The 142,313-nt window shown below is 42.7% G+C and overlaps 8 protein-coding genes and 1 non-coding gene across 13 annotated transcripts in view; 5 read left to right on the forward strand and 4 right to left on the reverse strand.

Annotated features, from left to right (window-relative positions):
* Positions 1 to 7,663: 7,663 nt before the first annotated feature.
* Positions 7,664 to 7,736, forward strand: TRNAV-CAC. Its single transcript has one exon. It is a non-coding gene; the product is annotated as a tRNA-Val (tRNA).
* Positions 7,737 to 38,942: 31,206 nt separating this feature from the next.
* Positions 38,943 to 42,084, forward strand: CFAP126 (cilia and flagella associated protein 126). Its single transcript, XM_029226931.1, has 5 exons — positions 38,943 to 38,969; positions 40,256 to 40,318; positions 40,524 to 40,604; positions 41,113 to 41,289; positions 41,678 to 42,084. Exons 1-5 carry the CDS (start codon positions 38,943 to 38,945, stop codon positions 41,951 to 41,953), a joined length of 624 nt encoding a protein of 207 aa, XP_029082764.1. The 3' UTR covers positions 41,954 to 42,084.
* Positions 42,085 to 42,278: 194 nt separating this feature from the next.
* Positions 42,279 to 71,537, reverse strand: SDHC (succinate dehydrogenase complex subunit C). 3 transcript variants are annotated; one of them, XM_029228685.1, is made up of 6 exons: positions 70,404 to 70,420; positions 66,140 to 66,196; positions 63,803 to 63,904; positions 53,988 to 54,049; positions 47,414 to 47,577; positions 42,279 to 44,507 (listed from the first exon to the last, which is right to left on the reverse strand). In XM_029228685.1, the coding sequence occupies exons 3-6, from the start codon at positions 63,868 to 63,870 to the stop codon at positions 44,403 to 44,405; spliced, it is 399 nt and encodes a 132-aa protein (XP_029084518.1). In that variant the 5' UTR covers positions 63,871 to 63,904; positions 66,140 to 66,196; positions 70,404 to 70,420; the 3' UTR covers positions 42,279 to 44,402. The 3 variants fall into 3 exon arrangements, with proteins under 3 accessions (XP_029084518.1, XP_029084519.1, XP_029084517.1); XM_029228686.1 differs by lacking the exon at positions 70,404 to 70,420 and adding an exon at positions 64,043 to 64,169 and having other exon boundaries at positions 66,140 to 66,384; XM_029228684.1 differs by lacking the exon at positions 70,404 to 70,420 and adding an exon at positions 71,447 to 71,537 and having other exon boundaries at positions 43,642 to 44,507.
* Positions 71,538 to 74,620: 3,083 nt separating this feature from the next.
* MPZ (myelin protein zero) lies at positions 74,621 to 79,707 on the forward strand. The gene is made up of 6 exons (XM_029228687.1): positions 74,621 to 74,820; positions 77,136 to 77,302; positions 77,546 to 77,759; positions 78,002 to 78,137; positions 78,295 to 78,355; positions 78,457 to 79,707. The coding sequence occupies exons 1-6, from the start codon at positions 74,754 to 74,756 to the stop codon at positions 78,556 to 78,558; spliced, it is 747 nt and encodes a 248-aa protein (XP_029084520.1). The 5' UTR covers positions 74,621 to 74,753; the 3' UTR covers positions 78,559 to 79,707.
* Positions 79,708 to 90,462: 10,755 nt separating this feature from the next.
* PCP4L1 (Purkinje cell protein 4 like 1) lies at positions 90,463 to 99,060 on the reverse strand. The gene is made up of 3 exons (XM_029227193.1): positions 99,046 to 99,060; positions 91,223 to 91,277; positions 90,463 to 90,605 (listed from the first exon to the last, which is right to left on the reverse strand). Exons 1-3 carry the CDS (start codon positions 99,058 to 99,060, stop codon positions 90,463 to 90,465), a joined length of 213 nt encoding a protein of 70 aa, XP_029083026.1.
* Positions 99,061 to 124,677: 25,617 nt separating this feature from the next.
* On the forward strand, positions 124,678 to 130,114 carry NR1I3 (nuclear receptor subfamily 1 group I member 3). The gene is given in 16 exon segments (XM_029230657.1): positions 124,678 to 124,708; positions 124,711 to 124,783; positions 126,235 to 126,296; positions 126,299 to 126,349; positions 127,526 to 127,606; positions 127,609 to 127,694; positions 127,918 to 127,945; positions 127,948 to 128,058; positions 128,276 to 128,333; positions 128,335 to 128,423; positions 128,702 to 128,725; positions 128,728 to 128,777; positions 128,779 to 128,815; positions 129,010 to 129,118; positions 129,984 to 130,068; positions 130,070 to 130,114. Coding segments are annotated over 16 exon segments (1,020 nt in total).
* A 643-nt stretch (positions 130,115 to 130,757) lies between these two features.
* Positions 130,758 to 133,869, reverse strand: TOMM40L (translocase of outer mitochondrial membrane 40 like). Of its 2 annotated transcripts, XM_029230656.1 has the most exons (10): positions 133,810 to 133,869; positions 133,339 to 133,589; positions 132,980 to 133,047; positions 132,586 to 132,678; positions 132,213 to 132,314; positions 131,960 to 132,065; positions 131,648 to 131,770; positions 131,413 to 131,489; positions 131,118 to 131,220; positions 130,758 to 130,978 (listed from the first exon to the last, which is right to left on the reverse strand). In XM_029230656.1, the coding sequence occupies exons 2-10, from the start codon at positions 133,451 to 133,453 to the stop codon at positions 130,839 to 130,841; spliced, it is 927 nt and encodes a 308-aa protein (XP_029086489.1). In that variant the 5' UTR covers positions 133,454 to 133,589; positions 133,810 to 133,869; the 3' UTR covers positions 130,758 to 130,838. The 2 variants fall into 2 exon arrangements, with proteins under 2 accessions (XP_029086489.1, XP_029086488.1); XM_029230655.1 differs by having other exon boundaries at positions 131,413 to 131,744.
* A 1,917-nt stretch (positions 133,870 to 135,786) lies between these two features.
* On the forward strand, positions 135,787 to 137,099 carry APOA2 (apolipoprotein A2). Its single transcript, XM_029230956.1, has 4 exons — positions 135,787 to 135,815; positions 135,971 to 136,046; positions 136,348 to 136,480; positions 136,865 to 137,099. Exons 2-4 carry the CDS (start codon positions 135,995 to 135,997, stop codon positions 136,989 to 136,991), a joined length of 312 nt encoding a protein of 103 aa, XP_029086789.1. The 5' UTR covers positions 135,787 to 135,815; positions 135,971 to 135,994; the 3' UTR covers positions 136,992 to 137,099.
* A 2,230-nt stretch (positions 137,100 to 139,329) lies between these two features.
* Positions 139,330 to 142,313, reverse strand: part of FCER1G (Fc fragment of IgE receptor Ig) — a 3,669-nt gene continuing 685 nt past the window's right edge. The window contains exons 2-5 of one of the 2 annotated variants that reach the window (XM_029229219.1): positions 140,499 to 140,590; positions 140,303 to 140,338; positions 139,849 to 139,869; positions 139,330 to 139,694 (exon numbers count right to left, since the gene is read on the reverse strand). In XM_029229219.1, the coding sequence (XP_029085052.1) occupies positions 139,632 to 139,694; positions 139,849 to 139,869; positions 140,303 to 140,338; positions 140,499 to 140,590 (212 nt within the window). In that variant the 3' untranslated portion in view covers positions 139,330 to 139,631. Of the gene's footprint in view, positions 139,695 to 139,848; positions 139,870 to 140,302; positions 140,339 to 140,498 lie in introns of both variants that reach the window. The other variant, XM_029229218.1, reaches the window with a different exon arrangement.

Below are 142,313 nucleotides of genomic sequence, written 5' to 3' on the forward strand. Positions count from 1 at the left end.
AGAAGCTCCTGCACTAGGTGAACCTCCCAGACCTTGCCTATGTATTTCTTTATCTGGCTGTCCATCTGTATCCTTTATCATATTCTTTAATAAATTGATGCAATTGATGCAAGTAAGTGTTTCCCTGAGTTCTGTGAGCTGCTCTAGCAAATTAATCCAACCTGATGAGGGGATCATTGGAACCCCCAATCTATAACTCGTGGGTCAGAAGACATGACACCTCAAAACTCCTAGAAAGAACATAGCAAAATATTCTCTGACATAAATCGTAGCAATATTTTCTTAGGTCAGAATCCCAAAACAATAGAAATAAATGCAAAAATAAACAAATTGGACCTAATCAAACTTATAAACTTTTGCACAGCAAAGGAAACCATAAACAAAATGAAAAGAACACATAGGCTGGGAGAAAATATTTGCAAACAATGCGAACGACAAGGGCTTAATTTCCAAAATATACTAACAACTCATACAACTCAGTAACAGCAACAACGAAAAGTAAAAAAAATGGGCAGAAGACCTAAATAGACATTTTTCCAAAGAAAACATACAGATGGCCAATAGGTACATGAAAAGATGCTCATCATCACTAATTATTAGAGAAATGCAAATCAAAACTACAATGAGGTATCACCTCACACCGGTCAGAATGGCCATCATCAAAAAGTCTATAAATAATAAATGCTGGGGAGGGTATGGAGAAAAGGGAACCCTCCTACACTGTTGGTGGGAATGTAAATTGGTGCAGCCACTATGAAAACAGTATGGAGGTTCCTTAAAAAATGAAAAATAGAGTTACCATATGATCCAGCAATCTCATTCCTGGGCATATACTGGGAAAAGATGAAAGCTCTAATTCAAAAAGATACATGCACCTCCATGTTCATAGCAGCCCTATTTGCAATAGCCAAGATGTGGAAAAAACCCAAGTGTCCCTTGACAGAGGATTGACTTAAGATGTGGTATGTATGTACCATAGAATATTACTCAGCCATACAGAATGAAATAATGCCATTTGCAGCAACATGGATAGACCTAGAGATTATCATAGTAAGTCAGAGAAAGACAAATATTATATGATATCACTTATATGTGAAATTTTAAAAATAGTACAAATGAACTTATTTACAAAACAGAAACAAACTCACAGACATTGAAAACAAACTTATGGTTACCAAAGGGGAAGGGGGGTGGATATATTAGGAGTATGGGATTAACAGATGCACAGTACCATATATAAAATAGATAAACAACTAGGATTTACCATATAGAATAAGGACTATATTCAATATCTTGTAATGGAAAAGACTCAGAAAAAAAAAGAATATAGGTATATACATATATATGTAGAATCATATGTAGAATAGCTTTGCTGTATACCTGAAATTAACACAATATTGTAAATCGACTATAATTTAGAGAGAGAGAGAGAGAGAGAGAGGGCAGACAGCAGAAGCAAGAAGAACTACAATCCTGTGGCCTGTGGAACAAAAACCACATTCACAGAAAGAGAGACAAGATGAAAAGGCAGAGGATTATGTACCAGCTGAAGAAAAAAGATAAAACCCCAGAAAAACAACTAAATGAAGTGGAGATAGGCAACCTTCCAGAAAAAGAATTCAGAATAATGACAGTGAAGATGATCCAAGACCTCAGAAAAAGAAGGGAGGCAAAGATCGAGAAGATGCAAGAAATGTTTAACAAAGACCTAGAAGAATTAAAGAACAAACACCTAGAAGAGTTAGAGAACAAACAAACAGAGACGAACAATACAATAAATGAAATAAAAAATACACTAGAAGGAATCAATAGCAGAATAACTGAGGCAGAAGAACACATAAGTGACCTGGAAGACAGAATGGTGGAATTCACTGCCATGGAACAGAGTAAAGAACAAAGAATGAGGGCTTCCCTGGTGGCACAGTGGTTAAGCTCCTGCCAATGCAGGGGACATGAGTTTGAGCCCTGGTCAGGGAAGATCCCACATGCCGCAGAGCAAGTAAGCCCATGCGCCACAACTACAGAGCCTGCACTCTAGAGCCTGTGAGCCACAACTACTGGGCCTGCGTTCTAGAGCCCCCAAGCCACAACTACTGAAGCCCGCGTGCCTAGAGCCTGTGCTCCACAACAAGAGAAGCCACTGAGGTGAGAAGTCCATAAACCACAATGAAGAGTAGCCTCTGCTCGACGCAACTAAAGAAAGCCCACGTGCAGCAACAAAGACCCAACGCAACCTAAATAAATAAATAAATTTATTTAAAGAATGAAAAGAAGTGAAGACGGCCTAAGAGATCTCTGGGACAACATTAAACACACCAACATTCTCATTATAGGGGTCCCAGAAGGAGAAGAGAGAGAGAAAGGACCAGAGAAAATATTTGAAGAGATTATAGTTGAAAACTTCCCTAACATGGGAAAGGAAATAGCCATCCAAGTCCAGGAAGCGCAGAGTCCCAGGCAGGATAAACCCAAGGAGAAACATGCTGAGACACATAGTAATCAAGTTGACAAAAATTAAAGACAAAGAAAAATTATCAAAAGCAACAAGGAAAAAACGACAAATAACATACAAGGGAACTTCCATAATGTTAACAGCTGATTTCTCAGTAGAAACTCTGCAAGCCAGAAAGGAGTGGCACGGTATATTTAAAGTGATGAAAGGGAAGAACCTACAACCAAGATTACTCTAGCCGGCAAGGATCTCATTCCGAGTCGATAGAGAAATCAAAAGCCTTACAAACAAGCAAAAGCTCAGAGAATTCAGCACCACCAAACCAGCTCTACAAAAAATGCTAAAGGAACTTCCCTTAGAGGGAAACACAGAGAAGAAAAGGACCTACAAAAACAAATGCAAAACAATTAAGAAAATGGTAATAGAAACATACATATTGATAATAATACCTTAAATGTGAATGGATTAAATGCTCCAGCCAAAAGACACAGGCTCACTGAATGTATACAAAAACAAGACCCATATATATGCTGTCTACAAGAGACCCACTTCAGACCTAGGGACACATACAGACTGAAAGTGAGGGGATGGAAAAAGATATTCCATGCAAATGGAAATCAAAAGAAAGCTGGAGTAGCAATACTCACAGCAGATAAAATGGACTTTAAAATAAAGAATGTTACAAGAGACAAGGAAGGACACTACACAATGATCAAGGGATCAATCCAAGAAGAAGATATAACAATTATAAATATATATGCACCCAACATAAGAACACCTCAATACATAAGGCAAATGCTAACAGCTATAAAAGAGGAAATGAACAGTAACACAATAATAGTGGGAGACTTTAACACCTCACTTACACCAATGGACAGATAGATCATCCAGAAAGAAAATTAATAAGGAAACACAAGCTTTAAATGACACAATAGACCAGATAGATTTAACTGATATTTACAGGACATTCCATCTGAAAACTGCAGATTACACTTTCTTCTCAAGTGCGCACAGAACATTCTCCTGGATAGATCACATCTTGCGTCACAGATTAAGCCTTGGTAAATTTAAGAAAATTGAAATCATATCAAGCATCTTTTCCGACTCAATGCCATGACATTAGAAATAAATTACAGGGAAAAAAAACGTAAAAAACACAAGCACATGGAGGCTAAAGAATATGTTACTAACTAACCAAGAGATCATTGAAGAAATCAAAGACGAAATCAAAAAATACCTAGAGACAAATGACAATGAAAACATGACGATCCAAAAGCTATGGGAAGCAGCAAAAGCAGTTCTAAGAGGGACGTTTATAGCAGTATGAGCCTACCTCAAGACACATCTCAAATAAACAATCTAACCTTAAACCTAAAGGAACTAGAGAAAGAAGAGCAAATAAAACCAAAATTAGTAGAAGGAAAGAAATCATAAAGATCAGTGCAGAAATAAATGAAACAGAAACAAAGAAAACAATAGCAAAGATCAATAACACTAAAAGCTGGTTCTTTGAGAAGATAAAACAAAATTGATAAACCTTTAGCCAGGCTCATCAGGAAAAAGGGAGAGGACTCAAATCAATAAAATTAGAAATGAAAAAGCAGAAGTTACAACAGACACTGCAGAAATTCAAAGCATCCTAAGATTCTACTACAAGCAGCTCTATGCCAATAAAATGGACAACCTAGAAGAAATGGACAAATTCGTAGAAAGGTATAACCTCCCAAGACTGAACCAGGAAGAAATAGAAAATATGAACAGACCAATCACAAGTAATGAAGTTGAAACTGTGATAAAAAATCTTCCAACAAACAAAAATCCAGGACCAGATGGCTTCACAAGTGAATTCTATCAAACATTTAGAGAAGAGCTAACACCCATCCTTCTCAAACTCTTCCAAAAAATTGCAGGGAAGGAACACTCCCAAACTCATTCTACAAGGCTATCACCCTGATACCAAAACCAGACAAAGATATAAAAAAAGAAAATTACAGACCCGTATCACTGATGAATATAGATGCAAAAATCCTCAACAAAATACTAGCAAACAGAATCCAACAACACGTTAAAAGGATCACACACCACGATCAAGCAGGATTTATCCCAGGGATGCAAGGATTCTTCAATATATGCAAATCAATCAATGTGATACACCATATTAACAAATTGAAGAATAAAAACCACATGATCATCTCAATAGATGCAGAAAAAGCTTTTGACAAAATTCAATACCCATTCATGATAAAAACTCTCCAGAAAGTGGGCATAGAGGAAACCTACCTCAACATAATAAAGGCCATATATGACAAACCCACAGCAAACATCACTCTCGAGGGTGAAAACTGAAAGCATTTCCTCTAAGATCAGGAACAAGACAAGGATGTCCACTCTCACCACTATTATTCAACATAGTTTTGGAAGTCCTAGCCACGGCAGTCAGAGAAGAAAAAGAAATAAAAGGAATCCAAATTGTAAAAGAAGAAGTAAAACAGTCACTCTTTGCAGGTGACATGATACTATATATAGATAATCCTAAAGATGCCACCAGAAAACTACTAGAGCTAATCAATGAATCTGGTAAAGTTGCAGGATACAAGATTAATGCACAAAAAACCTCTTGCATTCCTATACACTAACAACAAAAGATCAGAAAGAGAAATCAAGGAAACAATCCCATTCACCATTGCAAAAAAAAAAGAATAAAATACCTAGGAATAAACCTACCTAAGGAGGTAAAAGACCTGTACTCAGAAAACTATGACACTAATGAAAGAAATCAAAGATGACACAAACTGATGGAAAGATATACCATGTTCTTGGATTAGAAGAATCAATATTGTGAAAATGACTATTCTACCCAAAGCAATCTACAGATCCAATGCAATCCCTATCAAATTACCAATGGCATTTTTTACAGAGCTAGAACAAAAAGTCTTAAAATTTGTACGGAGACAAAAAAGACCCCGAATAACCAAAGCAATCTTGAGGGGAAAAAAAGTGGAGCTGGAGAAATCAGACTCCCTGACTTCAGACTATACTACAATGCTACAGTGATCAAGACAATATGGTACTGGCACAAAAACAGAAATATAGATCAATGGAACAGGATAGAAAGCCCAGAGATAAACCCACACACTTATGGTCAACTAAGCTATGACAAAGGAGGCAAGGATATACAATCGAGCAAAGACAGTCTCTTCAATAAGTGGTGCTGGGAACACTGGACAGCTACATGTAAAAAATGAAATTAGAACATTCCCTAAAACCATACACAAAAATAAACTCAAAATGGATTAAAGACCTAAATGTAAGACCGGACACTATTAAACTCTTAGAGGAAAACATAGGAAGAACACTCTTTGACATAAATCACAGCAAGATCCTTTTTGACCAGCCTCCTAGAGTAAAAACAAAAATAAACAAATGAAAAAATAAAAATAAACAAGTGGGACCTAATGAAACTTAAAAGCTTTTGCACAGCAAAGGAAACTATAAACAGGATGAAAAGACAACCCTCAAAATGGGAGAAAATATTTGCAATGGACGAAGGATTAATCTCCAAAATATATAAACAGCTCATGCAGCTCAATATTAAAAAACAAACAACCCAATCAAAAAATGGGCAGAAGACCTAAATAGACATTTGTCCAAATAAGACATACAGATGGCCAAGAGGCACATGAAAAGCTGCTCAATTATTAGAGAAATGCAAATCAAATTACAATGAGGTATCACCTCACACCAGTTAGAATGGGCATCATCAGAAAATCTACAAATAACAAATGCTGGAGAGGGTGTGGAGAAAAGGGAACCCTCTTCCACTGTTGGTGGGAATGTAAATTGATACAGCCACTATGGAGAACAGTATGGAGGTTCCTTACAAAACTAGAAACAGAATTACCATATGACCCAGCAAACCCACTACTGGGCATATACCCAGAGAAAACCATAATTCAAAAAGACGCATGCACCCCAATGTTCATTGCAGCACTATTTACAATAGCCAGGTCATGGAAGCAACCTAAATGCCCATTGACAGATGAATGGATAAAGAAGATGTGGTACATATATAGAACGGAATATTACTCAGCAATAAAAAGGAATGGAATTGAGTCATTTGTAGAGACATGGATGGACCTACAGACTATCATACAGAGTGAAGTAAGTCAGAAAGAGAAAAACAAATATCGTATATTAATGCATATGTGTGGAATCTAGAAATATGGTGCAGATGAACCAGTATGCAAGGCAGAAATAAAGACACATGTAGAGAACAAATGTATGGACACCAAATGGGGGGCGGGGGGCAGTGTGTGTGTGATGAATTGGGAGATTAGCATTGACATATATACTAGTAGGTATAAAATAGATAATAAGAACCTGCTGTAAATAAAATAAAATTCAAAAAAACAAAAGTTCAGGTGATAACTTGGGCTTGAGACTGGCGTATGAAGGGGGTGAGGGCACTCTTGTACGACTGAGCCTTTAATCTAATCTCCAAGTAGATAGTGTCAGAATTCAGTTAAACTGTGGAACACCTAGGTGGTGTCAGAGACAGAGAATTGCTTGGTGTGGGGCAAAAACCTCCACACACTTGGTGACCAGAAGTGAAGTGCTGGTGTGAGTAGTAAAGGGAAGAAAGACGTAGGAAGGAGAAAACAGTTTTTCCATTACAATTGCTTTCTAAAGTACGTACTGGGCAAGCTTAAGGTGTATATTTGTTTCACATATGAGCTGGTTTTCCTTATCTTGGCCGAGTCTGCCACCTAAGTCTCTTCCTACCTGTAGTTACCGCACCATTTTTCTCCAGTCTCGGAACACGGGACACGCACTAAGTGCCAGAGGGTGACCTTACCCCAGGGTGCTCCGGCTCCCCGCCAAGCGTTCCTCCGGGACCTGCAGGATCCGGAAAACTGCACGACGAGCCCTTGAGGAAGACTGGAGCTTTGGCCCACAGACTCAGGCTTTCAACAGCAACGACACTGGCTGGAGCTCCACTTGTGCTGGAAGTTTCCTGATGAGGCACCATCGAGCTCACCTGGTGCTGTAACCATGATACCGGGCGCGCCTCCGGGCCTTGCCTGCCACTTTCCAGGCCTCTGGGTGAGCCTAGGCTGTGGTCGACCCGCCCCAGCACTTTTCTCACCGGCGGGGACACAGTGACGAGCTGCTACATTTCAAGACTAGTTTTTGAAGGAGCAGCTATCGGCTGTTTCCGTAGTGTAGTGGTTATCACGTTCGCCTCACACGCGAAAGGTCCCCGGTTCGAAACCGGGCGGAAACAAGGCATGTAATCTTTTTTTTTTTTTTCGCTGGTTGAGCACTGACCCCCGCGGCGGTCCTCCAGTATTTCTCTTATCTTTTCTGACACCAGAAACGTAAAGCACTTTTGGTCACTCGAATGAAGTCATCAGTTCCGATCCGGATCCCCAGAACCAAGTTCTGGTTCAGGGCGGTGCCCTGAAACTCAGGCTGGTCCCTTATTCAAACTCTGCTCAGGCTCCTTCTTCTTCAGCTGGGTCTGCAGGGGGCTGTCTCCTCCAGAGAATTTGCAAACCTGTTATCAAGACCCAGCTGTGTGCCTAGCATTATCTCGCTTTAAGCTGAAGGGCGGGTATCTTTACCCTGCAGTCCAGATGAATGAATGGAACATAGTTCCAGAGCCAGTATTACAAGTCGCTCTGCTCTCTGCCCCCAACAAACATGGCTATTTCTTTGTTCGATTTAAGCTGTCCCCATGCATTCAGTTCTAAGTTCCCAGTCATGGAGATTCTTTCTCCCTCCCTCCTCTGAGTCTTTCCCCACAGGGAATCCTAAGGCCCTAAGCCCTTGGTTCTGAATCAGGTGAAAACAATGTATATTTTCTTTTAATTAAGTTATTTTCACACACACACGGCAGTTTGCACAGACACTTCTCCAAGGAAGATAGACGGATAGCAAATAATCATATCTAAAGATGTTCTACATCATTAATCATTAGGGAAATGCAAAATTAAAACACGAGATATCATACACATGTATTAGAATGCCTATCATACCAGGTGTCCAGGATGTGGAAGAACTGGAACACTCATACACTGATGGGGGGTGGGGGGATGTAAAATGTTACATCCACTTTGGAAAACAGTTTAACAGTTTCTTTGAAAGTTAAACTACTACTATAGACTCAGCCATTCTAATCCTAGGTACTTCCAAGAGAAAATTAAGTGTATGCTCATAGAAAGACTTGTACACGAATACTCATAGTAGCTTTATTTGTAACAGACCAAAGCTGAAAACAACCCAAACGTCACCCAACAGGTGAAGATAAATTATGGTTACATCCATACAATGGAATGCTGCTCAGCAAAAAAAAAAAAAAAAAAAATATATATATATATATATATATATATATATAATTACTATTATGCTGAGTGAAAGAAGCCCAGTCAAAAAGAGTGTTATATGACTCCACTTATATAAAATTGTAGAAAATGAAAACTATAATGACAAAAAGCAGATCAGTGATTGCTTGGTAAGTGGAAGGAGAATGGCAGGCAATAAGGATTAGAAAGGGAAAATTGGGGGGACAATGGATATGTTCACTATCTTAATTGTGACAGGGCTGCATGATGACTTTCATTGGCCCTAGACACTTTGACCTTCCTGGGACTCTTCATAAAAAATGTTTAAATGTTAAAAATCTTTTCTTTAATTTAAAATTTATATGTATTAATATAGTTCATTTATATATAACATAATATATAACTGAATATAATATACTATTATATATAATATGACTTAAATATATAATTTATTAATATATTTTACAGCTGCATTGGTATAAAGATGAAGGTATTAATATTATATAAAATCATTTGTAAAATTTCATTTTGAATTTAAATGATTTTTTTAATAAAATTAAGGCATTTTGGATTTAAAATAAGTTGAAATATTTTTGTAGGTGTATGCCTACCGTGCCTAATGGGCAAGTTGGCTCCCCATTGTGAGGATGATTTCATAGAGTGATACATCTGCCAAAACTTAACCTGTACATTTTGAATATGTCCAATTTACTGTATGTCAGTTATGCCCTAATACAGCTGTTAACATTTGTTTTAATATTTCTCAGAAAAAAATAAACATGTATTTGAAGTATGTTCTGGATACTCATACAAATACATATTTTTAAGTTTCTTATTAAAATTTTTGTATGAAACTAAAATATGTATTCACAACATTCAATAATTTGGGGATGGACCTCAGGTACAGTGTTAATCTCAATTCATTGCCCTCGATCCACATGGATGGGTGCAAGACTCTTCTCTTGCTTTATTTATTTTTGTCTTAATTTATTACTTTCTTTTATCCCTATTCCCTACTTTCACCCCCTCTCTAATGTGTTTGATATGTATTTTGAATTTGTATGTATCCTTGTAGACTGTGTAGTTGTTTTGTGTGTAACTGTTTCCTATTTTTGTGTATGTTCTTCACTCAGCATTGTGACTTTGGGTTCTACCCAATTTCTGTGTGTACATTTACTCCTTTGCTTCTGACTGCTGTAAATAATTTCATAGTGGGCACCCACCCATTTTACTTTTCTTTCCCCCATGATAGATGCTAGGTTGTTACCCACTCCAAGATATGACAAACAATGCCATCATACATTTTATTAAACAAATATTTATAGAGTACCTACTAAGTTCCAGGTACTGTTCTAACCTCCAGGGATTCATTAACTACAAAAAAAGACTGAACCAAATCCCTGCCCACATGTAGTTTACATTCTAGTGGGTGAGGCAAATGATAACAAGATAAAATATATGATAAGTTTTTTTTTTTTTGCGGTACGCGGGCCTCTCACTGTTGCGGCCTCTCCCGCTGCGGAGCACAGGCTCCGGACGCGCAAGCTCAGCCGCTCCGCGGCATGTGGGATCTTCCCGGACCGGGACACGAACCCGCATCCGCTGCATCCGCAAGCGGACTCTCAACCACTGCGCCACCAGGTCTTTTTCTTTTTTTTTTTTAATAATCTTTATCGGAGTATAATTGCTTCACAATACTGTGTTAGTTTCTGTTGTACAACAAAGTGAACCAGCCATATGCATACATATATCCCCATTCCCCTCCCTCTTGAGCCTCCCTCCCACCCTCCCTATCCCACCCCTCTAGGTCATCACAAAGCACCGAGCTGATCTCCCTGTGCTATGCTGCTGCCTCCCACTAGCTATCTATTTTTACATTTGGTAGTGTATATGTCGATGCTACTCTCACTTCACCCCAGCTTCCCCCTCCCCCGCCCCCCATGTCCTCAAGTCCATTCTCCATGTCTACGTCTTTATTCCTGCCCTGCCACTAGGTTCATCAGTACCACTTTTTTTCTTTTTTACCTTCCATATGTATGTGTTAGCATACGGTATTTGTTTTTCTCTTTCTGACTTACTTCACTCTGTATGACAGACTCTAGATCTATCCACCTCACTACAAATAACTCAACTTCGTTTCTTTTTATGGCTGAGTAACATTCCATTGTATATATGTGTCACATCTTTATCCATTCATCTGTCGATGGACATTTAGGTTGCTTCCATGTCCTGGCTATTGTAAATAGAGCTGCAATGAACATTGTGGTACATGACTCTTTTTGAATTATGGTTTTCTCAGGGTGTATGCCCAGTAGTGGGATTGCTGGGTCACATGGTAGTTCTATTTTTAGTTTTTTAAGGAACCACCATACTGTTCTCCATAGTGGTTGTATCAATTTACAGTGCAGGAGGGTTCCCTTTTCATCACACCCTTTCCAGCATTTATTGTTTCTAGATTTTTTTTGATAATGGCCATTTTGATTGGTGTGAGGTGATACCTCATTGGAGTTTCGAGTTGCATTTCTCTAATAACTAGTGATGTTGAGCATCTTTTCATGTGCCTCTTGGCATCTGTATGTCTTCTTCTTAGGTGAAATGTCTATTTAGGTCTTCCACCCATTTTTTAATTGGGCTGTTTGTTTTTCTGATATTGAGCTCCATGAGCTGTTTGTATATTTTGGAGATTAATCCTTTGTCTCTTGTTTCATTTGCAAATATTTTCTCCCATTCTGAGGGTTGTCTTCTTGTCTTGTTTATAGTTTCCTTTGCTGTGCAAAAGCTTTTAAGTTTCATTAGGTCCCATTTTTGTTTTTATTTTCACTACTCTAGGAGGCTGGTCAAAAAGATCTTGCTGTGATTTATGTCATAGAGTGTTCTTCCTACGTTTCCCTCTAAGAGCTTTACAGTGTCTGGTTTTACATTTAGGTCTTTAATCCATTTGGAGTTTATTTTTGTGTTAGGTAGTGTTCTAATTTCATTCTTTTACATGTAGCTGTCCAGTTTTCCCAGCACCACTTATTAAAGAGGCTGTTTTTTCTCCATTGTTCTTGCCTCGTTTGTCATAAATTAAGACCACATGTTTCTTTGAGGACCAGGAAAAACTGTTACAGCTTGGCTGGGAAGTTCTGATTCATGTGCCATATTCACCAGACACTGCACCTTTGGATGTCCATTTATTTCAGTCCTTACAAAATTCTTTTAATAGGGCTTCCCTGGTGGCGCAGTGGTTGAGAGTCTGCCTGCCGATGCAGGAGACACGGGTTTGTGCCCCAATCTGGGAAGATCCCACTGGGCCCGTGAGCCATGGCCACTGAGCCTGCGCGTCCGGAGCCTATGCTCCGCAATGGGAGAGGCCACAACAGTGAGAGGCCCGCGTACCACAAAAATTTAAAAAAAATTCTTTTAACAGAAAAAATTTCAATTCCCTGGAAGACTGTAAAAGGCACTTGGAACAGTTCTTTGCTCAAAAAGATAAAAAATTTTTGGAGGATGGAATTATGAAGTTGCCTGAAAAATGGCAGAAGGTAGTGGAACAAAACGGTGTATACATTGATCAATAAAGTTCTTGGTGAAAATAAAAATTTTTGGCCAACCCAATACTTTGTCAAAAGTTCAGAAACAGCAGAAGTAAAACCAATGAATTACTGAAGTAGTAAAAGTTCATTGTGCACACAACAAAAAGAAAGTTCACAAACCAGGCGCACTCACTCCAAACGTGGAGGAAAACTCAGGGGTATAGAGTCGTCCCTCCATATCTGTGGGGGATTGGTTCCACGACCTCTACTCATACACCAGAATCCTTGAACACTGAAGTCCCTTATATAAAATGGTGTAGTATTTGCCTCTAACCTACTAAGGTCCTCCCATTTACTTTAATTAATCTCTAGATTACTTATGATAACTAATACAATGTAAATGCTATGTAAATAGCTGTAAATACAATATAAATTCCATGTAAATAGTTGCTGGCTTGCGAGAAATTCAAGTTTTGCTTTTTAGAACTTTCTGAAATTTTTTTTCCAAATATTTTTGATTCTTGGTTGGTTGAGCCCAAGAATGTGGAAGCCAGGAATAGGAAGGGCCAACTGTATTGTTACAAAGCAGCTTGTATTCGTGAGGAGGCAGTGACTGCTTATTATTCACAGTGATTGGTTACAATATTAGAATTTTCTTAAGTGATAGGGAATTGGTTAGTGGTTACCTCATATCAATTTTGGCGAAGAGTTTAAGTTGTACCTATGATTTCCAGAGGCATGAGCAAGAAGTGACCAAGGTCAAATTAGTCTCCCTTGCTTTGCAAAATAAGCTAAATTAAGCTTTGCTGTATGACTAAACTGGTTTTGTCTGCTCAGGGAATTTTCAAAGCCAGTCTTCATTTGTTTGTTGTTTTAATGATTTTTCTCCCCTTCCAGCTTTATTGAGATATAATTGACATACAGCACAGTGTAAGTTTAAGGTGTACAACATAATGATTTGACTTATATACATCATGAAATGATTACCGTAATTAGTTTAGTGAACATCCATTACCTCATATAGACACAAAATAAGATAACATTAAAAAAATTTTTTCCCTTGTGATGAGAACTCTTAGAATTTACTCTCTTAAATAAGTTTGATATATAACATACAGCAGTGTTAATTACATTTATCATATTGTACATTATGTCCCTAGTACTTATTTAACTTATAACTGGAAGTTTGTACCTTTTGACCACCTTCATCCAATTCTGCTTCTCCCCAGACCTTGCCTCTGGTAACCATAAATCTGATCTCTTTTTCTATTAGTATGTTTGTTTGTTTTTGAGGTATATTTGATCTATACAAAACTATGTTAGTTCCTGATGCACAGCATCGTGATTCAATATTTCTATACATTTCAAAATGATTACCATCTATCACCACACAAAGATATTACATTATTATTGACTATATTCCCCACACTGTATATTTCGTACTCCTAACTCATTTACTTTGTAACTGGAAGTTTGCACCACTTAACTTCCCTCACCTATTTCTCTCCTCTCCCACCCCTCGCCTATTTCTCTCCTCTCCCACCCCTCCCCTCTGGCAACCACCTGTTTGTTCTCTGTATTAACTTTCTTAGTGTGTGGATTTATTTTTATTACTTTTATATATCACCTATTCAAAAACTATCAAATGTTTTTAAGATGAAAAAAAATACCATTAAGACTAAATAGAAATGAGAAGTGTATGTGACCTAACTTTAAGTGAAAATGTCAGTGGACATTTTTCTGGAGTGGGCAGACGAATTCAAACATGGTAAAAAAAAAAAAAAAAAAGACGTAATATGAGAAAAGAGCAATCTAGTTAGGCAAAGACGAGATTATAAGTTTTCATTACAAAGACAAAGAAGATATGGACACATTAACTAAACAATAAAAACGCGAATATCTCCAAAAATTAATTCGTCGCGTGATTTCGCCTGCTTACTCCTGGGGGCGTCCAGGCTGCACCTAACCCCTCCTTCCTCGTTTTCCGCAGACTCCGAGGGCCAACAGCTGGGCAGCGCGCGAGTCAACCGAGACGCCCAGGGGTCCCCAGACACACCTGAAATCCGGGCTCCTGAGAGACCGTCTCCGGGGCACGAACCCTACACAAAGGCCACCTTCGGCTTAACTGTACAACCCGAGAAACCTACTTCAAGGCCGGAAATCTGAGGCCTAGAGAAAAGACACGCCAGGGTTTCCCGGAAGTCTGAGAAGGCCGATTGGCCGCAGCCCTCGGACGTCCCCGCCCCCTGTCCGCCGTCACGCGCGCGGGCGGCCCCGCCCCCGCTCCTCCCAGTGCAACCGCGGCGGTGAGCCTTCTCGCGACTCAGGCCTGAGTCAGGACCGGAAACGTGGGAAGTGTTGATCGGTTCCCGACAATGGGAGCAACGTGACACGATACCGGCCACACATCGGTGGGAGGGAAGTGGAGCACAGCGCAGGCAGCCTCCTGTTGGCGTCCCCACTTCGGCCCCAGGAGCTGGAAATGACCGGGCCTTGTCACTTCTCCGAGGAGAGTGGCGATCCCATAGATCTGAACACTTCATAGTCATGTGCGTGTTCCAGCCGGGTGTGTTCCCGTTCTCCCCAGCCCCTCCATCTCCACCTAATCCCAATTATAGGTGTGCTATTTAAAAGTGTTCCTGTGGACGTATTAACCAGGAAAATTCTGGTTCAACAGAGTTCAGCAGTTCTCTAATTAAATAGCTTTCGGAGTTTTTAACGTGCTAATATACACTTTCTAATCATAATGACTAACGTTTGTTTTACATTTACTTTGTATCACAGTAGTTTACAATGTCAATCATTTTAACAATATTATGAGATAATCATCAAAATGTTACAGATGAGGAAATAAAGTTGTAAAGACATATGCATGAGTTCCCATTCTAGTGATGGATTTTGACCCAAACCCAGGTCATTTGTACTGATTGTCCACAAATCCCTTTTTAAATCAGAGCATCACTTGAGACCAGGCCTATAAAGAGTGTACTTTGTCTTGGAGTCCTTGGAGGGAGCAGCTGTGAGGTCCAAGTCAAACAAGAGAATGTTGAGCCCCAGCCCTACCATGGAAGAGGTGAATTGCCTGGTTTCTGACAACAAGGTGAGGCAGTGGGGAAACTGCAGGAAACTGAGGTTGGGGTGCCAGCAGTACTTCTTGCTACCTTAAACACAGCTGCTCCTGCCTACACCCCTTGCAGAACACTCCCAAATATTCTAATGAAACCCTGAAGGTGGGGCTAGTGCTGGAAGGGACTCTGAGCCTCCCACTCCTGAGGAATGGATTAAAAAAACAAAATAAAACAAACAAAAAACCCCTAAGAGTAGGAGGTGAGAACTTGACCCACCATCTGGTCTAATACAGTCACACTGGGAGTTGCTGGTGGGGGGCGGAGGAGAGAGGAATATATTCTGAATAGATTTAACTCCCATCTCCTTCCAAGGGAAGCCACCTAGACTAGAACAAAAGTCTTTTGTAGAAGTCTGGGAATGAGACAAAACAGCTTACTGGGCAGAGACTTTGCAGCTAGAGGCAAATGAATGGGATGGGTCAATGGACTTGAGCAATTAATGTCAGGATTGCAAAAGGCCCAACAGAAATAGCTGCAGCTTAGCACATGGCACCCAGGGACAAGGCCAGCCCAACACATCTGAGAGCAGTAAGGTGCCAGCTGCCAGCCACAGGGTTGCCTCCCTTTTCTGCTACCTCTAGGTCATGGTAGGTCCACCTTCACCTAGATGCCACCTTGAGGAGAATAAGAGAGTGTTCTCGTTATCTACTGCTGTGTAACAAACGACTCCAGAGTCAAGAATTTGGAAAGGGTATGTTGGGGACAGTTTGTTTCTGCTTAAAATCTCTGGGACTTCAGCTGGGAAGACTTGGAGGGCAGAGGTGACTTGACGGCTGGGGGCTGGAATCATCTGGAGCTGCTCATTCAAATGTCTGGATGTTAATGCTGGCTGTCGGCTGGGATCTCAGCTGAGGCTGTCAGCAGCAGCACCTACAAGTGGACTCTCCATGAGGTCTCTCTGCTTCCTCAGATCCAAGGTGGCTGGACTCCAAGATGTGGCATCCCAAGAGGACCAAGCAGAAGCTGTCACTTTTGGCTCTGCATCACTTCCACCTTAGTCATAGGCCCACCCAAATTCAAGAGGAGAGAATACAGACTCCTCAGTGAAAGTGTCAGCATCACGTTTAAGAGCATATGGTATGGAATATCTAGCTGCAACCCTGTTGAAAAATTAAGAAGAATGATGAAAGACCAAGCATCTTCCTATAGGGACTGAGTTAACCCCCAAATACCATGTTTTGTTATCTATTTCTCTATAACCACCTCAAAATTTAGTGCCTTAAAATAACAATTTATTATTTCTATGGTTCTGTAGGTTGGCAGGGGCTCAGATGGGAATTTGGCTGGAACTAGAATGATCAAGATAGCCTTAGGCCTTTCTCCACATGGCCTTTATCTCTGACAAAGTAACTGGTCTTCTTACATGGCACGGACTAGCAAGAGGGAATGTTCCCAACCAAGGCAGGCGGAAGCTACAGATCTGTTAAGTCTCCACCCTGGAACTTACATATCAGCAGTTCCCAGATTCATAGAGAGCGGAAATAGACTCTACCTCTTGAAGGGTAATTGTCCAGGTCACATTTCAAAACAGCTTATGGGGTGGGACATATTGTTGTCATCTTTGGAAACACAATCACCACCACAACTTAAACAAGAAAAAACTTAGAGATCTTTAATTGGGCAGTTAAATTTCCCCCCATTTCTCCACATCTTGTAGGACAGAGGCTTAAGAACAGGTTAGATCAATTATAAAATAGGCTACATTTTTTCCCATGCATATCTGAATGTAATGAGTAAATTGTGAGCCACTACTTATGTCAAAATATTGGTCTGCACTAGAAAGAGTCTTAGTCTTAAGGCGTAAAACTGGAGAACAAATGTGAATCGGAATGGGAAATAGGAAGATTAATTTTGGTTTTGGACCTACATCTGTCCATCATTTGAGTGCGTGCTGTGACTTAACAAACACCCAAGATGGGCCAAATGATCAACTGAGACTTTTAAGGCTAGCTCACTTGTTCTACATTTTCCTTTGCTCTCACCCTGGTTCAATCTACCATCACCCCTCACCTAAACAACTGCAGAAGGCTCCTAACAGTTTCAGTGCATCCATAGTTGTCATCTTCCAATCCATTCTCCATTTATGTATCTTCAAGATACATATTTAAACACTTAATACTAAGAATATCCTTTAATACCAAAAAATTACATAACTTTATTGTTAGGGATTTCGCTATAATATCTTTAGATCCTTAAAGCTGGAAAGAAACTTAGAGACCAACACTTTCATTTTAAGGATGAGGAAACTGAATCCCATAGAAGCTAAACAAGTTGCGCAAAGGCATACTGGTTAGTAATTGGCGTAAGATGGAACATGACTTCCTAATCTAGTGATCTCTTTACTCATCACATAACCTTTCAAGTAAAGAGGGAAAACATATAATAATAATACTACCATATATTTTTATAACCCATATTTATACTTTTAAAAAATCTGATTTATCTTTCAACAATCCTGTGAAGTGGCAGGGTAGATGCTATTACCTTTAATTTGTAAAATTAAGACAATGAAATAGCAACTTGGTGACTTGTCCAAGGCCATATCTAGTTGGTAATAGAACTGGACCTAAGAATAAAAGTCTTCAGGCTACTCTTTCAAGGTTTTAAACTTCTTTTCCTTTTTTAAAAAATATTTTTATTACAAAAGAAATACGTGCTTATTATAACCAATCAACACATAAATGTACAATGAAAACTTCTTAAGCAAGAATAACCAAACAAATGGAGAAGCCATACAGGAAAAGACATATTTAACTATCTTTTAAAGGAAATTAAAACAAAAGACACTCTAAATAAAGTAAAAAAAAAAAAACAAAAAAAACTAGAAACATGCTCTGAGAAATCATTCCAACACATATGACTTAAAAAGTGTATCTCTAACACACAAAGAGTGCCTACAAATTGATAAGAAAAAGAAACTAATAGAAAAGTGAGTAAAGGATATGAATAGGCAATTCATAAAAAAGAAATTCAGTGTAGCCAATAAACATATGAAAAGGTGCTGGTAGTCAAAAAAACAAAAATTAAAAGAATAATATATCATTTTCACTCATCAGATTGATAAAAAGAAAAAGAGTAATAATATTCAGGGACTAAAAGGATGGGAGAAAACAGCACTTTTGTACCTTGCTGGTGGGAATATAAATTACTGTGTTTTTTAAAAAGTAACCTGGCAATATATACTAAAAATAAGAATACATGTTCACTTTTGTCCAGCAACTCTACTTTTAAGAATCTAGCCTACTGAAATAAAACCATCAGTATAGAAGGCCAAATGTATAAAGATGTTTATTACAATATTGTGGTAGCAAAAAGTGGAAATATCTTGAATGCCCATTAACAGGGGAATGACTGAATAAATGTCTCCACTATGGAATATTAGGCAACTGTTTAAGAAAATGAGATAAATTTATATATACTTTGTGGTTCTATTTTATTGATTCCTTTTGACTATTGAGCCGCTGAACCTACTTCCTATGTTTGGGGGATCCCCACGCAACCACCGCCGCCTCTGCCTTGTAAGATACAGCTTTCCTCCCACCATAGAATGCCAGCTATTCACTGTTCTAGCCTCCGTTGCAGCTAGAAAATCTGCAGATTAGACCACCAGTCCCACATCTTGAATCGGAAACAGGTGAGGGGAAGAAGCAGGGAAGGCAGTGAATGAAGCCTGGTGAGGGGTATGGCAACAGGGGCAGCTTCAGCCAGTTTCTAGAGGTGGTAGTCATCACAGTGACTCAAATAGTAGCACCCAATGTCCAGAACGTAGGACTGGCTACATGATTTGTGGGAGCCAGTGCAAAATAACAATGTGGGGCCGCTTGTTCAAAAATTATTAAGAATTTCAAGACGGGAACAACAGACAAACCGAGGTCACAGCCTTTCTCAGTGCAGGGCCCTATGGGACTGCATAGGTCGTATGCCCATGGAGCCAGGGCAGAGGGCAGAGTAAGTCAGATATGCAAGCCGCAGTGTTTGTGCCCAGTGGCAGTGGCAGCTCAGGGTACTAATTCATCAGGACTAACAGGAATAACTTAAAATCCAAGTCTAATTCTCTATCTATCTCCCTAGAAATCGTATGAACTACCCAATGTCCTTTAATAAGTTATTTTTCCGCTGAATTAGCCGGAGTTGATTTGTATTTCTTTTAGCTGAGGACTCTGATACCTCAGTGATACATTAAATGAAAAAGGCCAGTTGCAGAGTAATGTGTATAGTACAAGAAAACAGTCTGAAAGGATGCATAACAAGTGCTGACGATTATTTAGTTTCAGAAACAGTTCCCTGACATAATTTCTCCCACTCCTTCTAGTAATGTAATTTTTAGTTGGGCATATAACCTCTCAGAATAAAAACTGTATTTTTCCTAGTCTGCTATATTTGCAGCGAGCTATGGTCAGTGACTAAGTTCAGGCCAATGAGATGAAAATGGAAATATCTTTGTGTGACAGCTTCAAGTATCATTCCTTAAAAGACAGCTGCTGGGCTTCCCTAGTGGCGCAGTGGTTGAGAGTCCGCCTGCCGATGCAGGGGACACGTGTTCGTGCCCCGGTCCGGGTGAGCTCATGACCGCTGAGCCTGCGCGTCCGGAGCCTGTGCTCAGCAACGGGAGAGGCCACAACAGTGAGAGGCCCGCGTACCGCAAAACAAATAAATAAATAAATAAAAGACGGCTGCTGCGTGCCCTTTGGAACTACTGCCATCTTGGATTATGAGAATCAGGGTTCCACCCTTGGGATGGAGCTGGAAGGAATCTCAGACCCTGAGGTCCTCAAGCAGCAGAGCTCCCCTAACAACCCAGGACTGCATACCTCTGGACATTTTCATGGGAGCAAAATAAACCTCTCTATATTTTTAAGCTACTTATTTTAAATTTTCTGTCACTTGCAGCCAAATCTACTTTAACTAGAATAGTTTTTTCCCAAGGAAGATGAAGTTGGAATACTGGGGGGTGGCGGAGGGGGAGTCTTCGCATATCTCTGTTTGATTTGTTTGATTTTCTACAATGTGAATATATTCCTTCTATAATTAAAAAAAAAAAATCCCTGAAATTGTGGCCAGAAGACCTAGAGTCTAATTACAGCTCCAGTATTAACTGGTTATGGCCTTAGGCAAATCATTAAGTTTCTCAATATCTCAATTAAAAAATTTTTCCAAATGAGAGAAAGTAATTCAAATATTCTCTTAAAGTAGTTGAAAAAGACAAAAGCAATATTCTGTATTACATGTAAAGTCTTGCAAAATTTCAGCTAAGAAAATTCCTTGAGATGCTCCATGAAAAATTAGTCCAGTGGTCAAATAAGTTGAGGAAATGGTGTATATTATATCCCCTTTCCACTATAGAAGAGATTTAATGTACGCCTGGAAGTTAAACATCTGAGACTTCCCACAGGAGAAACTTGTTTTGTTTCACTTATCCAATCAGATTAAATGAGGGCTCGAGATTTCAGATTTTAGGGTCTGGACTTTCAGGAACAGGTCAGTTTGGGAGTTTGAAAACTGGTTCTGCAATTGGCTGTGCATCTTGGACAAATTATTTAACCTTCCTATGTTTTAGTTTTCTCATATATAAAATGTACTAATATTATTCTCATTTTACAAGGGGCTATTGCAAAAATAAGTTTAAAAACTTTGGCTTTACTTTAATTGCTCAAAAAATTTTGATAATTGTGAGAATAAAAACTCTGATCTAGACTTTTTAGGAAATTACTGGCTGTGCCTTATTTCTGACAAACAAAGAAGGAAAGGGTAAAATTTGGGAGTGGTCTGAGGCAATATGTTCTCAGAGAAGAGGTATGAATGATGATTGAGTGATTTATGTATGTAACAAGGAGGGACACAGAACTCTGGAGAGCTCTGGTGTTCCTCTTGGTACTTGTTAAAATGAGACATGAGATCTTATCCTAGCATCATTCATCGGTACCTATTTTCATTACTTGGCAGTCTTCAGTGAAGTTCACATTACACAACACTTAAAATATTTTTTTTTTCTTATTGTGGTAAAATACATATAAAATTTACCATCTTAACCCTTTTTAAGTGTACAGTTCAGTCATATTAAGTACATTCATATTGTTGTATGACCAACACCCTTATCTATTTCCAGAATTTTTTTCATCTTGCAAAACTGAAACTCTGTACCTATTAAACAATAACTCCCCATCTCCCCCCCCACCCCCAGTAGAATTCTACTTTCTGCCTCTATGATGTTTGATCACTCTAAGTACAGGTACCTCATATAAATAAATCATTCAGTATTTGTCTTTTTGTAACAGGCGTATTTCATTTAGCATAATGTCTTCAAGGTTCATCCAAATGTTGTAGCATGTCAGAATTTCATGCTTTTTTAAGGCTGATAATATTTCATTGTATAATGTTCACATTACTTCTTGTTATATTAAGAACTTTGGCCTTTAGCAACATGTGTCTTATATTTTGCCCACAGGAAGTGTCACCACACCTAGTTAGGACAATTTTTTCCATCTAGGATTTCAATTCACCTTTTAAAGGAAGGAAGTGAAGGCAGAACAAAGAAAGGTGTGGGAATTGGCTGAAATAGTCATTCAAATGAGTAATTTCCTGGACAGTATTCTTAGGCTAGATATGTAGAAGAGCAGGCCCCCAGAACTGAATTAAGGAGTTAGATCTGGCGGGGGTAGGGAGGGACATTTACTTATTTATTTATTTATTTGGTAACAGATTTATTGAGATATAATTTATAGACCATACAATTCACTCATTTCAAGGGCACACTTCATTGACTTTTAGTATATTCACAGAGTTGTGCAAATATCACCACAACCTTAGAAAATTTTCCTCGTCCCTGAAAGAAATCCTGTAGCAAGTTGCCATCACCCTCAGGTCCCTCCTCAGCCTTATGCAACCACTAATGTGGGCCAGTCTCTGACTCTCCTCTCCCTACCAGGAACTGAAGAGACCGTGCCAGTACCTTTCCCCATGATCAGTTTCCAAGGAGGCAAAGCTTTCATGCATCTGACCTCAAGGGTCAGTGGGACTCTGGGAGAGTCCTGAGGGATGGGAGAGATGCCTGGAATTGACTCCCATCACTCTTTATCTGGCTCAAGAGAATCACTCTTCATCTACTCACCACTATTTCTCACCCAGGTTTCTCCCTAAAGCAATGCCTTAGGGGGAGCTATTTCCCTGAGTACACAGCGACACTGACATATTAATCAAATCTTTCTGCGCAGAGGTGGTGGCAATCCTCCAACAACAGGAAGTTGGAGTTCCTTCCCCATTCTGGGTTGAATAACCAAATTTTCTTGGCTCTTAGAGTCTCTCCTCCCCCCCACTTCTTTTTAAAACTTGACTCTGTCCCTGACTCTTTGCTATCCCATTGCTCAATATCTTCCACCACATCCTCCTCCTCATGACTCTACACTTATGTAATTTAAGGATTTGGTGGCAGGAGACAATGGGCAAAAGATTTCTTCCTTTGTAGTGTAGGGGGTAGGGGACTGGTTGTAAAACTAATCTCCACTAGAGGGAGACTTAGTCTTAAGAAAGAAAACTGGTTATGAAATTTGTGACGTTTAGTAGTAGAGGTATTAACTCATTTATATAGCTGTTGTATTTAGCCAATTATCTCTGTAAAAAAAAAACTGTTGTGAAAATAATGAGAATTCATTTGTTTTTTATTTTAGGAATTACCTTTTTTTAATCTTAATTTTATAATTATGTAAAATATTTACAAGGTTCTAAAATCAACTCTGCAAAACAAGGTATATTCAAAGAAGTTTATCTTCTACCCCTATCTTTTCTGCATTATTTCTCCTCTCTACCTAAAGGTAATCACTAATCATACCACTTATTTTTCCATCATTTTTCTATTAGAAACACATATAATTTATATCTCCTTTTTAATATAAACAATAGCACACTATTCACATGTCCTACACCTTGCTTTATTCACTTTAAAGTATTTCCTGGAGATCATTCCACAGCAGCATCTTCCTCACTGCTTTTCACAGCTGTGTAGTACTCCACTGTGTGGAGATACCATATTACTGACAGTTGAGTTGTTTCCAGTCTGTAGTTATTACAAATAATGCTGCATATAATAGTTGACACTTTTCATATTTTTGCTAGAGTATCTTTGGGATAGATTTCTAAAAATGGAATTGCTTAATCAAAAGGCATTGATAACTGTGCTAGCTAGATACTGCCAAAGTCTCCATCGTGGAGGTTGTACCATTTTACATTTCCATACTCAACATATTAGAATGCCTGTTTCCTCATAGACTGACCAACAGAGTACGTTATCAAACTTTTAGATTTATGCAGTCTCGTGGGTAAAATGTGGTATCTCCATGCAGTTTTAATTTCAATATTTCTAAAATTATGAGCAATACTGAACAATTTTCATATGGTTAACAGCAATTTGTATGTCTTTCTCTGTGACATGCCCCATTATAACCAGTTTTTATAGGGTTATTAGTCTTTTTCTTCTGTATTTTTAGAAGTTTTGTTGTTGTTTGTTTTAACATTTATTTATTTATTTATTTATTTATTTTGGCTGTGCCGGGTCTTAGTTGTGGCACGCAGGATCTTCGTTGCGGTGTTTGGGCTTCTTAGTTCTGGCATGCGGACTCTTAGTTGTGGCATGTGGGATCTAGTTCCCTGACCAGGGATCGAACCTGGGCCCCCTGCATTGGGAGCGTGGAGTCTTACCCACTGGACCACCAGGGAAGTCCCTGTTGTTTTTATCAAGGATGCTAACTCTTTGCCTGTGGTATAACTTTTTTCCCCAGTTGTCTTTTTACTTTTTGGTGGTGTTGTTATGTATTAAAATTTATCAATGCATCTGTGGAGATGAGCATTTTATTTTTTACCTTGGATCAATTAATATGATAAACTATATTAATGGACTTCCTTTGACTCTCCATCTTTGCATCCATAGAGTATTATCCACTTGGTCATGATACAATTTTCTTAACATACTATTGGATTCTGCTTACTAATATTTTATATAAGATTTTTGTATCAATATTAATAAGTGAAGTTGATCTAGAGTGTTTTTTGTTTAGTCTTTGTCATGGTTCCAAAATTCAAGTTTGGGAATCAACGTTACACCCACTTCATAAAGTGAATTTGCGAATTTTCCTTCTTTTGCCATGCTCTAAAATAGCTTAGAAAGTTAAGGATTTATTTTTTAAAATTTGATAATATATTCTATGAAACTATCTGGATCTGTTTTGTTTTGTGGGGTAACTCTAACCAGTTTCTCTAATTCTTTTATATTAAATGGTATGTTTTTACTCTGTCTCCACAGGGGTCAATTCTGTTAAATTGGGGTTTTATACAACATTATACATTTAATGTAGATTTTCAAACATATTTACATAGAATAGATAAAAATTTTTCTTTTCTGTGTCTCTTTCTTTCTAACATTATCTATTTGTGCTGTCTTCCCCACCCCCCTTTATTTTGAGTAGTTTAGTTAAGAAGTTATGAATTTAATTTTTTCAAAGAAACAGTTTTGGATTTATTTATTTTAAAAGAGAATTTTAATTTCCAGTTTTAAAAGTTCTACTTTTTGTTGTCGTAGTTTTCAAACCCATTAACACCGCCTTTCTTTTACTAATTTCTTTCCTTTCCTGACATTGGTTTGCCTTTTTTTTAAAAAAAAAAAACACTTTATTATGAAAATTTTCAAACATACATAAAAGTTGAATAGTGTAAATGAATTTGCATATATCCCTGTCCAGATTGAATATTTATCAATATATTGCCACAGTTGCTTCATCTATCCTTTTAAAAAAAATTTTCCTGAAGTACTTTAAAGCAAACCTCAGACATCACAATCCTAAACTCTTCATGGTACATCTCTAAAAATAAGATCATTATCCACCTGTATCATCCATCATGATCCATCAGTACCATCCAATAGCCACTCCATATTCAGATTTCTCTAAATGTCTTTATACATTTAATTAGAATCAGGATCCAGCAATATTCATACTGTGGTTAGTTCTTATATCTCTTTTAATTAAAAACAGTCCTCCTTTTTTTCCCCATGCCATTGTCTTGCTGAAGATACAATCATTTCTCTGTTATTTTCTAGTTCCTTCCTTTGGCCATGTTCAGTTTGATATGACTGATGTCTCTCTTTTTTTTTTTTTTTACATCTTTAATTGCTTTACAATGGTGTGTTAGTTTGCCTTGTTTTTTTTTCTCCCTAGTTTTTTGAGTCATAATGTTCATTTATATTTGCTTTTTAACTTCTATTCATTTAATATTAAATCTCTGATAGCTGTTTTAACTATTTCCCATAGATTCTTATTTTAATTATTAATATTTTCGATTGGTTTTGCATTTCTCCTTTGACCCAGAAGTGGTTAACAGCAAGTTTTTAAATTTCCCATTTGGAAATTTAAATTGGAATTTATTGAGATTTTTTCTGTGGCCTAAGATGTGAACGTGCCACCTTTTTGTGATATTTGTGAATCCTTTATATGCATTTGGGGGGGAGGAAAGCCATATTCTCTATCATCAAGATTCAGAGTTTAATATATATTAAATCCATCTTATCTATTATGTTGTTTAGGTTGTCTGTATCTGTACTAATTTCTTGTTCACTTTATCTCTCTAGAGCTGATTTGTTAAAGTCTCCTATTATTAATGTGCTTCTATTTCTCCCATATTAAGTGTAATTCTTTCTCTTTTTTTAACCGTGGTAAAAATTTCTTTATCTCGAATCCTGCAGCCTGTGGAACAAAAACCACATTCACAGAAAGATAAACAAGATGAAAAAGCAGAGAGGGCTGTGTACCAGATGAAGGAACAAGATAAAACCCCAGAAAAACAACTAAATGAAGTGGAGATAGGCAACCTTCAAGAAAAAGAATTCAGAATAATGATAGTGAGGATGATCCAGGACCTTGGAAAAAGAATGGAGGCAAAGATAGAGAAGATGCAAGAAATGTTTAACAAAGACCTAGAAGAATTAAAGAACAAACAGACAAAAATGAACAATACAATAACTGAAATGAAAAATACACTAGAAGTAATCAATAGCAGAATAACTGAGGCAGAAGAACGGATAAGTGACCTGGAAGACAGAACGGTGGAATTCACTGCTGTGGAATACAATAAAGAAAAAAGAATGAAAAGAAATGAAGACAGCCTAAGAGACCTCTGGGACAACATTAAACACAAAAACATTCACTTTATGGGCTCCCAGAAGGAGAAGAGAGAGAAAAAGGACCCGAGAAAATATTTGAAGAGATTATAGTCGAAAACTTCCCTAACATGAGAAAGGAAATAGCCACCCAAGTCCAGGAAGCACAGAGAGTCCCATACAGGCTAAACCAAAGGAGAAACATGTTGAGACACATAGTAATCAAAATGGCAAAAATTAAAGACAAAGAAAAAATATTGAATGCAGTGAGGAAAAAACGACAAATAACATACAAGTGAACTCCCATAAGGTTAAGAGCTGATTTCTCAGCAGAAACTCTACAAGCCAGAAGGGAGTGGCATGATATATTTAAAGTGATGAAAGAGAAGAACCTACAACCAAGATTACTCTGCCCAGCAAGGATCTCATTCAGATTCGATGGAGAAATCAAAAGCTTTACAGAGAAGCAAAAACTCAGAGAATTCAGCACCACCAAATCAGCTCTACAAAAAATGCTAAAGGAACTCTTCTAAGTGGGAAACACAAGAGAAGAAAAGGACCTACAAAAACAAACCCATAACAATTAAGAAAATGGTAATAGTAACATACATACCGATAATTACCTTAAACATGAATGGATTAAATGCTCCAACCAAAAGACACAGGCTCGCTGAATGCATACAAAAACAAGACCCATATATATGCTGTCTACAAGAGACCCACTTCAGACCTAGGGACACATAAAGACTGAAAGTGAGGGGATGGAAAAAGATATTCCATGCAAATGGAAATCAAAAGAAAGCTGGAGTAGCAATACTCACAGCAGATAAAATAGGCTTTAAAATAAAGAATGTTACAAGAGACAAGGAAGGACACTACATAATGATCAAGGGATCAATACAAGAAGAAGATATAACAATTATAAATATATATGCACCCAACATAGGAGCACCGCAAAACATAAGGCAACTGCTAACAGCTATAAAAGAGGAAATCGACAATAACACAATAATAGTGGGAGACTTTAACACCTCACTTACACTAATGGGCAAATCATCCAAACAGAAAATTAAAAAGGAAACACAAGCTTTAAATGACACAATAGACCAGATAGAGTTAATTGATATTTATAGGACATTCCATCCAAAAACAGCAGATTACACTTTCTTCTCAAGTGTGCACGGAACATTCTCCAGGATGGATCATATCTTGGGTCACAAATCAAGTCTCAGTAAATTTAAGAAAACTGAAATCATATCAAGCATCTTTTCTCACCACAATGCTATAAGATTAGAAATCAATTACAGGGAAAAGACTGTAAAAAACACAAATACATGGAGGCTAAACAATACATTACTAAATAACCAAGAGATCACTGAAGAAATCAGAGGAAATTAAAAAATACCTAGAGACAAATGACAATGAAAACATGATGATCCAAAACCTATGGGATGCAGCAAAAGCAGTTCCAAGAGGGAAGTTTATAGCAATACAAGCCTACCTCGAGAAACAAGAAAAATCTCAAATAAACAATCTAACCTTACACCTAAAGGGACTAGAGAAAGAAGAACAAACAAAACCCAAAGTTAGCAGAAGGAAAGAAATCATAAGGATCAGAGCAAAGAGCTTCACTGGTGGCGCAGTGGTTGGGAGTCCGCCTGCCAGTGCAGGGGATGTGGGTTCGAGCCTTGGTCCGGGAGGATCACACATGCTGCGGAGCAACAAGGACTGTGCACCATGGCTGCTGGGTCTGCACTCTGGAGCCTGCAGTCCACAACTACTGAGCCTGCGTGCCACAACTGCTGAAGTCCATGAGCCTGGAGCCCGTGCTCTGCAGTTGGAGGAGCCACTATAGTGAGAAGCCCGCGCACCACCACAAAGAGTGGTCCCTGCTCAGCGCAGCTAGAGAGGGCCCGCCTGCAGCAATGAAGACCTAACACAGCCAAAAATAAATTAATTAATTAATTAATAAAAAAATAAAAGGTCAGAGCAGAAATAAATGAAATAGGAACAAAGAAAACAATAGCAAAGATCAATAAAACTAAAAGTTGGTTCTTTGAGAAAATAAACAAAATTGATAAACCATTAGCTAGACGCATCAAGAAAAAGAGGGAGAGGACTCAAATCAATAAAATTAGAAATGAAAAAGCAGAAGTTACAACAGACACTGCAGAAATTCAAAGCATCTTAAGAGACTACTACAAGCAACTCTATGCCAATAAAATGGACAACCTGGAAGAAATGGACAAATTCTTAGAAAAGTATAACCTTCCAAGACTGAACCAGGAAGATATAGAAAGTATGAACAGACCAATCACAAGTAATGAAATTGAAACTGTGATTAAAAATCTTCCAACAAACAAAAGTCCAGGACTAGATGGATTCACAGGTGAATTCTATCAAACATTTAGAGAAGAGCTAACACCCATCCTTCTCAAACTCTTCCAAAAAATTGCAGAGGAAGGAACACTCCCAAACTCATTCTATGAGGCCACCATCACCCTGATACCAAAACCAGACAAAGATACTACAAAAAAAGAAAATTACAGACCCGTATCACTGATGAATATAGATGCAAAAATCCTCAACAAAATACTAGCAAACAGAATCCAACAACATATTAAAGGATCATACACCATGATCAAGTGGGATTTATCCCAGGGATGCAAGGATTCTTCAATATATGCAAATCAATCAATGTGATACACCATATTAACAAACTGAAGAATAAAAACCACATGATCATCTCAATAGATGCAGAAAAAGCTTTTGACAAAATTCAATACCCATTCATGATAAAAACTCTCCAGAAAGTGGGCATAGAGGAAACCTACCTCAACATAATAAAGGCCATATATGACAAACCCACAGCAAACATCACTCTCGAGGGTGAAAACTGAAAGCATTTCCTCTAAGATCAGGAACAAGACAAGGATGTCCACTCTCACCACTATTATTCAACGTAGTTTTGCAAGTCCTAGCCACGGCAGTCAGAGAAGAAAAAGAAATAAAAGGATTACAAATTGGAAAAGAAGAAGTAAAACTGTCACTCTTTGCAGATGACATGATACTATACATAGAGAATCCTAAAGATGCCACCAGAAAACCACTAGAGCTAATCAATGAATCTGGTAAAGTTGCAGGATACAAAATTAATGCACAGAAATCTCTTGCATTCCTATACACTAATGATGAAAAATCTGAAAGAAAAATTAAGGAAACACTCCCATTTACCACTGCAACAAAAAGAATAAAATACCTAGGACTAAACCTACCTAGGGAGACAAAAGACCTGTATGCAGAATACTGTAAGACACTGATGAAAGACATTAAAGATGATACAAACAGATGGAGAGATATACCATGTTCTTGGATTGGAAGAATCAATATTGTGAAAATGACTATACTACCCAAAGCAATCTACAGATTCAGTGCAATCCCTAACAAATTACCAACGGCATTTTTTACAGAACTAGAACAAAAAGTCTTAAAATTTGTATGGAAACGCAAAAGACCCCGAATAGCCAAAGCAGTTTTGAGGGAAAAAAAATGGAGCTGGAGCAATCAGACTCCCTGACTTCAGACTATACTACAAATCTATAGTAATCAAGACAATATGGTACTGGCACAAAAACAGAAATATAGATCAATGGAACAGGATAGAAAGCCCAGAGATAAACCCACGCACTTATGGTCAACTAATCTATGACAAAGGAGGCAAGGATATACAATGGAGAAAAGACCATCTCTTCAATAAGTGGTGCTGGGAAAACTGGACAGCTACATGTAAAAAATGAAATTAGAACATTCCCTAAAACCATACACAAAAATAAACTCAAAATGGATTAGAGACCTAAATGTAAGACTGGACACTATAAAACTTTTGGAGGAAAATATAGGAAGAACACTCTTTGACATAAATCACAGCAAGATCTTTTTTGACCAGCCTCCTAGAGTAAAAACAAAAATAAATAAGTGAAAAAATAAAAATAAACAAGTGGGACCTAATGAAACTTAAAAGCTTTTGCACAGCAAAAGAAACTATAAACAAGATGCAAAGACAACCCTCAGAATGGGAGAAAATATTTGCAAATGAATCAACGGACAAAGGATTAATCTCCAAAATATATAAACAGCTCATGCAGCTCAATATTAAAAAACAAACAGCCCAATCCAAAAATGGGCAGAAGACCTAAATAGACATTTCTCCAAAGAAGACATACAGATGGCCAAGAAGCACATGAAAAGCTGCTCAACATCACTAATTATTACAGAAATGCAAATCAAAACTACAATGAGGTATCACCTCACACCGGTTAGAATGGGCTTCATCAGAAAATCCATAAACAACAAATGCTGGAGAGGGTGTGGAGAAAAGGGAACCCTCTTGCACTGTTGGTGGGAATGTAAATTGATACAGTCACTATGGAGAATAGTATGGAGGTTCCTTAAAAAACTAAAAATAGAATTACCATATGATCCAGCAATCCCACTACTGGGCATATACCCAGAGAAAACCATAATTCAAAAAGACACATGCACCCCAATGTTCATTGCAGCACTATTTACAAAGCTAGGACACGGAAGCAACCTAAATGCCCATTGACAGACAAATGGATAAAGAAGATGTGGTACAACGGAATATTACTCACTCATAAAAAGGAACAAAATTGGGTCATGTGTAGAGACGTGGATGAATCTAGAGACTGTCATACAGAGTGAAGTAAGTCAGAAAGAGAAAAACAAATATCATATATTAACGCATATATGTGCAACCTAGAAAAATCGTACAGATGAACGGGTTTGCCGGGCAGAAATTGAGACACAGACGTAGAGAACAAACATATGGACACCAAGGGGGCAAGAGGCCAGGGGGAGGGGTTGGTGGAATGAATTGGGAGATCGGGATTGACATATATACACTAATGTTTAAAATGGATAACTAATAAGAACTTTCTGTATAAATAAATTAATTTTAAAAATTCTTTATCTCTTTTAAACCATTTTAGTCAGAATTCTACTTTCTTGGATAATTACAATTGCAACCCCTGCTTTAATTTAAGAAAATAATTCTGGTACTTTTTTAGTCATTTATTTTTAGGCTTCCTGAATCTCTTCAATTTAGATATATTTATTTTATACAGCATAGTGTTGGAATTTGCTTTTGTAGTCAATGTGAAAATCATTTTAACAGGTGTGGTAAGCCCATTTATATATTTGTTGATGCAATCAATATTTCTGGACTTACAGCTGCCTTACTAAGTTACATATTTTTTTTATATATGTAGGTCTCTCACCATGTGATCTATTTCATATGCTTCCTCCTCTCCCCACCCCAACTTTTTTTTTAACATACCTTCTGGTATTTAAAAGAGTTTGTATTTTTGTTCTAATGGTTAACTTTATCCTAATACTTTTATACAATACATAAGTTCTGTCTCTTTTTTGCTATTGTCTATGTGAGCACGTGAGATGATAGAAAACACATATATTGGTCTCTGCCCCTTGTTCATGGCACAGAGCTCCTGAAACCCTTGTAAATACCTAAGTGATAAAAGCACTAGGAACATCTTTTGTGCTAACATTTGGTCTTTGACCCTGGTTACTGACATAGTGCTTGGAATTTCCTGGGTAATAGGGGTGGGTGTGTCTTTTGTTTTAATGAGGTGATTATTGGTGGGCTCCTGGATGGAAGCTAGTCACCAGAAAGACCAAGTCATGATTAGAAGCTTAGACTTCAACCCCATCCCCCATTCTCTGGAGAGGGGAGAGGGGCTAGAAATGGAATTAACGATCGATCAGGCCTATGTGATGAAGCCTCCAGAAAAATCCCAATAAGATAGGGTTTGGAGAGTGTCCAGGGAGAGCGGCAGACCCAGAGAGGACATGGGAGCTCCACGCCCCTTCCCACATACCTTCCCTAAACATCTCTTCTATCTGTATGTTCATCAGTATTCTTTATCATATCCTCACAGATATCCTCAAGTATTTTGTTGAGTTTTGTGAGCCATTCTAGCAAATTAATTAAACTCAAGGAGGGGGTCATGGGAACCTCTGACTTACAGCTGATTGATCAGAAGCACAAGTAACAACCTGGACATGCAATTGGCATCTGAAGGGTAGGGGGGCAGGCAGTCTTGTGGGACTGAGCCCTTAACCTGTGGGATCTGATCCTATCTCCAGGTAGATAGCATTAGAATTGAGCTAAATTATAGAACACCCAGCTGGTGTCATGCAATTACTTGATGTGGGGAAAACCCCCTTGTCTGGTGTCAGAAGTGTTGTTAATGAGATAGTAGTGTGAGAGTAAAGGAGAAACACAGGAGGACTGGAGTTTTTCCTAATATAGAGCAACACTGAAACTATCTAGGAATCTCTTAATCAGTCACTCCCCCCACCAGCCCCCATTGCTTTCCCCTAGCACCTAACTTGAGGCAAATCCTTTATTTTTAGTTAATATCTGTATATGATAATCAGGGCTTATTCTATTGATACTTCTCACATACTACCTAATCTACCTCACATATCTAATCTCTCATTGTTATCTGTACTATATTTACAGGGTTGCCAAGAAATCTGGAAACATAAATGAATACATATTAATGGTTTGTTGGTATTATATTTCAATACAGAACGAAATAGTATCTTTTCCCAGACTTTATGGCCACTGTGTATATCGTCAAAGCACATAGCTATCACATAACTACACTCTTTCCATTAGAACCATCGTTTATTCTTGGTTATTCAAGTAAACATAAATTTAATTCTCTCCACTAGTGAGAGATACTGATGTCTCCTCAGTCACTGTGGTTGTCTACAGCTTGTTCTCTAGATTCCTCAGGAAGTGTTCTTATCGACAATATTCTTCTTTTATGGGGTATGCGAGGGGAGACATAATAGCAGTCTCCAATAGAGGGAGCCTTAGGTTCCTCCAAGGAAAGAAAATAGGATAAAAAATTTGTAATATATAGAGAAATTTTGAAATAGTGTCTATATATGCAGCCATCCATTTCTTCAGTGCTTACTGTGTACAGAACTGTCTTCAGTTCCTATAAAGGAATATAGAAAACAGGGGGGTGTAAATAGTTCAAAGTTGGTCCAGTAGCTTGGTTGGATAAGATCCTGTTAACTCAGGAAAACAGGCAAAAGCCAGGTCTCCAATCCAAGACCCACTACCACCTGCCCCAGTGAACTAGCATGCAGGGTGCTTTGGAACTATCTGGAAGAAAATGTGGAGAGCTGTTGGTCAAACTATGTAATAGATGAGATGCTCAAGTTTTTACTAATGATGTTACTAATGATTTTTCTGGTTTTAAAATTGCCATGGGGGGGAATTCTCTGGCGGTCAAGGGGTTAGGACTCTGCGCTTTCACTGCCGAGGGCCTGGGTTCATTCCCTGGTCGGGGAACTAAGATCCTGTAAGCTGCATGGTGAAAAAGAAAAAAAAATTGCCATGGGAAGAAAAATACATTGAAAGTTCAGGTTGCTAACTTTTGGCTATTATAAATTAGAAATCACTAAATGAGGTAGTTTACCTAACAACGCAGATTTTTGAGGGAGAAGTTGCTGTGAATCTCTTTAATGTCTGGGAAGAGATGTGGGATAAAAGCAAACTTGGAGATCTCATCAATCTATCAAGGCTTCAAGTTCTGCCAGAGAACTCTTGATACATGGCTGGAGGGGATATAACCTCTAGAAGGCAATATGGCAGTATCTATCAAACTGCACATATCCTTTGACTTCACAATTTCATTTCTATAAATTTGTCTTACAAATATACTCACACAATGCAAAACAACACATGCAGAAGGTTATCCATTGCTGCACTGTGATAGCAAAAGTTTAAAAACAAACTAAATGTTCAACAATAGGGAACTGATTATAATACATCATTAATGTATACTATGCAGCTATAAAAAAAGCAAGGAAGCTCTTTATGCACTAATATTTAATGATATTCAAAATATATTTTTTAATCTTAAAATGAAAGTAGTATGTTATGCTACAATTTGTGTAAAATGTAATGGTGATGAATAAAATATATATTTCTATTTATTATATCTATTCTTGAATATGCACAAAACCTTGGAAAACTGATAACTGATTGTGGGAAAGTTATTACCTATTTTTTAAAAGAAGATCCACTGGTTCAAAGCAAAAGCTTTACCTTCTATGGTCTCTTTCCACTTAAACTGACCAGCATTCTTTTTGTTCTTCCCATTCCCTCCTATTGTATTAGTAAGACTCTTACTAGGTTGCAAGAAAGGTACAAGTCCAAGTAATCTCAGGATGGAGGCTGTCAATGAGGAAGCAATCATACTGGCTGACTTGCAGAGAAATAAGAACAAGGCATTGCAGAGAACAATGAGATGGAGAAAAAAAAAGCCCTCTTCTTGATCATGTTCTATCTTCCAGATTCTAGTACCCTTTAAGGCCCAAACTATACTTCCTACTTTGGGAATCTGTTATAAATATCCCATAACTTTATAATAAATTCCCCCCTTTTCTGTTCCAGGTAACCTGAATAGGTACTTCTTTTTACTGGGCAGTCTCGAGCTAATACTAATGCTAAAATTATTGAACCCTCACTATGCATCACGTACCCTACTAGGCACGTTACATATGTTTAACTCTCAAAACTCAGATTATCCTCGTTTCACACCATAAGGGTTCTCAGACCCAGAAAGACCAAGTAACTTGTCCAAGGTCACACATTTAAGCAGAACCAGAATTTAATCCAGGCAATCTGACTCCAGTGCTCAGGTTGGTAGTTGCCCTCAATTAGGTAGTTTATACACTTCCTATAGACACAAAGTAAACTTGTAGTCCAATGGCAGATGATCTCAACCCAAATAAAAGATTTCCTAATGGTCTAATTTCAGGCATCAGAGAACTCAATCAAATGATGAAAATATCGTGAGGCATATTTTTTGAGTGGGGCCTTTATGAGCCCTTCCAACTTTGAAAGAGTTAAATCTGGTTCGATGAAAGAACAACAGCTGTACCTAAAGTCAACCAGTCAATCTGAAGAAAGGCTAATATTCAATACAATTTTGTTAGAAGCTCGAAATTGCCTGTTACTATTTATATTACAATTTCCTAGTGTCTGTGAAATTCTAATTGGAGAATTCACACAGGACCCAGCCAGGATTGAACCATGGATTTTAAAAAGACACAAATAACCTAAAATGGTCACCTCTCCCTGCAGAACAATGGGTTAGAGGATCCAGAAACAGACCCAAATATATTAGGGAATACAATAAAGGTGGCAATTCAAATCAGTAGGGAAAAGATGGCTTATTCAATAAATGATGCCAAGACAACTAGTTAGGTATCTGGAGATTGACTTCAGTTTAGTCACCAAAATAAATTCCAACAGAATAAAAATTTAAATATAAAAACTGAAACCAGGGGTGAATTATTTTTTAAATATTGGAATTTACAAAAAGCCTTCAAAGTATAAGATCCAGAAGTACAGAAAGAAAGGGTGATAAGTTTGACTACATAAATTTAAATGACAAACTGGGGGAAAATGTTTGCAACATAACTGACAAAAGGGCTGATTTCCTTAATACATAAAGTTCAAATAGATTAATAAAAGTGATCAACAGCTCAATAACAAATGGCAAAAAACATGAAAGGCTATTTTCAGGGGGGAAAAAAAAGAAAGAAAACATAAAGAAAAAACCTTGTAATTAAAGAAAGTTTAAAACAAGGATACACCATGTTTCACCTACAGCTTAAGAAGCAATACAGTGTAATGGTTAAAACTGATCACTCAAAAAAAAAAAAAAAAAATGATCACTCTAGAGTCAGAATACTTGGGATTAAATCCTGGTTCTACTCCTTACTGTGCATGCCCCAGTTTCCTAGGCTGGGGTTCTTGTGAGAACCAAATGAGAAAATATAATAAAAAGCAATTAGGACTGCGCCTGGCATATAGTAACTACATTAGTTTTTATTATTAGATTGACAAAAACAGGAAAAACATTGGTAAGGGAGTGGAGAACTAAGCACTCTCATACACCGTTGGCAGATGTATAAACTGGTACAATGTCTTTGAGTGGCAATTTGACATTGTCTACTAATGTTCTAAATTCATAAACCCTTTGACTTTACACTTCACTTTTAGAAATTTATCCTACTAATCACATATGTTCCTAAAGATATATACACATATTTCTGTATATATATCTTTATATTCATAAAGATATATATGTAGATATAGATTTTCATTGCAGCAATGTATGTAACAGCAAAAGTCTGGAAATAACCTAAATGGTCATCCAAATGAGACTAAATAAATACATGATGGTACACCCTAAAATGAAATAATATACTATCATGAAAAAAAAATCCCCAAGATAGTCAAAAAAGCAAATCACAAAACAGTGTGAACGGCTTGCTCCCATTAATCTTAGAATGTATAGAATATTTCTGGAAGGAGACACAAGAAAATAATAACAGTAGTTGCCTCTGAGGAGCAAGACTGGGAGTTGAAGTCAAATGGAGATTTGCTTTTCAGTAAATACCTTTCCGTAAACGTGAAATTTTTTTCCCGTGTACACTTTTTTCAATTAAACAAAAACTAGTTAATTAAAAAAAATAAAATTGAAGCCATCATATAACATTACATCTCTATCAGAAAAGCATACTAGCTAAAGACAGAAGTTCCAAGAGATATGATGCTTGCTTAAATATCACTGTGGCTTCAGGAACCAAAATGTTATCACTCTAGAGACTAATGAGAACCACAGGGACTAAGCACATGAGTCCCCTTTCCAGACCTCACATAAGCACATCTGTTAACTGCCAGAGTCTGTAAAACAAGAGCTGTTTTTTACCTCCATCTCTAGAAGTGTAGGAGTGTTCTTGTACTTGGTGTGTTGGTTGGGATGAGGACTTTGGAAGAAGGAAGGGAGAGATTGACAATCATCCATTAAAATGCTCTCCTGGTTCTCAATGATCTATTTCTTTGGACAACTTATTTCTTAGTTTTTTCCTTTCATTTTAATGCCTTATGTATAAACTTTATAATTCAGAAAACACAATTCCACTTTCTCCCTAACAACCCAGTAGATGGTTCTGATAATACCATTTTAGATTAGTCTCAGAGAGGTTTCCTAGTCCAACAAATATTAGGTTTGTGTCATAGCACCACCACTAAATTTTCTAAATCTGATGCTTTCCACACTACAGCTTTCTTTCATCATCCCTGCTCAATCTCCTGGCACCAGCTCCTGATTTCACCTCATCCCAGCCAACATCAAGCACCTTTGTTTTTAGGCTCTGTGATTCTAGAGAGCGATGGAAGAGACAGGAGTCATTTAAGGACTAAGGATATGTTTTTCTTTCTGGGGACAAATCTGAATCAGCTGCTTTTAAAAACATCATTCCTGGATTTCCCTAGTGGCGCAGTGGTTAAGAATCCGCCTGCCAATGCAGGGGACACGGGTTCGAGCCCTGGTTCTGGGAAGACCCCACATGCCGCAGAGCAACTAAGCTTGTGCGCCACAACTACTGAGCCTGTGCTCTAAGAGAGCCCGTGAGCCACAACTACTAAATCCCACACGCCTAGAGCCCATGCTCTGCAACAAGAGAAGCCATCACAGTGAGAAGCCCGCACACCACAACGAAGAGTAGCCCCCGCTCGCCGCAACTAGAGAAAGCCCGCACACAGCAACAAAGACCCAACGCAGCCAAAAATAAATAAATAAATTTATTTTTAAAATAAATAAATAAAAACATCATTCCTTTGTTGTTCTGAGAAAATGAAGTAGTGGACCCTGTAAACAGGGTCTTGGCAGTACTGAGTACCTACCATGGTATGACATTATCTAGATACTTCATTCACCTCACCTCATTTACCCTGTAGTTGTTCTATTATTTCCACAATACAAATAACTATAGAAATTCAGTGAAGGGACATCAGTTATTTAATGCCATACAGCTCCTATGTTCCTGTGTTTAGTAAGGACTCAAACCCCAGTGTCTGGCTCTAAAGTCTATGATACATTACACCACACTGCCCAATGAACACAGCTCTTGGGGCTCCATGGTTTGGTATGGTGGTTAAAGACCCCAGTCAAAGACAACCTGGAAGTTCTTAAGCAGGGGAAGTTATGCTAGAAAAAAGTCTGGGCCACTATTCAACCAATTTTCTCACATTTATTTACTCCGTCCCTCACATCTCTAAAATGAAAATGAACCTAAGTTTCAAGGGGAAAGATTGGGGGCAGTGTCAGCCAAGAAAGTGATTAACAAGAAGGAAAAGGCAGCCCCTGCTAATTGGGAGGTAGTCGAGAAGGTCTGCCTTCTTGCGGTTGCCAGGCAACACAGGTAAACAGAGGAAGTGGCAGGATCATGGCCACTAACTACAGCGCCAACCAAGTAAGTACTCTTTTCCATTTCTTTAACGTTAAATTTTGCCTTCCAGATTCCACCTTTGGTCTGACCCCTCCCGTAGGATTCTGATGACTGAATATATAGCTGAGAATGGGGTGAGACAATATTTTTTTACCTCCTCAGCTCCTCAGGGGAGGGAGGGCCCAAGGACAAGAAATAGGTATCTCTGGGTTAAGTTTGTAGGCCCTAACCCAGAGGTCAGCAAACTTTTTCTGAAAAGGGCCAGAGAGTAAATATTTTAGGCTTTGTGAGTCGAGTGACAAAATCAGAGATATTATATAGGTATGAGACAAAACACTTTTCCATAAAATTTTGCCAAAATTCAAAATACAGTAACTGAGTGCAATTTTTTGTAATATTAATGAAAAGCATGAAATTCTTATAGGATGAGAAAATACTTCGGTTAATTGGGGTACAAAGTTAGTGTTCCCCTTTATCAAATCAAGTGCAAATGTTCATCTATAAAAACAATTCTTAGCTTTCTCAGGCCATCCCAAAACAGACAGGAGGATGGATTTGGCCCAGGCCAGAGTTTGCTGACCGCTGGTCTAGACCAGCACTGCAATAAAAAGATAATGTGAGTCACAAATGTAACTTTAAATTTTCTAGTAGCTACGTGAAAAAAATTAAAAAGTTAATTTTAATAATTTAGCCCCAAATATTATTTCCAACACTTAATCAATATTTTAAGTTATAAAAAAAATAATAAAATAAATAAATAAAATATATATTTTAAGTTATATATAATCAGATGTTTCATTCGTTTTTGTACTAAGTCTTCAAAATCCATTGTATTTTATATAGTTGACCCTTGAACAAGGCAGGGATTAGGGTACAGATCCCCACACAGTTGAAAATCTACATATAACTTTAGAGTCGGCCCTCCATAACCAGGGTTCCACATCCACAGATTCAACCAACTATTGATCATGTAGTACTGTAATACATATTTATTGAAAAGTACATATTTATTTATTGTAAGTTAACCTGCACAGTTCAAACCCCTGTTGTTCAAGGGTCAACTGTACTTACAAAGCACCTCAATTTGGACTAGTCACATTTCCAACACTCAACAGCCACATGTGGCTAGTGGCTCCATGTTGGACAGCACACAGATGAAACAAATCACATCCTCTCTAAAGTGAGTTAAAGCTTACTTAGCATGGTTGTTCATGCCTTTGGTCTTCAAATCTGAAGAACTGTGCCTAGCTATCATTTCCTGGGCTTGGGGCCTTTGAGTCTCATAGGGATTCTCATCTTTTTCTCCACAGTATGAAAAAGCTTTCTCACCCAAGTATCTACAGAACTGGTCTCTCGCCAAGCCAACAAAAGAGGTATTCCACATTCAGCACACCACAATGCCAGTTTCTGGTTCTTTATGTCACACTCTATGTAATTCACTGGTACCTAACTTCTTTCAGCCTTCTTGGAATTCCCACATCCTCCTCTCCCTCAGTCCTTAATTCAAGCCCTTCAGATACTTTCTTCTACTTTTCCACTCCATGTTCACAAGCACTTCTGTCCCCACCTCTACCCCAGAGGATTTCTTCCCATGAAGGCTACACTCAGATTATCGCCAATGATCGTGGTCATCTGTTGCCTTCAGTGCCCCGTTCCCAGGTGAGATACTCATCTCCATTCTCATCTTGAAAGGTAAAGAACTGAGGCACAGAACTGGAGTTACAGAGCAGGGAGACTTGCAATCTCCTGCAGCTACTATTTAGAAAATTAAAGTGCAATCTAATTCACGTTGTAACACGAGTGCCCCCAAACTTCCAGCCAGCTTATCCAACAGAACAGGGTCGTGTTTAACACCCAGAATTCCTTAAGCGGATGAATGATCTGTATAAAATGAACACCTTCAGGTGATAACATTTATGCAGTGGGTACGCTGCCAAACTTAACCTAAGGATGTGGAATTTAAGCCAGCAGAGATAAGCAGATGAAAAAATTAGGGTAGCCTAAATGAGAGAGGGGGAAAAGGAAGAGTGGGGAAATTATGCTTTCATTCTTGTTTCATGACGATGCATTCCCAAAGGTAAAGGATGGAAATAAGACAAACGGCCCACCAATAGGTCAGTTACTGGGAGTGAGAAGCCCTGTTGAGGAATCCCATTTTTCCTTTTAGGCAAGTCCTTGGGGTTCCTTCATGGGCACCTGGCAAATGCCTCTCAAGGTACCCCCTGCTCGGGTGACCCTGACCTCCCGTACAGCTGCTGGTGCTGCCTCCCTTACCAAATGGATACAGAAAAATCCTGATTTACTCAAGGCCTCCAATGGGCTACATCCTGAAATCTTAGGCAAGGTATCTATCTGTTCCTCCCATCTAACTTCAGTCCTGTTGTCTTCACTTCTTTTCAACCTCAAAAATGCCTAATGTTATACTACCACAATCCCAGCAGGGGGCTAACCAATTCTGTCTTACCCTATCTAGTCCTTAAACAACCTCTGAGACCTGAAGGGATAAGCTAAGGGGATCTTATCCACACCCTCCCACTCACACCCCGTCCACACAGTACAGAATGAGCTGATCTCAAGGGGAAGTTAACAGTATCAAATTTAACTCTTCTTATTTGAAACCTGACCTTTTGTTCATGGAATGGGGAGAAAGGGATGTAGAATTCTGAGATGGACTGGGAATGATCTAGGCCTAACCTGAAACATAACTGTCTCTTCTATTCCACCCCTGACAGCCCCATGATCCAGACGGTCAGAAGAAACTTGGGAAGTCTATCACAAAGACTGTACAGCAAGCAGCACCAAGTGCAACCATAATCCCAAGCTCCCCAGCATCAAATCTCAATTCCCTAGATCAACTTCAAAGCTCACACCCCTCTGAAGGTCACACTCCAGGTCCCCAAAGCCCACCCAACTCTCCAAAGGGTCCACCTGGAAGCCCATGTATGCTAGAACACTGTGCAGGTCCTAATTTAGCTGAGGTCCAGAAATGCAAACCTGGAACTCCATAAGGGACTAAGGGACCACACTGAGAAAACCTATCTAGAGATTGAGTGATGTAAGCAAGACCCCCCAGTCAGGGAAATTATGGATGGGAATAAAGGCAAATTTGGAAAATAAACATTGTTTGTTGAATCTTTTACTGATTTGGATTTTTCCCTCCTGCTATATCTGCCTCTTTTAACCCATAACTAGGAGAAGGGTTGGAGGAAATAGAGCAGGGAAAAGAACATGACAGTGGCTTGGGGGTAGAACACATTTTTACAAGGATTGAGTCATTTCCAGAAATGACCAGGAGGAAGTTGGTCTGAATCACAGCAAAAGAAACCTCAAATAACCAGTCTGTCACCCCTACTCGCTCACTTTTCATCCTGAGCATGAACTACAACTTCGAAGTCAGAAGTACAATCATTTAGAGTGTGTGTATGTGCATTTGGAGACGGTGGGAAAGAAAAGGTACAGGAAGCCAGAGTAGAAGACACAATCCTTGTCTAACACTTCATTATCTGATGACAGAACACACAGGGAAAGCAAATTAGAGTTATAAAAGCAAAACTCAAGCAAAAATACAAATATAATTTGAAAACTGAAGATACAGAAGTGATTAGAAGACAGAGAAGAGAAATAAAGGGAGACAACAAGTAGAAATTTAGGACAGAATAACATACATGATGACCACACTGCCACTCCCCTCACCCCAATCACCTGAATGATAAGAAGCCACCAAAAAAGTCCCTTATCTATTTCCCAGCCTCCAATTTCTGTTTATCATTATCCCCATTCTGCATCTTCCTGGCACTGGCGGTTAAATTTAATGCCCTTGCCAAACCTTTCCCAGTTCCATTGCCCAATTGTTCCCTCATGAACACGTATGCCTAACTCCAAGGACAAGTACAGAGGACATTTGTATATGCTGGAGGAAGGCTACAAAGACTTCCCAGGGCCAGTGTAGCAAAAAGGGAGAAGTGATCATCACTTAAAGCCAAAGACTACTTGGGAGCTGGGATGAAGACTGTTGAGGCAACTAAATAAGGTCTTCCTCTCTAACTGACACCAATTACAGCCACTGTTACTTCTCTCCAACCCACAGCTTTAACTGGTTGGCGAAAAACTCAGAGTGACAGACAAGATAGACCTGTCACCCCAGAGTTTCCAAATACTATCAAAACAGCACTCCTGTCAAGGCAGTTAGGGACCCAAAAGCCTGGCCTACATGGATTATAAAAAGTAGCAAGTTTTCTCATTAAACTATAAATGTTTGCCAGGTTTCCAACAATCTCTCCTTTCTAACCTCTACTCTCCTTTCTCCCCAAATGGAATACTTAGTTCATATTCATAGTCCCTTGGCTGTCCCCTCCATTGTTCCACTGGATCATAATTTGCTGAACTGTACCTTAAGGCTTATAATAATCAGTTCTCAGTGGGATTTTGGAGCCTGTAATAACCAAAAAGCTCTCCACATGCTTAACTTCCTCTCTCTTGCTCCTTCCTTCTCTGAGGTTTCGGCAAGATGTTAAATCCATGGCTACTTGCATTTGATTCCCTGAAAATTTTTCCAGTGGTCACTTGTAGGACAAACTGTTTCCCTCCTGAGAAAGGTCAGATTGGGGGATGTAATCGCCTGAGACCAGAGGGAGGGGGAGGAAATTGGCTCCTCCCCAACCACCATTGTCTTGGTTTCTCAAGATATCAAGGAGAGTCAAAGACAAAATAATAATTTTAATTCTGTTTCAGAAAAAGCTGTCGCATGAATTTGGATTAGAAAACATGACAATAAGAGGTTTGGTTTTTCTGGAAATGCAAGGAAGAGAAATAATCCTTAATAGGTTCAGTGATAGTTTTCTGGATCTTCCTCTTGCATCAAAAGCTATATATCTTCTTCTCCCCAAAGCATGTGCTCCAAGAGCCAACTTACTCTCTTCATCTCCCTCTAGCCAGGACAGGCTAATTCCCCTCCACCCCCACCCCTCTTCTTTCAGTCACGTTGTGTGGGTGTTAAAGACCCTGGGCTCTGACCAATTAACAGAATTGTCCTTTAAGCCAGCAACCCACAGGCAGTGGCAACCCAAGCCCCACTCCCAGTCCCCATGGCAGAGGCCACAGAGTGGCATTGTTTCCACTGTCTTAGGAAGAAGCCAAAAGCTGACCCTCAGCACAAATCAAGGCCTAATATGGAGAGAGAATGAGGGCTCCCAGGCCCAGAGTAGGCTGCAAGCTGGGGGCAGGAAAAGGGAGTCTTTACAGTCATTCCATCTTTAGAAATAAGGGGAAAACTGGATCCTTTTCCACTACTCTGGTTCTATAAGGTACTCTTACTGCTGAGCTCCAAGGGGATCTGCAAGCACAAAAGGGTCTAAACAAATCAAGATAACTTTGCCCTGGCTTAAGATAAGAGTAACAAACAGGAAGATGGGTCAATGCAATAACTGGTAGGAAGATGATGCTGGGAACGTCGGCTCTTCACATGGCTGCCAGCCCTACAGAGGACAACACGGTAAGAACCAAGACAATCATTCCAGACTGGTATAGCTGGGAAATCGTCAGGCCTTTTCCTAGGTCCCACATCTGTAGAAATAAGAAAAAAAAAATTCTTTTCAGCAATCAGGGTCCTGGTCACTCTCACAGCTCCTTTCTCAGAAAGGAACTCCACCTATGAACAGGCAATTTCTCTCAGCATGATTCTAGAGAAAAGCTCTTCTCCCCTTATTCCTGACCTTCACTTTCCTCAAAACCCACAATACAGTAACGACCACCCACTTATCCCAATGACAGTAAAGGGATCCACCCTCAGCCCATAAGATCTTCCAGAATGAATAAAAAGTTTCTCTCGTGACAAAAAAACTGATCAATGTTTCCCAAAGTGTGTTTCTCCAAAAACTAGTTCCTCAGAATGTTAAAAGGCATTACACAGGGGAAAAAAGTTCTGTAATCAAATTAATTTGGTAAAAGTTTAACTACAAGACTTCTCAAACTATTAATGCACACTGTTAATCTCCAAAATGGGGATATAATATACATGGTTTCCTAGCTATAGCCAACCACAGAATCCCCTTTGAGAAGGAACATTTGTCCATCAGAGGACTAGTTTGTTTGTTTTTTAATAAATTATTTATTTTTGGCTGCATGGGGTCTTCATTGCTGCGCACAGGCTTTTCTCTAGTTGCAGCAAGTGGAGGTTTCTCTTGTTGTGGAGCACGGGCTCTAGGCACGCAGGCTTCAGTAGCTGTGGCACAAGGGCTCAGTAGTTGTGGCTCATGGGCTCTAGAGCACAGGCTCAGTAGTTGTGGCGCTTGGGCTTAGTTGCTCCGTGGCATGTGGGATCTTCCCGGACCAGGGTTCAAACCTGTGTCTCCTGCATTGGCAGGCGGATTCTTAACCACTGTGCCACCAGGGAAGTCCAGGACTAATATTTTTTAAAAATACTCTTTGGGGTCTAGAACACTATTTCTCAATTTTGTTTTGACTGTGACCCACACCCCCAACTAAGAAATATCTTTTTAATTAGTATCCAGTGTGTGTGTGCGTGTGTGTGTGTGTGTGTGTGTATAAAATATATAATATATAAAAGTTCATGAAACAATAAGCAATATTTATCATTGCCATGTGTGTTATATTCTATATGTTGTATTCTATTTAAATTTCTTTTTTTTGTTGATAGCAACCCACTATATTGATTTTCTACCCATTGAGTCTAAAAAACACAATTTAAAAAATACTGATCTAGACTCTCTTGTGCTCTAGGGACATTAACATATTGTACTCTAAAAGATCTAGGGCAAAAGTAGAGTCTTCAGGTTTCACACTTTCCACATATGACTGTCTCAACACACACATATACCTATACCCTGAATGTAAAACTGAATAAATTAGGATTGCTTCAGAGAAAAATTAGACAGCCCCCAAAATAATCAAGATGAGAAGATGCCCCTACCTCAGCTGCCAAAGAGCTTCTACCTAGATAAGATTAGGAATCAAACAGATTCCACAAAAAGCTGTTTTGCTTATAAAGGCACAGTGTTTTACCAAAAAATCCAGTCCTACTGGGTGGTGGTGATGGGGGAATATTCTCTAGCATACCAGAGACCTTGTCACTTCCTACTCTCTTAATATCAATCCACCCTCCACTCCCCCACTAGATCTTCTGGCAAGGCAATTATCAAGCTGTGAGTGCAAGAACTATGGACTGTCACAGCGAACAGATAAAAATCCTGTCCCACACTCAGAGCCAGGACTTGCTAAAAGAACAAACAAAAGCAGATTTAAGGGATTAAGAAAAGCCTTGACTTAGTTCTGACATTTTATAAAATCTCTTCCCCTTCCCTCCCCCCCATACTGAGACAAAAGCAAATATATGGCAAGTCCCTGCCTGAGCCAGGATGCCAACAAAGGAAGCTGATCAGCTGATTCCATTGGAAAGCTTTGTTCTGTGGAATAAGAAGTCATTAATGGAAATGCCCTCCCTCTCCATCCCCTCCTCCTGAGGGAAGTGAAGTCATTTTGAATCAAACTGAACACTGCCCCAGGGAACAGTTGATAGATACACTTAATTTAATAGATCATTTAGTCTCTCATGCTTCTGATTGCATTAAACTGTCTATTGGACCAGAATACAATTCAGAAAGTGCTTATCTCTAGGCTCTGATGTGGAAGTTATGAAAGGTCAAATTAAGGCAAGAGCATCCAACTGACAGATGGCTTAGGTTGAGAAAGTATGGAAAAACAGAAAGAATAAAGCTCTAATTATCTTCCTGGGGAAGGAAGCAAGACTAGGGGTAGGGAGACCACAAAATATAAATCTTAAAATGCTGTAGGAGAGACTCATCTCTGACCTGGGGCAGGTTTGATTAAGCTTTAATTCCTTAATAAAGAGAAGGAGACACCAGTTTGAACTGACCCCAAGGTCACGTAGGAGGCAACATGGTCAGATTTCAGGCTATCAAAAGATTCCTAAACTCAATATTGGGATCCTAGCACCCAGTTGCTTGTTAAAGTTGGCCCCATTCTCTCTAATAGTTCAAAACAAACAAAAAAACAAAAGCAGTTAACACAATCCAATATCAAGATAAAAAACGTCAGAATATTTGACTCCAGCCAAATTTGTCACTCTGTGTTGACAGGAAGTTTAGACTGAAAGCAGTAACTATTATTTGTCTGATAAATATGCCTTCTATGCCAGATGTATGGCCTGGCTTCATGGGTCTCTTTTAGTAACATCCCTCTTGAAACTAAAAGAGTTCACTGAGACCCTGCAAGAATCTGCCAGGCCTACATCCAGTCTCAGCTACATCACCAGCTGGGCTACCTGGCAATGCACAGGGCATCTAGTTTAGCTTTCCCCAAGAGGCCCCTGAACAAAGGTCCAGCACAACTAACTTTAAGAACAGCACTAAACCCAGACCAGGAAAGAGAAAATCCTTCCAGGCTCTCCATTCCTTTCACCCAGAAAATGTACAAGTCTACAATTAACTTACCAAGTGTCGGATCCCATTCCAGGTGTGATACGTGAGAGGGAAGACAAGTGCAAATTTGGCTGTGTGGATCAGCGCTGGCCCCAAACACAGGGACTTTACAAGTTCCAAATGAGACTCAAAACTCCCAGGGACCAAGAGGGCTGACAAGCCAAAAAGAGAGACCCCTGCGGAGAAACAAAGTAAGCCCGTCACAACTACACACCAGCTACAACCAATGTAACACATAAAACTGGGTTCTATGACAGCCCCTAGGACTTCACACAATTCTAAACCATTTTAAAATGGGGAAGATTTAAACTAATGTTCACATTCACAGTGGAAGATACGTTATTTGGAATCTGACCCTAATCTCTTAAATTTGCCATATATTTTAGCATATTGCTCCTTCTTTCAACATTTCTCTATAAAAACTCTATAAAAACTTCACCCATCATTTTAGAAGCCACCTCTGGCTGCATCTATATCATCATCTCAGTAAGAAAAAATAATAACAGTACATTCAGTCCAAGGAAAAGAATGGGAAAAAATTTTAAATCACTCAAATCTCTACCATACAAAAATTTAATTCAATATGGATCAGAGACCTAAATGTAAGAACTAAAACCATAAAACCAAGAAAACATGTGAGTAAATCTTTACGACCTTGGATTAGCAGTGGTTTCTTAGATATGACAGCAAACCAGAAGCAACAAAATAATAAATTGGACTTCATCAAAATTAAAAACTTTTGGGTGCCGTCCATTTCTCCATCAGTCTGGAAGAATGCTGGTGCTGAGAATAACTACCATGGCTTGCAGCTCTTTGACGAAACCTCAGATGCGTCAGAATTTTATAGCATTCATAGGAGAAGCAAAGGCTGAAGGAAGGCATGCTGTCCACACCCTAGGATGAGGCAGCCATGTCAGAGTCTGGTCTCCTAGAGGTTAGTGTTGCTGAGTGGCTATTCCTAGGACTCAGTTAGTAGACTGCTGTCACATTTGCTGCACAGATCAAAGCTGAGCCTGGTATCTGAGGCATATGTGTGGCTGTCGAGGTTTCGGAACTTCAGGTTTGCACTGAAATTCAGAGGATAGTGGGGAGCTCCTGTGATCGTCTAGCTTCCTATCTATCCAGGCTGTCAAAGATCCTTGAACGCTCTTGGGTCATATCTTCCTCCCAAACCTTCTCAAACTATCTCAGTTCCATGGTACCTCAGTGTTTTCAGCAATTTTTTTCATGATGCCCCCAAGCCAAAAGAAAAACCTAACAGTTCTGTTTATTAAGTAGTTAGATTCAAACAACTCAAATATTTATGTCCTAACAATTTAGTAGCTATGTGAAAAAAATTATCCTTGTAAACGGAAAGAAAAAACTTTTATTCTTAAATAACCGGAGTTACCTACTAATATGTTGTTGGATACTGTACATCTCAAACCTCAGAAATTAAATTGGACATTACCATGCTCATTTCCTGTTCCACACTGACATTCACACAAGTCGGATTAGAGAATCAGACCTTCAGTGAGAGACCAGGCAAACCTAGTGCTCAGGCAGTCAGCTTTGTTTCTAGAAAAGCCAAAGGACTTACAGATTTATAAAGTAATTAACGGAACTCTGAAATTACTGTTTTATTCTCTTGGGCTTTCTGTGAGATGGGACATGAATTATTGATTCTCAAATGTGATATGTCATATGTTAGGAATCCCAGTCATTCCAGACAGAGGCAGTATAGAGAGAGTGAAAAGTGCACAAACTTTGGTTAAGACAGATCTGAGTTCAGTTCTGTCACTAACTAGCTACTATATCATCACTTCCTTCTCTGCTTATAATAATGCCTAGTTAGGACTGTGAGAATTAAATTAAATACATATATATAAAGTTCCTAATACAGGCCTGGTAGTGATTATTATTTACATTAATAGTTGGAATATTTAATCTTTTACCTCTCAGAAAATGTCTGATCATTTGTACCTAAAAATCTCATTCTCAGCCCTTCCTACTCCATGTCTTAGTCCTTGAATTGTCAAGAGGGGATGACCTGGAAAAACTGATTGTCACCAGAAGAGAAAATGCTTCTCAGAAATGCTTTGTTTTCCCTCAATGCATGAATACTCCTGCCCGCCACATGCCGCCCCCCCCACAAGGCTGCAGGGAAGCAGACAGGCAGAATATATGAGATTAGTTTGACAACACTTTAGCTAGGACAGCAATCAGGTACTGCCAACCTGAGTTTTAATCATCATTTGGACAGGTCCACCAAGTCCCTTTTAGATGTTTTCATTTTCTTTGGCAGTGACATCTGCAGAGGCTTGCTGGGAAGAAGTGTCTGAAAGAACTTATGATGGCTTCTGGAAGTGGCAACGGGACTTACTGACAATCCGCACAGTTCTGTATGTAGCACTTAACTGCAGAGGAGCAGGCTGAAGTTGGTCTTGGCAGCCAAGTGAAAGCACCATTTAATTTTTCTTAGTGATTAGATGGGACAGCTTCAGTGGCTTTGTTTTCATAATTTAAATTGTTTGGCTGTTAGAGGAGTCCCTCCTCAGGCACTCAGATTCTAGGAGGAGAGGCTACTTCCTGCCTTCCAGTACACTAGACATCAGAGGAGGATTTAGGAAATTTCATATTTAATTTCTTCTCATATACTTTTCATTTGTAAAGAGGAAAGCTTTGGCCAAAATCTCTTCTGATTAACTTACTGATACTGATATTCCTTGTTTGAAGATGTGATACAATAAGAAATACGTATTTGGTCTTTTTCCCCCAATTCCTGGCACACAGCTCCTAAAACCCTTGTAATCTCTGGAATGAAAGGAAAGGTTTTTTGTATGCTAATGAGATAATTAGTAGCTGGGGGGGGTGGCGGGCGGCTAGAAAGCTTCAGGATGGGGTCTAGCTGCCGGAAAGACCAAGGCATGATTTGAGGATTGGGACTTTTAGTCCCATACCTCCCTCCCCTTCCCTGTCCACCTCCCTCCCCCAACCCCACCACACCTGGGAGTGGCTGGTGATTGAGCTAATCACCAATGGCCAATGATTTAATCAACCTTGCTTAGGCAATGAAGCCACCATAAAACCCCCTAAACTACAGGACTTGGACAGCTTCCAGGTCACTGAACACAAAGATGTACTGGGAGAGTGGTGTGCCCAGAGAGGGCATGGAAGCTCCATACATACTCCCCTCTCTGCTCCCCCATACCTTGCCCTGTGTATCTCCTCCGTTTGTTTTTTTTTTTTTTTTTTTTTTTTTTTTGCGGTACGTGGGCCTCTCACTGTTGTGGCCTCTCCGGTTGTGGAGCACAGGCTCCGGACGCGCAGGCTCAGCGGCCATGGCTCACGGGCCTAGCTGCTCCGCGGCATGTGGGATCTTCCCAGACCGGGGCACGAACCCGTGTCCCCTGCATCGGCAGGCGGACTCTCAACCACTGTGCCACCAGGGAAGCCTCGTTTGGTTTTTTAAATAAAGGAGTTGAGGACTTCCCTGGTGGCACAGTGGTTAAGAATCCACCTGCCAATGCAGGGGACACGGGTTCGAGCCCTGGTCCGGGAAGATCCCACATGTCACGGAGCAACTAAGCCCGTGCACCACAACTACTGAGCCTGCGCTCCTAGAGCCCGAGCTCCGCAACAAGAAAAGCCACCGCAATGAGAAGCACATGCACTGCAACGAAGAGCAGTCCCCGCTCGCCACAACTAGAGAAAGCCTGAGTGCAGCAACGAAGACCCAATGCAGCCAGGAAAAAAAAGTTCTGAAGCAAGTTTAAAAAAAATAATAAAGAAGTTGATACTTTATTTTAAAAACCAGTATGTCTTGGGACTTCACTGGCGGTCCAGTGGTTAGGACTCCACACTTCCAATGCAGGGGGCACAGGTTCAATCCCTGGTCACGGAACTAAGGTCCCACAAGCCACATGGCAAAAAAAAAAAAAAAAAAAAAAGAAACAAAACAGTATGTCTAAATAAAGTGTCTTCCTGAGTTATGGTGAGCTCTTCTGTAGCAAATTATCAAACCTTAGGAAGGGGTCATGGGAACCCTGATTTACAGCTCAAATTTTATATATTTAATTCTCACAGTCCTAACTAGGCATTATTATAACCAGAAAAGATAGTGATGATACAGTAGCTAGTTAGTGACAGAGCTGGAATTGAACTCAGATCTAACTCCAAAGTTTATGCTCTTTTCTCTTTCTCTAAACTGCCTCAGTCGGGAATGACAAGGGTATAACACATCACATTGGAGAATCAATAACGCCGGTCCCATCTCATGAAAAGCCCAGATGAAAAAAACAGTCATTTCAGAGTTCCATTAGTTACTTTATATATCTATAAGTCCTTTGGCTTTTCTAGAAAAGAAACGACTGCCTGAGCAGTAGGTTTGCCTATACAGTCAAGTGACCTTTCACTGAAGTTCTGATTCTCCAATCTAACCTGTTTTTAAAGACTATCCAAAACATTCAGGACCATTCTTCTACCCATTCAAGTTAATTGTACAATTTATTTATAGTTGTATTCCTCTAAAATATCTGTTGTTTGGCACTCATATTTTCTTTTTTGAATCTCATTCTTTTTATTGTTGTATGTTGCATCTTGATTACCCTTTCCCAGTCTCATTCACATTGCAGCTTCAGGTACCTGTCATTCTCAAGCATTTACCTAATTTCACCTAGATTTTTATACTGTCTATCACTATGAAAAATCACGAGTATTTTAATCCCTACAGAATCTAAGCAATGAAAGAGGGTTACTAGCCTTCTCTCTCCATCTTTTAAAGGACTGCTTGTAAAGGTCTTCCTCAATAAATTCTATATAAAGTCAAACTAGTGTCATCATGCTTTTCTAGTTCAACATGCTTTTCAGAAGTTATATATTGGCCACAAAATCTCTATAGTCTGAATAAATACCTAATCATGGACTTGTCTAGGCCAAACAAACGAGAACATGAACCTTTTATGACTTCCCATGGTCAATGGGATCAAGTTCCAACTTCTCAGCACAGCAGTCAAAGTCCTTTACTGTCTGGCGCACTTTCCAGCCTTATCTTTTGCTGCTTCTCCCATAACACAACTCTTAAACAAGCAGATCTAGTTATCATTATCCAGGACTCTGGATGCTTTCCAAACCCTGTGCCTTTGTATAAGGTAGTCTATCCACTAGAGAGTCCTCCTCTACCTCCTTTTCATGAATTCTCCTACTCATCCTTCTTTCAAGTTCTCAAATTCCTGAAGAGTTGTTCTCTCCTCTGGGATCTCATATCTCTATTAAAAAGTTATCACAGTGCATTATAAATATTTATTTGTCTTACTCCTTAGACTCTTTCACCCTTGAGGGTAGAGGCTATTATTATCACTAACCAATTTCTAATGCATAACAGGAGATTAATTAGAAGTTAGAAGGAACGAACATATCTGAAATGACCACTATGAGCAAAGTGATTTACATGGTTGTACTCATTTAGTAAATAAAGATTAACTAAGCACCTACTGAGTGCTAGAGGATATGAAAGGTAAATAAGATAGATGCAGTTCCTACTTTATGAAGAGTTTACAGCCTAATAAAAGAGACAGATTTATAAAAACTAAGCAAATAAAATAATTACAAGTTATATAATAACCTAAGGAACGGTAACATAGGAATGGTAACATCGGATCTTAGATAGGAATTCCTATCTTTACTTGCTTACCAACAAAACTAATCTAATTGTGAACAGCAGAGACTTAGTTTTGGATAATTTCTCCAATGTCTCAGCAGCTGCTCCCTAAATACAGGATCCCTATATTTGAGCCACTAGTCCTGTTGATGACCACTTCAGTGAAAACACACTCTACAGAAGCCAAGGAGGGGCCCCCAAAGGTATTATGAAAAACAAAAATATGTCCATGTCTCCAGCACTAGCCAGAGAAAACTTTTAAAATACAGCTGATCCTCTTATAAAGTACCTCCCTACTGTGGGAAGATCCATCAGACTCCAGAAACCTGACTATAATCTGTACATCCTACCTGTAATAAACCTTACTACCTGAAAAGGATGCACTAAGACCAGCATACGACTCACTCTGCAGCTGTATTTCATATCATATAAATAAAGAAATAGACATTCTGATTTTTAACCAAGAATTTTTGAGATTGGAGAATGAGTTAATGTTTTTGCACCTGATCAATTCTAGGTGATGAAAACTGGGTGCTAAAACTGAGTTTCTGAAAGAATAAGGTTGATGGTTAATCTTGGACTGTGTTTGGTCAGTCAGCCAATCTATCTCCATTACATTTCTATATCTGTTCTCTGTAATGACAAACATACTATCAGGACATGCTAGGGATGATTTAAAAATTGGCTAAGAAAAGATAAGAAAAAGAATTAAAAAAAGAAAAAAAATTGGCTAAGAAAAGAACCTGAGCATTGTGTGAACTCATAATTAATTGTTAAAGAAATGAACAAACAATAAGCTTAAATGACTTATCATTTTCTCTAAATCAAGTTTCTGAGTAGGCATTGCCAAGGAGGCATTGCCAAGAGCCAAAGAAACAGCAAAGTTTTTCAAAGCAGTATGTGTGTGTGTTTTTGTGTTCACGTGTGCATAAAAACATACATACATACCTGCACTCAAGGCAATACCAGTGCCACGGTGGCAAATGGACATCACCATGGGAAGAGACCATCTGAAAAGAAACACACAAAAGCAATTAAAAAAAAAGGAATAGGGCTTCCCTGGTGGCACAGTGGTTGAGAGTCCGCCTGTCGATGCAGGGGACACGTGTTTGTGCCCCGGTCCGGGAAGATCCCACATGCCGCCGAGCGGCTGGGCCCATGAGCCATGGCCGCTGAGCCTGCACGTCCGGAGCCTGTGCTCCGCAACGGGAGAGGCCACAACAGTGAGAGGCCCGCGTAACGCAAAAAAAAAAAAAAAAAAGGAATAGATGACACCATAGTAGAGAGTCCGTCTTGGCAAAGAGAATATAAACCACTTCGGAAATAGGCAACCATTTATCACAAAACAAAAACAAACAGCTTTCACATTCCTGTGTTTCCACTCTCCAATTTGAAAATAAGAACAATGATGTATTTAAGGAGATGCATTACTCCCTTTTCCAGACTGCATCACTAACAGAGCTAAGAGGAGGAATCAATTAAAACTCAAACTCCTCCTTTCATAAGAAGAAGGAACATGGGTCAAAAACATCAATAAAAGTTGCATACAGTTAGAAAATAAACACTAGATTACAACCACCTGGGTCCTTCCATTTCTCCAGTCATAAGACAGAAGTAGAAGAAAACCTGAGTTTTATTTATCCACTGTTTCACATAACATACAGTCATCCATGATCTTTCTTATTATATACCCCAAAATATCCAAATTGAGCATATCAGTCATTCCCTAATAAATTACCTATCCCAAATTTAAAATCCCATTTTGCTGGATTTAGTATATGTTCTTAATCCACAGTAGTTTTAAAATACTTTGTCATCAAACCACTTTTTAAAGCATGTTCTGGGACTTCCCTGGTGGCGCAGTGGTTACGAATCCTCCTGCCAATGCAGGGGACACGGGTTCAATCCCCGGTCCAGGAAGATTCCCACATACCGTGGAGCAACTAAGCCCATGGGCCACAGCTACTAAGCCTGCGCTCTAGACCCTGCGAGCCACAGCTACTGAAGCCCGTGCACCCAGAGTCCGTGCTCCACAACAAGAGAAGCCACCACAATGAGAAGCCCGCACACCACAAGGAAGAGTAGTCCCCACTCGCCGCAGCTAGAGAAAGCCCGCGTGCAGCCAAGAGGACCCAACACGGTCAAAAATAAATAAATTAATTAATATAAATAAATAAATCATGTTCTGATTTCTCTGTCTGCCAAAGCATTTCCATTGAAGGACAACCAACACTGCTACATTCTGGACCTAGTGCTCATGCTCAAGAGGGAACTGGTTAGTGAAATGGAAAGAACAGGCATCTTTGGATAAAGTTAACATTCATCCTGGAAAGTCAGCTTAGATAGAGAATGCTGAGCATAATCAGACCACGTACTCCATACTCTAAAGGGAAGCAACTCAAGTAGGTTGAAAGGACCGCAAAAGGAAATTCTATGTATTAAAAATGGTCACAGTAAGAAAGGAGTAATGTCTAAAGAAACCAAAAAAACTGGCTAGACACCACTCTCATTAACTCAGACTAACAAGATAAATATAAAAGGCAGAAGAAGAGCCTCATAACAAAGGACAAGCGGAGAACAGTGGCATAATTTGATTAGAAGAGTCAGGAGACTAAAACCCAGAATGAGCTGAGGCTTGCAAAAATGTCAAGGACAACGACAAGGGGCTTTTAAAATTGTATTCAGGGAAAGACAGCCTCCTAACTAGGGTTGACAATTTTATGTTAATGGATGACAGAGTGCAAAGCAGATTGCTCAACTATTTTATTTGTCAAAGAGAATGATTATCAGACTGAAAAAGACAGAACAAATATTGATTTGAAAGAAAAAAAAAAAAGTCGGGAAATTATAAGACATTGCTTAGCATTCCAAGTGCACTTAGGGCTCCTGGCAAGATCAATTAAATCCCAAGAGCTAACACATGGAATATATGCACTGTTCTAGTAATCTTTTAGACATACTGAAATGGAAAATGGGAGTGATAAAGTCAAATGTTACCCTCATTTAAAAAAAAATGGTTAGGCTTCCCTGGTGGCGCAGTGGTTAGGAATCCGCCTGCCAGTGCAGGGGACACGGGTTCGAGCCCTGGTCCGGGAAGATCCCACATGCCGTGGAGCAACAACTACTCCACGCCCGTGTACCACAACTACTGAAGCCCGTGCACCTATAGCCCGTGCTCCGCAACAAGAGAAGCCACCACAATGAGAAGCCCACGCACCACAATGAAGAGTAGCCCCCACTCACTGCAACTAGAGGAAGCCAGCACGCAGCAACGAAGATCCAATGCAGCCAAAAATAAATTAATTAATTAATTTAAAAAAAAATTTTTAATTAAAAAAAATGGTTAAAACCATAGCCTGGTTAGCCTAGTACTGAGTAGGTAAGGGAGATTTTATTTTCCAAACAACCATGATATTATTTCCAGTCTCACATGATCTTCCAGAATCTTGTCACTCCTCATCAGGCAGCATTTATATTTAGCGCCTTGACTCTGGGCAGGACTTCATGACTGACTGCCTCAAGATACAGAATGCAGCAGAACTGACACTGCACGAGTTCCAAATCACCTGCCCTCCTTCTATCCCTCCATCCCTTCATCCATCCCTCTCTTATGCAATATGGAAGCCCAAAATAGCCTCAGCAGAGAGATCATGTAACAAGACCCATGTAGAGAGAAAAACGAAGTCCCCTCTAAGAGCCAGAATCAACCCAAAACATGTGAGTAAACGGATCTTCAAATTATTTCAGTCCTAGCCTTGTGTTCTCTAGTTGAGGCCTCAGACATCATGGAGCAGAGACAGATCATCCCCACTATTTCCTTTCAAACATCAGATAAGAGTCAAGCACAGAAAATCAAGATTGTTTAAATTCACTTACAGAAAAGATGATCACTAGGAGCCAGTATGATTTCCCTTTGGAAAATTTTTTTTCAGGAAATACTGAGATCCTTTTGAACACAGATTATATCTTATTCATCTTTGTATTTCCAACTCCTAAAAAAGTACCAAGCACACTGTGAGCAACTAACAAATATCTACTGATTTGAAGTGTGTTAAATTTCTTTCCTTTTTTGACTGTTAGTAGAATGTTAATCAAGGAAAAGCTAGAGACATAAGATATATGATTTTCAGCAAGTGACCTAACATCACGCTGCAAACAATACCACCAGAAAAGTAAAAAGCAAAGAAGATATATAAATGGCCAGTAAGTATATGAAAAGATGCTCAGCATCACTAATCATTAGAGAAATGCAAATCAAAACCATAATGAAATACCTCTTCACATCCATTAGGATGGCTATTATTAAAACAACAACAAAAACAGCAAATCACAAATGTTGGCAAGGATGTGGAGAAACTGGAACCCTTGTGCACTGCTGGTGGAAATGTAAACAGTGCAGTCCTTGTGGAAAACAGTATGTTGCTTCCTCAAAAAATTAAATATAGGGACTTCCCTGGTGGTGCAGTGGTTAAGAATCTGCCTGCCAATGCATGCGACACAGGTTTGAGCCCCGGTCTGGGAAGAACCCACATGCTGCGGAGCAACTAAGCCCATGCGCCACATCTACTGAGCCTGTGCTCTAGAGCCCGCAAGCCACAACTACTGAGCCCATGCACCTAGAGCCCATGCTCTGCAACAAGAGAAGCCACCACAATGAGAAGCTATGCACCGCAACGAAGAGTAGCCCCCGCTTGCCTCAACTAGAGAAAGCCCGCACACAGCAAAGAAGACCCAACACAGCCAAAAATAAAGAAATAAAATAAATTTATATAAAAAAATTAAATATAGAATTACCATATGATCTGGCAATACCACTTTGAGGATATACCCAAAAGAATTGAAATCAGAGATTCAAAGAGATATTCGTACACCCATGTTCATAGCAGCATTATTCACAAGAGCCAAAAGATAGAAACAACACAGAAATCCATGGACGAATTAATGGATAAGCAAAATGTGGTATATACGTAAAATGGGATATTATTCAGCTTTAAAAAGGAATTAAATTCTGACACATTCTTCAACATGGATGAACCTTGAAGACGTTATGCCAGACGAAATAAGCCAGATACAAAAGGACAAACATTATATGATTCTACCTTATGAGGTACCTAGAGTAGTCAAATTTATAGAGACAGAAACTTGAATGGTGGTTGCCAGGGGCTGGGGGCAGAAGGGAATGGTAATTATTGTATAGTTTCAGTTTGGGAAGATGAGAGGATTCTGGAGATGAACAGTGGTGATGGTTGTACAACAATGTGAATGTACTTAATGCCACTGAACTATACACTTAAAAATGGCTAAACTGGCAAATTTTATGTTATATACATTTTACCACAATTTAAAAAAAGTAAAAAGACAACCCAACTTAAAAATGAGCATATGGGCCTCCCTGGTGGCGCAGTGGTTGGGAGTCCGCCTGCCGATGCAGGGTATACGGGTTCGTGCCCCGGTCTGGGAGGATCCCACGTGCCACGGAGCGGCTGGGCCATGGCCGCTGGGCCTGCGCGTCCGGAGCCTGTGCTCCATGGCGGGAGAGGCCACAGCAGTGAGAGGCCCGCGTACCGCAAATAAACACATAAAAAGATACTCAATGTCAATAAAGGTTGTCAGAAAAAAAAATGGACTTAGATCTATTTTATACGGTTCAAGGTAGAACTAGAACCACTGTACAGAAGATGTAAGTTGTAGTAAGTTCAATAAAATGAGGGTCTTTCTGATAATAAGAGAAATTCCCAAATTGGAAAAGGGTGATAGTGAGTTCCTTTTCTCTGGAGGTGTGCAAGCATAGGTAGACATCCATTTATGAAAATACTGCAGAGGAAATTCACTCATTAGGTACAAGAGTGGCTTTTAAACATTTTTATTTTTATTTTTTTATTATTATTATTTTTTTGAGCAGCACTCTTTCTTCAAATGCAAAATCCTTAAAGTCACGTTGCTTTGGTTATCCAGGACTAAGGGCCTACAGTGCAATTTGCATGTTGGCCAGCCCCACACGACTATCCGCAGAAGCTTAATGGAATATCCAAAGCCCCAAGTAGCAGTCTTAAAACCAATGAGGTTGAAGAATAAATTAAAATTTAAGAACGTTTCTAACTCTAAGTTTTTAAACTATTTTCTAATGTCCTTTAGAATGACTTGTTTTCCCAATAATGTAATCCCTATATACACTTTTGCTTTGATAAGCTGACTTAATTTATTAAGAGATAAAGAGTACTTCAGGGACTTCCCTGGTGGCACAGTGGTTAAGAATCCGCCTGCCAATGCAGGGTACATGGGTTCGAGCCCTGGTCCCGGAAGATCCCACATGCTGCAGCGCAACTAAGCCCGTGCGCCACAACTACTGAGCCTGCGCTCTAGAGCCCATGAGCCACAACTACTGAAGCCCGCATGCCTAGAGCCCATGCTCCGCAATGAAGAGTAGCCCCTGCTCACCACAACTAGAGAAAGCCTGTGTGCAGCAACGAAGCCCCGACGCAGCCAAAAATAGATAATAAATAATTTATTTTTTAAAAAATTAAAAAAAAAGAGTACTTCAGAAAGGGCTAACTTAACCATATACTTCCGTGCTACCTCCAAAAATCTATAAAAGTTAGTAACAGAAAATATGATTCCAGATATCTCAGAAATCTTTCCCAGACATTTCACTTTGGAAACAGCTCTATGTTTCCTGTCTAGAGTTTCATAACCAAAGAGCAAACAAGGTAGTTTAAGTCTCATCTCATCAGCTTATTACTGTTTGTTATATGAGCTGTGAAAAAAGGCCAGGGCTTTAAATATAGACTCAAAATAAATTGAGAAGTTCTTCATCATTATAATCCTCCCCCACATCTTTCATCTCTTAAAAATAAGTTTTACCATAAAGTAGCAAGGATTGAGATCACTTATTAATCTTCTGTTTTAGTAGAATGTCCAATTTCTACTGTTCGATCAGAATTATTTCTGGAATCTGGCTTGGAAAAAATCTGAAGGGTTGTGGTATTTGTGGAGGTGGTTAAAATATGATCAGCCTCCCTGGCAGGAACCCAAGTAAAGACGGTAGCTGAGCTCAAGATGATTTGCTGAGTTAGCTAGAAAGGAGCAGATCTATAGGGGTTTTTGGGGAAGACACCAGCATAACAGCCATCAATGCTACTTCTGAAGACAACAAATTAACAGAAATAGATGTACGTATGCATATGTATATACTCACATATACACATGTACATGTGTGTATTCATACACATATCTCATAGATCTATCTACTGAAACAGCCTAGAAGCAATGATATCCTGGTAGCAATGAGCACATCTAGCACCCAGACCTTGATTTCACAGGAGCCATCTTGAAATAACTCCCACTAGCTAAGGCTGGGACAATCTGAACAACAAAATAAATCAGAGTAACAGTGTAACTCTTTGGGCAAAATAGGAATTGTGCAATAATAGGAAAAAAAAAAAATATATATATATACATATTTTTTAAATTAATTAATTAATTTTTGGCTTTGTTGGGTCCTCGGTGCTGCTCACGGGCTTTCTCCAGTTGCGGCGAGTGGGGGCTACTCCTCATTGTGGTGCGCGGGCTTCTCATTGCGGTGGCTTCTCTTGTTGCGGAGCACGGGCTCTAGGAGCGTGGGCTTCAGTAGCTGTGGCATGTGGGCTCAGTAGTTGTGGCTCATGGGCTCTAGAGTGCAGGCTCAGTAGTCGTGGCTAATGGGCTTAGTTGCTCCACGGCACGTGGGATCTTGCTGGACCAGGGCTCGAACCTGTATCCCCTGCATTGGCAGGCACCACCAGGGAAGTCCATATATACATAAATATACATATATATATATATATATATATATATATATATATATATATATATAAATATATATAAAAATATCTGTTCCTAGTTTCTGACACAGTGCTCCTAAAACCCTTATTAATCTCCTGAGTGATAGGGGTGCTAGGAGTATCTTTTTATTTGGTCTTTGACTCTGGTTCCTGACACACAGTTCCTAAATCCCTTGGAATTTCCCGGGTGGTAAGAGCGATCTTTGTTCTAATGAGGTGACTCTGGATGGGGGTTGGTCCCCAGAAAGACCAAACCATGACCAGAAGCTTGGAACTTTCAGCCCCACCCCCACCTCCTTCCGGGAAGGGAAGGGCTAGAGATTAAGTTAATAATTGATCATGCCTACGTGTTGAAGCCTCCATAAAAATCCCCGAAGTACAGGGTTTGGGAAGTTTTCAGGCTGGTAAATACATCCATGACAGGAAGGGAGTGCACCGCAACTCCATGGGGACAGAAGCTCCTGTGCTCAGGATCCTTCCAGACATAGAACTAACTAAAAGGGCACCTGGCTATCCATCTGTATCATTTGTAATATCCTTTATAATAAGCTAGTAAATTTAAGAAAATGTTTCTGAGTTCTTTGAGCCATTCTAACAAATTATTGAATCCACAGAGGGTGTTATGAAAACTCTTGATTTATAGTTGATTAGTCAGAAGTACAGGTGACAACCTGGGACTTGCGATTGGCATCCAAAGTGGCAGGCAGTCAGTCTTGTGGGACTGAGCCCCTAACCTGGGGGGGGTCTGTGCTAACTCCAAGTAGTAAGTGTCATAACTGAATTGTTGGACACCCAGTTGGTGCTGGAGAGTTGAAAAACTGGTTGATGTGGGAAAACCCATACACATTTGGTATCAGAAGTATCAAGAGTAGAGAGGAAACATTAGTGTCTTTCCTTTAGTTGGTGTCATAAGAGTAGAAGAGTTTTTCCTGTTAGAAATACTGGAGAAAGAAAGAGAAAGAGAGAGAGAGAGAGAGAGAGAGAGAGAGAGAGAGAGAAAGCTTTACCTTATAGTAATAAACAAGGTATGATGGAATTAGAAAACTCACAATTTGCCAACCATCGCAGTAATAACTGATTCAGGCAACTACCATCGAAAGATGCTAATGGGTAAACTTCTGAAGAGAAGTAGAATATTATACTCTCAAGTACCTCCCCACAAAATAAGAATTAATAAATACAACATCATTTTTCATTAACTTTATAGTGGAGAAACCTAGCAGACACACCTTAACCAGTGATAAAAAGTTACATCACCAACCAGGGACTTCCCTGGTGGTCAAGTGGTAAAGAGTCCACCTTACAATGCAGGGGACATGGGATCGATCCCTGGTCAGAGAACTAAGATCCCACATGCCACGGGGCAACTAAGCCCACGCACCACAACTACTGAGCTCGAGTGCCTCAACTAGAGCCTGTGTGCCACAAACTAAAGAGCTCATGTGCTTTGGAAGCCATGCATCACAACTGCAGAGCCCACGCATCCTGGAGCCTGTGCGCCACAACTAGAGAAGAGAAAACTCGCACGCCACAACTAGAGAGCAGCCCGTGCACCACAATGAAGATCCCACGTGCTGCAACTAAAACCCGATGCAGCCAAAGATAAATAAATTAAATAAATAAATAATAAATAAATCTTAAAAAAAAAAGGTAACATCCCCACCGATGGGATAAATCATCATCCTGTGTCACCCTCTGATAGGATGCACTAAGAAGAACATGGCATCACTTCAGAGGTATTCCTGCCAAAAATGCATAAACACAAGAAAACATCAGATATACCCCAAACTGGGAAACATCCTAAAAATGTCAAGATCATAAAAGATACAGAAAGGCTAAAACACTGTTCCATACTGAAGGAGATTAAAGAGACAACTAAATGTAATACATGATCCTGAGTTTGGCTCTTGGACCTATAAAGGACATTACTGGGACAACTGGCAAAATCTGAATGGGATCTGAGGATTAGTTGGTAACACTGGATCAATGTTAATTTTGACTGTGATGGTTGTAGTATGGAGAGTTTCCTTGAATTTAGGAAATACGCACTCAAGTATTAAGGGATTGTGGTAGGCAGAAAGATGTCCACATTCTAATCCCTGAAACCTGTGAGTTTACCTTAAATGGCAAAGGGGAATTAAGGCTGCAGGTGAAATTAAGGTTGCTATAAGCTCACCTTAAGATAAGGAGACTATCTTGGATTAGCTGGATGGGCCCAATATAATCCTTTTAAAGTCCTTAAAAGTGGAAGGGTCTGGCAGAAGGAGGGAGTTAGAGAAGAAATGTGACAATGAAGCAGGTTCAAAGTGACAAGATGGGAAAACTTGACCCACCATTGCTGGTTTTGAAGATGGAAGAAGACCACAAACCAAAGAATTCGGAAGAGCCTTCAGAAGCTGGAAAAGGCAAGGAAACAGATTCTCCCCTAGAGTCCCCAGAAACGAATGCAGCCCTGCTAACACCTTAATTTTAGCCCTGTAAGACATGAGCCAGAGTTTGACCTACAGGACTGTAAGATAATAAATGTGCTGTTTTAAGCTACCAAGTTTGTAGTTAACTTGTGACAGCAGCATTAGAAAACTAATACAGGAATAACGGGGTATCATCATCACTGCACTTGTTCTTAAATCATTCAGACATGTTATAACACATTGGGAATCTGCATAAAGGTATAGAGGAACACAGTGCACTACTTCTGCAACATTTATGTAAATTTGAAATTGTTTCGAAATAATTTTTTTAATTAATAGGAATTAACATTTTGACTTACCAGAATTTTCCAAATAGTAGTTTTGCAGGCTAGATTACCCTTCTAAGGCCAGAAGAGAGAATTTAGTCACCTTGTTATAAAAAAGGCCTAAGGGAAATAATCAGGGAGGCTATGGGCCAACCTCCAGAACTTTTATCCACTACTACTAAATTCCCTGGTTCCAGAGCCCTTACCTGTAGATAGTGACATGGGGAGACAAAGGACGGTTTGAACCAGTGTTCTTATTCCAGAACCTCTCCATCTCTTCTTTGGCTGTGGTTCCCAAAGGAACAGCACTAAAATAAAACCAAAAGGTTTTAAAATGATTAAAAGTAAACTTGGTTTAAATTTTCACATAACAAAAAGTTAAAATATAAAAAGGTAAGCTGGGCTAGATGAACCTATGTATTAGGAAAACATGTTTGTCCACTCACCTTATCTTTCTGCCAAGGTTGACTCAGTTATTAATAACCTCAATCACCCAATGAGGTCATATCAGAGGATAACTCTTCTTTCCAATCCCCCAACACACAGGTCCAGTAATGGAGGCTAAACTTCTTTCTTGTTGGGCGGCAGGGCAAATATAATATTTCAAAACCATTTACATAAATGGATTACCCTTTTCCCAGGCCATGAGTGATATCTCATACATTACCACCTGCTCTCATCTGGCTCTTCAAGACTCCTTTTTAGGTTCTCAAAAATCAAGAACTGGATTCAGCTCAGTACCTCTGAATAGCTTCTTGGTTTTCCTTGTCACTGGGCTAGGCTGAATCCAACTGTTTTATTCTTTTTCTTTTCTTTTTACTTTTTTTTTTTTTTTTTTTTTTTTGGCTGCACTGTGGGGCATATGGGATCTTAGTTCCCCCACCAGGATCAAACCTGCGCCCCCTGCAGTGGAAGTGCAGAGTCTTAACCACTGGACCACCAGGGAAGTCCCTGAAGCCAATTGTTAAACAGCTGTGTTCAACAATTTAACTTTCTAGGTGCCTATATTAAACATGATCTATCCCCCTCAAGAAAATATTTCCCCATAGATTACTTATTAATTGCAAAAGTTAAAAACAGTAACTCCATACTGGGAAAAAACTTAGCAGACATTTCTGTATTCAAATGATCAAAGTTAAAATCACTAATGGGACAAATGACATCATATGCCCCTGATGTGATGTACTGAGGATACAACATCATTTATGTATTACACTTGCCAAAAATGGATAACCTGAATCTAGTCATTAGAAAACAATCAGACAAACCTAACTTAAGAGACACTCTACAAAATAACTGACCTGTATTCTTCCAAAATGTCAATGTCATAAAAGACACAGGGAAGGCTAAGAAATAGTTCCAGGTTAAAGGGTACTACAGAAATATGACGACTAAATATAATATGTGAGCCGAATTAGATCCTGGATGGGGGACAGGTGGACTATATTTCTATAAAGTACATTATTTGGGACAAATGGAAAATCTGAAAAACAACTGTATATCAGATAAGATTACATCAATGTTAAATTTGCCAAATTTGATAATTGCATTTGTATAATCTTACTGTACTTTATAACATAATGCTCTTGTTCTTAGGAGAAGTTTTTTTTTTTGGCCACATCACACGGCATGTAGGATCTTAGTTCCCCAACCAGGAATAGAACTGGTAGCCCCTGCAGTAGAAGCTCGGAGTCCCAACCACTGGATCGCCAGGGAATTCCCTTAGGAGAAGTTTTTAGAAGTAAAAGGTCATGATGTCTGCAACTTAATCTCAAAGAATTCAGAGAAAATAATCACAATAATTAAATTGTGCTGAATCACACTAAATTGTCAATACTAGGCCAGTTCTGACCCACAAAAATGGCAATTTCATATAGCACAACCTAAAATATATAGAGTGATAGGTAAACACAGCAAAATGTTAACAACTGATGAATGCAGGTGAAAGGTATACAGAACCTCCTTGTACTATTCTTCCAACTTTTCTGAAAGTACAAATTATCAAAATATTTCTACTACCTCTCTTTTTTTTTTCTTCCGGCAGTACCACACAGCTTGCGGGACCTCAGTTCCCCGACCAGGGATTGAGCCCGGGCCGTGGCAGTGAAAGCACTGAATCCTAACCATTGGACCACTAGGGAACTCCCTGGAAGTACAAAATATTTCTAAAATTAAACGTTAAAAAAAAAAAGAACCACAAAGAGACAATTGTTGAAGTCAGTAGACTAGAAATGAATATAGCAGAAAGAAAGAGATATAAAGACTAAGGCCTGGGAGCTGCCCAAAATGCAAATCAATAAAGTTAGATATAGCAGAAAAGCTTAAGGTGAGGAAAATTGAGAAAAAAAACAAAGATATATTCTTATTCTTCCTTCTTCTACTACCAGATGAGAAAAATAAGGACCACAATCACTAAATTTTCAGCCAACCATCTACAATTACCTGCTTTCGTACATATCCCCAAAATATCAGTCAACAACCTACTGCTTTTCCCTGATGAAAAAAAGGTTAAATAACAATAATCTCCATATTTAGAAACTTACTTTCTGATACAGAGCAGAGGACTAAGGTGGGCACGGAGGCAATGATGGCCAGCACGTCTGAAAGATAAGAGAACCAACAGTCAATACACATTTAGAGATGTACTTCAGTATATCAACTTCTCTATTTTTGTACTGTATTAGACTCTGGGTGGAGGGGAAAATTAGGAATAAGATAAAAACAATGACAGTATCAGGATCTTTGAGATTTTTTCTAGTTGGAAAGCTGCAACTTTAAATAACTTGAGAATAATCACAAATATTACTCACAAATGCAAAATAAGGTTTTAGCTGAACACAAATAATACAAGGTAAAAGAATAACCAGAGTTGGTAATGTTCAACAAAGAAATACAGAAAGCAAATTTTTTCAAGCTAGATCTTAAAGGAGGTGATGTTTAAAAAGACAGGGGTTTAAAAAAAAGAGAGGGGGACTTCCTTGGCGGTCCAGTGGTTAGCACTCCTCACTTGCACTGCAGGGGGCAAGTGTTCAATCCCTGGTCAGGGGACTAAGATCCTGCATGCCATGAGGCATGCCAAAAATAAAATAAAAAATAAAATAAAATTTTAAAAGGGGGGTGGGTACAGATTAAGCCAGTGGCAACACCAAGTACTATGCCACTTAGCAAAAGCAGACAGCTGATGCAAATGGATGAATTTAAAAGGTTTAAAGAACAAGGGGTTTGAGGAGGCAGGGTCCTAAGTATTAAGCTGTCATTCTAGGAACTACCAACAAGTTCCAGACAACCTGGATGAACTTTAAGTGAAAAAAGCTGTCATATAATAGTGCAAAAAATATGAGAATGTAGATTTCTTTACTACCCACATGAAAAGGTACTTGAAGAAGGTAACACAAGTTTTCTACTAAAAAGTTGCTATTTTTGAAATGTATATATCAATACCGGAACTGCTTTTCAAGTCTGAGACTAAAATGTAGCCAGGCATTCTATCTAAAGAGAATTTAACTGATCCAGCATTTACATGGTATTATGAAAAACACATGATCACTACACCCCTTTAACTCACGTTATATCGAATCTTTCCAAAGGTATTTGAGAAAGTTATCAGAATGAAGCTCTGGGACCAAATACATTGAGATTCTACAAAAGTTTATTGTATATACACTATGTGCAAGGCACTGTGGGGATACAAGATCACATTGAGATCCAATGATCTTCTAAAAAAGCTCATGATGTCCCTCATACCATTGATATTAGATGCATAAATATTTCAAGAACCTTACACTCTACACTAGAACACTATAAGGGCCCACTATTTGAAGGAAAAATAATCCAACCAACACTTCCTTCAGCTCTTCCCTCTTTCCAGCTTTGGAGGCAAGAGATGAATACAGACATTGTGTACCCAAGGCTCCCAGAAAAAAAGAAGTGGGAACAAATCTCTTTAAATCAATTGTGACTCTGAAGTTGCAGGGCATGCATTCCTCACACCAGGCTACGTCCAGTCACTCAGCTACCCAGCAAGAGTTTGCAGATGTGGGTTGGAATCTACAGCACTCTCTGTCTAGTGCTATTGTCTCCCAGACAAATACCAATGTAAACTTCCCACAAGGCCCTAACAGAAACTAGTTGCACAACTGCATAACCTTATTTGAAATATGACAAGAGTAGATATCTAATCTATCCTTGCCTTTCATGTGAAACCAGGAACGCTGAAAAGATTTCTTTTTCCACCCAGGAAGAGTGCTTTATATGTTATAGCTAGAAAGTAACAGTACTTTGTTTTATTTTTAATTAACAAGCCAGAACTGATTTCTAGTTAGTGCCTGTCCCTTTCTAAATGCATTATACATGTCTCCCCCAAAATGTAATCATGGCTTAAATTGTTTTTGAAACTCTTCTCTGTACTGAGGCAACAACAGTAATGTAACAAGAACACTGGACAAAGTAAAAAAGCCAGACTGGAGGTCTAGATCTGCATAAGTTGTGTAACTTAGTGAGTCACTGAGCTTCAGCTTTTTCATTTATAAAACAGGATTGATAATACCTACATTATTGGTTGTTGGGAGGACTGCAAGAGAAAATGTATAGGAAAGCACTCTCTAAACTGCAATATACCACATACATGTAATTTAGTAATATTTCACTGGTCTCCCAAAGGTCTTTAGAATTCATATCACATTCTTTTTAAAACTCTGCAGTGTAAAAATATTCATCTGCTGAAAATGGATTTGACTTTTGGAAAAAACCAAAAGTTATTCAAAGCCAAGTCTATGTGATCAAATTGAATAAGATCCATTTTTGGTCCAAAACAAGATGTGACTATAATATAATGCATTTCTCTTGTATGCCCTCTAAACTTGATCTGATGGCATGTCAAAATTTAGTTTCATAAATGTCTGAGGTAACAGGAACATTAAAGTATTTACATAACCTTGAAGGACACAATGAAGAGCAATCATTTATATACAGAATTTCTGATTAATTGTATGAGCACCCAACTAACTCTAAAGATACAATGTTAAGTCATTCTTGATTTCTTTTCTCTTACATCTCCCCATATATATGCAAGGCATCACCCAATCCTAACAATACTATCTAGAAAACTTCAGTCCATTGTTTTAGTCTGTATTCTCTTCATTTCTCACTAGGACTGTAACAGGAGCTCCTGAATTGATCTCCTAGCACCAATCTCTTCCCTATCATTCAATATTAGCAGAGTTAAATTACTGAAAAGTAAAGCTGACTTCATCAATCATCTGCCTGCAAGTCTTTAACAGTTCCCCACTACTTAGAAGGTTCACACTGCAGTCAAACAAGGCCCTTCGCCACATGACCTGATCCAATTCTCCAGAGCTATTCTCCCACAAGCTCCCTTCAGCCCTCTATACTTCTACCACACTGAATGTTACATTACCCCCAGACAGAGCATAGTTTCTTTTGACCCCATGCCTTTGCTCAGGCTATTCTCTGAGTGGACCTCCCTAGCAGCCTGATAAAACTCATCCTTCAAGATCCAACAACTCCCAAATGGCAACTTCACCACTCCTTTAGCCCTACCTGCTGCACCTGTCATGCTCCCACATCACTTGTTCATATCCCTAAATCAACATTATGTTGCTTATTAATTAATCCATTTATCTCCTTTGCTAAATTTTGAGCTCCTCAAGAATAGAACTGGAATACTCTGCATCTATAGCACCTATAACAGTATGACAGAAGAGGCTCAAAAAAGTGATTTGTGAATTAGTATGCTTATTTTAAAAGGCAGTCTTAAGAATTTAGACTTTAAATAAATTAAACCTTGTTTTTGGAGGTGCTTCACACATAGCATTTAATATGATGAGCAACATTCGGAGGGTTAATGACTTGGTGGCTTTGTGCTTAAACTGCATGAACATTACTAGATAGAAGCCTAGCTGTTCTTAGCTTAGTTCTCTATCTCAGTCTTGGCTTTGGCAAGTCATTCCCTGACTGACTGCCAATGGAGTCTGTGCTACTTAGCTGGTTATTCCTCCCTAGCTAGCCCATGAACTTTAGGGAGTATACAAAATATAGAGCACTATTCAAAAGCCATGACATACAATACTGTGATAACTAATAATTTTTAGTTAACCAAGCATTAAAAATGTTTAGCCAATATTTCTCTTAAGTGAGTTCAAGTTATCACTATTTTCATTCACAAGTGAAGAAACCACATTCAATCAATGACCTTGACTTGTCCCAAATAAATGGAATTAGTGACACTACAAGAACTAGAAACTAGCTCCTAGAATTTAAGGTGCCCTTTCCATAAGAGTTTTGTACTACCACTATTGAATCCTAGTGATGACAGTCCTACACAGCTCAAAATGATACAGACTGGACATACTCAATGTGTACAGTGATCCTTGGTTTCTAAGCGCTAAACATGAAACTCCTAAAATGAACTGTTTAGACCCAATATGATCATTACAAGCTAAACGTTAATTCCACCAAAAAGCCTGTGACATCTTCTAAAATATGATATATCAAAGAATTCAAAAGCATTCAATTATGGTCAAACTACTTGTAATAAAGGAGGCAATCTGGCAAGACTAGCCCTGACACGCTTTAGAAAAGAAGACACAATTGTAAATAAGAGTCAGGGAGAAAAACGAAGGATTAAGATAAACCATTCCTGATCTCAGCTCCAAGAGGAATCATTTTGTCACAGAGAAAAACTAAATAAAGTCCGTCTATTTTTACACTGGGTGATTGAAGTGGAAAGAGAAATGAGAAGACATTTGGGGAAATCAGGAATTAAATCTCAACTGCATTAAAACTAACCTTCCATAACAAATAGTTTCCAAAAATAGTGCTGGCACGAAACTATGCTGGGATTTGTACCAAGAGCGTCAAAAATCGCTATGGCTAGAAAGGCTCTGAGCAGAGAACGAGGCCTTGTCGACAATGGACAGTTCATAATGGAAGACAATCTAGGATATTTCTCAGGACAAGGAGTTGACACTACAGAGAAAAACTGGGGCATCTATTCCCCTCACCCACCAAGTAAAAAAATAAACAAACTGAAGTTCCTGGCTGCTCTGAGGCAGCAGAGCAACCACTATGGGCGCTATTGCTAATCGTCGCCCCGATAGGGGTCTAGGCCTCCTGCACTCTCTACGAGGGGCCCGTTAGGAACTGGGACAGTGCCCACTCATTGCCGGCAGCTGGTGTTTGCAGGAGTAAAACGCAAAGGTAAAGTACACCAAGATCCTTCTCCTCGAGGCCCAAGCCCTAAATAAGAGAAATTAGACCTACTTATTTTCTTGGAGCTCGGCTCTCGCTGCAGCCACAAGGGCAATCTGGGGAAGAACTATTTTAGAAGTGGGGATAAACTATTTTTAAAGTGGGAAAGCTGGGCTTCCCTGGTGGCGCAGTGGTGAGAGTCCACCTGCCGATGCAGGGGACGCGGGTTCGTGCCCCGGTCCGGGAAGACCCCACATGCAGCGGAGCGGCTGGGCCCGTGAGCCATGGCCGCTAAGCCTGCGCGTCCGGAGCCTGTGCTCCGCAACGGGAGAGGCCACAGCAGTGAGAGGCCCGCGTACCGCAAAAAAAAAAAGTGGGAAAATAGAAGCGGCGAAAGCCCCGCGACCCATCCTCAAGGAGTAAGGAAAAGATAATCGGCCAGGGACCCCCGAAGCCCTACATGGTGCACAGGAGACGCTAGAGGAGGGGAACGGTCTCTAGGTTTCCAAAGCGCGTGGCCTCCACCCACAGGTCCTTTCCCTGCCGAGGCACGGGGTAAGCAGCTGTTAGCAAGACGTGAGGGGCCAGTGCAGCTCTCCCGAGAGCCGCCGGCACCGACTCCCACCCCACACTAAAGTCACCTCAACCAGAGCGCAGCCATCTTGGGTTCCGGCCTGGACGGAAGTGACGCCGACGGCCCCCCCCACCTCTGGGCGAGGGGAGGGGCGGGGCTTCTGTCACGTGACGACACCAGCTCTTTCAGAGGATTGGGAGGCTCTCCGGATCAGCCCTAGTTCCGACTCTTCGCCTATCTTCTGTGCGCGGTTAGTCTCTGACGCCGCCTCTCTCAGCTGACTTCTAAAAAGTGGTAAGTTTTGCGCAGAGCTGCCGCTGGCTCAAATTCTGCAGTCTACGTTTTACCTTTTTGTTTTTAGAGGTGCTTCACAGGTAGCATCTCTAAAAACACTCATTTTGTTTAGCACCACAAAGCAGAGGGCTTGCCCAGATTCTTCACTGAGGACTTCTCAGTCTAGTTTCACGCCTTCCCCCTCCCAGGTGGGACTAAAAAGTATTATAGGGTGACTGAGACATGCAGGGAAAAAGATACTTTCGGCTTGCAGCAACATGGATGAACCAAAAGATTATCATACTAAAGTAAGTCAGAAAGAAAAAGACAAATAACATATCACATATATGTGGACTCTAAAATATGGTACAACTGAATTTATTTACAGAACAGAAACAGACATAGAAAACAAACAAACATAGTTACCAAAGGGGAAAGGAGGAGGGATAAATTAGGAGTTTGGGATTAGCAGATACAAACTACTATGTATAAAATAGGTAACCAACAAGGTCCTACTGTATGGCACGGGGAACTATATTCAATATCCTGTAATGAACCATAATGGAAAAGAATATATATATGACTGAATCACTTTGCTGTACACCAGAAATTAACACAACTTCGTAAATCAGCTATACTTCAATTTACAAAAATTTTTTTTGTAAAGATACTTTGGGCTCCTTCCCATTCTTATGTGAACCGTCTTCACCAATACAGAGATAGTGCACAAGTTGAGATCCGTGGGGGAGAGAACCTCTCAGAGCACCATCCGAGGATGGGGAGCGTCCTCTAACCACCTCGATTAGCTTTATGTCTCACAATTCCTGGGCTTGAGCCGCTGCATGAGCTAGATGCCCACTAACCAAAGACAACGCTCCCTTGTTCCTTGTTTCAGGGCTATGTGGGTGACACCCACTGCCAGAAGAACCTGGGGTAGGGGTGGGGGAGAACTTGCTTTGATTTATATACATAAAAACAGTTTTGAGGAACCCAAGCACAGCAATCACTTCCAGAGCACTTATAAGGGAGAAAACAAGCAAGTGGAAAGGAACGGAAAAGCGCAAAAGTTCTTGAGCCTCTTTTGAGAAGGAAGCGTGAGGAGAAGTGAAGCAGACAGCCAAAGCAACTCCTGTTCAGCAATAAAAACATATTCGTTACATAAATATTCAGATCTTATTTATATTTAGCGCTTATGTACTTTTCCTTTCAGGACTTAAATAGCACAGATTCATTTATTTCTACATCAAATGAATATACTATTTTGCATTTCTATAATGCTGGCAAAGAAAGCACTATAATAAACTTCTGGACTGGAAGGGACCTTACAGGCTCTCCAGCCCGATTTTCTCTCCAGTGTAGGAATCTCCTCTGTAGCGCTGCTGACAGCTGATTTTCAAGAGTGTGTTCTAACACATTCGATAATGGGTACCTCAAAAAACAAGTTTCATTTAGTAAACAATTTAGTCATTAGGAAGTTGTTACATTAAAATACAGTTTTCTGCGATTGATCTTCCAGTCATTGATCTTGCTTTGGCCCTCGGAAGCTTCACATTAACAAATCCAATGAATGCCTCTTTCACTTAGTTCTTCAAATGTTTCATGTAACGTATTTGTCTTAAAACTCAGCTCTGACCATGTAGACACTCCCATCCCTGACCCCAAATACCATCCCAAAACCATCAGCAAAATTCTTATGATGTACCAGATTAAACCCACCCCCTTTGCTCTGTCATTTAAGGCCATCCACAAACTGGCTTCAACTTTCCTGTACAGACTCCTTTCCTCTGATGCCTGTTCAAGATCCCCCAAATCGAGTAAAAATGGAGGACACCAGATCTGCCCTGAATATTCCCAAAACTTCACAAACCTACCCACCACACACACACACACATACACATACACACTTTCTTATCTCTTTGTCTTTGCTTTTGTTGTTCTATCTGCCTAGATACCCTCACTGCCAATTTCTCCTTTTCAAAATGGCATGCATCCTTAAAGGTCGGTCCACATCTAATATTGCCTTCTAGACATGACTCCCTCTTCCTCTGAACTTCATTTGTTAAATGAAAGTTATTGATATTTTTGTGTTTAATCTCTGTTACGTAACTTGATTTTCCTAATGTAGCTCTATGTGCCCTCACTTGTACCCTCAGCACTTGGTCACCAGTCTGCTGCACCATCGTTTATTATATTTCATTGTTAACGGGTTTGGCCTCTGGTTCTCCCCTCTGCCTCCCCAAACTAAATTTTGAACTCCTTGAAGGAGGATCTTAATTTTCATTCCTCTTTCTATTACTCACATACCCACATATTCACATACTCATGTGTGTAGCTGGCTGGCACTCAATATAATTTTGTTGCCTTGCTTTTAACTGAAATGGACTTAAACTGCAGCATGAGGCAGTGAAGGACTTCCTGAAAAAAAAGGGAAAGATCAAGGGATTCTTCCCTGGGTATTTTCCCACAGAAAAAAAGTTTTTTATCTGGAAAGAATCACCCAAGATGCAGAGAGATAGGAAAAAAAAAAAAAAAAAAAGACACCTAAAGGACTTAGTCATCTCAAGAAGCCTGTAATGTAGCCCACAGTAGTGAAGATAACAGGGATATCCTGTTTTGAAAGTTCTCTGGGGGAAACCCACCTCTAACTCCTAGAGCTCTAGGGGAGCCACTCTCAGGCATGGAGGCTAGGGAGGAATCCCTTTTCATAGCCTTAGGATTCAGGTTCCTCCACCCATCTGTCCCTCAGAGAAATGTGTTTGTGTCCCTTTTTCTGTCCCTCTCCCTCACCTCCCCCCCCGACATTCCAGCCTGGGGCTGGGGGAGGCCAGCAGACACAAAGCCCTCAGTGTATGGGGTGGTATGTGTCCCCCCCACCCCTCTACCCAGAGGACACAATGCCCCTTCTGCTCCCTGTGCTCTGCCCCCCTCCTCACCACCTCTCAACTGCACATGCCAGGCTGCAATTGGCTACTGGCTCAGGACAGCCCCCTCATACCGGGACCCTGGGGGATTTTAAGCGGGTTCCAGGAACCCCCGCTCAGTTCCTTGTCCCCCACTCTCCCAACCCCGCAGACGCTCCGGGCCCTAGCCCTGCCCCAGCTATGGCTCCTGGGGCTCCCTCTTCCAACCCCAGTCCTATCCTGGCTGCGCTACTCTTCTCCTCTTTGGGTAAGTTGAGCCACCCCAGTCTGGGGGCCCCGGGGCTCAGGTTGTCTCTCAGCAACCTTCCCCCTGCCTTCGCTGTGCTCCTCACTGCAATCAAAGAAAGAGGCAGCAACAGCAGGAAGGTGATATTCTATGCAGAGAAAAAATATATATATAGTTTGGAGGGAGGCTGTAAAGGTAAAGGTATTCTGTGAAGGGAAAAGGGAAAAGAGTGTAGAGAGCTTCCCTGAGGTGGACCTGACTGGACCCGGGTTGGAAACCAGTAACATGCCCCCAAAGCAGTGGTGAAGGCCTAGTAGGAAGCAATGTTAGAGCTTGGTAAGGAACATGTTCAGACATCTGGGTTCTGGTCCCTACTCATTCCCTAGTCGTGCAGAAGGTACCTTAACCTTAGTTTCCCTGAAGAGAAAAGTCAGGGAATGTGATCTAAGGAAGGAGCCCAAGGTTTGTGGTCCCAACTCCTCCGATCCTTTGTCTCTTGGTGCCTCAGTTTCTCTTTGTGGATCTGTTGTCCATTATGTGGGTGAACAGAGTAGAAGGGAGATTCTGTGAGATTCTAGGGTCTTGTCTCATCTAAAGCTATCTTCCACATAAGTTGACCTGCCCCTTCCTTGCCCCACGGCAGATGTTGGGTGAGGAAGAGAAGTTCAAAGCAGGGTTATCTGAATGGACTGTTCCCTTCTCCAAACTGCCCTGAAGCCTAGTGCAGTGGGTGAGAAGTAGGGCAAATGAGGGGAGGGGAGGGAGGGCTGGTTAGAATGTCTGAGATTCTCTGCGGTCAGCTCCTTGAGTCCTAAACCTAGCAGCTAGACTCTTCTGGACTGAGGTATCCTGAGAAAATGTTAAGGATAGGGAGTTGGAGAAGGGCGTGGTGAGGGAAATGGGGAGCGGGGATCTTGGAGTATAAGAGGGAGAGAAAGTTCTGTCCCACTCATAGCACCATTGAACAGAGCTGAAGGGCAGTGGTTGATGTTTGAACAGGAGGAATAGAAGTTAGATCCAATGAATAACCTTCCTTGTTACATTTGGGATACCCAAGAAGGCTCGAAGGCTGAGTCCCAGGAGGTGAGTCATTGGTATTGCATGCTGAGGTGGGAGATTTGGGACTATGGACCACGGGCAGGGGTGCGGGGGGCAGTGAGGGGAGGGGAGGCATGAGCCCCCAACACTGGTCAGTGGTCAGACAATGGGTCTCTATTTATTTGATTGCTTCCTCCCTCTCCCATAGAACAAAAGGGTCTACAGTTGCCCCCAGCCAGGGCCAGCCCACACACATAATCTCCCTGGAATGGCCTTGTGTGGGTGAGTCTTGGGAGTGACACTGGGCCAAAAGGGCCAAGAGGAGGGTGAGGAGGGTCAAAGCAGAACCACAAGGGGCTCAAATGCAGAGTCATCTGAGCTTTGGGCTTGGGGGTCCTGCTCTGAATCAAGCTTCCCCTGAGAGGGATATGAGGTCCTTCCCTCCGTGACCCCCCAGTCAAGAGCAGCTGTATGGCAATCAGGGATTCAGCACTGAAGACAGCTGGGTCAGGGAAGAAGACTTACATTCTCTAGTTATCTTCAATTTTTCTGCAAGACATTTGAGTTTGTTGTACTGTGAAATACTATGTAGCTGTTAAAAATAATATTGATCTGTACGCATCAAAGTGGAACACTCCCAACAGATACATATATTCTTTTTATACATATATTCTTAAGCAAAAAAAAAAAGACTATAATGCAATGTATGTTAAAAAAGAAAAGAAAGCTCCACAGAAAGAAACTATTTCTTATAAGTATATGTGTATCTTGAGTTTATGTTGAGTCTGACACATAGAAAATGGTTACACATTAAACTGATAACGTTGGTAATATCTGGGAGGAAACTACAGGGAAGGAATTGGTCAAGAGAGACTTTAGCTCTCTTTATCTCTATTGCTTGAATAGTTATAAGAAGAATGCACTATGTGTTACCTGTATAATTTATAATAAGTTTTAAAAATTGTAGAGCCTGCATCTAAGGGATAGCTTAAGAATTAGATACTGATCCAAAGGGAAAGTTAGACTTGGAGACAGAATTCAACTTCTGGAAGTCCTCAGGGGAATTCTGGTACTGCTGATTTCATTTCCTCTATGAACATGCCGAAGAGCTTGAACCAACACAGCATTTCCACTCATCTATTCAATTAGGCAAGAGAGACCTGGACCGCAGAATTCGTCACTTCTGTCCCAGTCTTTGCTTTGGCCTCTGACTCAGGCTTGACTTCCTATTGATCTCACTCCCTCTATATCCCTTTTTGGGCCCACATGTGCATCTGATTCCCCCTCTATGTTTGCAGTGCTCTCCCCAGCCCAGGCCATTGTGGTTTACACGGACAAGGAGGTCCACGGTGCCGTGGGCTCCCGGGTGACCCTGCACTGCTCCTTCTGGTCCAGTGAGTGGGTCTCAGATGACATCTCCTTCACCTGGCGCTACCAGCCAGAAGGAGGCCGCGATGCCATCTCGGTGAGTGCCTGGGGGGAATCCTGAGATTGCATAACAGAAAGGGTGCTTCAAAGAACCACAGAAAAGAGAACTTGGGCTAAGGAAGGGGAAATCCTTTATGAGCCATAACCCCATCTTTGGCAAGGTAAGTGGCAATCTTTGTCACACTGACTAGGGCTGAACCCCCTCCCCAGCATTACCCTCACCAGCCCAGAATCCCTCACCCTGAAGCTAGAAATACATGCTTCCCCTCATTCCTCATAGATCTTCCACTATGCCAAGGGACAACCCTACATCGATGAGGTGGGGACCTTCAAAGAGCGCATTCAGTGGGTAGGGGACCCTCTCTGGAAGGATGGCTCCATTGTCATACACAACCTGGACTATAGTGACAACGGCACTTTCACCTGTGACGTCAAAAACCCACCAGACATAGTGGGCAAGACCTCTCAGGTCACGCTCTATGTCTTTGAAAAAGGTGTGAGAGGAGGTGGGATGTGGGTATGGGAGGGAGTTCAGAGAGGGGATCGGGCCTCCCTGAGAGGCTGGGGGAAGGGGCAAAATGCCGGGGCTAATGCCCCTCAGGCTCTGGGAGAGTGGGCAGAAGACAGCCTTGGTTGGGATGTCTTACAACCCAAACCGCAGGGAATAAGTGTGGGGCTAGGAACCAAAGATACTTGTCCCTGCTCATTCCACCACTTCTTTTCCTTCCCCTTTCAGTGCCTACTAGGTACGGGGTGGTGCTGGGAGCCGTGATCGGGGGTGTTTTGGGGGGTGTTCTATTGCTGCTGCTGCTTTTCTACCTGATTCGGTACTGCTGGCTACGCAGGCAGGCGGCCCTGCAGAGGAGACTCAGGTAAGGCGCGGAGCCGACTCCCCTTCCCCAACCCACTACTCCCCATGTGGGCGGAGACTAACCCAATGGGTGGGAGGGCCAAAGGGAAAAGGAAGCCTTGACCCCTCCGTGAGGGGCTCCAACAGGGCCAAATCCATAGCACCCCCTTTCCCTGCAGTGCCATGGAGAAGGGGAAATTGCACAAGTCTGTGAAGGACTCGTCGAAGCGCGGCCGGCAGGTTAGCGGGACTTGGGGTGCCTCCAGGCAGCAGTCGGGGGCAGGATGGGAACAGTCAAGCCCCACCAGACCAGTGACTGATGCGTGCACTCCTCCCCACAGACGCCAGTGCTGTACGCCATGCTGGACCACAGCAGAAGCACCAAAGCTGCCAGTGAGAAGAAGACTAAAGGGTTGGGGGAGTCTCGCAAGGATAAGAAATAGCGGTTAGCGGGCCGGGCGGGGGGTAAGGGGTCAGGGGCGGAGGCTACCAAAGGCTCTCAGATGATGGTCATAGAGATGGAGCTACGAAAGAATGAGCAGAGCTCGGAGCTCCGGCCTGCTGTCAAGTCCCCCAGCAGAACCAGCCTCAAGAACGCCCTCAAGAACATGATGGGCCTGGACTCAGAAAAGTGATCACCCCCCTCCCCCCACCAAGGCCCTGCCAGAAAAGGGGGACCTAGGCTCCTCTATCCCCCGTCTAGGTGCTTTCCTCCTTAGCTCCCCAGCCCTGCCCTGCCCTCACTTCCCTTTGAGATGTAAGTTTCATTCCAAAATTCATTCCCCAGGCACTTCATATTCTCCCCCACCTTCACCCCCTGGCTTTCTGGAAGCCCAGGGCTCCATCCTTCACTTCACCTGCCCCAGGGACTGTGTGTTTGGTGCCCGTTCCTCTGGCGCTGAAAAGAAAGGGACCTTGCTACCCACTGCCTCAACTCCAGGCCACCTGATATTCCCATCCCCTGCACCACCTAGCCTGTCCCTCTGACCCTCTTCTCTCTGACCCTCCCTCCCCTCCATCAGGTGGCCCAGCTCCAGACTCTGCCCTCCCAGCTAACACCCAGGTCACCCAGATCAGATTCTCCTTCAGGTTTTATTTAGGTTGTTAGTTATTTTTTATTTTTTAATCCATTCTTGTTTGTTTGTTTATCTGATCTGTGCCCATGCTCTACCCTCCCCCCATGACTGAGTACCAATGACGTCATGTGGCTTTTGCAATTCCCCACCCCCCATTAAATCCTTAATGGAGAGCCAGCCCAAGCAGAGGGGCCCCCGATCCTCAAACCTCAGCTACAGGAATGGTGCCCCCTGACCACTTTGGAGCACTGTTCTGGGACTCAAGGTCACAGGAAAGGAGAGGGAGAGACAAAGGATCTTCATAGGTGAGGGGGCTGAGGAGGGGACAAATGAGCCTTAAGAAACAGCTTTTAAATAACCACAGAAAAAGCAGGAAAAACAAATGGGAAACGGGGGAAAGGGAAGAGGCTGCACTCCTAGCCACAGGGGATTCTTAGGATTTTTCTACATTCTGTATATTTCTTCTCAAACCCCCAAATCTCCTTAAATGTTTAATAAACACTGACATTTCCAGAAGCTGTTGCCTCCATCTCCAATTTCCTCATTCTTCTGGGAATAATCCCTGCCCCTTATCCCATCCCCAACCTCCCACCTTCCCCAAACCCTCTCCTCCCCAACTCCTTCTTCTCCCCAACCTGTTTCAGTTGTTAAGAATTTGATTTCATGGCATGGATTACATAGTATTATGGAAAGAACTCTGAAATAAGCTCATAAGACACATTCATACATTCAACAAATATTCAGTGAGTTTGTACTATAGTACACAGAGTTCGTACTATGTGCTAAACTGTGTGTCAGGCTCTGCGTTTACATGGGTTATAACAGATTCCCTCTTCACCAAGATCTATATTTTTAAAATATCCCAGCCACTCACAAGCTGACCCAGGGCTAGTCACTTGGCTTAGGTAAGCCTGTTTCTGCATTTGTAAACAACTGAGATAATGATACCTGCCCTACTGAATTCCCAGGATTTTTGTAAGAATCACATGATTCCATCCTGTGTATGGAAACCTTTGTAAACTATAAATTGATATACAACTAAGATATTGAGGATCAGTCCTTTAAAGATGTTTCTCAGTCTTGCCTAAAGGATTACACTTTACAAACTAGCACTAATCTCATTCACCCCTACAAACTCATGCACACACAACTTTGTTTTGTTGGTGCATTTTAGGTATAATATTAACAGCTCATTAGCTGGTTTGTTGGTATGCTAGTGGTACACCATTAATATCCTGGAATCCTTAAATAATTATGGAAAAACATATATCTTTTTCCCTTGGCGGTTACTGATAGCAAAAAACCTAAGATTCTCACAAGTCAATTCTTCACCTTGTTAAGAGGTTAAAGATAAGATTTTTAACAGCAGCTTTGCCAAAACCCAGAGTGCTTCCATTTATTTCAAGGGCTGTCTTCCACTTCTCTGAAAAGAAAAATTAACCCAAATTCATGTTAATAGAAAAGCTAATGGATTCCATTAGGTAAATACAAATGAAAACTACAATGAGATACCACCTCATACCCATTAGGATAGCTACTATCAAAAACAAAACAAAGTGTTGACAAGGGTATGGAGAAGTTGGAACCCTTGTGCACTGTTGGTGGGAATGTAAAATGGTACAGCCCCTGTGGAAAGTATGGAGGTTCCTCAAAAAAATTAAATACAAAATTACCATATGATACAGCAGTTCCATTTCTGGGAATATATCCAAAAAAAATTAAAATCAGGGTCTTGAAAATATATTAGTACACTCATGTTCATAGCAGCATTATTCACAATAGCTGATATGTGGAAGTAACCCAAGGGTCCCTGGACAATTGATGACTGGATAAGAAAATGTGGTATATCTATACATACAATGGGGTATTATTCAGCTGTAAAAAGAAAGAAAATTGTAACATATGCTACAACATGAATGAACTGAGAACATTACGCTAAGTGAAATAGGCCAGGCATAAAAAGACAAATACTTTGATTCCACTTATATGAGGTACTTAGAGTAGTCACAATCATAGAGACAGAATGTAGAATGGTGGTTGCCAGCCGCTGGGGAAATGGGAGGATGGGCAGTTATTGTTTAATTGAGATAGAGTCTCAGTTTTACAAGTGAAGAGTTACGGAGATGGATGATGGTGATGTTGCAAAACATTATGAATGTACTTAATACCACTGAACTATACATTTAAAAATGGTTGAGAGGTAAATTTTATGTTAATTGTATTTTACCACATTTTTTTAAATTGGAACATAGAAGCTAATAGAGTCTATATAGCTTTTTCAGGGTGGGAGACGAAGCTGAGTCACAACTCAGTGAAGTTGGGAATATCTAAGCTAAAGAGTCTTTATCAGTAGACCAGAATAAGGAGCCCAGAAATGCAAATAAGTGTGGGAACATATTTTATTATAAAAACAACATTCTAGTTCAGTGGTAAATTAATCGATTATTTAACAAAAGGTATTGGTGCAATTGACATATGTATAGAAGAAAACAAGGTAAGATCTTTATCTCATGCCATATATAAAAATAAAGTCTAAATATTAAGAAATAAAATACAAGTATCTGAAGGAAATAAGCATATTCATTTAATCCTCAAATGGAAAAGGCCTTTAAACAAGACAGGAAGTCCAGAAATCTTAAAGGAAGTACATAAAATCTTGAACCTCTTTAATGGCAGAATATATTATAAATGAAACCAAAAGACACTTGGTAATTGTGGAGAAAAATACAACACAAATGAAATATCTTCCTACACATAACAATTAAATATCTCCCTTATTCGCATCTTCAACTACTGTCCCATTTCTCTGCTTCCCTCTATAGCAAAACTTCTTGAACAAGTCTAGGGCACTATCTCCTACCTCCCATTCTCCCTTCAACACACTGTTCCCATCACTCTACTGAAACTGCTCCTGTCCAAGGGCATTAATGATGTCCATTTCGCCAAATTCGATGGTCATTTTTCAGTCCTCCTCACCCTTTCAGCAGCATTTAACATTAATGGCCACTTCCTCTTTCTGATAACACTTTATCTCTTGGCTTCCTTGAAACACGCTAGTGGTTTTTCTCCTACGTATTTGAAAACTGCATGACTTTTTTTTTTTTTTTTTGAGGTACGCGGGCCTCTCACTGTTGTGGCCTCTCCCGTTGCGGAGCACAGGCTCCGGACGCGCAGGCTCAGCGGCCACGGCTCACGGGCCCAGCCGTTCTGTGGCATGTGGGACCTTCCCGGACCGGGGCACAAACCCGTGTCCCCTGCATCGGCAGGCGGACTCTCAACCACTGCGCCACCAGGGAAGCTCTGCATGACTTTTTTAAACTAGAGATTGAAATAACCAGGAAGACATGTTTTGTTCGTCCCACACGAAGTGTGTTTGTTTATTTAAATTAAGGCTACATTTGAGCGTCACAGGGCAACAATCATCTTGAACTGAATATAGTTTTTTTCCTCTAGATAGGGCCTGAATTCTCACTACTCTCATTTCCTTACCTGCCCAACCACCCTTAACATGAATTTGCTGCTCTGCCTTAAAACATCTAAGAAATTGGACAAATATTTATGTGTGGGAGTGAAGTTGGAGAAGGGAGGTAAAGTCAGACTACAACACAGAGCTTTTCACAGTTCCTCAAACAGGCCACCAGTCATCATGTCCATCTCTGGCTATATTAGCTACTCCTTAAACCCAGAGTTCCACTGAATTTTTTGTTACCTAAAGATTAAATTGTGAAGTTCACTTCCAACAACTAGTATAATAACATAAAAATGGGAAGAAAGGGAGAGATGAATAAAATGGTTAACTTAGACAAACACATATCTAAAACAAGCAAACAGAAAATATGCCAAGTCACCACAGTCCTCATTTCTGTAATTGGTCAAGAAGCCATAATTAATATCTATGAACTGCTTCAACTACTCATTCCATATTTCCTATGTCTTCAGCCAGAACTTCAGATAGTCAGGGTTCTTTACCTGGTAGAGTGATCCAAACTTCCATTTCTGACTCAAGGTCTGTCCTGTCTTTTGGTTGCTATGTTAACATTTACTCTTAGGCAAGGAAGTACTAAGTGGTGCCCCAGAGAATCTCCTGGGTTCCAGAAATGGCTCTCCTTGCTCCCATTGTGTAGCAGCATCCCAACTTCCCCTAGGTCATCAGGATATATCACACCAGCCAGCCAAGTAATCATTTTTTTTTTTGCCTCTTGGTTCAGCGATGTATAGAGCCCAAAATGACCAGGTGGCAGTCTCCTCTTCTAATTCAATGGAACCATTGTGTTTAATGGTAGAAGCATTCTCCTTTTGGAGACTAAGTCCTCCAAACCAGCAGAGCTCAAATTTGCCAGGAGAAACAAAAATTCTGTGAGTTGGTTATTAGGTGTAATAGTGAAAAAGCCACCCGCACTTTTACCCCTTGTCTCTGGAACCCTTGTATTCTGGTCATGGAGGAGAAAACACCATGTAATGGTCTCTGATTCAAAGCGTATATTGCATCCCGTAAACCAGAACTTCATTCTTTCAGGGTATTGTCTCCCAATTGCTGCTGTGAATCTTCAGTAAACCATTCCACGTTTCAAATAAGCTTCTGCTTTCAGATGATGGGGTACATGGTAAGACCACTTAATTCCATGAGCACAAGCCCGTTACTAAACTTCCTTTGCTATGAAATAAGCTCCTTGATTAGACATAATACTATGGGGAATGCCATAACTATGAATAGGCATTCTGTGAATTCCCCCAGTGTTGGTGCTGGCAGGAGCATTATGAGCAAAGAAGGCAAATTCATGTCCAAAACATCTATTCCAGTGAAGACAAATCTATGCCCCCTCCATGATGAAAGAAATCCAATGTAATTAACTTGACATCAAGTGTCTGGCTGGTCCCCCCAGGGAGTAGTACATATTAGGGACTCAGTGTCGGTCTCTGCTGTTGACATATTAGGCACTCAGCTATGGAGTCATCTAGAAGATTTTTTTGTTTGTTTGTTTAAAGCATTTTAAAATTTTATTTATTTATTTATGGCTGCGCTGGGTCTTGGTTGCCGAGCGCAGGCTTTCTCTAGTTGCGGCGAGCGGGGGCTACTCTTCCTTGCGGTGCGCGGGTTTCTCATTGCGGTGGCTTCTCTTGTCGCGGAGCACGGGCTCTAGGCGCGCAGGCTCAGTAGTTGTGGCGCTCGGGCTTAGTTGCTCCGCAGCACGTGGGATCTTCCCGGACCAGGGCTCAAACCCGTGTCCCCTGCACTGGCAGGTGGATTCTTAACCACTGCGCCACCAGGGAAGTCCCTCTTTGCTTACTCTAAAAGAATCAAAAATTAGGAATGGTCTAAAGAAGGAACTCACCCCTGTTTTTGGCAACCTAAAACACGGATCAAACCAGTCCTGCTTTAATTCCTGTTGAAGCTCTCTGTGACCTGGGACAAATCACGTGACTGTGGAACCTTGAGTTTTGTTAAGTTGATATCTATCCTATGGTGCACTTAAAAGAAGAAATTGAGAATATATGTAAACCATGTCACTAAGTACTTGGCATAGAGTAGAAGCCCCATCCATGTTAGTTGCTAGTCATCCTCTTCCTCCCTTTTTTTCCTCTGTTCAGTTGAAGCAAGTGGGGAACCTCTCCCCCAGTACACATTCAGGCAGGAGGGCCTAACTTGCCCACAGGTCAGATCTCCACCTACTACTGTCTGCTTCACAATTCAGACATCATCACAACACAGACATGATCCTTTTGTCTTGCAAAGGCTTTTCTTTCTAGGCATTAAGTGTGGCTTCCAGCTGAGTCCCCATTGTTTATCCTGTGGTCCCTCTCTGAGTGTCCAGCTCATGGTAAAGACTTACAGCTTGGCAGTAAGGTTTGGGGGCCTCTTTTAGAGAAAAAAGGGGTGGAGGCAGGGGAAAGATGAATTCCTGAATCTTCAGGCTAGTGCTGGGCATGGCTTTCCAAAAGCTTAGAGCAACGGTTCCCAAAGCCCTCAGACACAGTGCCCGTTTTACTATCCAGGAATGATATTCATATGTAATATAAACTATAAACATAATTTCAAAAAGTAAATATAATACTCTAACCATATATTATAAAGGTGAAATAAAAGATTAATTTATAATAAAATTGACTGTATTTTAATATGTAATGTTCAGGCATAACTACACTGGAAGCATATAACATAGTAGAGACTTGAACCTACACGTAGAATCATTGTAAATACAACAGCAACAAATGCAAACTGATAGGGGCATGTGTATCAGTGACTCAAATACCATAAGCAGTATTGTCATTGATGACGTGGATTTCTGAAACGGTAAGCAACTCATGATAAAGTTCTGAACAAAACACATTATAAGTTCCTTCAATCTACATGTTAGTTGCATTTCTGAAAATCCAGTGTTTAAAATGGTGCAAAAAGTACTTTGTGTTCATATGTAAAATGAAGTTGGGTTCCAGGTACCCTTAGATTATAACAGGTTTTTCACATTAATACACAATGGTATTTTTAAAAGACATATGGGATGTGGGACAATTTTATTTTCTGCAGCACTATTCTGGTCATTGCAGTATGGTTAGCATCTTTCACCCCTGAATGCTCAATACCAGGAAACCCTCCCTCATCCCCACCCCACCCCCCTACATATCATGACAACAAAAAAAATACCCCCATGGACTTCCAAAACATCCCCTAGAGGGCAGTACATCCTCCTGTTGAGAACTGGCTTGGGGAATCAGTGAGACTTGGAGCCCTCCCAGGAGTTAGAGAAGAGTTTGGTTTCATTTCATGATGCCTGCATCTCTTCACCTTTATACCCTAATGTGAGTCTGTTGACCCTTCTTCCTTTTCTGGGCATGCGTATCAGCCCTACCCGCCAAGTTCTGTGCCCCGTTTCTCTAGCCATTTCACTTCAAACCACCTTTAATTCCAGAGGGCCTGCCCCTATGTTCCTTGGAGCACCAGGGGAGGCAGCTGGATGCGATCAAGCCACTGATAGAATTCTGGGAGGAGTCTAGCAGTACAGTCAGGTAAAGCCAGAGCTGGTGGTCCCCTAGAAATATGGGGGACCACAGAGGGTCTAGGTCTTACTTGTGTGGGCCACGAGGGACCAAGTAGATATGCCTGGGCTCGGCTAAGGGAAGCTTGGCCCTCTCTGCCCTCTAAACTAAGCTGAACGACGTCCTCGACAGCAAAGCTCTCTACTCTTCAGTCACCCAGTCCCTTATCAAGGTGGTACAAACAGCACAGATTCTAGAGGCAGACTACCTGAGCTCTGATACTAACTCACCAATTCACTTGCTTTGGGAAGGTTATTTAATCTCTCTGTGCCTCAGTTTCTTCATATGTAAAAAGGAAATAATATGTCATAGGGTTGCAAGAATTAAATGAGTTTACATATGTAAAACTGCTTGGAACGTGGTCTGGCACACAGTACTTTACAAATCTAGATATTACCATTGTCATCACCATTCATGCCCTGCAGGTAGCATAAGGCTAGGGAGTTACCCCAACTTGGGGGATGAACATGATGAAACCTATGTCAACAGAACATTATGTACAGGTAATACTCAAGTGATCTAGGGGATATGACCCTCTTGCTTTATTCTTGAAGATCTAGGTGATTAGGGAATAAGAAAGGCCTATTAGTAGTAGCAGTAGTGTTATACCAAGGGAAGACTAGAATCCTGAGAGCAGGAGGGAGAGCGGTCAATGCCACCCTAACCCAATGGCTGGAGGAGGGAAGTAGTCAGGGAGGGAATGAAGAAGCCTCTGCTGAAGCCTTGGGAACAGGCTGACCTTCTGAACATCCGTGGATTGTGAGTTTCTGCCTTTGCAGATCTGGACTCAGGGCTACCAGCCAAACAACCAGAACAGTAGGCACCAGTGATGTCCATCTTAACAAACCACCTGACCCACAAACCCTCAGTTTTCAGAGGCACAGACAGCAGACGATTAAAACTGGAAGACAGCAGCTCACTGGAGAGTGATTCCAGTGAGAACTTGTTCTCAGGGATGAGTACAGCCCCTGCTCAAAGAAGCTGCCAGGAGTCACTCCCACTGAAAACAACTCCAGAAATAAGGGAAACACAGCAAGGGTAGACAGAGAGAGGCAGAGGTGGACAGGAAGGGAAGTTCCCAAAAAGGACATTAGGACAGGGGTTAAGTGTAAGAGTAAAAGATGGAAGAGATCAAAGTGGAAAAAGATGGCTCTATATTGGGGCAAGTTCAAGGAGAGGTCAAGAGCCCTACCCAGCAATGACACCAAGTCCCTGAAAGTAGGTTGTCCAGGGAAGCAGGATCCTTGTCCTTTTAGCCCCCTGAATTTCTCCCAAGACTTTCACCTCCAAGTTTGGGCTTTGGTAACATATTTCAAAGTATCCCCCGCTCAGATCTCCAGACCTCTTTCACTTTTTTTTTTTTTTTTTTTTTTTTTTGCGGTACGCGGGCCTCTCACTGTTGTGGCCTCTCCCGTTGCAGAGCACAAGCTCCGGACGCGCAGGCTCAGCGGCCATGGCTCACGGGCCCAGCCGCTCCGCGGCATGTGGGATCTTCCCAGACCGGGGCACGAACCTGCGTCCCCTGCATCGGCAGGCGGACTCTCAACCACTGCGCCACCAGGGAAGCCCCTCTTTCACTTTTGACGAGACTCTACTCCCAGCTCTGCCACTCCTACACAGAGAAAAAAGTACCAAAAGAGTTATCAGTGATATAGATGTGACAACTGCATTTGTTTTCTTCCTCGACTGTTTCTAATGCGTGTGTCTTCTGCTAAACCACTTATTATGAGAGTATTCACCGATTCCTCAAAGACTTGTGGTTTTTGCTCCACAGAACAAAGCACTCAGGAATAATTTCTCAGTGATCAGTACTCAAGGATCGTGTCTCTGGCAGAGAGACAGAATTCTAGGGCCCCAAGGAGGAGTTACAGATATGCCAGAGAGGAAAGCCTCAGTTTGAGTGCCCTATGGTAGAAGTAAGTAGCCTGGGCAGAGAGAAACCAGCTTTCAGAACTTTTACTGAGAACTACTACTGGTCCAGCAAAAGATGCCTAAACCTTTCTTTCCGGTTCAAACTATCTTTCCCAAAGCAACAGGCTATGTTTTTGCTACCATGCCCTTTCTTTAAAATACACATGAGGACAAGCATAATAGCCTGGAGCTAGTAGTAGTGAAGGGGAAAAAATCATGCTCCAGATCAGGGTGGCAAAAAACAAATCAGCAGGTATCCTCCAAGCAGCAGAGTCTATAGGAGACGGCTGGTGACAGAGAATGCCACTATTGCCCTAGCACCAGCCAACTCTCAGAAGCTCATATCACCAGGAACAGGAAGTACCTGTTTTACTTTAGTGTTAATAGGGGCAGACCAAGGTGCAGTACAGTTAATCCCCATCTTGTGTCCACGGAACCAGAGAACAGGGAATCCTCCTGTTCTACCAGGACATACTGGACACACGCCTAGTGTGGCAATGAGGTTATCCTTTTATTTGCCCCTGAGTCCAGGACTGAAAGCCACCATCATTACTATACTGCACTCAGAACAGATTTCAAATGTAAAATTTCCTTCTCGTCTCTGGCAACAGGAGAAGAGGGCCTTCCCGTGAATTACTGTTTAATCCTCCTGATAGTCTATAGCCATGGCTTGTTAGGCATGGACGAACTTTGTAATATAGGTTGCTTCCAGGGATATTGTTCCTTGCTTCCTATTCAGAGCTGCTGCATGGTTCCAGCTTCTGTATTCTTAAATCAGTACTAAGAAGTGAGGAGAATGGGGGAGAGAAAGCGTTCCTTGTTCGACCTTCAAGCATTTGGCTTCTGGTTTCAATGTATAGAAATCATTTCTCAGCAATGTAAGCCATCATTTTATTCATGGTTTAAAATCTTCAGCGTGACAGTGGTGCTCTCTATTGACCCAGAGTCATCTGCTTCTTCTCCTGTTTGATAAAACAGTGGGAGGGGAGGAGGGTCGTGGGAGGAAGACAAAGCAGGAGGGACAGCTAACACAGGTCATTAGGGGAGAGGGAGAAAGGGAAGATGGGGTTTGTTTTCAGAGGCAGATCCACCAAGCGTGTGCTCGCTGGAAGGGGAAAGAGAAGGAGAGAGCACCCTTGTAGGGGAGCATCGGGGGTGGAAATAGCAGCAGGTAGAGACAATGTGGGTGGTGAATCAAGGTGAGCACAAGGTCAGGGAAGGAAGGTAGGAGAGGGCTTCGGTCTGTGTTAGTTTCCTGAGCCATCATGTAATCCGTGCAGTTGCTCTACCACCCTCCCTGAGGCCAGCTCAGGCTTATATTCATATTCCTCCCAAGAAAAAACAGAAGTAGAGGTCAAAAGGCCCCACTTGAGGGTTTTGTTTATTGTTTTCATAATTATTAAACATGCTAAAATCACATAGAGTGGCTGTTCCACTTCTGCTCTGACTCCACAGTGGGGCAGGTGGGAACTACAAGGGTCACTTGGTTTTTGTGGCCTCTGGGGGTGGCTAGGCATGAGGGGTTAGAGGTAGGCAGGTTAAAAAAGCCCCAAGAATCCTTCATATGGTACACCTTTACCAGCAGTAACTTGTGTCCTTAGAGATCTCCTCCTCCTTCACTTTTCTTTTCTTCCCAAATCAACTGGCGATTTCCTTCCCAAATCTTCCCATTTCCCTGCCTGTGGCCCCTTGAACCTCTTCCACTTCTGCCCCTTACGGTTCTAGACTAGACGATGAAGGAAACTTTCCCTTGTCTCTACCAGTCCCAGTCTCCCTTCCTTGGAACTAATCTACTGAGCATGCACTAACATGGGAGCAGTTTGATTTAGGTCTGCCCAGGGGAAAGGGAGGCTCCAGTCCCCACTGTGGCTTAGCTCATAGGAGGGAAGTTGAGGTCCTGATGAGAAGGATGTGAAGGTAAAAAATGCTACCTGAAGTGTGAATGTTGTAACCAGTGGAACAGGGCATATGCCCCACCCTCGGGCACCCTACTCTGAAGGCTTTTCCCTCCCTCCCACATTGTCAGGGGTCCCTCTCTCAACCTCAAATCCTCTTGCTCTTCAGCCTCATAGGGCAGGCACAGGTACTGATCAAGGAGCTGTATCCCAAGGAGAAAATGTTCCACCCTTAAGCAAGTGGCTGCATCTTCCCTGTGTTCCTTGTGCCTCTGCGGCTGCGATGGCTTGAAAGACCAGAGAAAATAATGTAGAAGTGTTGAACTTGCCTCAACGAGAAGCTTGAGGGACAAAGAGACAAAGATACATGGGAGTCAGAGCTGTGGAGAAGGGGAGGGAAGGGAGCAAGGTGAAGGGTAAGGCTGGTTATTCAGGAACTGGAATCCTTTTTCTTTTTCTGGAATCGCCGGAACTTGCCCTGAATAGCAAGGGCAGCCTTCTCTGTTTCTGGTGCCGTCAGATCAATGTCAATCTCCTCCTCCTCCTCAGCCTTCTTGGCATTGCCAGCTCTCCCTACAGATAGTTGAGAGATTCATTAATGCGTAAACCTGAATTGCCCCAGCCCCTTTCCCAGGCCCCAAATACAGTGGTTAAAGTCCACTTTCTACTGGACTCTGTGAGGTCCCCCAATCTTTGCTAGGACCCGGAATGCCTGATAACTCTCCCAGAAGCTTGAGTCAGGGTACCTAGGCTGAGAATTAGTAACAGTAGGTACTCAGAAGCTTTGCAACTCTTGAACCAAGATGACAAATGTCTTCTATCACCACTTATTCCTAAATCCTACAGTTCAGAGTCCCACAGCACACTGACTTTCCCCTGTTTTCCCTAAAGTTCTGATGGAGACAGGGGCTGGGATCATTTGATGAGTTTCTTCCTGTCACTGTACGTGTTTCCAAGCATTCCAGAGCCAGTGTCTAAAATCAAAGAGTAAATTCTAGTAGGTTTACTTCTTAGGAAAAAGTGGAAGGAAGTTTATAGATATAGTAGTCCTAACCTAGTGCTTTGTTTCACTTATCACATTCTTATTCCTGTTACATCTGACTTTAGGAGCTTCCAGGCTTACAGCCCTACTTGTCTTCATGTCCCTATATTTACCTGCCCTACAAACTGCTTAGCCAACCCCCACTCACCCTTTTCCTCTGGGCCAGCTGCCTGGTTGGTTGCTGGGGATGTTTTGGTGTTAAGCTGGAAAAGAAAAATCAGAATATTAGATATTCACAGAAGTATTAAGGTGCCATCCCCGTAGACTCACCGTCATCATTTTCAAGCCCTCCTACTACCAGGTCCATCCCTTAGTCTTTTGAAGAAGTGGGTCTTGAGATCAGAGAGAGGGAGAAAAGTCATCAAAATTTATTCAACAAGTATCGATTGGTGCTAGGGAAATTGTAGAGGACAAAACAGAAAAAACCCTGCCCTCATGGAGTTTACATTCTAGGATATAGATAGACAAATGAATAAAAAAATATTATTATGTTAAGTGGTGATAAGTGCTGTAGAGAAAAGACAGGGAAGGGAGGTAGTGACTGCCAGGTGGGAAAGGAGAAATACAGTTTTATACAGAGTAGTCAGGAAAAGCCTTTCTGAAAGGTGGTATCTGAGTCAAGAGCTGAAGGAGATAAGGGAGTAAGGGCTGTAGGTGGTGGGCAAGAGCTCTCAAGGGCCCTGGGGTGGAAGTGTGACTAGCGTGTTTGAGCAATAGCATGAGTCCAACGTAGCTGGAGTGAACGACAGTTGGAGATGAGATCAGAGATAACTGGGAGCTGGGGCAGACTCCGTCGGACCTTGGGAGTCTTTTTTTTTTTTTTTTTTTTTTTTTGCAGTACGTGGGCCTCTCACTGTTGTGGCCTCTCCCGTTGTGCAGCACAGGCTCCGGACGCTCAGGCTCAGCGGCCATGGCTCACGGGCCCAGCCGCTCCGCGGCATGTGGGATCCTCCCGGACCGGGGCACGAACCTCTGTCCCCTGCACCGGCAGGTGGACTCCCAACCACTGCGCCACCAGGGAAGCCCCTTGGGAGTCTTTTTAAGCCTTGGGAGTCTTTTTAAGGAGCTTGACTTTTATCGTAAGGGTGATGAGAAGCCATTAGAGACCTTCAATTGGCACATAAGGGGCATTAGGGAGGAAGCTGAAAAATCTGTTAGGCGATTATTGCAGAAAACTAGACAGGAGATAATGGTTGCTTGGATCAAAAAGGTGTCAGTGGAGGTGGTGAGAAGTGATTTGATTCTAGGTATACAATTGTCCCTCAGATTCCGCAGGAGATTGGTTCCAGGACCCCCGAGGATACCAAAATCCACAGACGCTCAAATACCTTATATAAAATGGCATTTATTTGTATATTGGCAAGTATTTGCACATAACCTATGCACATCCTCCCACATACTTAAAATCTCTAGATTACTTATAATGCCTAATACAATGTAAAGGCTATGTAAATAGTTGTCAATACAATGTAAATGCTATGCGAATAGTTGCTGGCTTGCAGCAAATTCAAGTTTTGCTTTTTGAAACTTTCTGAAATTTAAAAAATTATATACTTTCAATCTTTGGTTCGTTGAATCCACGGATGCAGAACCCTCAGACACAGAGGGCCAACTGTATTTTCAAGCTACGACTATTGGTTAAATGGCATAGTGAGACAACTCAAGGATAGCTCCAAAGTTTTTGGGCTGAGGAAATGAAAAAAAATGAAATTGCCATTTCCTGAAATGAAGAAGACAGCAGGAGGAGCAGGTATTAGGGAAAGGATCAGAAGCTTGTTTTTGGACAAGTTTGAGATTGCCTACCTAATTATCCAGGAGGAGTTTTTTTTGTTTTTGTTTTTTACATCTTTATTGGAGTATAACTGCTTTACAATGTTGTGTTAGTTTCTGCTGTATAACAAAGTGAACCAGCTCTACGTATACATATATCCCCATATCCCCTCCCTCTTGAGCCTCCTGCCCACCCTCCCTATCCCACCCCTCTAGGAGGTCACAAAGCACTTGATCTCCCTGTGATATGCAGCTGCTTCCTACTAGCTATTTTACATTTGGTAGTGTATATATGTCAATGCTACTCTCTCATTTTGTCTCAGCCTCCCCACCCCGTACCCCCTGGCCCCCGGCCCCCCACCATCCTCAAGTCCACCGTCTACCAGGAGGAGATGTTGTTATAAGCTGTTGGATATTCAAGATGAGTTAAAGAGAAGACTCTTGCCTAGAGATATAAATCAGACAGTTATTAAGATGTGGTTGGCATTTAAGCCATGAGACTGGGTGAGATCACCAAGGGAGTGAGTTCAGATAAAGAGGAGAAAAGGGTCAAATCCTGGGGCATTCCGGTGATTAGAGGTTGTAGAAATGCGGAGAAATCAATAAGAGAAGTTGAGAAGAAGCCAGGAGAAAAGTCAAGAGATTATAGTACTTTAGAAGCCATATAAAGAAACTATTTCAAGGAGACAAGAGTGATTAATTGTGTCAAATTCTGCAGGTAAGGGACTTCCCTGGTGGTCCAGTGGTTAACAATCCGGCTTGCAATGCAGGGGATGCCCGTTTGATCCCTGGTCAGGGAACTAAGATCCCACATGCCATGGGGCAACTAAGCCCGCGCACCACAACCGCTGAGCCCGCGCGCCACAACTACTGAAGCCCGCACGCCTAGAGCCCATGCTCCGCAACAAGAGAAGCCACCGCAGTGAGAAGCCCGAGCACCACAACAAAGAGTAGCCCCCACTCACCGCAACTAGAGGAAGCCAGCCTGCAGCAACGAAGACCCAACGCTGCCAAAAATTAGAAAAAAAAATAAAGTAAAACCAGTCAAGATATTGTCCCTATCTTCCAGGCTGAGTGAGGAGATAAGACAAGTATCCAAATAATACTTCCTGAGCATTTATTATGTGCCAAACCGTATCCCATTTAATCCTCTGAAATCTCTGAGATGTCATCCTAATTTATAGTTGAGGAAACAGGCTTAGAGATGTTAAAGATCTTGCCCAAGGGCTTCCCTGGTGGCGCAGTGGTTGAGAGTCCGCCTGCCGATGCAGAGGACACGGGTTCGTGCCCCGGTCCGGGAAGATCCCACGTGCCGCGGAGCGGCTGGGCCCGTGAGCCATGGCCGCTGAGCCTGCGCGTCCGGAGCCTGTGCTCCGCAACGGGAGAGGCCACAGCGGTGAGAGGCCTGCGTACCGCAAAAAAAAAAAAAAAAATCTTGCCCAAGGTCAAGCCACACTACTAGAAAACAGTGGAACTGGCTCTGGGACCCAGGCAGACGAACTCCACACTCTTAGCCACTGTGCTAGGTCCACAGGGTCGAATACCGTCGCATGCTGACACAAATATGCTAATATATTCACAATTACTGAATCTAGCTGGAAAAGATATGGATGTGCATTGAACAACTCTTTCAACTCTGATAAATTTTTCTAACAGAAAGGGGGAAATAAGAAGAAAATAATAATTTAAAGTAAAATAAAAGTTATTAAGATAAAAAACGCTGGGGGCTTCCCTGGTGGCGCAGTGGTTGAGAGTCCGCCTGCCGATGCGGGGGACACAGGTTCGTGCCCCGGTCCGGGAAGATCCCACATGCCGCGGAGTGTCTGGGCCCGTGAGCCATGGCCGCTGAGCCTGCGCATCCGGAGCCTGTGCTCCGCAACTGGAGAGGCCACAACAGTGAGAGGCCTGTGTACCGCCAAAAACAAAAACAAAAACAAAAACAAAAACAAAAACAAAAAAAACGCTGGGACTTCCCTGGTGGCACAGCGGTTAAGAATTCACCTGCCAAGGCAGGGGACACGGGCTTGAGCCCTGGTCTGGGGAGATCTCACATGCCGCAGAGCAACTAAGCCCCTGTGCCACAACTACTGAGCCTGTGCTCTAGAGTCCGTGAGCCACAACTACTGAGCCCATGTGCCACAACTGTTGAAGCCCGCGCGCCTACAGCCCATGCTCGGCAATGAGAGAAGCCACTGCAATGAGAAGCCCGCGCACCGCAATGAAGGGTAGCCCCTGCTCACCACAACTAGAGAAAGCCCATGTGCAGCAACGAAAGACCCAAGGCAGCCAAAAATAAATAAATAAAGATTAAAAAACGCTGATGCAGTGCTATATTTGATAGGGAAGTCTTTTAAAATAAATTACAAATTTAAAAATTGTTAGGTAGGTGGACAATCTCATCTTTTTGGATGTTAAAATTTGGGGCCAAACAAAGATGGCTTTATTGATCATGTGTGATTTTCAAAGGATATATTGGTCACATTTATACCGCCTTTTCAAGTCTTGTGACTTATTTGTGTATTCCTAGTATCTTGCAAAGTACTGGAGAGAGCAGACAGTTATAAAATAACTATCTAATTTTTTTATTATTTAAAAAATTTTTATTGTAGTATAGTTGATTTACAATGTTCTGTTAATTTCTGCTCTACTGTGTTTTATTTGTTTGTTTTTTAAATAAATTTATTTATTTATTTTTTGGCGTGTTGGGTCTTCGTTGCTGTGCTCAGGCTTTTTCTAGTTGAGGTGAGCAGAGGCTGCTCTTTGTTGCGGTGCGTGGCCTTCTCATTGTCGTGGCTTCTCTTGTTGCGGAGCATGGGCTCTAGGTGCGCAGGCTTCAATAGTTGTGGCACGTGGACTCAGTAGTTGTGGCTTGCGGGTTCTAGAGTGCAGGCTCAGTAGTTGTGGCACACGGGCTTAGTTGCTCCGCGGCATGTGGGATCTTTCCAGGCCAGGGCTCGAACCTGTGTGCCTTGCATTGGCAGGCAGATTCTTAACCACTGCACCACGAGGGAAGCCCTGCCCTAATGTTTTTAAAAGTTGATATGGTCCAGGGACTTCCCTGGTGGTGCAGTGGTTAGGAATATGCCCGCCAGTACAGGGGACATGGGTTCGATACCTGGTCCAGGAAGATCCCACATGCCACGGAGCAACTAAGCCCGTGCGCCACAACTACTCAGCCTATGCTCTAGAGTCTGCGAGCCACAACTACTTAAGCCCACACACCTTAGAGCCCGTGCTCCACAAGAGAAGCCACCGCAATGAGAAGCCTGTGCACCGCAATGAAGAGTAGCCCCCGCTCACCACAACTAGAGAAAGCCCACGCGCAGCAACGAAGACCCAGTGCAGCCAAAAATAATTAAATTTACAAATAAAAGTTGATATGGTCCAATTTTTGTAAAATATATTGATTGCTTATGTATGTGTATGTACATTTTTATTTAAAAATCTGAAAGAACTTGCACAAGGGTGTTCCCCAAACCCTATGGAATTCCTGCTAGTCCCCTTTTGACCAAAAAAAAAAAAGTTTCCATTAGAGGAAGGGTTGTTCCTGAGACTCTTGGGAGACTGGCCACTCATTACTCTTTCTTTTCCCATGACCTTCCTGTAGTCGAGATATATATATATTTTTTCTTTTTTTTTGGCACATGATCAATGTAATGACCCAGTAGTTAGCTAGGTGATGCTTTCCACACTGGCACGCTGTCATCACAAGAGGTCTGTCCACACTGCAAAAGCATGACATACATGGGGTGCTTAGTAATAGGATAATAGTCAATAGTCCAGACAAGAGGGTCACAGGTCAAGAGGCAAGTTCTATAGTCCCATGATCTCTGACTTCAAACCCTCCTTTTTTTATTGCCAGCAAATCCCTGAATCTGATCCTTGCTTTAACCATTATCCCTCTCTCTCTCTCTAAGCCTGTTCCCTTAATCCACCAATTCTTTTCTTTCATCCTTCCCCTTTGGAGGAAAATCTGGACCCCAGTTCTAAAAAGCTCCCCTCGAGTAACTGTCCCTTCCTCTGCCTTCCTTCTCATATCAGCTAACCTTGAGAATCCTCGAAGCAGGAATATTTGCCAGGGCTGAACCACACCCGCCACCCCTTTCCCTCTGCCCTGCCAGCTGTCACCTTCCTGAGTCTCTCCTGAGATTACTGACCCTGGAATGGAGCCATGGCTCAGCTGCTGTCTAGCCACCCAGGGGTTCTCAGCTCCATTTGGCTTAATTTTATGAGAGGTCACTACGGAGACTAGAAAAGGGTTCTGTAAAGGAGAAGAAAACCCCTATTACTCACAATGCCCCTTGAAATCTCTCTCACACCTTCTGCTAAAAAGTAATACGCTGGGGCTTCGACCTGCTCCTCCTCCCTGTACCCTCTCCAGCCAGTTCTCAAATAGCTACTCTGAACACTATGGATTTCTGGATTTAGTGGTTAGTGATTTGCTGAGGTGGGAGGTGGGGGCAGTTAGATCACAGGTTGTTAGCTCCCACCCTCTACGTCATACTCAGCCCTTTACTGGTCCCTGGTCTCTGCCCCAAGCCTCCTGTATATCTTCCAGAAACTCAGCAATTTTAGATGAATCAAGGTCCTCTGGTGCATCCATCTGACAGCCATCAGATTAACCATATTTCTGGTAAACCAAGGAGGCACGGAGGTCCACTCTGGATGAACCAGAAACCACATGTGCTGTAAGACTGTCTCTTACAAAAATTCACAACTCCAGAGAATCAGTGCTCACCCACAAGAGCTGTGACAGGTGAGCGTTTCTCAGCCGCTCTCTTTCAGCCTCTCATTCTAGCCAGGTATGGATTACTGGAAACTCTCAGGTGCTCTTCTACTTCTTTCAATACTGAGCTCTTCTGACCAGAAATAACAACAGTGAAATGGTTTAGCAAATCCTTCCTTTTCCTTATGGGACCCATCTAGGGGAACTGGAAGAAATCAAGGACTTTAGAATGCCACCCCACCTCATCTTATTAATAATCATATATATTGATATAATGTTTACTTTGTGCCAGTCACTTTTCTAAGTACTTCAACACGTTTAATTCTTACAACAGCCCTATGAGATAGGTATTGTTACTAGTCTCACTTTACAGATAAGAAAACTAAGGGCCAGAAGAGGTTAATTAAGTTGCCTAAGGTCACATAGCTAAGAAGTAGCAAAGCCAGGATTTGAACCAAGGTGGTCTGACTCCAGAGTCCACCCTCTTGAACATTATGCTATGCTGTATCCCAGTCTCCAGCCAAAGGCGTAAGCACGTGTATGCATGTGGTACACACATACCACATGAGAAGGATGTTCAGTGTGAAACTGGTTTAAACAGACAAGTGCTCCCACACAGCAGAGCAATCCCTAGGTAAGAAGGAAAGTCCTAGAGATCATGATTTCCTTCCATTCCCACAGTTAGGCAGCTGTATTCAAGGACCAGTCTCTCAATCCATAGTCCCCAACACTTGCTTGATATATACTCTAGAGGGTCCTGTCCTCCCAATATGGGGAAAGCTTACTTGTAATTTGAGAACCTGATCCCAGACCTTGCCTACTGACTCAGATTCCTGCTCTGCTAGTTGAGCTAGCCATGCTGATTCTGGCTTTCATCTTGATGTTTGCCCAGTGGGCCTCCTGACACATACCGGGCTGACCCCTGGGGGTTCGCCATAGCCTATGTGTGTGTTTTTCACTCCCAGGGCCAGATGCTAGCCTTTCAGATTCTGAGAATTCCATGTGCAGGATCATCCTATTGGTTTCCATTTCAAATGACTCTCTTGCTTACATTTAAGCCTGTTACTCGAAGTTTCTAGTGAGTTGAAGCTTGGTTCAGTTCAGCCTCACTGCCTACACAGGACTAAATGTTTCTGACTTCTCAACATGTAATTAGCAACTATGAGGCCCATCAACTCTTGCCTTTCCCTAGAGGGCCCTAGTTTCTTTCCCTGCCTACATTCTTGTATTCCTTTTCTCCTCACCTCTGGGCCTGATGTGCTCCAATGTTCCATTCCATCATCTTGGCAGTAGCTGCCAATTCCCCATGAGTATACTTTTGTTTCCTCTGCAGTTCAAAGTTGTGGACTCTCCCTTCCAGTGTGGACGGAGGAAAAGGAGAGGTCTGCTGGCTTAGGGGTCTTCTGTCTTCAAACTTTGAGAGACTGCAGAGAGGGATATGACACAGCAATATCCTCCCTTTCCTGACCCCATACCTCCTTCCAGGGCATTTATCAGCATTCAGATGATGTCTTTTCCTTCCATTTGAGCTTTAGATCCCATTCCCCTTTTCTCCTCCTCAGGAATCTTCACAATCAATTCTCTTGACTTGCTTATAAATAAAACCTCTTCCTTTCTTTAAAACTGAAAAAACAAGAAAAAGCCTTCCTCAATCTGAATTCCTTCTTCAACCACAACTAGAGTGAAAAGAAGCGGGTCTAGGACCAAGCCTTGAGGAACTCCAATATTAAAATGTTAGGGTGAACAGATGGAGAAATATACTATGTTCTTGGACTGGAAGAATCAATATTGTGAAAATGACTATACTACCCAAAGCAATCTACAGATTCAATGCAATCCCTATCAAACTACCAATGGCATTCTTCACAGAATTAGAACAAAAAATTTTACAATTCGTATGGAAACACAAAAAATCCAGAATAGTCAAAGCAATCTCGAGAAAGAAAAACGGAGCTGCAGGAATCAGGCTCCACAACTTCAAACTATACTACAAAGCTATGGTAATCAAGACAGTGTGGTACTGGCACAGAAACAGAAATACAGATAAATGGTACAGGATAGAAAGCCCAGAGATAGACCCACGTGCATATGGTCACCTAATTTATGACAAAAGAGGCAAGAACGTACAACGGAGAAAAGACAGCCTCTTCAATAAGTGGTGCTGGGAAAACTGGACAGCTACATGTAAAATAATATTAGAACACTCCCTAACACCATACACAAAAATAAGCTCCAAATGGATTAAAGACCTAAATGTAAGATCAGACACTATAAAACTCTTAGAGGAAAACATAGGAAGAACACTCTTTGACGTAAACCACAGCAAGATCTTTTTTGACCCACCTCCTAGAGTAATGAAAATAAAAACAGAAAAAACCAAATGGGATCTAATTAAACTTAAGATCTTTTGCACAGCAAAGGAAACCATAAATAAGACAAAAAGACAACCCTCAGAATGGGAGAAAATATTTGCAAATGAAACAACAGACAAAGGGTTAATCTCCAAAATATACAAACAGCTCATGGAGCTCAATATCAAAAAACAAACAATCCAATTAAAAAATGGGTGGAAGACCTAAATAGACATTTCACCAAAGTAGACATACAGATGGCCAAGAGGCACATGAAAAGATGCTCAACCTCACTAATTATTAGAGAAATGGAAATCAAAACTACAATGAGGTATCACATCACACCTGTCAGAATGGCTATTATCAAAAAATCTACAAACAGTAAATGCTGGAAAGGGTGTGGTGAAAAGGGGACCCTCCCGCACTATTGGTGGGAATATACATTGATACAATCACTGTGGAGAACAGTGTGGAGGTTCCTTAAAAACCTAAAATAGAACTACCATACGACACAGCAATCTCACTACTGCGCATGTACCCTGAGAAAACCATAATTCAAAAAGAGTCATGTACCACAATGTTCAGTGCAGCTCTATTTACAATAGCCAGGACATGGAAGCAACCTAAGTGTCCACTGACAGATGAATGGATAAAGATGTGGCACATATATACAATGGAATATTACTCAGCCATAAAGAGAAATGAAATCGAGTTATTTGTAGTGAGGTGGATGGACCTAGAGTCTGTCATACAGACTGAAGTAAGTCAGAAAGACAAAAACAAATACTGTATGTTAACGCACATATTATGGAATCTAAAAAAAAAAATGGTACTGATGAACCTAGTGGCAGGGCAGGAATAAAGACGTAGACATAGAGAATGGACTTGAGGACATGGGGGGAGACGGAGGGGGAAGCTGGGGTGAAGTGAGAGTAGCATCGACATATACACTACCAAATGTAAAAATAGATAGCTAGTGGGAGGCAGCAGCATAGCACAGGGAGATCAGCTCGGTGCTTTGTGATGACCTAGAGGGGTGGGATAGGGAGGGTGGGAGGGAGGCTCAAGAGGGAGGGGATATGGGGATATATGTATGCATATGGCTGGTTCACTTTGTTGTACAACAGAAACTAACACAGTATTGTGAAGCAATTATACTCTATAAAGATCTATAAAAGTAAATAAATAAATAAAATGTTAGGGTGGTCCTTTCAAAATAGTGCTGGAACAATTGGATAGTCAAGTGCAAAGAAACCTCAATCTATGTCTTGCACCCTATACAGAAATTAACTTGAAATGGATATAAAACCTAAAACTATAAAACTTCTAGAAGAAAATCCAGGGAAAAAATATCTTTGCAACCTTGGGGTAGGCAAAGATTTCTTAGATACACCAAAAGCATAATCCATAAAATAAAAAAATTATAAATTGGACTTCATCAAAATTAAAAACTGCTCTTTGAAAGACACTCCTAAGAGAATGAAGAGACAAACTACAGACTGGAAGAAAATATTTGCAAATCAGAAATCTGATAAAGGACTTGTATCCAGTACATATAAAGAACTTTCAAATCTCAATAGTATGAATACAGTTTGTAAAAAGGAGGAAGATATTTGGACACTTCACCAAAGAAGATACATGGATGGCAAATAAGCACATGAAAATATATATATCATTAGTCATTTGGGAAATTTGAATTAAAACCACAATTAGACATCATTATACAGCTATTAGAATGTTTTGTTTTTGTTGTTGTTGTTTTGGGGGGGTTGTGTGTGTGTGTGTGTGTGCGTGTGCGTGCGTGCATGCATGCATGCACACACGTGTTTTTGTTAGGTTTTTTTTAATGACTATACGATGTGCTGGCAAAGATAGAGAGTATCTGGAGCTCTCAGACATTGCTGGTGGGAAGATAAGATGGATCAGCTAGTGTGGAAGTTTCTTAAGTGTACATTTTTCATACAACCCAGCAATCCTACTCCTAGGTATTTACTCAAGTGAAATTAAAACGTACGTCTACACGTAAACTTGCAAGTGAATGTTTATAACGACTTTACCTGCAATCACCAAAAACTGGAAACAACCAAATGTCCCTCAACTGAGGAATGGGTAAACAAATTGTAATACATCCATAAAATGTAATACTACTCAACAATTAAAGAAAGAATGAACTACTGATACATACAACAACATGGATGAACTTCAAAGGCATTATGCTAAGTGAAAGAAGCCAGACCCGAAAGGATACACGTATACTGTATGATTCCAATTATATGACATTTCTTGTAAAGGCAAAACTATAGGTACAGCTGACAGATCAGTGGCTGCTAAGGGCTGAGGTCATGGGAGGGGTGAGTATAAAGGAAAATGGGGGAATTTGGGGATGATGGAACTGCTGTATATCTTGATTGTGGTGGCAGATACCTGATGTATATGTTTGTCAGAATTCACAGAACTATATCCGGATAAAAGTACATTTTACTGCATGTAAGTTATACCTTATTAACTTATTAAGTTATACAAGTAATGTAATAAGTTATTAAATAATAAGTTATTTTTTTAAGGGGAAAGAAGGTTAAGAGAGGTCAAGAAGCTAGCAAAGACTGAGAAGGGCCAGTTAGAAAGGTAGAGTAGATAGGTGACTGGGGAAGGGGTGGGGGCCAGGGTCTCTCACGTCTCTTTTCTTTTCATAGCTGGACTTCTCAGAACACTTACTGTCTCCATTTCCTCACCTCCCACACACTCTCCCACCCACTTCAAACCTAGCTTCTACTCCTACTCCACCGAAATGCCTCTTTAGAAAACCAATGTGCTCTATGATAAGAAATCAAATGCAAAAGTTTCAGCTCCACTTGGCTTGACCTCTTGAAGTGTTCAATAATCATTTCACCTTTCCTGACACATATTCTTTCCTTAGCTCCTGGGACATCACAGTTTTTCCTGGTTTTTCTCCTATCTTTCTGGATACTTCTGTCAACATTTAAGTATTGGGGGCTCTCGAGGTTTAGGGCTAGGCTCCCTTCTGTTCTCTTTTCCTAGATGATCTTATCTGCACCTATGACTTCAGTTATCATTTATACAGCATCATCCAATAGAACAGTGGTCAGCTATCTACTGCTCACCGCCAAATCTGGTCTATGGCCTGTTTTCCTAAATTAAATTTTACTGGAACACAACCGTGCCCATTGTTTGCATATTGTCTGTGGCTGCTTTTGCACCACAATAGCAGAGTTGAGTAATTGCAGCAGAGGTCACAGGGCCCACAAAGCCAAAAATACTTGCTACCCGGCCCGTTACAGAAACAGTTTGCAGACCCCTGCCAAAGAACTTTTTGCAATGATGGAAATGTTTTATATCTGTGCTGTCCAATATATGGCATCCCCTAGGCACACGGGGCTATTGAGCATTTTGAAATGTGGCTAGTGCAACTGAGGAATAAAATTTATAAATTTATTTAATAAGTTAATAATTTATTAATAACTAATAAGCTAAATAGCTACATGTGGTTCGTGGCTACCATATTGAACAGCACAGAATGCCATTGACGGCTCAAATGTACAGCTTTCCCTTGGTATCCAAGAGGGATTGGTTTTAGGATCCCCAGGGATACCCAAATCCACAGATGCTCAAGTCCCTTAGATAAAATAGCACGGTACAGTCTGCCCTCCAGTACCCATGGGTTCTGCATCCTCAGATTCAGAAATTCAATCCGCTGTTGGTGGAACCCGTGGATGCAGAGGGCAGACTGCATACCACTATCCCAGAAATCTCCTCTGAGCTTTTAAACATCTCCACTTGGGCTTCCCTGGTGGCGTAGTGGTTGAGAGTCCGCCTGCCGATGCGGGGCACACGGGTTCGTGCCCCGGTCCGGGAAGATCCCACATGCCGCGGAGCGGCTGGGCCCGTGAGCCATGGCCGCTGAGCCTGCGCGTCCGGAGCCTGTGCTCCGCAACGGGAGAAGCCACGACAGTGAGAGGCCTGCGTACTGCAAAAAAATACATAAATAAAATAAAAATTAAAATAAATAAATAAATGAAACATCTCCACTTGGATGTTCTATGGGAACTCCAAACTCTTTGTGTCTCAAACTAAATTCATAATCCGACCTACCCAACCTAGTCCTCTGCAAGGTATTCCCCATTTCATCCAGTTGTACAAGCCACAAACCTAGAAATTGTTCTTGACACCTTTCTTTCCTTCACATTGCATATCCAATTCAATATTAAGTCCTATTAGCTTTATCTCCCAAATATCTCTTAATCCATTCACTTCCACCATCCTAACACAGTTGTTTCTTATGTGGACCACGGTAATAGCCCAAGTGGTTACTGATGCTCTTAGGATAAAGAAGAAAATTCTTTTTTTTTTTTTTTTAAAGAAAATCCTTAAAAAAAAAAGAAAAAAAAAGAAAATCCTTAACACAGTCTAAAAGGCCTTACATTAGGCAGCCTCTGATTACCTCAGTAACCTCATCTCTGTTCCTTCTCACCTCAGGACCTTGGCACATGGTTCCCTTACCCCTGCTCCCCTTTTACCTAGTTAACTCCTATTTATCCTTCAGAGCTCTCCTTAAGGGTTCCTTCTTCCAGGAAGCCCTTCTTAGCTCCCCAGACTAGGCTAGGACCCTCATAAGTTTTCACAGCACCTGGTATTTCTCCTTAGTAGTACTTGTTACTAATGTAATTAAATAATAATTTATTGATTAGATACTTAATGTCTGTCTCCTCCATTTCTGTGTGGGTTCCTATGAGGAATTCGCTATGAGGGTAGGGGCAGTGTCTATCTTACTCACTCCTTTAGTCCCAGGGTCTAGCACGATATACACTCAGATATGTTGAACAAATGAAGGGAGCTCCTACTCTGCTGTATTTGCCACCTCACCACGATTTCTGAAGTCTAATTTGTTTTCAGATAGCTGAGGGCCTCATTCTGTAGCTGGCTCAGAGATTGTGAAGCCAGGTCATTGCTTTTCCTCACTTCAGTAGATGTGCCTGAAAAACAGCTGAGGCTGAAGGGGAAGAACTTCTCTAGGAGTGTATTTCATGTTACCTGTATTATAGTTATTGTGTATTTGTCTTACCTCCCCTTCCCCAACTTCACCACCCCACCAGAGTCCATTTCCTTGAAAGCACGGTCCATTTACTTGTGTATCACTTGTAGTAACTGCAACCTATGTCTTGCACATAGTAGGTACTCAGTAGATATTTGTTTATGTGAATTAAAATTTTCTCAAGCCTCAAATTCCTGGTGGAAGCAATATGTCATCTTAGGTAGAGGTAGACAGATCCGAGTTCATATCCTGGATCTGCATTGACTATCCCGGCTCTCCCATTCCTTGCTGTGTGACATTGGATAAATCAGTTAGCCTTGCTGTGCTCAGACATCTCATCTGCAGAAGAGAAAACATATCTATCCTAAAAGGTGAAAAGAACTAGAAAAAAACTATGCAAAATACCTAGCATATATCAAAATAAGTTGTTATTATTTTGAAGTAATGTAACTGTGGATTGAATATAAGAATAGGTCAAGTTACTGGGGTATTGCCTGGCTCAAGACCCGGAATCGAAAAGTAGAGCTGCCACAGCATATATCTTCACTAAGTGGGACTGAAGGAGGAAGGGAATACCTGGGATGGCTCTAAGGGCCCTTGAGGCTTATTCTGCTACCAAAGGAGTTTCATAACTGTTCTCTTTTTACTCTAAACCAACCCTGGAAATCACAATCTCCCTGTATTCCCAATGTCTGTCCCCAAAAATGCTGACAATAGCTCTAAACCTTTGGTAAAGGGCCCAACAATAGTCTGCTTGGGCAGAAATTGTATTCTGTATAGCAGCTGCCCATGTCTGTAGCCCTGGAGCCTCCTGGAACTACTCCCAGGTCACAGGTGTACCAGAGGGGACCTCCAATACAGCACCTCCATTAATGTTCATGTTTCATTGCAAAGAACCCTTAGACACAAACATACCCTATTTTTTTTTTTTTGTAGACCACAGGGAGAAGACGATTAGTCCTCAGGAGCAAATAGACCGTATCTCCTCAATCAGTCCTTTGTATCAGAAAGATGACTGTGTAAATCCATTCCTTGCCTCAGAAGGATAGTTTGTTAGTATTGGCAAAGCACCTGAAAATAGTCAAAGTGGTAGCGACTTAGGTGCTTTTTCCCTATAGCTGTCACTATTGGGGAATAGGTACCCTATAACTCTAGGCCCTACTCGCCCTGCCCCCTTCTTGGGCTGCATTTCTTCCTTTCTTTGTCTCTTACATCTTTAATGGTGTTGCCACAGCAACCATTGTCACGCGAAGAGGCAAGATAGTGTCACCCCCTCCGTTCCAAGCAGCAATTTAGAACTAACCATGGGAAAGGTAAACTACCCAGATTTCCCCATATGCCTCATCCCACTGGGGTCTTTAAAGAGGTATCACAGGTTGTTAACAGCAGCAACAGACAGGAACAAAGGAGCAAGCACCTCATTGTATCTGGATCACATATACTCTGCTTTTGCATGATATATCTTGGATGCTGGGCAAATGAAAACACATCATATACACATTATAGTACTGTTAGGATCAATTAGCTCAGATGAATAAGCACAGGGACTCAGAATCCTGTCCTATAGTCCAGGGCAGGGAAATCTAAAAAGGGCCTGAATCCTAAAAATCCTAAATATGAGCCCCAAAGACCCCTTTCTTGCCTTAGTATTGAAATAAATCCTAGGCCTTGTAAGCTCCCTGCTTGCTTTAGAGATGCAGAAAGTGAAGGGAGACAGGAGTTAGTGCATCTGCTTTCCAGTAGTGACAAAGAGGCTTCAGCCCCCCAGGGACCCTTTTATCCCTGCTGACATGTTCTCCCCCAATGATAAATGAAGTTCACTGCTACAGATCCTTAGAGGGGCCTTTGGGATCCCCTGGTGCCCCTGAAAGACCCCGGACTGCTGTTTTTGGAGCACTGCTGGAACTGCTTCAATTCTTTCAGTGCAGCAACCCGCTGCAGTCCTCAAACAGCTTCAGAAAGACTTGCTCAAGGTCACCCTCAAGATAATAACAGAAAAAGGACTAGGAATCCTTACTCCAGGTTCTACAGACACACATTCTTTTCCTAATGTTTCCTAATGCATGGAATATAACCCAAATACCTTAGAGACAGGAATACAACCTAAGCAGTCCGAGCTCCCAAGCCCCCTGGTCTGTCCTTCCCCCCTCAGCCATCCCACCCCTGTTTCCTGAAATAGCAGTACCCCTCATTGGAGTCAGGCAGAATTCTTTGGCTATGCCAGCTCATGGTATGCGGTGAGTCAACAGCCCCCGCCCATTTCCCCCCAGCATGGGCTGCCACAATTTAATGAGTAGTTATTTGCGGTGCTCTGCACACAGCTTGGAGCTGTGCCTTCACCCCATACTGGGGGTAGGGGGTAGGGGAGAGAGAGTAGTGCCAAAGCATCATTTATTACTGTAATCTTCAGTGTGCATCCCACCCATGACGTTATTGTCCCAAAATAAACGTATTAATCCCACCACAGTCTACAAAGCAAACACTCAGCTGGAGGGCTTTGTGGGGGAGGGAGGCAGCACCAAGGACAACAGAAGGGTAAATGGCACCTCTTTTCCCTGGATGGGGGGTTGGGAAACTTAGGTGGGCCGGCCTTCTGGCATCAGCCTGGAATTAAACAATAATCAGGCTTCAGGGAGGAGAATGTGATAAGATCTAGGCACCTGCAGGGGTGCAGTTTTCTTAGAAAAAGTGGTTTGGGATCTGCTTCTGACTTGGCTTACTCTTGCAGGTAAAATAATTCTGGAGCAAGTCACTTTGAGCAGTAGGTCTGGAGTACGGATTTAGAAAATCATGCACTTAGTATTCATCACTTACTTTGCCAGCCTAACGTGTTCTCCTTTCCCTCTTCTAGATTTCTCCTCCCAAAGCCTTTGTACTCTCTTTGGAAGTCAAATGGCCAAATGAAGGAGTAAATGTTCAGCGTCTGTTTGATTATCAGGTACCGAAATTTTACTTAGATACCTGTTTTCTGCACTGGATCCTCCAAGTCAAATACTTTAGAGTTAAGAGAATTGCTCATTCCTTTCTCTTCTGAAAGAAAACCTCTCCTTCTAGTCCTTGTTTCTTTACAGTGATGATAATCAGTGATGGACACCAGAAACTAAGAATACATGAAAAGAGGACCTCCAGACTTCCACCTTCCTACACTCCTATTAACTTACCTACTCCACTTCAGCACATTCATTGCACTCACTTTTAAGGTGACTAGGCATCTTGCATAAGGAAGAATAGTGCTTACCCTGTCTAGTATTCTACCAAAATTTACCCCGTTGGTACAGATCATCCTACGTTGGTCTCTCCTCTCTCTCTATCCTCTTGCTCAGGATTTATTAAATCACACTGCTTAGATCTCCTATAGAAAGTATTTGTAATATTTCCTTCAAAGTTGCATGTAAATTAAACCATTCTATCACTGGAGTCACATGTTAAAAGAGTCTTAGGGAAAGTTCTTTGGGGAAAAGAAGGCAGCAGTTCTATGCCCCAGTGTTGGTTCTAATACTGTGTAAACTTAGATAAGGTTTGGGCCTCAGTTTCCTCATCTGTAAAATGAGGAGATTGGACCAGATGACCTTTTTTTTTTTTTTTTTTGCGGTACGCGGGCCTCTCACTGTTGTGACCTCTCCCGTTGCGGAGCACAGGCTCCGGACGCACAGGCTCAGTAGCCATGGCTCACGGGCCCAGCCGCTCCGCGGCATGTGGGATCTTCCCGGACCGGGGCACGAACCCGTGTGCCCTGCATCGGCAGGCGGACTCTCAACCACTGCGCCACCAGGGAAGCCCTGGACCAGATGATCTTTAGGGTTCCTTGACAAATCTGAAATTATATCGCTAAAATGTTTTGATATATTATTTGAGATTTTTTTGGTAAAAAAAAAATACCTGTATTTCTTCTAGATAGAAGGATTTTGGCAAAACTAAGCTTATTTTTTCCATGATAACATAGACTCATGAAAGACAATTTGGAACTACAGAAAAACAGAAAGATAACAGGGGGAAGCACTCACAGAACCACTACCTTGAAAAGACAAGCTAGTGACTTGTCTTGATCGACCTGATCCTACTTCCTCCTCTGTCTTTGCAGCCCTATCTCCATCACTGTCATCAGTTAAGATTCTCCATGGACAGACATGAAAGACACATCAGGTTTGCATATTCGGACTCCAGCCACAATACTTACGGTGCCTGTCCCTATAGAGACTTGACATTCTAAGGTGTTACTGATAACAGCTGCAGCTGAGGGAGAAGACTATATTCCCAGGTCACAGGATGACAAAGTCATCCACTTTTATCGGCCAGTCTCCTGCTCAAGCAGCTAAAGCCAACAACCTGGATTGTGACTGAGAAAGGGATGAGCAAGCTCTGGAACCAAATTCTGGTTTCTCTTACTTCAGAAGACAGATATTTCTAGAGGTGGAAGGCTCTCCGGTATCCAGCTCTTCTGTTTTATACGTCCAACATAATCATCGTCATCATAAAATACCAATGAGAGAGAAAGAGAGAAACTTGGATTTCCTCCAAGTCCCTACCAGGTTCCCTAACAAATGGTTCGCAGAAGACATAACAGAATGATGTCACCCTGACCAAACTTCCATTGTGGAGGAGGTTGTAGATTCAGGCAGATATGCACAGGAAGGAGAATGTGATCCCCAAAGTGTGATATCCCATTCCTATTACCTAGGAGGACAGCAAGCAGAATAATAAAGGAGGGAGTACTGGGTCTAGTGAGGTTTCTAGTTGATCTGTCCCTTGCTCCATCCCCTGCCAGCTTGAGGACAGACGCTATGGGGCAGACACCATGGAACTAGTTACCAGTCATCCATAAGCCCCATTTCAGCAGAATGACGGCTGGACCAAGGGATTCCTCCAGCTGGGCTTTTTACAGTTGAGAAGGGCAACAGGATCACAGAAGAACTTGCAAGTGTGCTTTAAGCCGCCAGCTACACCATATGACGAGGGATTATAGGAAAGAGCCCTCATGGACTGAATGCATCTCCCATCCCCATTCTTCACCGAAACTAGCAAAAAGTTATTAAACTATAAGAGATAGACTGTGATTCACAGCAATCAAGTCCTGCCTGCAGCTGTGAATGCAGACAAGCTGGAGACGAGCCCCTGCAGCTCCTCTGCACACGAACACACACACTCACAGGGAAATGCTCTGCTGCAGTACTGAGTGACAGCAGAGCCAGGAAGGCAAAGTATAACCAGAGACCCTCCCCAGCAGCGTCACCAGGATCCTACACTTTTCCTCTAGGTCTGGAGACCCCCTCCCCAATTTTTGTTCTTCATTTGAAATGGAACTCTCTTAAAGAGATCCCAAATTCTCTCATTTCATGCAGTTTCACTGAAGCAAGACAATAAGCAGGTGGGGGAGGTGAAGCTTACATAAGATTCAGAGTGCACAGGGCTTTCCTGGGCTAGGGCTCCAGCCTGAAAAAGGAGATCCCTGGGGCTGGGCTGAGAGAAATAAAGAAGTTTGGAGTCTCCCTAGAGCTTCAGAGCTCTGGGCAACACTTCCACTTTTCTTCATAGCTTTTACAAGAGGAAGAAAACAGGCTGGGTCTTGGCCTCTAGGGAAGCAGAGGCCCTTTGGGTATCTGGTTCAGGGACAGCTGATCTCTGTGTAAGCCCAGGTGGCTGCTTCTGGATTTTATAAATACTCATCCCTGAAGCCAGGCTCAGCTTTGTATTAGGAGGCAGCTTCGACGACTAAACTGTTAGTTAGGGCCAATTCACTCTGACAGCCTGGGAGGTCAGGCAGCCCTGCAGACACTGTCAGTTACTTCCCATCCAAGGATTCCACTCTCTTCATTCTACTGAGTTCCTGATCGAGGCTAGTCAAGTACAGCTGCTAAGTCAAGACTTGACTTTCCCCTCAAACACCAAATTATTTTTCTTGACACTGCTTTGTGACAGCTTTGTCACTCCACCAAATATCACCCTAGATCCCAGCCCCTGTAGTGTATCCTACAGAGAGGCTGTGCACTTCCCCTAAAAAGCACAGGCTAACCACACATCTTCATGTTGGCATAGACTTCAGATCACAAACCTCCAGGGGATGGCTTGAATTGCAACTTTCAGATTTAGAAACACTAGGGGGGCGCTGAACTCTAGACCTCAGTGAAAAGAGGGCAAAGAGGGCCTCCCTGGTGGCGCAGTGGTTGAGAGTCCGCCTGCCAATGCAGGGGACGCGGGTTTGTGCCCCGGTCCGGGAAGATCTCACATGCCGCAGAGCGGCTGGGCCCGTGAGCCATGGCCGCTGAGCCTGTGCGTCCGGAGCCTGTGCTCTGCAACGGGAGAGGGCAAAGAAAACCTCTCTTCTCACATTAGGGCTGAAAGAAGCAAAAGGAAAGAAGATTGAATCTTTTTTTCCTTTTCTTTCTTTCTGAAAGGCTGCTGTGGTCACAGTCACAACTATCTGAGGGACAGGAAACCACTTTAGTTCATCTGCAGAGTAGCTGAATTTTCCAGGATAAACTTAGTGGACATGGCAACCAAAACATAGTAGTTGGCACTAATTGGCTCCCTGGGCGAGAGATTTTGGTAGGAGCCAGCAGAGCTCCTACTAAAGATGAAGATCTAAACTGAGGCCTACAGGGTCCTACCCCTTCACTAACCCTGTATCCTTGACACTTCTCATGCTAGTTTTCTGAAATACTCTAAAATAATTTTTTTTTTAATTTTACAAGTGAGATGGAGATAATAACAATATCTAACATACAATGAGTGACTACTCTCTGCCAGGTACTGTTCTCAGTACTTGGCATATATTATCTCATTTAATCGTTAGAAACGACCAGTATTACCCCCATTTTGCAGATAAAACACTGAAGCAGAGAAAGGCTTAGTAAACTTGCCTAAGGCCACATAGCTAGCAAGCAGTAGAGCTGGGATCTGGCATATAGCTGAGATGTTGGATTTAACACAAGATCCTGGGTACTAGGAAAGAGGGTGCAGAGAGCAAGCTTGTGATGTCACTGCCCATACTGACTTCACTTAGAAAGGAAGATCCTTGTCTCTGGATGCCTAAAAATGCAGTCAAACAATGGAAGAGGTCTTTCCCAGTCTCTGCTTTGACCCCCACGGATGGAGAGTGTTCTTTGAATAGAGGAAATCACAGTTAATGGACTGGGTCTGGTTCGGATGACCACGGACCCTGTGGAGACTCAGGGTGTAACAAGCACTGCAGAAGGAGGTCTACTCTTGAAGGGGACATCTCCCCAGCAGCCAGACAGGCCCCCACTACAAGTCTTCTGAATATCAGAATGGTCCCTCCAACGGTTGGTTCTTGATTGAATGAGTGGAGGGTAGGATGCCACCTTCCTAATAGGGGCGAAGTGGCCACCCCAGGGGGCGAGGGCTGGAGTTCTCCGTTGAATGCTACATAAGGAGTGTAAAAGCAATACAGCCCTAGGAGAGGGAAGACAGAAGCTAATGTTTTTCTCAGAAGTCTGGGGAGTGAAGGGAAGCCCAAGTAACCTTGGAGCAGTAAGACCTATGCAGAGGGCAGTATCCTGACGATAAAACTTACGACCTGAGACCTCAGCCCTCCCATTCTACAATCGATTCCAGTCCCCCCAAATCTCCACCGACAGTCAGGGGACTTAAAGCCTCCCTCTTCCAATCGCTTCCCAGCACTCCAAGGTGGGAGCTTTCCCAGAGAGGCAGGGGGCGTCCCGGGAGGATTCTCAGCGGCTCTGGGGTGCAGCACCCTCCCTCGCAGCCCTGGGACCCCGAGCCGCGGCCTCCCCGCGCCGCAGCCCTAGTCCGCAGCGGCGGGGCCGGGCAGCGCCTCTCACCTCGCTCATCGCGGCGGCCAGACGGGGCGCGACACGTGCAGGGGAGACAAGGGGCACTCAGGCTGCACGGGCGACGGCCGCAAGTTGCCGGGCTCTGAGGCAGGGGCCCCGCTGACGAGGCGAGGAGAGTTAGTGCGGAGAGCCGCTGCTCCAGTGCCCGCACCCCAGCTCCAGGCGCTCAGCTCCCTGCCAGGAGTCCCCTTCCGACCCTGTCCTGTCAGAGCCGCTCCGCGAGCCTCCGCCGGCCCCACCTTTTATAGTCAGCTCCCTACCAGCCTCCAGCCCGACCAATAGGAGCTCTTCCTGCCGCAGAGTGACAGCCCCTGGCATCCAATGGTGGCAGGCTCAGAGGTCTGCTGCATTTCCAAACTAGGGTAAGACAGAGAGCGGGAAGGAGGGGGAGACCGTCGGGGGATGAGAAGATGGAAAATGAAGCAGGGGGAGCAAAGGAGGAAGGAGAGGAAGGAGTAGTACACGAAGGAGAGAGAGAGAGAGAGGCAGGGAAGGAGTGTGTGAGTTTGAGAAAGCGAAGAAAGAAGAGCTGGAAGGATATCAAGAGGGTGCATGTGAAGCAGGAAACTGAATGGAAGGGTAAAAGCCAAGAGATGTTACAGATTAAGATTTAGTAATAGGATGGCAGTCTGAATAAGAGAAGGGCAGAAAGGAGGAAGGCAAGGAGAGGGAGAGATAGAGACAGAGAGGGACAGAGAGAGCAAAAGAGAGACAGAGAGATGCAAGGGGACGGTATTCTGTGGCAAAGAACAGGGGAATTTTGAAGTGCCTGTTTGATTTGGAAGATCATAGATCTAAGGAGTTGAAAGACATTTTAGGATTCATTAATTCTACCTCCCACATAATGCGAAAAACCCTTCTCCAACAAAATGATGGTCCCCTGGCGTCTACTTGAATAGGTAATGAGCTCCCCCCAAAAGTTAATTTACAGCTGTTTACTCATTCAATCTCAGTCTGACAATGTGCCCTCCACTGTGCTCCACTGTGGTGGTGAAGCTATTAAAAAAATGAGAGAGAGAGACACACACACACACACACATTATGACCTTGCACCTATTGTTGCCATTAAAATAGATTTCAATATGCAAGTCCTATCTCTTAGAGTCTAGGTTTTTTCTTCCTGCAATTCAGATAGGAACCCATTTGGTGGTATATGTTTGAGTACCAAAACTAGCAAGTGGATTCTGCCCAGATGTAGGGAGCAGATGTGAAAGATGAAGCCCACAGTCCAATCTATATAGATTATTTTTCAATAAGATGGAACTTTACTAAATAATCACTATGTTGTATAAGTTTTAAGAAAAAAATATGATTAGAGCAAGATGAAAAGAAATAGAACACCTAGGTAAAAGTCAGGAACTTTCTGATAACTGCTATTCCTAAATATCTAGCTTTCATTTCTACTTTAAAGAAATCCTTTAAATGCTCTTGCCTGTGATACTTCTAGGCATTGTAAAACCTTTTAGCCTACTTAAAGCTTCAGTCAGCCAAAGCCAAGCACTTTCAGCGTTAGCCGTTACACCCTTTTGATAGTTTCTTTCATGGCCTGTAATAACTGAGTCATTAATAGCTGAGCTTCTCTCAGCCAGCAACCACTGATCCCTTCTCAACAACCAGATTCAGATAAGACCTCAAATACCCTTTCTCTAGCTAGACCCTCTGTGTGTTTACATTTTCTCTGCCACTTCGGAAAGAGAGAAGATGGAAAAGAAGATCACATCTTTTCCCCCATCTACCTGGGATCTTCTGACTCTCACTTTCCAATGGGAATCTGGTTGCCTAAGTTACTAAATTCTAAGTAGGCTAGCACCTACTTACTCTATGCAGCCTACCCTCTGGCTTCCCCCACCTGTCTAAGGAACAGTTAATTAGCCTTGAAAAGATTGTCTTTAGTGAAGCAGACCTCTCCAAAGTTCTTGAACAGTGATGCAAAGATTATACAGAGAATCCAAGATCCTAGATCAGAGGTTAGCAAGCTTTTTCTGTAACAGCCAGAGAGTAAATATTTTAGGCTTTGTAGGCCCTATAGTTAAACTACTTGAGCCTCCCATTATAGCTTGAAGGCAGTCATAGACAATATCTAAACAAAATAGGTGTGGCTATATTCTAATAAAACTTTATTGTGGACACTAACATGTGCATTTCATATAATTTTCATGTGCTGTGAAATATTCTTTTTCTTCTTTTACATTTTTAATGTAAAAACCATTCTTAGTTCACAAACTGTGCAAAAACAGGCAGCAGGCCAGATTTGGCTTACAGGCCATAAACTGCCAATCCCTGCCATAGATGATTAAATGCCCAAGTATGCTACAACAGTAAGTTGTATAACAGTAAATAGTATAGGTCTAAGAAGAAAGACATTGTCTAGGACTGAAAGAGTCAAAAGCTTCCTGGAGAGAATGGGATTTGGGTTGGATAAAGGAAGGGTAAAATTTAGACAAATGCTAGAAGGAAGGGGGGAAGGAGGAAAAGGTGTCGATCTGACATCTGGGTGATAACAAGAAAGAAGTGGTGAAAGAAGACTGAGGCTTATGGTAGGGAAGTGGCAGGAGATGTGTGAGGGCCTTGAATGTCAGAATAAGGAACTTAAACCTTACCCTTGTACAAATGGCATTTTTAGATTATTCTTGCAAGGAAAACATAGGACTGGTTTGACAAGAGAAAGACCAAGAGCAGGGAGAAAAAGATGGGGATGTCATAATTGTACAAAGTGCAACAGTCTGGGTGACTATAGTGACAGTAACAGAAGAAAAGGGACAACATCAAGAAACCTAAGGCATAAGGAATCAATAACAAGATTTAGGAGAGGATTCAAAGTGACTCTTGGAATCGGGACCAGAATATTGGGAGTTATTCAATTATTCACTGGCTATTAAACACACATTATGGCCAGGACCTATGCTAGGTGTTGGGAAAAGAAGACCCACATGACATAGAACCTATAGTCTAGAAGGGGAGAGATGGTCATGTGAACACGAAGGTGCAATATTATTATGGGTGCTGTGGTGGAAGTCTGGGCAAGTGCAGTGAGCGTCCAGAAGAAAGAATAGAATGAGAATAACAATCTGAACAGGCATCATAAGGAGCTACTAAGAACAGCAAGATCCCATGCATGGAACTGGAGTTAATTTGTGAAGACATTCACATACTAGAATGAGGATAAATGAAATCAGGTATGTAAAGGCATTCTGTAAACTGTGATGCTAAAATGTGTGCTATTTTTACATTTTAACAGAGCCTTGTGTTATCTATATTAGGGAAGAACATAGAAGAAGAAAGGTGAGGAGGTTGAAATTGAGCCTTAGAGAAAAACCCATAGTTTTCCATAACCAATAGCCTTAGGAAAAATGAGAATCCAACAGAGGAGAAAGAAAAAAGAGCTACTAGAAGCACAGGTTGAGAATCAGGAACACATAACATCATAGAGGCTTTAGGGAGAAAAGACATTTCTTTTTTTTTTTTTTTTTGCGGTACGCGGGCCTCTCACTGCTGTGGCCTCTCCCGTTGCGGAGCAGAGGCTCCGGACGCGCAGACTCAGCGGCCATTGCTCACGGGCCCAGCCGCTCCTCGGCATGTGGGATCTTCCCAGACCAGGGCATGAACCCACGTCCCCTGCATCGGCAGGCGGACTCTTGTCAGGGAGTCAAAGCAATGGGGAGGTTGATTGGGAGAAACATAAGAGAAAGGCCATTGAATTCAACAGGTCACCAGAGATCTTTGGTGAATTTAAAGATCAAAACCAGGGTAGATTACAGGGTACAAAGGAAAGGAGGTAGCCTGAACGCTTCCTATTCAAAGAAGTGTTTGTGCCAAAACTTGGGAGGCCGAATAGGATAAAGCAGGCCCAGACTGGAAACTTGGCTCAGTGGACACCTGAGTGAGGTTGACCACATGTCAACTGCAAACATGGCAGGTAAGAACAGCAGGGAGCAATTGTTCAGAAGTCAGAAACGAGTCAGGAATCAGACTAAAAGACCAATGAGTATCCTGTCAGAAACTCAGAACAGCAAAAGATAATCAGCTATGAAAGACAGCAGCGAAGAGGGAAACAGGAAATGGACCCAGATGACATGGAATGTACCTTACTAAAAAAATGCCTGGAAAAATAGATACCCATTAAGTATTTGTTTAATGAATGAATTCATTCTCAAATAATAACATGATGCCACATAGAATGAGCATGAGTTTGGAATCAGACCTTAATTCATATCCCAGCCCATTTATTCACTCTGTAAACATTTATTATCTGTGCTTGGAGTATTCAAGACCCTAAGGATCCAAAAATGAAAGATGCAGCTCTTGACTTCAACTCACAGTTGACTGACAGTCAGAAAGTGACAGTTGTTCTGCAGTGTGATACGTGCTGTGACAAATGTGTGAGCAGACGTGTAGCTCTAACCCACAGGCTCCTAGAGGTGATCTGCTGTACTCAGGCCCGAAGGGCCAAAAGGATCAAGGGGACCTGGTGGGGGGGGATGTGTGGTGGTTTGGAAGTGGGGTGTGTGTGGCAGTTCCAATCAGGCTGAACAATAAGGGCAGATGTTCAGGGGTGGTGAACATAGCTTGTTCAGGGAACTCTGAGTGCTTAAGCACAAAGTATGATGTGTTAGGTCAGGGGAGGGAAGTGGGATAGATGAAGGCAGAGTGATAAATAGGGGCCAGATCACAAAGCACTTTGTGTGGCATGCCAAAGAGATTGGATTTTATCCCAAAGGTGATGAGAAGCAAATGAAGAATTTTAAGCAGGGGAGAGACATGATCAAATTTGCATTTTAGAAATAGCAACAGCATGGAGGATGGGTTGGAAATAGATGAAGCTGGTCTTAGGCAGAATAATTTAATTCCACTACTTGCAGTGATAAGTGGAAAATGATGAGGGCCTGAACTCAGCTAACAGGTAGTGGGCATGTAGAGGCCAGGAGACAGGAATGACAGGGCATGGCATCTGATCTGTTTTAGGGAGGGAGAGAAAAGGGGCTAGGTGACTCCCCGGCTTCTGGCTTGACATCAGGGAGAGGGCAGCAGTGGAAAAGAAGGAAAGGAAGAGTGTAAGAGAATGACTATGTATTGACTTTTTTCCATGTTCCAAGCACTGTGTAAGGAAGTTTACATATATCACTTTATTTAATCTTCACAACAAACCCAGCTAGTGGGTGTCATTAAACCCTTTTTTCCAGATAAGAAAACCAAAGTTCAGAGAGTTTAACCTACCAGGCTTCAACCAACACAGTTGTTTTTCAGAGCCTGGCCTAGGACAGGTATGTTGGAAGAGGGTAAGGACATCAGTTAACCCTGAAAGCCTGTTCATCATGAATGCCAGGGGCATCCTGCAGCACATCCCCCAGTCTCAGTCTGCTCAGTGGGAGAGACCATGAAGCCTGGGGAGCATTTCTGTACATAAGAAGAGCAAGGTCAGAGAGGTGTGTTCCTAAGACAGCCCCATCTCAAAGAACTGCAAGGTGGACTTCTCCAAGAACAGGAAGGCTCAGGGCCAGGGAATTCCCTGGCAGTCCAGCGTTTAGGTCTCTGCACTTTCACTGCCGAGGGCACAGGTTCAATCCCTGGTCAGGAAACAGCAAAAAAAGAAGGCTCAGGGCAATCCCTGGGCCCCAGGTGAAGGGGCAGCCCTGGGCCAGAGCATCTCTCCTCTAGCCTGAACTTCTCCCTAATTCAGTACTGAGCTAGGAAAAGGAAGTCAGCCTCCCTTCCCCAGTCTGGGAATGGCCCAGCCTGATGATATCTGACTCCAATGGAGCTGGGTCTCAGTGACTTCAAATAATTAGGAAAGGAACCAAAAAAAAAAAAAAAAAAAGAAGTGATTCAGCTAGCAAGAGCCGGAGTCAAAATTTGAACTTAAGTCTGTATGACTCTAAGCCACATGCTCTTTCTATTGGCTTGGCCAAAAAGTTCATTCGGGTTTTTCCATAACATCTTACAGGAAAACCCAAACGATTTTTGGCCAACGCGATACTTCCTCATGTTGGGATAGTCACCAAGTTAGGTTGTGTAGGAGAAATTAGTTTGTGGGAGGTGACAATGATTTCCATTTCCTTTTTATTTTTTCCAGTTTTATTGAGGTACGGTTGACATGTAACATTGCGTAAGTTTAAGGTGTACATCCTAATGACTTAATATGCATATATTGTCAAATGATTCACCTCACAGCTACAATTTTTTTTCCCTGTAATGAGAACTTTTAAGATCTGCTCTCTTAGCAACCTTCAAATATACAATATAGTATTGTTAACTATAGTCATCATGTTGTGTACTACAACCTCAGAATTTATTTACATTATAACTAGGAGTTTGTGCCTTTCGACCAGCTTCACCTCTCCCCCCACCTCTGCCAACCACCAATCTGATTTAATCTGATCTTTATTTCTATGAGTTTGGGTTTGTTTTTTTTTTCTTGACCGCCCTGCGTGGTATGCAGGATCTTAGTTCCCCCAGGGTTCAAACCGGTGCCCCCTGCAGTGGAAGTGCGAAGTCTTAAACACTGGACCACAGGGAAGTCCCCGAGTTTGGTTTTTTTTTTTAGATTCCACATATAAGTGAGACCACACAGTATGTGTCTTTCTCTTATTCCCTTAGCATAATTCCCTCAAGGTCCATCCATGTTGTCACAAATGGTAGCATTTCCTTCTTTTTTATGGCTGAATTAAATATATATCATATATTAAATAGATATTATATATATATCATCTTCTTTATCCATTTATCTATTGATGGTCACTTAGGTTGTTTCCATGTCTTGGCTATTATAAATAATTCTGCAAAGGCCATGGAGATACAGATATCCCTTTGGGACAGTGATTTTGTTTCCTTCAGATAGGTACCCAGAAGCGGAATTCCTGGATCATATGGTCGTTCTATTTTTAATTTTTTGAGGAACTTCCATACTCTTTTCCACAGTGACTGTACCAATTTACTTTCCCACCAACAGTGCACACAGTGTCCCTTTTCTTCACATCCTCACAAACAATTGTTATTTCTTTTCTTTTTTCGCGTGCGCGTGCGCGCGTGTGTGTGTGTTTATTGAGGTATAGTTGATGAACAGTATTACATAAGTTTCAGATGTACAACATAGTGACTCACAATTTTTATATTTCTCGTCTTTTTGATGATTGTCATTCTAACAGTTGTGAGGTGATATCTCATTGTGGTTTTGATTTGCATTTCCATAAATATTAGCGATGTTGAGCACATTTTCATGTACCTGTTGGCCATCTGAATATCTCCTTTGGAAAAATGTCTACTCAGGTCCTTTGCCCATTTTAAAATTGGATTATTTGGGTTTTTTGCTATTGAGTTGTATGAGTTCCTTATTTATTTTGGATATTAACCCCTTAACAGATGTGTGGATTGCAAATATTTTCTCCCATTCTGTAAGTGGCCTTTTCATTTTGTTGATCATTTCTTTTGCTATGCAGAAGCTTTTTAGTTTGATGCAGTACCACTTATTTTTTTATTGTGTTGCTTGTGCTTTAGGGATCATAAAGCTTCACTGTAGACATACTGAATTTGAGATGCCTGTGTGACATCCAGGTGAAGTCTTCTAATAAACTATTGGGTATAGTAATCCTTGTACAAGTTACTTAAACTCTCTGGCCTCAGTTTTCTCATCTGTAAAGTGGTGATATTACTTATGTTTCAGGGTTAACACTGGTAAGGATTCTTACACAGTACGCTGCTCATAATAAGAACAAATTAATGAAGCAATTAATACCTGTAATATGATACATGATCTTCACCACACAATTTAGAGTTTGATTACATATTTCCTTTTAAGATCTAGGAGTTCCATTTACTTATGCAATCTCCATAATCAGACAGTAAATTCCTTGATAATAGGAACCCTCTCTTTTATCCCTTTCCATAGTGCCTCACCACAGAGTGGGTACTTAATACCTTATTGCTAGAGTAAATCTGCAACTGGGGAAAAGGATAGGGGCCCAAGTAGGGAGCACCGTATACTCCTCCTGTAGTCTCTCTCCCAGTTGGTGGTACCACCATCCACTCAATCACCCATGCTAGGAACCTGGAGTCATCTATACCTCTTCCTCTTTCTCAACCTAGACATTCTAGTACTCACCAAGTTCCAATTATTTCACCTCCCAGGTATTTTTCAAAACGCTCTCCTCTACTATATCCTACCACTATCCTAGATCAGGCTTAATCCCTCACTTACTTTATGGCAAGAGGGTCTAACTGGTTTCTTTGCCTCCAGTCCTGCCCCCTCAAATCTATCTCCCAAACAGCCAGTAGTTGGATATCTAGAATAGATCTGACTATGTCATTTCCCATCTTACCCTTTAAAAGCTTCCTGATGGACTTAAGCTGCTTTCTCTGGCACACGAGGTCTCCCATGAACTGGCCCTGCCTACATCTCAGCCTCATACCCCATCTCTCTAGACTTTTCTCTTCCCACTCCAGCCTGAAATGTTATGCTCCAGCAAGAAAGACCTGTTCGTGGTTCTACCATATTTACTTTTTTGTATCTGGCTAACTCCTTCTTATCCTTTAAAAATCAACTCAGCTGTCACTCCTCCAGGAAGACTTTCCTGCCTCCTCAACACCTCTTTGCCAAGGCAGAATTAGGTGCCCCTCTTCTGTAGTCTCAGAATGCTCTGTGCATAGCGTCATCACTGATAGGATTATATTTCTTTTCTTTCTTTTTTTTGGCCGTGCCGCCCGGCATGCTGAATCTTAGTTCACCAACCAGGGATTGAACCTGCACCCCCTGCAGTGGAAGTGCTGAGTCTTAACCCCTGGACCACCAGGGCAGTTCCTGATTATATGTCTTTATATCTATTTAAAGGTCTGTCTCTCCACTAGCACCTTTAAACTCCAAGAGGGCAGGAGAGCATCTTATTCACCTTTTTTATCCTTAGTGTCTAACACATAGTAGGTTATCAGTCAGTATTTGTTGATTGAATGAGTTAGTATGAATTCTCACAGAGTCTCACTCAACCAAAGATACCAAGAGATGCATATGCATAAATATGCTCACCGACTCCCAAGGACCAGGTGCAAGCACCTATGTTCTCTGGAGCTCAGCTTACTTCAAATGCAGTAAATTATACATAGTTGGATGTTACACCTACTTGAGATGAAGGGGACCTAAACAAGGCTCTTTTTAACCCAATCTCTCCTCTCTGTCTCTGTCTCTCTCAGTGTATTTTTATGGCTCTAGCCTCCACTTGGGCTTTTAACTCACTGTTAGAGCATCATTAACTATAATTTAACCCTTACCTGAAGAAGCAGATGATATGCCGAAAACAAAGAAAAAAAATGCTGTATTCTAGTGAAAGAAGACTATAATGGTGCAGAAACAGCAAACGCCCAGGGAGACGTACAGTGAGAAAGACCTTTCAAAGTGAAAGACTGAGATTTGGACCTTACGCCAGTGTGTGTGGGATCGGATTTATCCAACATAGATGTATCCAACATGTTACCCATCCCCAAAACATCCAAATAGCTTTTGAAATTACTTTTTCTGTTCATAAAGGTTGGGAGAGAGAGTGCATGTGTATGTGTATACACACATACCCACATTTTCTTTTAGAAATTCTCCCCTTTAAAATTTTTTTTTAATTTTTATTTTATGTTGGACTATAGTTGATTTACAATGTGTTGGTTTCAGGTGTACAGCAAAGCGATTCAGTTATACATATACATATATCGATTCTTTTTCAAATTCTTTTCCCATTTAGCTGATTACAGAATACTGAGCAGAGTTCCCTGTGCTATATAGTAGGTCCTTGTTGGTTATTTATTTTAAATATAGTAGAGTGTACCTGTCAATCCCAAACTCCCAATTTATCCTTCCCTCCCATCTTTCCCCTTTGGTAACCGTAAGTTTGTTTTCTGTCTGTGAGTCTGTTTCTGTTTTGTAAATAAGTTCATCTGCATCATTTTTTGGATTCCATATGGAAGCGATATCATATTTGTCTTTCTGTGTCTGACTTACTTCACTCAGTATGATAATCTCCAGGTCCATCCATGTTGCTGCAAATGGCATTATTTCATTCTTTTTAATGGCTGAGTAATATTCCATTGTATATATGTACCACATCTTTATCCATTCGTCTGTCGATGGACATTTAGGTTGCTTCCATGCCTTGGCTATTGTAAACAGCACTGCAATAAATATTGGGGTGCATGTATCATTCCAAACTATGGTTTTCTCCAGATATATGCCCAGGAGTTGGATTGCTGGATCATACCATAGCTCTAGTTTTAGTTTTTTAAAGGAACCTCCATACTGTTCTCCATAGTGGCTGCACAAATTTACATTCCCACCAACAGTGTAGTAGGGTTCCCTTTTCTCCGCACCCTCTCCATCATTTATTGTTTGTAGACTTTTTGATGATGGCCATTCTGACTGGTGTGAGGTGATATCTCATGACAGTTTTGATTTGCGTTTCTCTAATAATTAGCGATGTTGAGCATATTTTCAACTGCCTCTTGGCCATCTGGACACATACACACGTTTTACACTTGCAAAAATATTCTTCAGTGTCTATTGAGCACTAGACAACCCCAGTGAAGGCTCCTACTTCTGATTCTTAAACTTATTAATTAGATGTCCTTCATCTTGGCTCTATACAAACCAGGTACATAATTTTCAGGGCTCACTGAAAAATGAAAATGCAAAGCTCCTTGTTCAAACATCATTAAGAATTTTAAGACAGGACCTCCCTGATGGCACAGTAGTTAAGAATCCACCTGCCAATTCAGGGAACACGGGTTCGAGCCCTGGTCCGGGAAGATCCCACATGCCGCGGAGAAACTAAGCCCGTGTGCCACAACTACTGAGCCCGAGTACCACAACTACTGAAGCCCGCGTGCGTAGAGCCCATGCTCCGCAACAAGACAAGCCACCACAATGAGAAGCCCACGCACCATGACTAGAGAAAGCCTGTGCGCAGCAACGAAGACCCAACACAGCCAAAAATAGATAAATAAATTTATTAAAAAAAAAAAAAAGAATTTCAAGACAGTGGCAATATCAGAGCATTAAACCAAGCCCAAGATTCCTCTGAGCACAGAGCCTGTGTGACTGCACAGGGCACACTCCCATGATGCCAGCTCTGGTGCAAGAGCCCCCAGATCAATCCCATATATCTAATGTTTTAGAGGCTATTTTGATTTAATTCTCAGCCCTCCCTTCTTGGGAAGTGGGACCTCTTCTAGCTCTTTACATAAGCCCTTAATTAGCCCCCAGTCTCTTTTGAAGAACTTTCCTTTTGGGAGCTTTGTAAAATTGTTATGCCTATTCTGTTTTTTTTTTTTTTTTCTTTTTTTGCAGTACGCGGGCCTCTCACTGTTGTGGCCTCTCCCGTTGCAGAGCACAGGCTCCGGACGCGCAGGCTTACCGGCCATGGCTCACGGGCCCAGCCACTCCACGGCATGTGCAATCTTCCCGGACCGGGGCACAAACCCGTGTCCCCTGCATCGGCAGGCGGACTCTCAACCACTGCGCCACCAGGGAAGCCCATGCCTATTCTTTTACTGTTGACATACGTCATGTGAAAAAGCTTGCTCTCTCCCTCTCTCCTCAGCAATAGGGAAAATCTACGTGGATCTGATAAGGAGCAGTTTCTATCCTTGTTTTCCAGATACTGAGGGCCGTAATCCCTAACTCTAAACACTAGCAGCTCTTAAGCTCAAGGGGAAAGCAGGGTCAGAGTGGGAAGAGAAGCAGGTAGGAAAATTTTCGGGGTCCAGAGACTAAAAGCAATTAAGTGCAGCTAATGCAGGGGGTCAGGCCGAGGGCAGGTTTTGGAAGAGGCTCTGCAGAAGGGGAAGAAGGTCAAGGGTGGTCCAGAGCTGACTGATAACCCCTCTGACATTCAGGGGCCTGTGACAGCCACTGCAACACCTGAAGCCATGGCCCGTGAGGAGGATGAGCAGAGGAATTGTGTGTGTGCAGGAACTGAGCCACAGGCTATCCCTTCCAGGCCCTGACTTCTGAGGACTGCAAGGGTTTCTTCAGGTGAGAACCTCCTCCCCAGCAGAAACGCCCTCCCAAACTGCCTGCCAGGCAGCCTTTAAGCCCTGGCACATGCCCAAGCTTGTCCAGTTACATCACTCCTGCATCTTGAAGCCTGACTACACTGTGGCTAGCACGCTGCAAACTGCCAACCTCAACACTTGTATAAACATGAGGCAAAATAACAGAGGGAAGGCTGAGTGCTTGTCCTATGGACACAACCCCTTGGTCAAGGGTACTCACTACCTGCAAAGCACCAAACTAGTACAGCACCAACTAGGCTCTCCTGACTGATTCTGTGCCCCCCTGGAAATGCTTGAGATGCGTTGTATCCTCTCTACCCCTAGGGACCTCTGGGCACAGCTCAGAGTAGCCCATGTCACCACAGATTTTTTTTGTTTGTTTTTTGTTTTTGGCCACTTGCCTTGCAGAATCTTAGTTCCCCAACCAGGGATTGAACCCCAGGCCCTCGGCGGTGAAAGCGCATAGTCCTAACTGAAACGGTGCACCTCAGATTGGGACTCGAACCCAGCCTAGACCCAGATCGGGACTTGAACCCTCTCGGCCAGGACTCGAACCCGGCCAAAACCTACGGTCTTCCAACTGAGATCGCATACCTGGTTTCAGGACTTAATGACGCTCAGGTTCTTGATGTCTCATCACAGAAAGAATTCAGTGAGAGACAAAGCGATAGGTAAGAAATGGATTTATTTAGAGAGAAACGCACTCCCCAGACAGAGTGTGGGCCACCTCAGAAGGTGAGAAAAGGCACCAGGGTCTGGGGTTGTCAGTTTTTATAGGGGTGGGTATTTTCATATGCTAATGAGTGGGAGGAGTATTCAAGCTATTTCTGGAAGGGGCGGGGATTTCCAGGAATTGAGCCACCGCCCACTTTTTGATCCCAGGTGGGCCTGGGAACTGTCATGGCGCCTATGAGTGTGTCATTTAGCTTGCTGATGTGTTACAGTGAGCGTATACTGAGGCTCAAGGTCTAGTGGAACTCGACTTGTCTGCCGTCTTGGACCCATTTGGTTCTAATCAGTTTATGTCATGTCCTTGGGCTATGTCATTCTTTCAAAGGTTGTGCCCTGCCCCCTTCCCTCCTGTTTCATAACCACTGGACTGCCAGGGAATTCTCACCATAGTTTCTTTTTTTTTTTTTTTTTTTTTGCGGTACGTGGGCCTCTCACTGTTGTGGCCTCTCCCGTTGCGGAGCACAGGCTCCGGACGCACAGGCTCAGCAGCCATGGCTCACGGGCCCAGCCGCTCCGCGGCATGTGGGATCTTCTCGGACCGGGGCACAAACCCGTGTCCCCTGCATCGGCAGGCGGACTCTCAACCACTGCGCCACCAGGGAAGCCCCATAGTTTCTTTGTGACCATTTCATTTCAGCCCCTCACATACCTACCTGCTCGCTGCCATCCCCAACCCTCACAATGTCTCTGTCCTCTCAGGCGAACAGTCAGCAAAAGCACCGGTCTCACGTGCCCCTTTGCTGGAAGCTGGAAGGTCAACAAGGCCCAGCCTGCAGGTTGCAGAAGTGCCTAGATGCTGGCATGAAGAAGGACAGTGAGTTGGCCCCTTTCCATCCCGAGAATCCACTATGTTCCTCCACTGACTATGCTTTGCCCTTGTTCCCTCCCACAGCGTATTCTCCACAGGGCAGGCAGAGTAAGCTTTGTGAAACAACTCAGACAATGTCACTATTCTGCTCAAAACCTCCAAGGGCTCCTCCTCTCTCTTATGGTCCATGATCTCATGGGCCAGCTCCTCCATACCACCTCTCAGATTTCACTTCCGACTCTTCCCCTTGCTCAACCCATCCCAGCCACACTGACGTCAATGCCATTCTCAAACACACCAAGCACACTCTTCTCAAGACTGTTGTAACTTGTACTTGCACTTGCCATTGCCTCTACCTGGAATGCTCTTCCCCTAGATATTTATATGGCTTGCTTTTACTCTTCCATCTCTCAAATATAGTGCCTGTCACTTAGTAGGTACTTGATAATTGTTGAATTATTTAATGTTTTTTTTCTCTGTGCCAGGTAATAAGGCTCTGCCCCCAAAAGATAATGTAACTCATATTCAACTTAAAGTAACAGAAATCAACTTGTCCAAGTCCACTCGGCTGAAAAGTTGTAGAGTCAGTATTCACCAGACCCTTGCTTTCTCCATGACGTCACACTGCTTTTCAATATGGAGCAGTGGAAAGGAAACTGTAGAAGTCAAAAAATCTTGAATTCAGTCTACATCACGTTAAGTATTTTGTGACCTTGGACCTGTCACTGGAATGTCAGTCTGTTTCTGAAAAATATGGATAATAACACCTGCCCTCTCCACCCACAGGATTGTTTCATTCAGTGAGACTTAACCTCAGAAGCCTTGAAATTATAAAGCTATGCAAACATAAGGTGATGTTTTTGGTATCACAAGCCCTCCCTCTTCAGTGCTCCCCCAGAAGTCAAACATCTCCTTATACTATTCCCACTTTATTGTCCATCCTTTTTTTCCTTCCCACAGTGCATTGTTTTTTGCTGCAGTGCCTCACAGGTCAGGGAAAGTGTACAGGAATCCCCTACCACCTGGAGCCCCTGTGACTTCAGCCAAGCCCAAGGAGGCCTCAAGAACTCTCCTCCCTCCCCGCGTCCTTCATTACGCAGTGTCCGAGGGCCCCAGACCAGGGGCTGACAGAGAAAGGTGCTCTCTGCTAGTCTCAACAGTTTTGTCACATCCCTTCCCCAGGCACAATGATCCCATCGGCAGAAGCCCGGGCGTTGCGGTAAGCAAGACAGGCCCAGCGGCGGGCACAGCAAGCATCGACGCAGCTGAGGAGAAAGAGCTAGTCCAGACACTGCTGGGGGCCCAAACTCGCCACGTGGGCACCATGTTTGACCAGTTTGTGCAGTTCAGGGTGAGCATTTACAGGATTCAAGCTGAAATATTACCAAAAGGGTGCCCAAGGAGGCTGGCCTCAGGGAGGGGGCTGTGTGCCACACACCAATAGAGGACAGGACTTCTCCAGAACCCCAGCCGAGGCAGACTCCTTAGCCCAGAACCCTTCCAAGGTAAAGCTGGAGAGGCCTAAAAGAGATCCCTAGGACCGGGGCTTCTCACCCAGGCTCTGATCTCTGCAGCCTCCAGCTCATCTGTTCATCCATCACCAGCGCTGTCCACCCAGTTCCCTGTACTGCCTCTGCTCACACATTTCGCAGACATCAACACTTTCATGGTAGAGCAAATCATCAGGCTCACCAAGGACCTGCCCCTTTCGGTATGTGACCTCCCCTTACCTTTCAGGAAGAAAACACTCCAGTAAATTATAATCCCACCCTCACCACCACCCCCGCCCCAAAAAAAGGTCACTAACCAAACTAACCCATCCCTCAGCCTTTTCAAGTAGCAGGTCTTGAATTCCCAGCTTTTTTAAGTGTCTCAATCAGAACTGGGAGTTCCTCTCCCTCTCTGAAGTTCAGGCTAGAGTCTAAAGAGCAGGTTTCCTGCTCTGGCCCATGGAGGACCAGATCTCCCTTCTCAAGGAAGCAGCTGTAGAAATGTCACATTGCACTCAATGCCACTTTCTGTCTCCAAACACAAAACTTCCTCTGCGGGCTTCTTCGCTACACAGAAGATGGAGTGCATGGTGAGATGGTGCTAGAACAGTAGAGGACATGCATCCCTTCAGTATGGTATGTGGCGAGGTGACCTGAAGGCTCCTAAGCCTGGTGGTGCAGTGGTTAGGAATCTGCCTGCCAATGCAGGGGACACGGGTTCAAGCCCTGGTCCGGGAAGATCCCACATGCCGCGGAGCAACTCAGCCCGTGCGCCACAACTACTGAGCCTGTGCTCTAGAGCCCGAGAGCCACAACTACGAAGTCCGTGTGACACAACTACTGAAGCCCGTGTGCCTGGAACCCACAGTGGGGCTCCAGGAAGAGTTTTTGGAGTTCTCTTCGGCTTCCATAGGACACTGCGCCAACTGCAGCTCCAGGAGCCTGGAGTGTGTGTTCATGGCTGCCATGGCCCTCTTCTCTCCTGGGAAGCATCCCTCAAAGCCCAGAAGCTTTTGTTCCACCACCTCTGCCCAAACGCCCAGCTCCCTGAATCCATCCATCCAGGCCTTTTAGTCTTCAAACCTGTGGAATGGGTCTATCCCAGTCTTGGCTCCCCAGGGCACCATGCAGGCCACCCGCAACCTCCCACCTTGTCCTTCCCCACTCCCTATCTTACAGACCGGCCTGGGATAACCCAGAGAGAGGGGACTGATCAGTTGCAAGAGGAGATAGCGCTGACTCTGCAGAGCTATATCAAAGGCCAGCAGCAAAATCCCCGGGACCGGTACAGTGGGACTGGACACGTGGAGGCTGCGCCAGGGTGGAAAGGAGTTAGGGAGACACTGAACTCAGGATGAGTGCTTTTACTGTCCTTTCCTTTGGGAAACCAGGGCCCCTGGGGGTCTAGTCCTTCCCTCCCATCTCATAGAGTTCCGGCATTCAAATTGCTCCTACTGCTGTTTCATCTCACTTTTCCCAGATTTTTTTTATTCAGGAGAGATGCAAAGTAGTAGCTCACAGGCTCGGTATAATAGCATTCCTGAGATTGATGACATCCATCACCTCACCAATCCAACTCCTCCAGACTAAAACAGACTTTCAAGAATCTTGTTCACTCTCTTTCCTTGGCCCTTCCCCTCCTTCTCCATTGGTCCAATTCCTTTAATTTTTCATTCCCCTTGAAGTTATGGTCATTCAGTTTCATGGCCAACGCCAGCCCCTGGTTCAACAGTCCATGATCTAACCAGGCTCTGAAGTACACTCCACTTCTGTTTTGCTTATTCCTCAGTGTGCCAGTTTGGCCAGAAGAGGGTTGCTTTATACCATAGAACACACCCACCTTCTAGAACCTGCTCTAGAAGGCCAGATCCTCGGATTCCACACAGCTGAATATCTGGCAAAGTCTGGGGCTTTCTTCACACTTGGCCCTCTGAGCTCTGGGTTCAAGGAAAACGTCATGGTGAGAGAAGTCAGTGTCAGATAGAGGCCCCACTGGGGACCTTTGGAGTTTTTGACACATTTGTCACATCAGAGCATATTTTCCCTAATGTTCAGACCTAGCTTCACAGAGAGGCAGTTTAGGGGGTCAGGGCCTCAGGACAAGACTCTCAGCTGCCTATCTCTCTTCTCCTTCCCTGGTGACCCCAAAGGTTTCTATATGCGAAGCTGCTGGGCCGGTTGGCTGATCTCCGAAGCATTAACAATGCATGTTGGTACCAAATCGAGAACATCCAGGGGACTGTCCACCATGGTGCCACTGCTCCAGGAGACCTGCAGCTGAGGCCCAGTTCGCCTCCTTCCCCAGACCACCTGGACATGCTGGACTGGAAAGGGGAAAATGCTCGGACCAGAGGCTGGAGCCAGTAAACAGGGAGCCCACTGGTTGCAGTGAATGATCAAAGCAATGTCTGCCTCTTCATGCGGTAATGGGGAGAATGAGGGGTGGCCATGGGGACAAAGTTGTTCTCTGGAAGCACAGATGATGGGGAAGGAGGAAGCCTCAGGACTAAGAGGTAAAGAAGCTCCGTCTGGGAATAGGTGGGCCCCACTTTCTGGGGTCAAAGATTTAGCCCTTCAGCCCTTCTTTCCCAGCCTTGGGAAACTCTGGGATGGAAAACAGGATGGGAGCTAATGCCATGCAGATTTTTCTGCTCTGAAGAGGAAGAGGCTAGGAGCTTTAATTCATAAGGAAATGAAGGAGGTGGGAGTGAGGGGAGAAAATGCAGCCAGACAGACCCCTTAATTCTTCTCCCTTAGTCCAGAGCCATAAGAGTATGGGAAGATGAAACTGGGGCTGATGGCAGAGGTGGGAGCCTCAAACCACTGCCTCAGCTGCTGCCTCTGCGGCAGCCCCAGTTCTGAGGAGGGCATGTACTGTGCCCACTCTGCTCCTGGGACCTAGAGGTCACCCAGCAAGGTGGGCTCTTGAGAGGGGCCTAGTTCCTGGCCCCAGGGCACCTGACTCAGAGGTTCCAGCTGTTATGGGGGCTGGCTCTGGGACAACCTCAGCCCACAGTGATGCTGAAGCCACAGTGGAATCTGTTGCGCCAGTGATTAAGGAAGGCTCCAAGGGCGAGGGTGACGGGCAGGGGGGGCATCTTCTTCTCCAGCACAGCACCCACACACCAGTTACTATCCACCAAGCCTGTTGGGGAAGAGAATATACACTAGGTTATCTAACAGGGCTCGCAGAAAGGGGCCAGCAGAGGAAGGCAGAGCTTCCCTCCCACTGTCCCCCACCCCAATCCCTCAGCACCTCCGAATGTCATCTGAATAACCCTCACCTCTAAATACCATGTTGGCCTGGGGCAGAGTCAGGTGGTAACCAAAAGAGAAAGTTGTGTCTTGTAGCCTCGTATTTGCCTCAAACTCCACTCCAACCTGAACCTGAGAACCATGGGCAAGGATGGGAGAGGGATCTGTCTCAGTGAAGACTAGAGGAGTCCTGACAGGGGATCAGCAGAATGGAGGTGCGCATGAAACGTATATGTAGCGAGGGTAGGAAGAATAGTGGGTCAGCAGGGCCTGTGGAGGTTGGGAGGGACTCGTTGCGGCAGGGGATGGGATCAGTAGACTCACCTGTTCATTTGCCTTGTGGTAATAACTTGCATGGGCCCCACCTGATCCCACATTCAAGGTAGCTACCCAGTGTACAGCTGTCAAAACCAAAGTACAACAAAAACACACACACACACACACACAAAAAAAAACCAAAGTACAAGTGAAAAGGAGCGTTACTGTAATAGAACACAGGCCAGGACCCCAGCCAAGTCCAGAATTTCCCTCCCTGTCACTATTCCTCCTCACCCCATACCCGAGTACTTCCCAGCCAGTGTCAAAATGGCCCCCTCTTCGCCTGGCCGCCGGTGATAAACTAGCTCTCCTCCCAACACCAGCCGATGAGTGAGGCTCTGCAGGAAGTGAGCAACCATGATCACTGTGGGGTGGGGAGACATGGAGTCACTCACAGAGACAGGCCCTCTACCTCACCCCCAGCAGCCCCCCACCCCAGCCTGCCCCAGAAAGTTTCTTTTCTAATCCCTGAACTGTACAGACCATGAAGAGGCATACCCAGCATTAGCAAGTGGGCAGCCAAGACAAAAAGAACCCTGTACCAATTCCTCACCCGATTCCCCAATCAGGTCAGGATTTCCTAGGGTCAGAGTGGCTGTGTAGTCATCTCCCCGATACTCGCCATCAAACTGCCACGTCAGGAACTTGGCCTGCTGCGTCTGGGTAGGGAGAGGGAGAAGTAAAATCTCCCTCCCTCTTTATGATCACTGTTGCCTCTGCTCCTCTCCCTGAGCCCCCAGAGCAGGACACTCATGGGGCAGAAAGAGGAAATGCTTCAGTAGATGAAGGCAGGAACCATGGGTCACCTGGAAGACAGCCTTGGCTCGGAGCCGCTCTGCCAAGAGGAGCAGGACCTGGGCGTTGAGGCTGCCACTGCTGTCCATGTCCCCGACCACAGTGGGGAACACCTGTTGAAGAGTGTCCAGAGTAAGACTGAGCTGGGTGGCACCACTCAGTCTAAATCCAAATGTAGGATTTCTTTAACGGTACCCGGCGCCCCCTAGTGGAGCCACAAAGACAAACTCCCAGCTCATCACAAATGTTTCCCCACCCTCTCCCAAGAAACACAGAGGAGGTGCCCTGCCCATTCTTCCTCATAACACACACATTTCCTCCTCCTCTACACCTGGGTCCTAGCTGGGCTTTTAGGGAGATAAACCAGGTGTGTGGAGCCCTCACCTCAGTTGGGCTAAGTTGCCAGTCCCCTGCATAGGCCGCATGGAGGTGATAGCCCGGCAAGCCCAGAGCACTCATGTGCACAGTGTGAGCCACCTAAGGAAAGAGAAGTTAATGGAGGAGAGAGCATCTCTGCTCTATTTCAATCCCCCATCCAACCCTTCATCTTGTCCCCATCCAGCAGGTCTTTTAAGAAACCCAAACATTACAACATATACAGAGGGTCACCAGATTAAAAGCAACGAGTCCCACAGGGAAAGGAAGTAAAGAGAGCCCCCATATTCTCTCTCTTTTGTCCCATATAGCCCGGCTAAGGCTGGAGCACAAAGGAAAGGAGAAGAGGATCCAGAGACAGGCAGGGAGGAATTGAAAGGAGGGGCCAGAAAAGTGGGAGCACCTGGAAATGGCTGCTCAAAACCTTGTTGACAACGAGCTTCACTCCCTCCATCTGTGCTGGGAATACATCTGAAGTGGGTGGAGGGGAGGGGAAGGGAAGGAATAAGCACAGGCAAGGAACCCCTACCCCATGAAGTAGTCTCCCCTTTCAATCCCATAGAAACTGCTTTGGAGGAATTGACCTCCTTTCAAGTCCTGTAACAGGAAGTGCTCCGCTGCACTGAGCACCTGATCCTCCCTGAGGCTGCCCGCCCCAGCTGTGATCTCCCCTTTTCTGCTCCCATCACTGGACACCCACCATTCAAGACCCTCCCCTTCTCTGCCCCTTCAACTTGAGACACCTAGATGCCAAGTTCTCACCTTTGCATAGCCGGTGCAGCTCATCGAAGCTCCCAGGGTTGGGGAGAGGTTCCTCTCGACGGGGGCTCCGGCGGGGCAAAGCCCCCATCGGTGCCAGGCCCAATGTGTTCCCCATTTCAGTCCAGAGGTCAGGGGAGGGGCCGGGGTTCGCCTGGGAAAGGACGCTATTGCTCCCTCTACCCTGCACGGGCCCCACCCCCCATTATCCGGCTCCCCAGTCCCAGAAACTTCCACATGGTCCGACGCTAGACCTGGAACAGGAAAAGTGGGTGGAGAGGGCACCGGTGGGGAGCTTGAACCCCAGGCACACTCCCATCCCATCTTTAATCCCTCACCCCCACCTGTCATCCCTGTACCCTCCCCCACTCTCTAATCCTAGCCTCCACTACAGACCTCACCCAGCTTCCTAGCCTTTCTGGTCTTCATTCCTATGCCTCAAGGTGAGGCTTGCAATGGAGCAATAACCCTTACCGTCTCATTCCATCATGCTGCCCCTTTCCCCCAGGCACACCCCGGTCATCTTGATGGGGGCAGCCATCTTGAATGATGGCAGAACTGCGGCTTCACGTTGCATTCCCAGCGTAGTCATGAACACCATCTTGGAACCGGGCGAAAAAAAAAGGTTTCAGAGACCCAACCCTCCCTTGATTGGGCTCCGCCCAATCGATTAAAAAAAAAAAAAAAAAAAAGGCTGCCTGGCTGCTGAGCATGGGCCAGTGGGAGAGGAGGACGCAAAGGAGTGGCGGACCTCTCATCATGAGAGCTCCAACCTGGCACTGCAGAGACAGACGGGACTTGTTGGTAGCTGCTTAAGACTTACTCAAGTAGGTGGCCTTAGATCGCCCTGCCTTTCCAAGGTCGGGAAAAACCTTTGAGCGTGCAAGACACTAGAGGGAGCATCTTGGAGCTTGAGCCACTGAAGTTCCCTCCACCATATAGCCTAGAGACGCGTTTTGTGAAGGGTGGCGGAGAGAACGACTGTGAAAACTTCTTTCGAACACTGCTTCGGAACACCCCTAGGCGGCCCCCACCCTCCCAGGCCCTGGGGACTCCCCCTCACAGTCCTGAACAGTACACAGTACACCTCCAAATGAGTTCGACGCACAGGTACAGCTCTCCGTAGGCAAATGGACCTACACTTCCCTCCTGGAGGTCTGCACCTCTCAAAGTTGGCGCTCTTGTCGTCTTGGTAGAATGGGAATGGGTGTGAGAATTTGGGGTAGAAGAGCAGGGGCTGCAGCCTTAATTCTAGCAGAACTATTCCCTGAAACAATTGACCCCTGAAGTTAATCCTTCCTTCCCTGGTTCCTTAGGCAGAGTTGGCAAATAAAATCGAGGAATATGGACTCCTGCCCTCAATGCGCTCCACTCCAAAGCTACAGACAAGTCAATGGAGTGCCCTTCAAGAACTAAGTGCTCCACAAGGGAATAGTTGAAGATAGAATAAGATTTCTTAGGCTCTGGTCGCCTCCCCACTAGCTCTCACATCACCACTCCCATCTCCCAGGAATGCTCTACGTATACTTTGAGGGCAAAAGGATGAAAGATACAAATACTTCTGATATCTATTTAGCTGGTTTCACCCAAATACCTTGGGTGTGGGGAATGCACCTCTGCCTTCCCTCACAGTCAGGGCTGGGACAAGGGTCAGGGCCTTGGTCAGAGGGATGCTATGGCTCCTGCTGACTCATATTGGCTGACCACTGCCTAGAACCGGTAAGGTGATCAAAGGCCCAGAGACCTTCAACCTTTATCCTTGGTAGAAGCCTCTCATTCACCTCTTTTCCTGCCAGAGCACTCCAATTCAGGGGGAGGGCGGTGGCTGCTTTCTGAATTTGTTTTATTGGGGGTGGGCTGTGCTCACTGATCGGCTCTAGTGTTTTCTCTCCCATCTCATTCATTACACATTAACTCAAAAAGGTACAGAGTCAATCACACCTGGCCTCTGGCCCTAACCTTTATTGTCCTAACCTGCATTCCCCTCACCCCGTCTCTGATTTTATGTCCTTTCTTCTGTTCCCCAATACCTCTCTGCCAAGTTGCAGTGATGGGGGATAGGGTTGGGAGATGAAATATACCCATAATGGGACAAAGATACCAAGGGCTGAGGGCTTGATATGTCAGAGCTTTCCAGAGAAAAAAAAACCTAGGAATCCTGCTTCCTGAAGCGTTCAAATCCAAGGACTACTGGGCCCAGGCCCCAAAGGAATGGATCTTGAATAAGCCTAAAGTATACCCCTTTGGCATCCATTAAGGCCTGCACCCCCTGCCTCCTACCCCATCACCATGAGTCCCCTATGTGCTGTCCTCTCCTCCCTCCATTTCTCTAACTTGTTTACTCCAGTATAGCTCCTGCCCCACTGGACTCCTCCAAAGTACTTGTCACCTGACAGGGGGGTGGGGAAGCATACAGATATATAGCCCCTGCCTCCCTAGCCAGGCCAGGCACAGACGGCAAGGACAGCAACGCTGACTAGGTAAAGTAAGGGAGTAAGAGGTGTGGGCAGCATCCAAAGATTTAACTGTAGAAAGGGAGGGAACCAGGTTGGCGTGGACATGTAGGTAGGGGTCTCTGGGGAGGGGCTGAAGCCCATTCGCTTCAGTGACCTTCCCTGCCCTCACCTGTTCGCAGGCCAGTTTCCCTTCCATTAACACCATGAAGCTGCTTCCAATGACTGTGTTGCTCCTTACCATCTGTAGCCTTGAAGGTGGGTGTGTTATGAAGAGGGGTCCCAAGGAGGAAAAGGGTCCTAGCTGCCCATCTGTCTGTTCTCCTATGCCCAGGTCTGGCAACCAGAGAGCTTAAAAGAAAAATCATTCCCTCTCTAAAGCCCAGAAAGTGCATCCAAAGACCTGGAGCTGGATACCTGTTTGGGGAGAGAGCTGAGAGCTGAGGCTGAATACTGGCAGAGATGTGGGACTCATTATTGGGGACTCAGCTGAGGATGTGTGTGTGTGTGTGTGTGTGTGTGTGTGTGCGTGCGTGTGTGTGTTTCTGTGTATGTGCAGGGGCTTTGGTTCGGAGACAGGCAGAGCTGCCGAATCTGCAGAGCCTGTTCTCTCAGTACTTCCAGACTGCGACCGACTACGGCAAGGACCTGCTGGAGAAGGCCAAGGGCTCAGAGCTTCCAAACCAGGCCAAGTAAGTCTCAACAAAGGGGGTTCATGGACCAGGGGGCTATGGAGAGAAAGAGGGGAAGCTGGGAGGTCCTACAGAAGACTGAGCTAAGGGGTGGGGGTTAGGGAGCATGAGGTTTAAATTGTAGAGAAAATTCCTTCATCACCCCACAGATCCCATGGACCTCTTGGACAGATAGGGGTAGCAGGAACTGGGCTTTGAATTTCTATCTGTATGGTCTGTTCTATCTCTATCTCGGCCCAGCGGAGGGCTTGCCTCTCCCCCTAGGAGCTTTGCCATGCCAGGATAGACCAGGCACTAGGGTTTGGGGACTTGGGTCTCACCTCCCACTACCAAGAAGGCCCCTACCAGTCCCTCATCCTGACTTCTAATCCCTCACATATCCAGGGCCTACTTTGAGAAGGCACAGGAGCAGCTGACGCCCCTCGTCAAGAAGGCTGGAACTGATCTGATTAACTTCTTGGACAGTATTTTGGACCTCAAAACACAGCCTGTTGCCAAGTGCATTGCCTAGACTGTTGTCTTCCATCCCCAGCTGGCCCCTGGAACACCCACTGGCCAGGCCTAGAGCTCCTCTTCCTACCTACTCCTTGTTTTCTACGATAAATATTGAAGGAATCAAGTTGTGAGCCTGGTATGTTTTGGGGACTGGGAAAAGTAGGGGTAGTGGGGGAAGAGGAGGAGGGAGAACAAAGAGAAATCTGCTTCTAACAGGAGAGGGGTTTTGGTGTGAAGGGGTGGAGAAAGGATTGAAGAGACCAGTGATGGAAATGACAGAGTAGGGGTGCCTGTGACTCTTCTCCAAACCCCAGGGATTTTTCTACAGGCCTGGGAATGGCCCTGCAGGAGAAACTAAAGAGACTTTGCCGTGGACATGGTACCTTGAAAGGCATGAAAGATTCATGAACTGAATCCCTAGACTCCTGAAGGTCACGGGAAATGAGAGCACCCTTCAGAATTTCCTCTATCATACTATGAAGAGGAGAAAGCTTCCCCAAAATGAGTCCAAAGGTGTCACCCAAGGCCCCTCCCTTCCCTTCTGAGCCAGGGGAACACTGTGCTTTCCCCCATCCTGCAATAAAAAACTCCTCTCCCTGAAGGTGCTCTAATCCTTCCATTTGAAACCTCTCACCTAGACCCCCTGTCTGGGAACACCCATTCCAAGCCTGTCCCCCACTATTACCTGGGTGCTATTCATGGAACTGGCCCATGTTCTGGTAGCCATCTTAGAGCCTGGAGCTAGTAGACGTGGTAGCCAGTTAAAGGCCTAACAGGTCTCCAACTTGATGGACATGAGGGACTTGAGAAATTTTGGTAGCTGTGATACCTGGATTAAATCAAAATGGAATGGAGGTCAGGCTGGACTGATGCAGGAGACTTACAATCCCAAAATGGGAAAATGGGCATTTTCCAATAAAAGTTTACTTCCACTTTATATTTAAAAGAGTTACTTCTCTACCCTGACTCATTCGTCATATCTCATCTGAAATCACCTTTTCCCCAGACACCAGAGATAGCTCCAATTTCTTCTGTATATATATATATATATTTTTTTTTAATTTTATATTGGAGTTTTGTTGATTAACAGTGTTGTGTTTCAGGTGTACAGCAGAGCGATTCAGTTGTACATATACATGTATCTGTTCTATTTCAAATTCTTTTCCCATTTAGGTTATTACAGAGTATTGAACAGAGTTCCCTGTGCTATACAGTAGGTCCTTGTTGGTTATCTATTTTAACTATAGCAGTGTGTACATGTCAATCCCAAACTCCCAGTCTATCCCTCCCCCGCTCATCTGTATGCTGACCAACCTCTTCAGTCTGGGCTTTAAGACCCTTACCACTCGTGACTACTTTCTTCCCCTTTCTTTCTCAGTGTCTATTTATTTTTTCCTCATGTGACAAAATGTGCAGGGACACAGATCTGTCTGTCACTTGCAAGACGACATTGGACAGGTTAATTAACTTCAAAGAGCCTGAATTTCCTCACAGTTTTAATGAGTGGATCAAATGGTACGACATGATGGAAAACACATTGAAAAGTGTAAGTCACCATGCAGTACAAAGTATTGCCCAGCATAGGGGGTTGCTAGGGGTAAGCCTGGAGACTCTGGACCCATTTGGACAGGGCTGGGATGGGATTCAGATACTACCAGGGAATCCTGCCTCGAAACAGGACAGGCACTGAGAAGGGGGATTCCTTCACCACTCACCCATGCAATTGGAGGACCTGGCCTCCCGTCTGGACCTGACTTGTTCCCCTTTGCCTTACCCTCCTCCAACCCAGACCTGGCTCCCTCAGGTCCCTCTTGCCCCAGAATCCACTGAAAACACGGTTCCCATAAAACCTTCCATTGGGAGCATCACACAAGCTTTAGTCGCACCATCCCTTCTGCATGTTTGGCTTTTCAGCTATGCTAATGCCCATATGCATGTATATTGCGAGCTGCGCTCACACTGCTCCCTGAAGCCCACTCTGATCTGGACTGGTGACTATTTGGGGTTGGACAGCCAGGCTTCTCCGCAACCCAACCTCGTTTCCGTTGTCAGACACAGAGGGCCAAGCTGGGTGCGGAAGTCACTTCTAGGGTTCAAATGTCTCTGAATGTGCCTAGACCCCCAACACATTACTCCCTGCTCCAGCACCCTGCTAGAGAGCCTGGGGATCAAGGGTCTCATCCTTCCCCCAGTCACAGTCAGCATTCATCCCTCAATCAAGCAGAACAGCTCTGGTCTATTAGACTATGAGTTATGGAAGGTCAGGAACTAAATTTGCCTTGTGATATCTTCAGTATCCAGCCTAGGCTAGTAGAGGCTGAGTAAATGTATGTTAAATGAATGAATCAATAGAGTCCAGTCTGCGGTAACTTTATTGATGTTAGTGCCTTCCGTTTCCATCGTTTAGTGGGAGTTGGGGACGGGGAAACGGAGAAGGGTGGCATAAAGAGGTGAGACTAGAATATAAACATTAATGAAGAGCATCTGAGGTCTTTGACAGGGAGGAGGAACCACTGGTGTCTATTAATGGGGGGCATAGCATCATTACAGGGATAGAGTCAGCTGGCATTAACAGCGGGGAGGCATATGTGATGCCAGCTACGAGGGCTGGGAGGAGAGTGGAAGAAGGAAGTGACCAAGGGCATCTGTTCTAAAGTTATTGTGGCGGTTTCTCATGCTTCAGGGTCTCATAAGTCTCCTGGTTCCGGGTGCTCAGGCCCTGGAGGTGGAAGTCAGAGGACAGTCAGGAGCTTGAGCCCATCACAGGGCCTCCTACCCACCCCCAGAGGCCCTACCCCTTCCAAAGTTCACTCAAAAGCCCACCCTCTTCTGCTGACTTCCTGGGACTGGGGTTGGGAGGCAGGTTCACTCACCGTGTAAATGCCATCTGATTTCTGCAGAGGTAAAAGGGCAAGGCATTAGAGACCCACATCTCCAGGGCCCCTCAGCATCTTCTTCCCTACCCCGGGAGGTATGTGTCCAGGGGTGGCTGGCCCCCTTGGGCTAGAGGGCACTCCCATGGATACTCTGGGGCATGAATGCACATTTGCCCATATGGCTACCAACACACATATACACACAACATACAACACTCTCATGTACGCCTTGTCACTCTACACTTGACTCTTCCTCGTCACCTGTTGAATATTTTGTGATTTGGCTAGGTGGCAGGGTGGGTAGGATGAGGTAGGAGGGGGACCTCTGAAGCTTACAGAGATCAGCACCTGAGTCCCATGCCCCCCAGAGACCGCAGATCCCAAGGCTAAAGCCCCAGAAGGGCTGAGAGACTGAAAAATTGTTGATACCCAGTTGAGGAAGGGTCCATACCTCATAGCTGGCTGTAGCTGCCTTTCGCACCTGCAGCTGGAGTAGGGGAAAGACCATCAGTAAAGGTGAAGTTAGTGGCCCAACCCCACCTCCAAACGTTGTAGGGGAACCCCTTTTATTCCCTCTCTTTGGAGCCATGCTGCCACCACCCTCCCACTTCTCCTTCCAGCCCTCATCCCACGCTGCCCAGCCTTACCTTGAGTCGGCAGTAGAGCAGGGTGAGGATAATACCATATAAAAACAGGATCGCATCCAGGATATAGCAGAGTTGAGGCTCTCCCAGGGCCGCTGAGGGGACAGAGGGTACCCATGGGGTCAGGGGCAGCAGGAAAGATCTGGTGCTCAGAGGAGAGAAAGAAAGGGCTCTGGGAGGTAGGACGGGACTTGGAGGGGCACTGTCCCAGGGAAGAAACTTCATCTTCCTCTCTAGATTCCTATTTCTCTCACCTCTCCCTCTTCTTCCTCACCCTAGGCTAGGGGTAGGACAGGAAGTGTGAACAGTTCTGTTGTGATGGAACTTATAGGTTCTGAGAGTTGAGCGCTTCCCCCTCAGCCCCCAACCCTCTCTTTTTAGCACTGGGGGTTCTTCAGGCACCACTGAGCATTCCATAGCCCTCAAGGGACCCATCTGAGTTCACTGAGCCAAGACCAAAACCTCGGCCCAGGGGGGTCAAGTGAGTGGAGGCAGTGACAAATTTCAGCAAAGAAACCACAGGGGTGTCTCTGCTAAGTCCTGTGACCTGTTGCTAAGGGCTGGACAGGAAGGATGTGAGCTGAGGAAAGGAGGGAAGGCAATCACTCTATTATGGGTCATCTAGCCTCAGCCACATCACTTTCTGTCCACCCCCCCCACCCAACTAAGACACTTAAATATGTAAAAACAAGGTGCCTGCTTTCCTTGGCCTTATAGATACCGATGGCTCTGCACATAAGGCTGATCAAGTGTCTTAGCCCAGGCTCAAGGGAATGACCACAAGCTGTATGGATTCCGGCTCCGGGTACTCTGCCCTGTTACTCACCCTGGGCCACTGAGAGAGGAAGTCTCGTGCAAGGAAAAAAATCAAATAAAGTCTGAGCTCCAGCCTCTATCTGCTCTGACCCCTATCAGAGGGCTCATGGGCATGTGACATATGGGTGAAGTACGTTTTACTCTGTGACACTCTTTCACACACGGTATTACATAAGTCTCAAAACTACCCCGTGACGGAAACATCATCGCCATTTTGTAGATGATGAAACCAAGGCTCAGAAAAGCTAAGTAATTCATTTAGGGTCATAGCGTGAAGTGCCAGAGCTGGAATTGAAATTCAGGTTTTCTGCGTTCCAGGTTTGTGCCCTCTCTTTTATGCCTCAGTGTCCCTGCTCCCTCATCCCATGGCAGCAGACTGGCCGCTCACTTAGTCCTTCCATCTTCACAGCTGGGCTGGTGGCACTCCATCCCAGTCCATCCCTTTTAACTTCCCCACTTTCCCTTAAGTTTCACTAACCTCTTCCTCCCCGAACCCCAGCTGTAACTATCCCTCTTCAAAACACAGACAACGCAGACAGAGCGAGGAGAGTTTAGAGAACGCCTGGAGCCTCAGAGCTGCAGAGGACTTCCCATTTCTGCCTCCATTTCTCAGCTGACGTTCAGCTCTCTGGAACGGGGCATTGTACGCTGCCCCCACCCTCACATCAACTGTGCCTTAGTGATGACCCACAGAAGCCGCAATCACGTATTTGACTACCCTTGCCTCACTCCTAAACACAAGGACAGGCCCCTGCCTTCCTAAAGGGGGCTTTATGAATATTATTTAACCAGCTAGAGATCAGCTCCCAATGGATAAGACCAAAGGCACCCCACAGAAAACGCTGATCATGAGAAACGGAATTTTCCCCCAGACCAGTTTTTCATGTCATACACCCACTCCCCTCCTCTGCCAAACTGAAGACTTACGTGTGTATCAGTCCTGAAAAAGTAAGAAGGGGACAAGAAAGGAGGGAACTACAAGTCCTGCGCCCTGACAGAGAC

Source organism: Monodon monoceros, unplaced genomic scaffold (genome assembly GCF_005190385.1).
Source record: "Monodon monoceros isolate NGI ecotype Baffin Bay Population unplaced genomic scaffold, NGI_Narwhal_1 Super_Scaffold_18, whole genome shotgun sequence".
In the NCBI taxonomy this organism is placed as follows: domain Eukaryota; kingdom Metazoa; phylum Chordata; class Mammalia; order Artiodactyla; family Monodontidae; genus Monodon; species Monodon monoceros.

Excerpts from the sequence above, each read along its gene's own strand:
- CFAP126 (XM_029226931.1), top strand. The coding sequence starts at position 38,943 with ATGGCCACTAACTACAGCGCCAACCAA. Across the intron at positions 38,970-40,255 it reads CTAACTACAGCGCCAACCAA|TATGAAAAAGCTTTCTCACC; the intron begins GTAAGTACTCTT and ends TTTTCTCCACAG. Across the intron at positions 40,605-41,112 it reads CTTCAGTGCCCCGTTCCCAG|GCAAGTCCTTGGGGTTCCTT; the intron begins GTGAGATACTCA and ends TTTTCCTTTTAG.
- SDHC (XM_029228684.1), bottom strand. The coding sequence starts at position 71,466 with ATGGCTGCGCTCTGGTTGAG. Across the intron at positions 66,197-71,446 it reads ATGGCTGCGCTCTGGTTGAG|ACGTGCTGGCCATCATTGCC; the intron begins GTGACTTTAGTG and ends CTTATCTTTCAG. Across the intron at positions 63,905-66,139 it reads CCTCTGCTCTGTATCAGAAA|TGCTGTTCCTTTGGGAACCA; the intron begins GTAAGTTTCTAA and ends GTTTTATTTTAG.
- MPZ (XM_029228687.1), top strand. The coding sequence starts at position 74,754 with ATGGCTCCTGGGGCTCCCTCTTCCAACCCCAGTCCTATCCTGGCTGCG. Across the intron at positions 77,303-77,545 it reads GAGGCCGCGATGCCATCTCG|ATCTTCCACTATGCCAAGGG; the intron begins GTGAGTGCCTGG and ends CATTCCTCATAG. Across the intron at positions 78,138-78,294 it reads GCCCTGCAGAGGAGACTCAG|TGCCATGGAGAAGGGGAAAT; the intron begins GTAAGGCGCGGA and ends CTTTCCCTGCAG.
- PCP4L1 (XM_029227193.1), bottom strand. Across the intron at positions 90,606-91,222 it reads AGCTGGCCCAGAGGAAAAGG|GGAGAGCTGGCAATGCCAAG; the intron begins GTGAGTGGGGGT and ends AACTATCTGTAG.
- TOMM40L (XM_029230655.1), bottom strand. The coding sequence starts at position 133,453 with ATGGGGAACACATTGGGCCTGGCACCGATGGGGGCTTTGCCCCGCCGG. Across the intron at positions 133,048-133,338 it reads GCTGCACCGGCTATGCAAAG|ATGTATTCCCAGCACAGATG; the intron begins GTGAGAACTTGG and ends CACCCACTTCAG. Across the intron at positions 132,315-132,585 it reads GGCAACTTAGCCCAACTGAG|GTGTTCCCCACTGTGGTCGG; the intron begins GTGAGGGCTCCA and ends ACTCTTCAACAG.
- APOA2 (XM_029230956.1), top strand. The coding sequence starts at position 135,995 with ATGAAGCTGCTTCCAATGACTGTGTTGCTCCTTACCATCTGTAGCCTT. Across the intron at positions 136,047-136,347 it reads TACCATCTGTAGCCTTGAAG|GGGCTTTGGTTCGGAGACAG; the intron begins GTGGGTGTGTTA and ends GTGTATGTGCAG. Across the intron at positions 136,481-136,864 it reads GAGCTTCCAAACCAGGCCAA|GGCCTACTTTGAGAAGGCAC; the intron begins GTAAGTCTCAAC and ends TCACATATCCAG.